Raw genomic sequence first — 116,425 nt, 5'->3', positions numbered from 1 at the left:
GAAGATGGAGAATGTAGCAACATTTAGGAGCAGTGAGGATGACGCTTAGTGCAGTCATTCCAGCTCAAGTTTAACACATTTACAGAGTAACTAAACTCCTAAGTGTGTGTAGCCATGCATCTAGGCCTGAAATTTAAAATATGCCTTGATTATGGGCAGGGTCCCTGGAGCAGTTAAGACACGCCCAGTCTGTTGTAGTGGTTTGGACGAATGAGACCAGCTTTAGGGTTGCAGGTCTGATGCAGACAGTTTTATTTGGTCAAAGGGTTGTTGGGGAACAGGCCAGTCTGGGATTCAGAGGTTAACCAGCTTTCAGTGTGTGTGTCTTAGTGAATCTGCTGCTGTTTAGTTCTCTCAGTGTCATGTATGTTGCTGATAGTGGTAGTCATAACAGAAAAGAGCCTCCTCTGGCAGAGACCTTTGTGAATGCTATCAGTGTACGATGGTATCTGGCCTGCTTAGGGCAATCTGACCAGAACTGACAGTCTATACTATAAAATCCCCAAAGAACAATCTCTGTTACGCTAACTAGCTACTGAATACTTACTATGGGTCTCTATTCACGTAAGAAGCCACCAAAACGTCACTAATAACCATTCTCAGCCAATAGCAAAATTTGATTGTATTGGACTGCTTTCAACACATAGAAGGAAGTCACTTGTAAATTTTACAACAAAATATGCCGAATTGAAATACTTTGACTAAAATGTCAGGATTTGGACTAGAATAAATCAACAATAATACTTAATACCAAATACATTTGTTTTCAGCAGAGAAAGTGGTTTTAGGGTTTAGTAAGTTTCTTTTTAACTTCTATTCAGCCGCAGGAATTTCCATCACAGCTAAAGCGTTCTCATGTTGCCTTCACACCAGACACGGTGCAAATTATTCCTGACGGGGGCATCACGTGAAAGCTTCCACAGGATCGAAAAACGTTTTCCCCATATTCACTTTATATGCTGAAGCGAATATAAAAAAGGTGCCAACCAGACTCCCTTTCTTTTCACCATCACCTATGGAGGACCCCATTAAAATCGATGCTCTTTACCTTCTGTGGAAGCTGAAGTGCTGTCAAAACGATAGATGCCGGCGTTCCGCGATTCATCAAGTTAGCCAGCAATGCATCCAACTCTGTGAGTTTCATTATTTTCTTCAGGAGCTGCTCCAAATCCTTCCTTCCTGGTCCCGGTAAAAAAAATTGGCCATGTTGTAGAGCTCCGGGTGGTCACACACTGTGCTAAAATGGTTTAAAAGACCAGCGTCCGCGTTGACGGCCTGACGTCATTGACAACAATGACTCTGATTGGCTTTCGCTCCTGTGCGTTACGTGAAACATTCGCTGGAGTTCAATATTTTCAACTCAAGCAAATGATAAATCTCAGAAAAACTGGAGCACACAATGCTCTTGCTCCGAAAATCAAACCTTACTAACCAACAGGAGAAGAATTTGATTCCTACAGAGGCTTCCATTGACTTTGTATGTAATCTGGTAGCGTATACAATTCAACATGATGTTTAGCTTTAGTTTGTTATGACTTCTAAATGCGACAAAGTCGAAGTTGCAAAAATTGGCATAAAAACAGGTTTACTGTAGTTCTCCTGCCTTTGTTTGATTTAGTTTAATTTACTAGTTAGAAACTGTACTTGAGTATTATCATTAACACCACTGATAGACTCAAACCTCTTAAACATTCTGGATGTGTTCCTTCAGGCTGCAAAAAGAGTTGCTAGGGGGTAGTGGCTGTGTGTTGTTACAAATGAGCATTAAAAAGCCCTTGTTTATCTTCCGGTCACAGAAAAATGTGTTTTATGTCTTTTAAGTATCTTAAAATGTAATTTATTTATGGATTATTACTTACCTACTGTACCAAACCATGTGTGTTTAGTTGGACACAAACATTAAAGTACGGTTTCAAAACATGCACTTTATTATTCAATATAAACATAGGAAACTCGTAAACAAAGTATAAAACAACAGTCACGCCGGGGGTGAAGAGTCACAGACCCGCCGTACAGCGGAGAGAGAGCAGTGGGCTGTGACCGTATACTTTTAGAGAACTCAAGTGCATAAAAGTTCACAACAGTCTTCAGAGAAATCTGGAGAACAAAGTTGGGCTCAGTCGCTGTAGAAAACTAGAATTGTTCTGGTTGATGTACGATGGACAACAAAGTACTTGGTGATTTGTGCCTGGTCAGATTTGGCCTTCCAGGAGTTGTTTTTTACTAACTGAAGAATCCTCCTTCACATCCTGTTTTCTTTTCAGCTCACAATCTTCTTTGCTGGCTGCTGGTTGCAGTGTGTGACTCTGAGTTCTCCTAAGCAGGACTACGACTGTCAGCAGGAAGCAGAGCAGCCCCCCACACACAAAGACCACCTGCAGACCCAGAAACCTGCAGCACACAGAGGAGGCACATGAGTATAGGCACGTTTTACAGATGGTACCAATAACTTTATTCTCAGAACTTCACCTAGAACTTCACACTGATGGAGTTAATACTTGTCTCCACAGGCTGATGTGGAGACATACAAGACCAGCGTTTAGAAATATTAGGAACAAGAGCAGATTTTGATCTTGATCACAGAACCATGATCATTCACATTTTGATGGCTTAGAAGAAACTTTTATCCCCAACAATACAGTAGGTCCAAATCTATGGACACCCCCAATCCAATCCAGATGAAATTTGGTGAGATTATTGAGGAACCAACCCGGCATAACTGAGTCACATTTCATAAAGATCAAACAATTACAAACCGGGATATTAATTTTTCAAATTTCACCAAATATTATTTGAGATCTTGGGATTTGTTCGATTTTTCAAACTGATCGATCCAGAATCAGCATTTTGATCTGCATCCCCTCAATCTTCCGTGGGTGTCAAACATATTTTAGATCAGGGCCCAAATACAGACCAGTTGGATCTCAAGTGTGTTGCAAATTTTAGGCGGGAAAACAAGCAATTTTAACATTATTCTACCTTGTAAATTCAATGTAAAGTAATGGAGGTTACAGACAATATCCAATTTCTAAATTCCCTTGAGTTTCTGATAATTTTTTATTCAGTTTGGACGTATGTATTTGTAAGGGCTGAGATATCTACAACTGAATTGCTTACGTATTTTTACACAATGATTTCGGTCTATCAACAGTTTGACATAATCTTGTTTAAAAAAAACAAACACAAGGTGAAAATGAGTTCCTTGGCGGAGGTAAAAATCAGACGGTTCAAGTGTATTATCAGCAGTTTGAGCAGAATAGTCAGGAAAAGGTTAAAAACAGAACAGAGCACAGATGTCACTGTGTAGATAAATACTACGTTAGTAAAGGTCGGAGAGGTCACCATGGAAACATGATGTCAGAACAAAGAAGGTAAGTCCCTGTGGAGTTATAAAGTGAAGCAGGCAGGAAAAGCTCCATGGAGACATGAGAGGTCACCATTAGGACACAGAGACGTAAAACAGCCTCAGCCGGGTATACTGTAGGTCTCCCAGGTCACCTCTGTCTGAAGCGGTCCAGGTTGTAGTAGAGACAGGAAGTCTGTCTGCCACATTTTTGGCCCCACAGTATGCAGGTGGAGTCAATGACGCTGCCATAAAGGACAGGACCTGGTAGGAACGCTGCAAAACATTCATTAACAGCAGGGGTTAGACACAAATACACACAATCACGCACAGTACAATGACTTAACAAGGGTGTCAAACTCATCTAAGACCAGGTCCAAATACCAACCAGTTTGATCTTAAAGCTGCAGTATTTAGAATAGTGAGACTTCCCCCTCCCTGTTTTGAAATCTATCATCCCTTACTGGTATCCTCATGAACATGCACATCTGTGGAGCTCTTAGCAACTTTTTTAGTGACAAATCTCGGTCTTCTCTTGTGTTATTGGAGACTTCTCCAGCTGGAACGTCCGCCATTAAACTTTTACTACATCATCAACTTTAGTCGGGGAACCAATAGTAATACTCTTTAAGCACTCTATTTGTAAAAAGATCTCTGATTGGCTGAAAGGTTGTGTCACACTCATTCATTTATAAACCTCATATATAGAGCCCAGAGTAGATGCAGAGGTCCCATTTCCTAACACTTTGAATTACAATTTGCTCAAAGGTGATTGTGAATTTTTGACCAAATGAAGCCAAAATCACATACATACTGCAGCTTTAAGTGGGCAGTATATAGGACGGTAAGTCACGCGAGATGTTCTGAGAGTCACGTGACAGTCTGTGAAAATTCAACATGGCGGCTCGCTGCCTTGACTAGCATACTTTGCACATATTAACACTTCTTACCGTTAAATCCACGCCACAAACGAGAGCCGACCACGCGCCCTCTCACCAGCCAGAGTGGAGGACCTCGAAGACTTCATCGACCGATATTACGCCGAGTACGTAATGGAATCCGGACCGAAAGCCGCGAGCACATCAGGTAAGTCTGCTAAACGCCGAAAAAACGAATCAAAATCAACAGACACGTCAGATCTGGAGGCAGAATCCCACACCGAGGTCCTAAAATCCATCAATAAGAGGCTGGATGTGGTCGACTTGCTGCACCAAGATTTTCAGGAAATGAAAACCAGCCTGGAATTTGCATACCAACAAATTCAGGACTTACAGAAAGTCAATCAAGACATCCATTTGGCTTTATCTGCGGTGACCACGGAGGTAAAAGAGCTGAAAAATGAAAACAAGCTTCTTAAAGAGACAGTCCTGGATATCCAATCTCGCAATATACGAGACAACGTAATATTCTCAGGTATTCCAGAAACCCCCAACGATGACCCAGAGGCTCTGCTGAAAAACTTCATGTCGTCTGCGCTTAAAATCCCAGCAGAAACCGTGAAAAACATCACCTTTCACCGAGTCCATCGTCTCGGTCCACGCAGAGGTAACCACCCACGCCCTATCATTGCCAAATTTGAACACTTTCAACAGAAAATCCAGGTTAAAAGTAAAGGTAGGGAACTTAAAGGTGCGCAATTCGGCATGAATGATCAATTCCCTCGAGAAATAAATGAACGCCGAAAAACCTTATATCCTATCTTCAAAGAAAACCGACAGAGAGGCCGTAATTCCAAACTGGTCGTAGACAAGCTTTACATTGATGGCCAACTATTTAGGGATTCTAACATCACCCCCTGGCTCTACTAAGAAAAATAAAATAAAACATATTAAAATAGCACTATTTAAAAGGTAAAATGTGTATGTGTGTGTGTGTGTGTGTGTGTATATATGTATTCTATGTGTATGTATATCTATATATGTATGTTAAAATTAAAAAAAAAAAATTAAAAATTAAATATCAACAATAATAATTAAATATGTATGTATGTGTATATATATATATATATCTAAAATAATTGAAATAATTCAAAAGATAAATAAAATAAAATCATGGATATGTGTATATATACTAAGTGTGTGTGTATGTGTGTGTGTGTGTATGCTCGCTCAGATGTTGGTAAACACGTATAGGCTCCTACAGTTTCACATGACACTCTCTACCCCCATGTCACCTCTTTCTTCTCCAACCCCTAACCTTTTTTTTTCTTTCACATCCACTCAATACCCCCCCCTTCCTACACTTTATATAATTACCCGTTGCGTGTTTTATTCTTTTGGTACTGGTGGTTGTTGTTGTATGTTTGTGCTTCTCACTAACCTTCTCAACCCAGCCCCTTACCCTGTGGTGGTATCGCATGATAAGCATTTCTTCTCTTTCTTTCTTGCATTGAAGTCTATCATGACACAGCTGTGCACAAATGCTCTCAGACTCTTGGTTTTGCTCACATTCGTAAGGACTAAACCACACTCCTTTCCATGTCTCAGTTTACAGCAACATCTTGGAATGTGCGTGGCATTCGCTCGCAGGCAAAAAAGATCAAGATATTTGATTATGTATCAAGATTAAATGCAGACATTGTTTTCTTTCAAGAAACTCACTTACTTCAATCAGAAGAAAAATCTCTGACAGACTCAAATTTTAACAAAATGACGAAAAATGTGAACATTTTTAAAATTATTTTAAGGAATTCTTTATGCGAATAATTTGGGGGAAATTGCAATTGATTTTGAAGCAAGTGAGGTTCTTTCAATAATTTGATATTTACAATGACTGCCATCATGTGATATAAGCAGGCAAAAACTGTAAGCCCTTCAAATATGGTAGAGTTCAATTTAATTTGTGTATTTGGTGTACTTGTGTATTACTTTTTCATTTGTACTTTCTCCCACTGGCCAAATTAAATGTTCTAAAGCAGCGATTCTCAACTGGTGGGTCAGGACTTGTATACTGGGTGGGTCGCGGACAGCTGGTAAACAAGTTCGGATGAACTACGGCCGGGCCCGTGGAACGTCTCCGCGCCGAATAGCACATACCACGTTTTTGAGAATTCAGGCAAATGACTCGGTTCCACCAAGTAAAATAAATTAAATTGTGTGACGTAAAATCATAATCTACGTTGAAATGCCTTTGAAAAGATACATCATACGACGTTGATGCGTACACATCCATAGATTATAGCTACCAAATTTCAGCCCAATCCGTTGACGAATAACAGAGGAGTAGTGATTTTAACTAGTGTACACAACAACAAGAAGAAGAACTAAAAAGTGAGTGGCGTTTTGTGTCCGGTAGCCCAGCCTAAAAATACATAAATACTTACTGTAATGTCTCTCCTGTTGGATTTGAAATGCATGTTGCACAGGAAAATAAATAGATTTATGTTTTAAAAAAGATTATATATGTGTGTTTTCAACAGCTATTTTTGAAAAACTAAATTTGGTTTTGTTGAATTCTTAAAAGTGGGTCGCAATTTAATGATAGTGGTAAAATGTGGGTCCCAGGGTGGGACCTGTTGAGAACCCCTGCTCTAAACTTGGTCCCTGGGCCTTGAGTTTGACACACGTGACTCAAAGAAAACCCTGAGTCCACATTCTTTTAGAGTCCTGGACTCACCGAGAACTCTGAACAGCATGTACTGAACTCCCACAGAAAAAGACTTGTCCTCTGTTGGCACCGTCCTGCATAAAAAACAAAAATGAACCAGCATCAGAACAAGTATCAGAAAGGTAAAGTCGGTAGATAGAACTTGACTAACTCTCATGAAATGCTTTCTAGATGACGTCAACGCTGTTTATTTCTGCCAGTCATATTTTTGGTACCTGAGGATCATCATGTATGAAGGCGTTTGGGAAAAGGAGGCGATGAAGCTGGTCAGACCCAACAGAACCATGAACGGGCGAAGAAGGTGAGAACATTCACTGCCGCAGGTCCCAGGAAGAGCAAACCTGAGACCACCCCCTACGCACCGACAGTCAGTGTAGTTCTGAGGAAACAGAAGAAGAAGAAGCCATCAGTCATACAGACAACAGTACAAACTCCTAAACTTTGTAAAAACAGCTCAACTTCAGATTCAAAGGAGTTCAAATGTAACATATTACAGATGCAACTATTACAGGAAACTTTATATATAAATATAAATAAACCCAGTATTTCAGACAATTAGAATATTGTGGAAAATATGGATCACAATCTAATCAGCCATATTAACTGAAAACAGCAAAGGTTTGGTAAGGTTTGGTTAAATGGTCCAATAGGCTACACTACGCAATCACAGGAAGACTGTTGAAATAACTGTTGTCCAAAGAGCACAAAACTTAATTCCAAAAGCTTTCATGAGTATATTTCTAAACCAGTAATTGTACTTGTACTAAAGTACATTTTAAAAGAAGTAAAGTAATTTGTTACATGTCTACACCCAACCTTTACCGAGAAAATGATTGTTTTTTGTTTCAAAATGATCAACGGACATTTTGAGATTACAAAAATAAAATGACCAGACAACAATCAAATGCATCACATCATAGCCGACCAATCAGATTAAACCTAATGCACCGCACCAAAACAGTATTGAATGCTGATTATTTTCTTACTGTTAGAGTTCATAAATGTAGCAAAACTTAAAGCCTGGAAATGTAATTTATTTTAAATTGAATTTGTTAGTTACAGTATTTTCTTTTTTTTTTTTTTTTAAATTGTTCATTTTGATAAATTTTATTTTATACAGATGCCTTCATGGAAAATAAATTAAGATTTTGTCTCTTCCTTTAGAGGTTTCTACATGAGATGTTTACTGTATTCAAGGGAAACGCGGCAAGATTTATTACCAAAAATAAACGTGGGGGGTTAAAGGGGGCGGGGGGATGGGGTTAAAGTAACTAGTAACTTTTACTTTGAGTACTATTTCATTGAGCTACTTTTTACTTGTACTTGTGTATTTTATGTATGACCTACTTGTACTTGTGCTTGAGTACAATTTCAATCAAGTGACAGTACTTCTACTTGGGTAGGATATATCAGTGCTCTGCAGTCTAGGATACAATTGTTTCTCAATGTTAAGTCTCATGAAGGCCAAATCAAGACTAAATCCATCTAAAAACCAAATTAAATGTACAATCTGAACCTGATTTATCATCATCTCAGGGCTGAGATAATAATATTAATGTGAAAATTCCTCACGGTTGGATTGTTCTTAGCATCAGTTTCCATGGACGAACATCCGGCGCTGCACGGTGACGTAAACTCCACGCCGTCTGCCCCGCACACAGGGTTAAATGCCTCCGACGGACAGAGACACTCAGAGCTACAGGGCGAGTCAGAGCTGGAGACAGAACAAAGGTCAGAAAAAGGTCCAATCAAAGGGAACCTCAGAGCTGAGAACCTCCTCAGGAAAACTCCCAACATTTCCATTGAGCTTCACCAGGTGAACTAGTGACCAGGTAACAGCTGGAACAAGTCCTACAGTCAGTTCCAGTATTTTCTTGATCTGAACTAAGGCTATGTTCACACTGCAAGACTTAATGCTCAAATCCAATTTTTTTGCCCCTATGCAACCTGTCTCTGATCTTTTTATGGCAGGTCGACCACCAAAATCTGATTTTTTCAAATGGATATGTAGTCTTAAATCTGATACGTATCCAATCATTTGCCATGCAACTGCTGTGTGAACGGTCAAGGTGGATTTAATTCGCATTTCACACGTAAACGTCAATTTATAGCAACACCTGTAGGAGTGATTGGTGCTCTGCAGCTGCAGGTTGTGCGCTGTCTTCTGCTCACCATGAACCAGAGAGAGCCAGGCTTTATGCATCCACTGATGAATCTATCATTGTTCTGCACAAGAACATGGATTATCCTTATATTTGATACGTGAATTTTGTAAATAGAGCCACTGTCTCATGGCGCACTGTGCACCTGTGTGTGTGATGTGCGCTGGTTTTCCCGTGCGCTGATCTCTTCTGTTGACATTAACAGTTGTCTGTTCATAAAATCAATGCTTACCACTAAAACAAGCATAAATATGTCATTTGTTTGAGGAAAAAATAAGGTTTTAACTGTCGGGTTCGGATATAAATACCTAATGTCTGTCGACCTGTTGGTTTCGGTTTTGCTCTGTCGGGTTTGGGTCAAAGCTTGAAGGTTCATTACATAAATGGTCTGTGTTTAAAAGCAAAACGGCACCACAAAAAGCCAAAAATTAAATATATTGCTCTCTTTTTCTTTCTCCTGCTCATTCATTCTCTGGCTCCACGGCACAATCACGACAATGCGGATGCGGGTCAGTTGGAAGCCGCAAACCGTTCACACTGGAGTTTGATACAGGTCACATTTTAAACGGTAATGTGAATGGACAAACAAAATCAAATCTGAGCAAAAAAATCAGAATTGAGCATTAAGGCTGAATGTAGCCTAAGAATGCCTTGTTTGGTTCACTTTAACAGCATTTAAGTTTGTTTTCTCACATAATTTGCTTTGTTTGCCCTGGAACAGTTCATACCATTTGACAAAAAATATCAAAAGGATGGAGAATGAACTTAATGTAATCTAGAGTGCAATGCATTTTAGGCCACTGACATTTTTAGACAGACTAAAGTCCTCTTCTTTATGGATTTGTATTTTTTGACTAGTTCTGAATTTAGCTTGGATCAGTGTCACTACTAGTCTGTACCTAGACCCTCCAAAGGTTTGCACAGCTAGCCCAGCCCCTCCAGATGGGGGGCATTAAATGGTACCAATCACAGAAGAGTTATGGTATACTTATGCTATGGTATACTTAAACAGTAACTAAACCCCAAAACTTCTGCTGAATACATATGTAGGTTATTTGGGTGTTTAGAATAGCGGCGTTTAAAATAACGGCAATTTTTACGCCGTTACAACGCCTTTATCGTTACTGAATGTTAAATGCGGTGCGTCACATGCATTGATTGAATAAACCGTTATCCGAAAGTATCCCCGGCTTCTTACTCAGCTCTAGTGAAGAGGTGGGTTAAAAACAAGGTGAGAGATTATGATTTGCTAAGGCGGCGTCATGTTTCATGGTAGCCAATCAGAGCCAGTGTTTTGACACGTGTGAGCACACACACACACACACACACACTGCAGATTTGATGAATCAGCAGAGATGGTGAGCGTGGAGCAGTTCGATGAAAAGTTGTCATTTTTAAGGTGGCGATACAAACACTACTTTATATTAATTATGGTCAAAGGCAAGAACGTACATGTGAAGTGTTCATTATATCCAGGAGTGAAGACTATGTCGACATCCGTTGTAAGCAACTCTAATTTAATGATGCACCTCACGACACGCATCTAAAAAATCTGAATTCTTTGACATACAGCAACTTTTTTTTTTTTTTACAGTAATGCAAATAGTTACTTTCCTTAGTAATGAGTTACTTTTATTATAGAGTAATTCAGTTACTAACTCAGTTACTTTTTGGAACAAGTCATGAGTAACTATAACTAATTACTTTTTTAAAGTAACGTTCCCATCACTGGGTATGAAGTAGTGCTGTTGATTGATACTACTACAACTCTCAACATTTTCATCAAAGTATTTAAGTAATTTGTTGTATACTGTCAGAGTGACTGCCCTGTATGGGTTGAAACCCGGCTATTACACCTGATTTTTGCTATTGACTGAGAATGATACTCTGTGACTGGTAGAGATTCTTGCTCTTTGGTTGGCCATGGGGTGGATAGAGGAGAAAAGGCTGAGTGAAACAATTCTCTACTCTGATTCAGCTGCTGCACTGCAGGCAAGAACTAAAACATTCTTAAAAGCACCCGTTCTGACCTAGTGTTAGAAGTCGTTCCCTGTCTCCATCTAGAACTAGCTGGGTTAAAAGTAAGTTTTATTTGGATCCCTGAGCACAAGTGACATCTTAGGAAACAAAATGACTGATACATTTGTTTAAGAGGCTTTCCTTTAACCTCCAATTGACACCAAGATCCCGCTAGGTAACCTAGAGTGCTTCAGCATTTTTAAAACAAAACATGGCAACGTGAATGGGAAGAGGAGACGAGAGGAAGACATTATTTTAGTAGTCAGCCCTCAATCAAGAATAATAGGCTCTGTATAGAACAAGTAACCATCATAAGACTCAGGCTGGGGCATTGTGAGCTAGCTGATTGTCTAAACGTTATTACTAAACATCCAAGTGGACTTTGTCAATGTGGACAACCAGAAACAGTAAAACATGTGCTTTTATTCTGCAAAGAGTATCCTTCAGAACGGGAGCGCATGTTAAGCAAGCTCATGGTTTTGGGGTTAGGAAAATTCTCTGTTGTGTCTATTTTTTCCAAATCTAGCAACTCGAGATCCATTGACAGAGAGCCGTAGCTAAGTTCCTACTCTCCACCGGTCTCTATTCAAGAGATTAAATGTGATAGCGAAGTAAACAACGGACTGTGGGAGGCAGCATTAAGCCTTCCTGGAGCATCGTAAAAAAAAATTAAAAAAAGAATAAGAAGAAGAGATTCTGTGACGTCCTTGAACTATTGTGTGTCACAAACAAGCACTGTTGGCTCCGCCCCTCCTATAAAGGTTGGCACCTGTAAATTCTACGAGTTGTGAATAGAGAGCTACAGTGAACATTAAGTAGCTAGTTAGCATAGCATAGATCAGTGTTTCTCAAATTTTTTTGGCTCAAGTCCCCCCTTATATAGCATAATGATGGAATGAAGAAGTGATAACACATTTTTAAGAATCTCATTTTGTAAATGTCACTGTTCAGTTCATGTTCTAATCAAGATCATTTCCATCATCATTATTATGATTATCATTTTTAGCTTGAAATAAACATTATAAAACCCCATGTTTTAATGCTTTCATTTATTAATTTTCCACAATCACTCATTTTGTTATTACTCTTTAATATATGATAATCTGACCTCCATTTACACACCCTTTAAACTCCACAGCTATAACATGCTAATGTAGTTCTTTCCTTTCACTTTTATTAATTCATGTTTACTCACTTTAATCAACTTAACCAGGTTTAGCACTGATCTCTGTGGTACACATACACTCCATAACTTAATCTATATTAGTACTGATTTTAGCATTTCCACTCAGTACAGGCCTACTGGTAAATGACTACCTTTAAAGTCATTTATTTAAATGAATATATTTCCAAATACAGTTGGAAAAAATATTCTCAAACATTGACAACATGAAACATTTAAAGTTGGATACTTTCGTGGCAAATTGTGTATTATTGATAATGTTGGTCTTTAAATAGAACTCCACACATAATGAGTAAAACTATGCGGCCTTAACTATTCTACTAGTAGTGAAATACCAGTCGTCTACAGAGCATTGTCTCAACTCATTATAGGAAAATAAATACTTTGCTTAAAGTTTTCACGTGAACATCTGAGCTCGACATACCTGTTTGGGAAAACACCGGCCACTGGTTGGGTGGAGCAGCCAATGAAAAGCAGAGGCATGGCAGAAAACATGCAGAGCAAGATGGCGCCTGTGCATAATTTACTGGCACCAAGGACCGACAGTTGGAATCGCCGCATGATAGCACCACCGAGGACGGTTCCCAAAACCGCCAACGGGATCCCAATTCCTCCTGTAGAAACAGAGCAATGATCCAGTGGTTTTCAGTCAGAATGTAACCAGGACAAACAGATTCAATTAATCACAGAAAGGTACAAGAAATATTGTTGTATCCTTGTATAACCAGGCGGTTAAAGTGTGGTAGTTTCCCACCGTCATATATTCCGTGAAAGCATCATCCCCGTCTTCCGGACGCTTTCTTAACCGCACCCTCTGATTAGCAGGATTATAAGCAGGTGTGCACGCTGTAGCGTCTGCGTGTTCGGGGCTCCTAGGCTCACTGTCAGGGGCTAAATGTGAGAACTATTCTCTTCAAACTTTCGGTATTAATGTACTCTTTAACATGTTGTTGCCCTGTCACTGGGTTAGACTATCGATGGAGTTTGCATTGAGGGGGAAATGCTGCTCTCGTGAGGCGCCCTGAGGGAACCGGGTTTCCAAGAATGGAAGGTAGCTTTTGTCTTGCTTATTCTCCATTGAGTGTAGATGTTCAGGAGGATAACTGATGTTTTTATACAGTTGGACGCTGTTGTTCAATAAGCTCTCAATCATGTTCAATAAACGTAGCACCATGCACTTTAACTGAATGAAGTGAGGTTTAGTTTATTAGTTTGGTTTGGTTGATCTTTTTCTAATGTTTGGGTTATTTTTGGTTGATTTACTAACCTTAAGTTTGTTAATATTTTCATTTCCTAAACTTGACATTGTTTGGTAAAGTGTTGTTGGTGTTGGAAGTTTATTATGTTTTTGTATGTCAAGCTTTTAAACCATATAATGAAATAAAATAAGTATTTTTATTATAGTTGTTGAAGATAAATAAAGTATCATATTTTGCTCCCACTTTAGTCTCTGTTCATATTCTTGCCAGACTAATGCAGTCATATTAAATTCACAAAAAGGGAACCCCTGCTTTCCCATTGGTTACACTAGTTTCAACTTAATAAAAACTACTTACCATAGTTTGCTACAGTATATCTGTAGCATTTTGTCTGAACAATTAAGTTATACTTTTAGGCAGGGGCTATCCGTACGGTTGCCATATCAATATACCGACATTCTATCCGTACGCAGCGCCCCTCATTGGCCAATTTAGGTCACGTGCCTAAGACTAAACCTAACCGTAAACCTAAAGTGCTACGTATGTGTACTTCAGTAAACATACCAATAGCACCGGCGGCTGTCCATAAGGCAACCGTACGAATAGACACGTTCTTTCTTTTATTATGTGTGGTGTTTGTTCCTATAGTAGCTGTTTTCATTTAGTGAGTCATTAGGTCCATAAATGTCCATAGGCTCAGAGTGAAAAGGAATATGTACGTAAACGGCAAAAATATGCATACAATTACAGATTTGATGCATAGTGGCATCAACACATGAATCATTTATCCTGAGCAGTGTTCGACTGCAGGCGAGGACGACTGATCTTGGTTAGAAATTACCGTAAGATTCTAACTTGCAAAGCCTGATGTATAATTACTCTGTTTTACCTTTAAGGTGTAAGTATTGGCTCCTTTCCTCTTAAACCAACCCTCACACCACGGATGTGGAGCTTTATTGTGCCTACACTCGTGCAGGTTCCTTCTACTCTTCTACATTCACTTTCAGATCAGAACACTTTTTCTTCACCGCTGCCACATTTCAGTTTGTGGCACTTAGCTTTCATTCATTAATGATGCTGCTGCTGAGACCACCTAATAAATACTTTAGTTTTTCTGGCCTCTCATCACTCCAAGCACCTCTACTTAGTTCTGAAATTCCTTTTTTGTATTTTTTTTGCATGATGTGTAGCGTAAAATCCCATTGGTCAGCAGGCTCATTTAGATGCAAAAAGCATTCATGAACCTTTGCATTGACCATTTATAGAATGTGGGTGCATCAAGGGTAAAATATGAAGGGAATTCACCTGTAGAACCTTTGGCGTTGATTGTGATTTATAAATGGAAATGTACGTGCAGGAGAGCTCAGCACAATTTTATGAATTAGAATATTTTACGCATAAGTATACTTATAGTATGGATCATAATGGTACCCTACACGTTTTCATCTGGTTATCATCTTAATAAATTAAGTCGTTTTTACTTAAATTGTGTCTGTTTGAGGGACAGTCCTGAAACTAGACCAGTTAAGAACCCATATAGTCTAAAGCAGGGGTTCCTAATCTTGGGGTCGTGAGACCCAGGCAGGGGGTCGCCAGATGCCTTCAAGAAGCTAAGAATATTGTCCCAAACTTGCCTCTTTTTTCTGGCCATATTTTTGCTCATTTTAATGCATTTTTGCTACATTACTCCCATTTCTGCCACTTCTTCATCAAATTTCTATGCCTTTTTTTGCACATTTTCCCCACTTTCAAGACATTTTCAGCACTTATAAACCTTTTCCACCACTTTCCCACCTAATTGCACATGTTGACCCGTCACTTTTAACCTCTTTTCACCATATTTCATTCAATTTAACCACATTCACAATTTGTCATTCACATTATTTGCCAGTTTAAACTAATCGCTCCTACTACTGGCAATTGTTCCAATATTGACACTTTTTATCTATTTATTTTTATCACTTTTTCTGTCCATTTTTAGCCACTGTAATTTGCAACTTTTAACCAATTTCTGTGGTTTCACCACCTTTTCCATCATTTTTAGTCACTTTTAACCCATTTTATTTCTGATTAAATCAATGACTTACAACTTTACTATGCCTATATACTACTAGTACTTCCTGTATAACAGTGGATATTATTCAGATGAATAAATAAATGTGGTTATCACAGATTCATAGAACAATAGACCATCATTTTGCTGACTTTATGGATGGACCCCAAAAATCTCTCCCCTTTATTCCCCCTTATAGATGGTCCTGTCTCCACATGACTGTTCTTCAATGTTCATGTCTGTGTTCAACCACCTTCAGGTATAGTGGGGGTCCCCGCTTTCTGGAACCCTTATTTTGGGGGTCCCGGGCTGAAAAGGTTGAGAACCACTGGTCTAAAGTATGTGAAAGAGAAAACTGAATATTCAATCTACTTCAGGTACAAAGTGGCGGTTCGTCCACTCACCAATCATCATGGTGGAAAGGGCCACCGTCATACTGAACTGCTTCTCGATAAACTTGGCCATGAAGGTGGCAAGGCCCGACAGGAGCGCTGCCAGGTTCACCTGGGCTAGGACCACCAGCAGGTAGACAGGGTTCTTCAGTGTCCGCAGGGCGACCCGAGGGAAGCCTGAGGCACAGAGCAGGAAGACCACAGACTGAACAGGAGCCATATCCATCAGGGCATTCAGTTTGTAATAGTTGTAATAGTTTGTCTGCTTGACCAACTATTACATCCAATTAATCAAGAAAAGTAACCATTCATAATTTGTGTTCTTTACTAAGTAAAAGAGGATACAATAATAGAAATGTTTGCAGCTGTAAAATATGTTCTAGATCTTGAAAAGTTCCATTAATCATAAAGTTAAAAACTGTTCAATAGTGGTTTTGTGCCTCTGTACCACTTTAATGTGTAGGTTATGTTGTAGTGATTAGAATGTCCGCTTCACAGCCAGAAGGTCCTGGGTTCAAGCCCTGGGGTGGACCATATAGGACGATGCTGCTTACAACTGTACAGACTGTCCACACTACCCAGGTACGTCGCAAAAAGCACAAAAAACAATCATTTAATATTTTAATAATGAAAATAACACATTTATCATAGACCTATATCTATTTCAGGAACGTAAACCCTAAACTCTAATTAAATAAAATGATGTGAAATATCTCCAAGTTGCATTATGCTGTAATTCATCAATATGTCTGTTCTCCTTTTCCACAAACCCCTCCAACATCTCACATTGTGTGTGTGGTGCATCTCCTCAGCCACACTGCATTCACTCACCAGCTTGTGAGCACAAATCTCTCACTTTAACGTTAATAGATCTATTAGCATGTGCAATAAATGTAGCGCTCGTTATTTGGGATCTTTGTAAATTGGGGCCTTAAAGTTTCCTAAAATATTCAATTAACTGAACTTCAAGTTTATTAACACAGTGAAATAATATGCTTTCACTCAAAGCTAAATTGCATCACGGGCTGAATTAAATGCTCTAATGGCCAAATTAGGAGACTTTGACCCCAGTGCAGCTTTAATGGCCTACAGTCCCCTCAACCTCAGACAGGAAGTAGATTAGGAAAGTCTCACTTTTGAGGAACTGAGGAAGGGTCAGTTCCCTGAAAGGGTCCGTCTGCTGCTGTTTACTGTCAGCATCCTGGAGGGCTCCGTCATCGACCTAAACAACCAGAGAACAACAAAACTTTTTTGTGTGGGTTGATCTAAAACCACCAATTCAAGAGAGAAGACAGGCTGCTGTCAGACAGTAATGTCACTTCCTGTCTCTGTCGTATATTTTAAAGTCCAGGACATCAACAAAAGGTTCTCCCAAACAAGATAACAATATCTATTTTAGAATTATAATGTTTTTGCATTGTTGTGTTCTGTTTAAGGGTGTAAGACAAAATTGATTCAGTTATATATCGCAATATTTCACAGTGCGATTATAGTATTGATCCAAAAAATGTCCAAATCAATAGTTTTAATAATGTTTAATGAAAAAAACAAAAAAAACAAACATTTGCGCTAATGTATGCATAGCATGTAAACTCCCGGTCACTAGGTGTCAGTGAACGCACCATTAGACCTTGTTAAACTACCTCACTTATTTTCATAAAACATACTGGGCACTTTTATAGGTGGTTACTTTTTTTTTTTTTTTTTTTTTTTTTTTATAATTTAAGAACTGAACAGAATCAGAATGTGATGTAGAAGCAAAAGTTCAACTTTTTTTGATAGATATAATTTTCACAGTTTGATAAACATCCCACTTTTTGGATATTTGTACTTGAATTACAGTCAGTTACCATTTACTTGTTCTCGCAAGTTAAAAAAAATGAAATAAATTGTATTTCATGCCATTTTTTTTTACTTATATCGCGATGTTACTCGTATTGTTCAGTATCGGTATATATTGAAACGTGACATGCAAATCGTGAACCTATCATATTGTCAAATTCATGGCAATGCACACCCAGAGTGCTGTTTATCAGCCCGGAGGCTGTGAATTGTTGAAACCTAGGACACTTGGACCCCATTGTCGTGATCGGAAGATGAACCCCCTACTTAGGCTTATGGAAACCTGACGTTGAGCTCCAACAAGTCTGTGGCTGTGTTGTAAATGTCATACCAATGTACTTCTCATACTAAGTCTGATGTCAAAATGAGTATGTAATGCATTCACATTTATAGTATGAAAAGATTGAGTATGGGATAAATACCAGGATGTATACTATACAGGGACTTTTTTTAAGTATGCATGGTGGGCACACTAGTCATACTCAACGTCCCATGATGCATTGCGAGCAGAATGTAAAATGGTCCTGGGACCGGCTTCAAGTTAAAAGTCAAACATCCCCATTTCAAAATAAAAGCATCTCTTCTTGTCTTCCATTAATTTTTTAACGCTTTTATAAATAGGGCTCTTATTTTGAAGTTAACTGGAAGTTTTGTCAGTAGCACAGTTGCGGACAATATGGAATCTCCGAAATGTGTAAATGAAATGTGTTTCCTCGAGTTTTATAGATCAAATGAGCACATGAAGAACTTTCAAAGGTGGAGAATCAACAGAGATATTTAGCCTGTGCTTCAGATTTTTGTCCTTGTAGGTTCCAAATGCATCTTGGGAAACTTGACAGTATTCTTCAGTGGGAACGCTCATCATCCTAATCATACTTATAGTATATAGTAGACAGTATATACTCATTGGGTTTGTAGTTTATGGTACCGCACATTAGTGTGATATTTTGAACACATCCTGTGAGGAAACTCCATACTATTCACACATATTTTGGTTAGCTTAGCACATAGCAACACTCCTGGAGCAGGAGTATGTATGTCACTCAGCGTTACCTCTTTGTCCATGTTCCGTGGGAAGAAGAAGTATGGCAGTGCAGTGAGGAAGAGGAGGGCAGAGGTCAAGAGGAAGCCGAGCCACCAGGCGCCGACCCAACGTAGGTCTGAGGATTCCAGCTGGATCTGGTCTGGAAACAAGATGACGGAAACATGAGCCGCATTATCCATGAATCCATCATCGGTGTTCTACCAGGGCCAAAGTATCATTCTCTAACTAAATCATAGACAACTGTTTCTCTAGGATTTCCACTGGAGTTACTGGCCATTGATCAGATCAGGTTTGAGTCTGGTTTTAAACAGATTTATAGAAAACATAGAAAAGCCTAACAAGTGACCATGCAGCTACATTCTGAGGCACAGAGAACAGTGTATATACCGGTATATATAACGGCATTTAATTTTCTTTAATCTGACAGCTAAAACAATTCACTAAAACCTTTGAATCTGATTTTTGTTTTACTCAAATTAAAATAAATCACAAACCAATTTGTTATAATAATGAAATGACGCACATCTCACTTGAACAGGCAATGTGTAAAACCAAAAACTAAATACACAACAATATCTGAGCACAAGAAAGCCGTCCTTTATTGTGCGGATCATTTTAGTGAATTAGTTGAAGCTACCAAGACAAAAAACAAAGACTGGACACACAGAATTAACTAATAATGTAATGCTTAGGGAGTATGATATAAAAACATAATTATATTCTATACTTTCATGCTTGGGTCAATAGATGTACACAATCTGTTAAAATTTAAATCAAAGAAAGGAGGTGGTGTAGGAGGTGTTCTTAGTATAAGAATGATATTAATATCTACTAAAAAATAAATAAATACATTAAAAAAAACTTACATATGAGCTTGACAATAGATTGTGATCTAAAGTACTTACCATTGTTAGTAACATTTCTTTTTGTATATTTATGTGTATACATATGTATGTTTCTTGCATGTAAACTGTTGATCTGTTATGTTAATTGTTTTGTGAAAGAAAACAACCACTGATATATGAATTATGACGATTACAGGGGTGGGAATTTATAAGTTTACTTCCTCCCACTCCTTTTCGAGTTAATGTATATATGAAAGTATGTTAGTTTGAAAAGAGTAATGTGTATATGTAATGTACAACAAACTCAGAATAATCAATCAATCAATCAAAGAAAAATAGCCTCTTGACAGTCCATGCAGCGCCTGTTTATAATTCCATCTCGATTATGTCATTTTCAGGTGTCAGGTTGGGAAACATGAAGAGGTTTCCCCTGCTCAGAAAATGCTAAGAAATAAGAATTCTGGCGTCATTAATCTTATTCTTTATTGTGAATAATTGAAGAGAGAGAATCAGGGTTGATCCAACAGGCAGCAAACTGCTTGAGCAATCACATGGGAACAAAAACGAACCCAGTGACTAAAGAGATTTATGAGTGACAGAAAAACAAATCTAAAGTCCTAACAGTCCATGGCACAATGAGTAAAGTGCAATCCTAACCAGATCTGTTCAAACACGTCTGGGCTGGGTCACACCATGCTGCGACCTGCAACTCAAGGAGTTGTTTTTGAGTTGCTGACTTGAGTGAATAGTGGCTATGTGACGCACACACACGCACACACACACACACACACACACACACACTGAATCCAGCAGTGGGCCCAAAGTGTTAATATAATAATAATACTTGGATTCATATTTAAAAGCAGCTCAAACATTTTCAATTTTTTGCAATTAATTTACAAAAAACTACTCGGATGTTGTTTGCATAAAGACAACATTTTCTTTGTTCTGCAGATAGTCTGACCATCACACTGTGGTCCTTGGTTCAAGTCCTCATCCATTCATCAGTTTTGAGGACAAACTTCTTCACCTCTCTCATGGAGCCAGAGGAGTACACCCTCTACAGACCTAAGAAACTTTTCAATGTCATCATTTAATAATTTAAGATTAATATCAGTGAACCTTTATTGGTTGAAAGGGTTACCAGACCTAATTATAATCTCTCTGTCCAGGTCCCCTTCCATCAGCGAGGTCTCCATAAATACCATTATTCAGAGACCATTCCATTGACGTTTATCCGTTTAGCCTTAATGACAGGACATTAGCCATGATGGCTTAGTTTCTTTCTACCCTTTTGAGGATGTTTTATAAGATGATGGAAGTCTCCTGTGCTCTCTCTTCTCTTCGCCAAAGAACATATACTGTATGAAATGATCTTAGATGAAAACTCTTACTGGACGTCATTGATATGTGACAAAGATGTCTCCTTTTTTGGTACTGAGATTTCTCAGTAAACAAGCATCATTTTGGTTGAAAGACAACAAAGGTGCCTGATGACATACTTGATGTTCAGAGGTGCACAGTGATTGGTCACTGAGTCGCAGGGGAGGGACAGGGGCGAGGCTAGTGGCTCTGGAGCCATAGGTTGCCAACCCCTGCCCTAGGCGCACTCAAATGTGGTAAGATTAAGAACAGGGCAGAGAGTTAGGTTCTGATTTCAGGAAGTTGGATCACACGATTTAAGAAGCCAGTGCAGATGGATTTATGGGCAAGTCGGACCAGGACTTTCATGACACTGAGAGGGGCTGGCCAGACCAACGAGGAGTTATTTTTAGGTCTTGGCTTGTACACACCGCAGACATGAGGTGTTGCTGTAGCTCACATATTCTGAAGTATGGTATGTGTGGGTCCACTCATAAGCTATTTCCCCCTGGGATTAATAAAGCAATTCTTACTTGTGGGTTAAGATCTCTGAGAACAACCCAGGGTTTCTGCTTCACCATTACCTGCCATATATCTCCCTCAACCTCCCAGAACCCCCCCCCAACACCAGATGAGGAGGCACTTCAGCATTCAGAAAGGCCAAAGAGTGCATTAATAAGTAAACGTCCATCAGCATGAGTGTCACTCACCGGCAGGCAATCTGTTGAAGTCCACGAAGTATCTCAGCACAAAGGAGGTGGTGATAAAACCGAGGGCTGGGCCAATGGAGGTCATGGCCAGGAGGATGCCTATTGGATGAGAGGAGAAACGCGTGGTTGTTTCATCATGATATCTTCATCAAGATGAAGCAGGAGGCCACATCTGAATCTATAAGTACCAACACTACATCTTAACTAGAGGAACCACGTGTTATATCTTCTAATCTCCCTGCCTAACGATCTTCTAATTTATGGTGAATTGTTGCGCTGAAAAACAATAAATATGCAACTCAACAGAATGGTCTGCATAGGGATCCAACCATGGCTTTAATGGGGAATAAGATGATTGTGAATTCACTCCTGCACCAATCTAGTAGAGACTTCTGAATTGACCTCTACATGGAAGCTCCAACACTAGACTCCGCCTCTTACCCAGGTAGAGTGGCGAGTTCTTTCTGCTGGCAAAGTCATCAATGTATGAGATGCCAAAGGGCTGGATGGGCACGGCGGCAATGCCCAGCAGCAGCTGACCCAGGACCAGCAGGGGGTAGACCATCTGATGACCAACGCTGTGCTGTTTGGTGCACGTCCGATTGGAGGACAGAGAGGCAAAGGAGCTCCCTGATTGGCAGAGGCCTGAGCTGTTATCACTGGAGAATGCTGGGAACAAGAGGCACAGGTCAAAGTTGAGGTTTAAGCTCAACAATGTCACAATATGATAGATCCAAAGTCAGATTCCACTAAATTTCAGTCATAATTTCATAATTAAAATGAATCAAGTCATTATCAGATTTAGCAAACAATGTGGTTTTGTTGATTTTTGATTTGAGTAAAAAAAAGATTCTGCTGAGAAAGAAAGGATCTTGTTGTGATTCCCTATGACATGGTTTACTAACACCACAAGCTGGTAGTCTGTTACTGGTTATTTGCAATATCACACGAGAGGTTGTGCTGTTACACTGAAATATCAGCACTCATGTGATTCGGCCGTAGATATTCAAACAAGTGCTGATATTTCACACAACACCATGACCTTGACTGTGATATTGCTTTTATATAACAGTTCTAAAGGCGTATTTTATTGGTTAACAGTAATAAGATAAGATGGTCATGATAAGATTTGGTTTTGGTTTTAGACTGGCATGAATTACAGTCTCTTATTTATATTATTGTATATTTATATTCAGTTGAGTTGAAAAGGTCATGCCAAAGTATATTTAAGTAGTCATTAGTCAAATATGTATTTATTTATTTTTATTGTGAGCCCAGTATTGTATATCATTTCGTCTCATGAACTTTGTATATTGTCCCACCCCATTGTTGAGTTCTTTAGTAAATATCTTCAGCTCAGGTCTTAACCTTCTCAGCATCCTACAGGCTGATTAAAAAGAACATTCAATACTAGAACACACATTTAATTGTGAATACTGGTGTTAAATATCAAGTTGTTGTTTAAGAATATTTTTTATGGACAAATTAATATTTAACTTTAAAGGTTACGCTAAAACTTATTGGAAAGATTAGAGAGCAGTATGTTGACCAGGATTAATGTAGAGATCACATTAGACCGAGGGTGTTATCTTACATCTGCGACCAGTGTAGTCGTACGCCTCACTGAGAAAATGTGGCGCCGCTATCATCAGCGAGGCCAGACAGGCGAGAAGAGCCCCACCCCCGATGAACCGCGGCCGATGGACGCGGCTCCCAAAGAAACTCACAAAGACGATGAGGACAGTGTTCCCCACCTGGACACATGCACGCATACACAGGGTGAATTACTGACAATGTTTTCAGTTCACAACTACTCCAATTCTGCAGCAACTTCAAAAAGAGTGAATTGTACCAACATTTCTATATTTAACCAAAAATTACTCCACAAGAAAATGGCTCAAATATATTCTTTTTCTCTAATGCTGCATATGAATTTCTGCTGGTTTTCTTTGATATACAGTAATACCTAATTTTGACAATAACATGAGTAGAATGTAGTATTGTAGCACTCCAGACCAGTCTCGACACCACATTTTTGCAATCTTGGTCGTGATCTTGTCCCAGTCTCGACTCTTAGTTTTGTCTTGGACACAGTGCATTCTTGTGTCGAGCAAGTCTTGGGTCATGTTGTAAATGTTATACTAACGTACAACTCATACTAAGTTTGATGTCAAAATGAGTATGTATTTACATAGATAGTATGAAGAGATTAAGTATGAGAAATACCCGGATATATAATATTTGGGGACATTTTTTAAGTCATACTCAATGGTCCCATGATGCATTGCGAGAGTAATGTATAATGGTCTTCAAGCTAAAAATCAAACATCCCCTTTTCAAAATAAAAGTATCTCTTAATGTCTTCCATTGTCTCTCTTGTAAATAGGGCTCTTGTTTTGAAGTTAACCGCAAGTTTTGTCAGTAGCATAATGGAGGGTCTACGAAAATCTCAGAATTATGTGAATGAAGTGTGTATGCGTGAGTTTTATGGATCAAATGAGCGCATGTTGATATTCTACTTGGTCACTTTCTCATTTCAAATGTTTTTAGAACTTTCAAAGTAAAGGTGGAGAATCAACAGATATAGTTAGCCTCAGTGTGATTCAGGTTTTTGTCCTTGTAGGTTCCAAATGCATCTTGGGAAACTTGAAAGTATACTTCAGTGGGAACGCTCATCATCATAATCATACTTATAGTATATTGTAGACAGTATATACTCATTGAGTTTCTAGTGGATAGTATAGAGGGTGACATTTACAACACAGTCTCGAGTACAACACTAGCAGAATGTTTAACAAAAGCTACAACTTCTTTGTGTTAAAAGAACAGAATGGTGTACTGTAAATTGGAGATTATGGTAATACCAAAAAGTATTCAACTGTATTGCTTTCACATAGTGTTACTCTGCACATGTACAGATAAATAAAAGAAGCATCACTCCTTATGTTATTATTAATCATCAGTTTAACATCAGAAAGTTAAACTGAAAAAAATGTTCTTTTGAAATAAATAATACCAGTTGAAACTCAATTTATTTACTATCAAAAGCACAAAGGATGCACGAAAAGCTTCACTAATGTGAATTGTAATAAAAACACAACCCAATTTAGAAATACTAATCTTCCTCAATAATCTTTGGTTACCTAGCTGATGCAGTGCTAGCTATACTTTAGGTATATTTTAACCATTTTTTTCTGGTTCAGATTTTTTTTTAGAGTGATTGTATCGAGATTGTGGAGTTAAAATAGCCACATTTATTTATTTATCTATTTATTTTACACTGTGCCAGAAGAAAGATGTGCTGATCAGACCTCATTGAAAGAGACCAGCATCCCCGACCTCTGACTGGAGAGGCCATAGCGACGTTCAATGGTAGAGATGGAGCTCTTCATGCAGCCTGACACCAGGAGCTGTGCTAGCTGCAGCAAACTGTGGCACAACACGAAAAACTGTAAAAAGAAGAAGGTAACAGGAAGTGAGGAAAGAAGAGGGAACATTTAATCCTAGAGCTGATTTCTCTTTGGCTTTTTCTCTATAGCAACTTAAACAGATGAGACTAATGTGTCCTTTGTTGAGGGCTGTGTGACCAAAGATCAGTCTGTCTCATAATGTGAAGGAGGACCCAGATACACACAGAGAGAAGGAAGGAGTAATGCTCATAAAACAATTCAATTTAATGGTTAACTCATAATTACAAAGTACAACACAAAGATTAAACAGGGAAACAACACCTCAGCACTCGAGCACATTCTGTGTTCAAACACTCAGCTAAGGAGTGAGGGAGGCTCGTCAGGAAATGAAGAACACCTGAGTGGAAACAGGAGGGAGTTTAATCACTCATAGACAAATTGACATGAGTGAGAACAGAGATCAAAACAAGATTATCAATTAACCAAAAGGTACACTACAAGTCCTCTTGCATTAAAACAAAGACACAACTGATCATTTGTTGTTTTTGTCACTATTTCATTTTATTTTATTTTCTGAGAACATTTTCACCATTAAGTTCAACTGATAACATAATCTGCCCCTTTACTCTTGGACCTGCTCAGCCAGTACTGCTATGTGCTAAGCTAATATAAATATACTGGGCTAGTTACTATAATGGAGTTCCTTTGCACCACATTACCCATCCTGGGGGTAAAAACGCATTAAAATGATAATGTTTGAAGGGAATATGAAAAAAAGGAAAACGTGGAGTGAGTGTTTTTAGTGTCAAAATAATCATTCATGGCAGCACTCATCTTCAAAGCTGCATGTCAATTATGATTCACTGACCTACTCAGGTCTACTTTTGACTTAGTATCGATTTGCTCCTCAAACAATCACTTTACATTTGGGTACGTATAACCATAACAGGGTGGTGGGTTGGTCTACATCAAGATTAGCCTGTCACGTGGTTGCCTGGCCTCTCCCTGGTCAGGAGGGTAACCATGCAGAGTTTTGGTCCATTTGGGTGATGGGCCTCTGGAGTGGTGCTGAGGGGTGTGCCTGGGGGCTTATATCTGTGCTGTACTGGTCTTGCGTTGTATGGTGAGGTTTTTCATCTTTAGGTGCTGGCCTTGTTTTCTGGTTGGCTACGGGGTGGATGCTACAGTGGGATATCTTGGGGCAGCCCGTCTTGCTGTCATGGAGGGTGGGCATTGTGGGGCAGCATTTGTGTCAACGCTGTGGCTGGTGTGAGTTTGCGTGGCCCGTGGGATGGTGCAGTTTTCAGAGGAGTTGGACTCATTGTTCTAGTGTGTGGGACCACCTGGTGGGTTATTTTGTTAACACCAGATTGATTGATGGGTATGTCCAGCACTCAGATACCTGGGGGTGGCGGATCTTGCGTATCGTTCTTTAAGTTGTTGAGCAGTAATGCGGGCTGGCGGGTGGCCTATGGATTGGCAGCTGAGGTAGGTTTTGGGGTGACTTGGCCAGGAGATCCACTGTTAGGGATTTCTGGGGGAACAGTGAGCTGGATTGGTTGACCTGGCTGGTCCAGCATGAGTTTGCTGAGTGGCCTGGTCTGTGCTCCTGTGCTCCTGTTTAATGTGGCTGTGAGGGTGGGGGGAGGGTCCCATCTTAGGCATTGTCCAGCGGCGCTGCGTCCTACAGCTTTGCTTTCTCAGTGCTGTGTGTGATACATGTCGGTGTGGTAGTGTGAACAAGACTCAGGTAGTAAAGGGGAGATGCACTGGTCTTCGGTGTGGGACGCTGTGCTACCCACACTCTGGGGCTGTGGTGGGGGATTAGGTGTATGTCTGGTTGGCCTCGGTAGGGTTGCTGTGAGCCTCCTTATCTTGTTTGTGCCGCGAATCGGCTTGGTGTGGCACTGCAGTCATTCCTCGGCTGATTGCCCCCAAGGCCTCCAATGGCCCTGGTCCCTCTAGGCCTGGGACCCAGCCTTTGCTGTTCCCAGGCCAGTCACTGGTCAGCACCCTTAGGTGGGGACCTCAGCTCCTTGTCTGGATACCCTTGGCCCTGTCCCGGTGGCAGGGGGTGTTTGATTCCATATCTTCATAGTGTCTGAGGAGGGAGATGATTTTGCCCAATAGTCTCTCTACACACGTTATTACACTGGCACAGCAGATTTCAGCAGTAGTAAAACATTTTACAAACAGTACGAACAAAACGTTTTCACTCTTGTCCTTTTTATTGTCCTCCTTAACTCCTTTTCCATTGTATTCCCCCCTCACAGACGTTTTACGCTGCCCTCCCTTTTCATATCTTTCCTCAAATAAGTCTTAACCTTCAAAGAAATAAAAGAAAAACTGAACTAGTTTCTTTCCTTTTAAAGTTTTTTTTTTTAAATGAAACCTGAGATTCACCTTGATGCTGTTAAAGAGACATCTTGGTCGGGCTGGAGAAATCGAGGAGGAGTTAATGAACTCATCTTTGGCTCCCATCTCCAGTGAGGAGGTCTTAGAATCCTGTGAGGGACAGAAAAAGCATTCCTGAAGGTGATCTATTTATGCTCAAGACATTTTTTACTTCAGAAATGAGAATTACACAGACACTGGTCTGTTGTGTGATCATGTGATTGCAGTGGTCTGCTGGTGGCGGGGGTTTGGATAAACATACACGCACATGCACACGCACACACGCACGCACGCACGCACGCACACACACACACACACACACGCACACGCACACACACACACACACAGTTGTCCTCACTCACTGTCAGTGTATATCTGAGCATTAGCAGGAGAACCAGTTACCAGCAGACCTAAGACCACACCAGATTCAACAGTGCAGGGAGAGAACAGGGTTAAACAGAGTCAGCAGGAGAACACACTGTGAGAGACACACAATAAATAATTGTAGCCTTACTGCTGAGCTCCCTTTCCTTTTCCACAAGCACGAGTTGATAGTGAACGACTGCAGCTGCTGACTTCACATGTCTGCTGAGTGGGTGTAAACACTGGGCTGTCCTTAGTTTATTGGATCAACTTCCTGTGAGTGGCTTTCACAGCTATTGTTGAAAACCTCCACCAACTTGAACATCAGTTATCATGTTTGTGAGAATCTGGACCATTAAACCAAATCTTCAACTTCAGGAACTCCAGGGATGGATACTTTCAGATGGACAGAGACAGACACACACACACACACACACACACACACACACACACACACACACACACACACACACACACACACACACACACACACACACACACACACACACACACACACACACACACACACACACGCACACACACACACACATCTAATGACTTGTGTTTGTACCAGAGCTGGTATCCAATTACAGCTCCTGTGGGAGTGGTGGTTTTACTGAACCCACATTCCTGTGTATGTATACTGGAGGACTAGAAATGCTGATCTAAGATCTGTTTTGTGTCTCTGCCTGTTTTCAGACCGCCACATAATTTGGCCTGGTTTGGAAGTCTCTGGACTTTACCTTTTCTTTAATCTTTTGAACTCAACAGTTTAAAGAGTAATTAAACACAAATCCATGTTTTTCCTGCTGAAAACAAATGTCTTTGGGTAAGAAGTAGTTCTGTTGATAGATCCTTGTCCAACTATTGACATTTCAGTCAAAGTATTTCAATTTGGCCTCTTGTAAAAATGTAAGTCGGACTGCCCTCTACAGGTTCAAACTTGGCTATTACAATCAAATTTTGCTACTTGCATTAGTCAATCTCTACGCCAAACTTCACCACCCAGCCTGAATAACTGCCACCCAAACCACAAAGAGTATCCAGAAGGGGATTCAACCTTCCCTGATAGGTTGGGCATAATGGATGACCACACGTTTCCCCCATTCATGAAAAGTTCCACCCCAAGTCCATCACCCCGAGGCTATGCACAACTACAACTTTACACATGTGACTGCTTACAAAATGTAAACTGCTGAATTATTGAAAATTTCCTTCAACTAATTAATGACAAGATGGAGGTGATTGTCTTTGGTAACAAGGAAAAGAGGACTGCTGTCAGAGAGGACCTTGAGAAGACCAAGTCCCAAACCTTGGTGTTCTGATTGACTCAGATCTGACATTCAGCATCAGATCAAATCTATCACAAAAACATCTTCTACCACCTAAAGAACATCTCCACAATGAAATGTTTAATGACTGAAAGATCAGGAGAAACTGGTCCATGCTTTTATCTCCAGCAGACTGGACTATTGTAATGGTCTTCATCAAACATCTACAGCTGGTTTAGAACAAATAGGTCAGAGGTCATTACTGCAGTTTTAAAATATTTACACTGACTCAGAATAGACTTTAAAGTTCTGCTGCTGGTGTATAAATGTTTGAATGGTTTGGTCCAGAATACATCAGTGACATGTTAGTCAGGTATGAACCCAGCAGGTCTCTCAGATCTATGGACACAGGTCAGATAGTGGAGCCCAGAGCTCACAGTAAACATGGTGATGCTGCTTTTAGTTGTTATGCTGCAAAGAAGTGGAACAAACTGCAGCAGAGCTGAAGTCAACATCACATGTGAACATTTTTAAATCAAATTTAAATGCACTCCTTACTGATGACCCTCGCTATTTAAGGTTTGCCAAAGCACTGATTGTTTGCTATAGGATTGTCTTTGTTATTTAAGTTCTCCTTATTCCTCGTGTCTGATTTCTTTGAATTTCTTCTTTTTTTTCTTGGACTTATTTTTGTACCTTATTTTAGATTTTGAGTTTCAGTAAGTTGACTTTAGGTAACACTTGCATCACTCTGCATGTGGGTCCTCTGCTTTAATGCCTCACCATTCTGATAGTTAGCTTTGATGCTTTATTCATATCTAACACAGATTTTTTTTTTTTTTTTTTTGCCATTTCTAATGATTACAGGCACAATAATCCTATATTAAACAGCCATTATTTTGTTGTAATTATTCAGTAAATTATTTTGGGTAAGAACATAAAAAACAGACAGTATGGTTAATGCCAGCATTCAACAATTTGATACTTTTGCAGCAATTCATACATTTTTATTATCAACAACATTAGTCATTGATTGGTCCATGGACCACCAAGGTGGAAATGGGGACATAGTGAAATTCCTCATCAAACATGGTAAATTAGACCTGTAGTCGGGGGTCCTGTCGAGTTTGGGCAAAGATCTTAATCTCTATGGTAAATATCAATCCCCTTTAGAGTGATTTAAATATTATTTATAAGTAAAACAAAACAATATGAGTCTACCTAGTGTGCATTTACTGTAAACGTTTCACATACAAACAAACGGCTTATGAATTAAGACATAGTAATGTGTTTATACAAGAAAGGGTTAAATCTAACGTTGGAAAATACAGAACTGTCAATAGAGCTATCAACAGCTGGAATAACCTTGATGCAGAGACAAAACAAGCAGCAAACTTGACGAGATTTTAAAAAAAAAACTTGGAACTTGTTCTTACACGAATACGAGATCAACACAGCAACGAGATGGAACTTATCAACTGGTCATTGAACGCAATCGACTCAATCTTCACAAACAGAAGATCACCACAACACGAAGCAGCGTGTCCAAAAGAGACATTCCCAAGTGGTTACGTCATGGATGGAAAGGGAAAAACCCAAATGCTGTGCCTCTCAATCCTCTCAGTGGAAGATGTGGAGGACCTCTACCTGTTAGGGGTCCTGATCATTGGCCTGCTAATGATGGGGGTATGTGCCTTTCTAATCCTTCGTATGCTAAGAAATCTTTCTGAAGATATCAAGGTACTTTGAAAGAAGATTAACTTTTCTTTTGAACTGGAGGAACGCAAACAACGTCTGGGGATGAAATCTGCAGGGAACAAGGCCGACATGAACAATGATAGAGAGGAGGAGGAATAAAAAAGACAACACTGACTACTGATGAGAATAAATCCTCCACAAAAAAGGACAAAAAGAAATGAATATGTGTTCAGAACAACCTAAGAATGTTTGACCAGAGAGACAAGCTTTGATGTAAATTTTCTGTGTTCAAAACAGGGGACAGGACTTAGATAAGCAAACTGCTTCTCTCGTCTCCTTTTTCGGCATGTACAAAAAAAAAAAGAATAAAACTTCTGTGAATGCAACCATGTCGAAAATAAACTGAATAAATACATAAATAAATTATATATATTATATACTGTATATTTGTTTGTTATGTATCAAAGTGGTATTTATTTCAAAATGTTGTTTTTATTTATTTAACTATGACTCTTTTGGGCTTCCATAGATTTATCTTTCAACATGTTAGTTCAGATATTGTTGTCATTATCAACATTCATATCAGCATTTAGAATAATGACCAATCTGAGCATTAACACAAGACACAAACAACAAAGTGTTTTTTGGAGTCATTTTGTGTGTTTTTATTGTCAATTTGTACATTTAACTCTTATTTTGTGTAGTCTTGTTGTCATTTTGATTTTTCTTTCAATTTGTATGTTTTTCATCTCCTTTTGGGCTTTTATTTATTTTTTGTTCATTTTCAGAGTAATTTTGTGTGTTTTTCTTTCATTTTGGATGTTTTTGGAGGCATTTTGTGTGTGTTTCAAGTCAATTTGTGCATTTACCTTGGAGGCCACACACAATTAGACAGAGGGCCACCTGTGGCCCCTGGGCCACCTGTTGCCCATGTCTGTCATCAAATGCAATGACCTGTTGTGTCACCAGGTGTCGATGTTCGTCCTTTAAACACCCTTTCATTTGCTTTGAACACAACCAGGACACCGTTACACTTTCAAACTTTGCCCAAACATGCTCTGAGCTCGGGGGAGGCCCAGTTTCATCGTGGTTACCATGGCAACCAGCAACAAGCAAGAAGGAAACAAAATGTCTTGTTTGGGAGATCCACTGATGATGATTAGCTCCTGTTAACAGTTTCTGATGCTAATTAGTCCAGAGGGAGGTGAGGACACACACACACACACACACACACACACACACCCTCAGGCTAAGTTTGACTCTTCTGCTTGTGTTGGTCTAAGGCCATATTTCCTGCTTTTATAACAATAATAATAATAATAATAATAATAATAATAATAATAATAATAATAATAATAATTCAACTTTATTTGTATAGTGCAATTTAGAACAAAGTCATCTCAAAGCACTTATTAAAATATAAAATTCATAATAAGAAAGAAAAAAACCCAACAATGATGATAATGAAATAATCCTCCATTCTGGGACTCATCAGTGGGTCAGAAAAAGACAGAACGTCGTCTAAAAGACTCCAACATGTGACTCCGACCCTTCAAAGGGACTGCATAGACCTGAGGGACTGGTCTGGAGAGAGAGGCCTCATGTCCCACAGTCCCTAAACACCTCTCCTCTAATTCAATGAACCTGTGGGTCAGCGCTTGCACCATCACTACTACACACAGCTACTACACAAAACTCTTACACAAGCCCAATGGCACAAAACTACAACGCAGCATGGCTAATTAATGAGCCTGTGGGTCAGCAAAGGCACAACTTTGGTTGAGATCAGTTGCGTCACTAGGCTGAATATTATTTAATTAGCCTCGAATATATTTTTTTGAAAAAAAAAACTTTCCAACGGTCCTTGAATGCCTCTTGTGCGACAAAATCTCCTATTCTCGCCCATGATGTCAACAACATTAGGGTGACCATATGTCTGGTGTCACAGTCAGAGTTTAACCCTAACATAATCCAATAAAGAAATAAAACACGTTTGTTCATTTTGAAAAGAAAAAAAAAAAAAAAAAATGTTTTCCGGTATATGCGCATGTGCGCGCATATACTGTACCAGGGGTCTGCAACCTGTGGCTCTGGAGCCTCAAGTGGCTCTTTGACTCTTTTGCAATGGCTCCCTATAGCTTTAAAAATAAACTATTGAAATAAATATTTTTTTTTTTTTACAGAAGCTATTAATAATTAATGATAAAAAACATCAAGATATAACAATTAACCTAAAAATTAACCACGTTGTGCAATGACTCAGCACATTCCTACTTCACCTTCTGCAACATCTACAGATCATCAACTTTCGTGCCCCTGTGACGAACCTTTAGTTTTAAATCCCTGGTAAAATAACTAAACCAACAAAAACACTATTCTGGAAGAAAATAGAAATTATCATTGTGTGGGAACAGATTTATTTAACCACCAATGTACAGGTTAAATATGCATGTTTTATGTGTCGCAAGAAATGAGTAATTAACATGTGTTGATCACATGATCATGTGTTATCAAATTCAAGTTACTTTTTGTAGACTTTCAAATACATTAAAAAAAAAAACTTCTTTATATAACATTGTGTTCATGTAAACTGAGATCTGTAATGCTGCGTTCACACTGGATATGTCACAAAATGTCCGTACGTCCAGATTACATACAGTACAATCCCAGATGCAAAATCTTTCCTGTGCGGCGGTGCGGTCTGATCCGCACGTTAAGTGCGTTGACCGTGTGAGCGCGCTCCTGATTTTACGCAAATTCACACATCCGCAAAAGTTGAAAATATTGAACTCGGTTGTTTCGCATGACGAAAGCCAATCAGAGTCTTTGTTGACGATGACGTCAGGCCGTCAACATGGTCACTGGTCTGTTCACCCATTCAACCATGGAGTAGAAGCTGTGTGTGACCACCTGGAGCTGTATGACCTTTATAACCAGGACCGTACTAGGAAGGATTTGGCGTGGAGGAGAATCAGTGAGGAGGTGGTAGTAGCACGTAAAAGTTCTCTCTGTAGTTTTCATTTCTGAAAGTGGGCACTGAGCTAGGATAGCATTAGCCGCTAATCACACCGGCTTTTTTCACTGGTGCAGTGGCTGCTGGCCTATAGAGGGCGCTTGGGCGCCGCCCCACCACTTACCATGTTTATTTGAGTGAGACATAAAAATAATAAAAACTAATAATGAATTAAAAATACAACGAAACAAATGTATATATGTATTTAGATAATCAGAATAAATATGATTTAGATAACAATAATGATGTGTGAAGTTGTGTCATTCATCTGTGTCTGATTGGTGATGACGTGTTTCCTGTTTAGGGTGCAAAAATCTTTACCGTTAACTCTCGTTTAAAGTTATGCATTCACAGCAACGCCTCTTCAATACGAGTGAATGGAGTGTCTCTGGGCGCAGTTTACCTGCGTCCAGATACTTTCTGCGGCTGTGCAGCGTTGAATGCAACCGGAACATTTACACAACACCTCCTCCCGCCATGAGAAGGGCTGACGTCACAGTGGTCCGTCATAAAGTGACTTTGACAGGTGAAGCCGTGGAACGTTGAGGAGAAGCAAAATGAAGAAAGAGAAATTAAATAATTCTGCTTTTCCTGCCTACCTGCTGACTCAGCATGGATAAAGACAGGTAGAACCCATTTAAAGCACTTTTCAGGGAAGGCAAAGAAACATGAACAAACTACATTTGGTGATTTCAAATCTTGAATATGTTCATATTTTGTAAACTAGGTGTTAAATTAGATTTTTTCACGTCTTAAATACGTTAAATTATGTATATTCATTTACCACTTCATTTTTCACCCCCGTTTTTATTTAATTACTTGTTAAACTAAAACTGGAAAAAAAGGTAAAATCTGAAAAAATATCAGTATATGACACCAGATTTAACCAGGATATTTTATAAATTAATTAAATTGTCCGGGTTTCCCAGTGACCCTGAATGCATCTCGGTGTTTAAAACACCGTAACTCCGCTAATATTTGCTTTATCTGAGAATTTTCACCAGTTTCTGAAAGCTAATGAGTTGTTCTTTACAGGCAGTATCATTTCATTTTTAAGGGCAATAACAACTTATTTATCTGTCTTAATGTATTTTGCCATTACAAGGTCAATTCAAGAAAACGTACTTTTTGAGTATACCAAGGTCGGCCAAAGTGTTTTCTCTTTTTTGGAAATCAAACTATGGTCATCATAAACAACATACTCTATGACAGGAGTGTCAAACTCATTTTAGTTCAGGGGCCAAATACGGACCAGTTTGACCTTAAATGGGCCACAGATTTTTTGTGGGAAAAAGAGCAAATTCAACATTAATGACAACTAAATGAGTTTATTATGTACAAAATGTTTAATGTTTTTTCTATCATTTTTACTTTCGAGTGGGCCAAAGTTGATGCTCTAAAGGGTATCCGGGCCTTGAGTTTGACACTTGTCTCTCCACGACAAATGAACAATAAAAAACACTCACTTGTCCGACTTTATTATGAAATAACTTGAATGGAACTTTAGATGTCTGGGGATAAACCATAAAGCAGTAAGGTAGTTATTTTAAGCTATAATAAACTATTTAGTTTATTTGGGTAAAGCATTTTTAAAATGTTTGCATGCTCAATAAAGCATACAAAAATATAAAAAGTGGTATGTATGTTGCTGATAGCGGTAGTCATAACATAGCAGAACCTCCTCAGTCAGACCTTTGTGAATGCTATCAGCACATGCAGAGTTGGAGATTGTTTTGAGAATGTGTGTAACATCTACAATGACATGAACCAGGAGTGGTGTCCTAGTGGTTAAGGATGCTGGGCTTGTAATCGGAGGGCTGCCGGTTCAAATCTCGTCCAGTTGAGCAAGTCCTCCAGCTGTTCCACAGGCACTGCAATATGGCTGCCCACTGCTCCTCAGGGATAGGTTAAATGCAGAAGACAACTTTCATATATGTAATAACATTCATGACTGATAAAGGCAAAAGCCCTGATTTAAAGAACCGCTGGGTGCAGTGTTGCTTCACTATTTACGTTGTGAAGAAACATTGTGCAACAGAAGAAGAACCAACCTAAAGACTCAAAACTTTGGGACAATTTCACTGAAAACCTAAACTACACACCTGAGGTAGAACTAACATCTGTGACCAGAAAATAATAATAATTTAGAATATGAAATTATATATATATATATATTAATACAGACTCTGCATAGGGCTATCAGTGTACAATGGTTTCTGGCCTGCTTAGTGCAGTCTGACCAGAACATTCAACATGAGTGCACATTTTCACTTTTAGTCTTTAAAACACATTCTTTACAACAAAAGAATGTGTTAAAAATGAGCCTCAGGATGGAGCTAATAGGTACGAGGAGAAGAGGAACACCAGTGATGGATGCAGTAGTAAAGGAGGGGAGTGAAGAAGAAGATCTGCTTTGGAGAAACAAGTGAAAGTAGAGGAATAAAAATAAGTTGTGTTTGTATCATAGATCATTGTTGTGTTTTTCCATTACTGATGTAAAGCTGCACTTTGGTTTCATCACTGATGTTGTTTTGCTACTTCATGTTCCCACTCTGACTTGTTGATGTCAGTGAAGGATCTCAGCAGAGCAGCAGTTATTCCCTCAGGCCACTGGCTGCTCTAATTAACGAATCCGCTAATGAACTAATGACAGAAAAAACAAACATGCAGTGATCATGAGGGTGCTTCCTACCCTGAGGGCTTACACAGCAGCGTTCTGCTATTCCAAATAAAGTTTTTCCCCAACAACAGCATCAGCCAGGACAAAGAGAAACTACTTCATTGTTCTTAAGTACACAACAATCCTGGTTTCTTCTAAACACCTTTAGAAATGTTCAGAATGTGAAAGACAAACAGTGGTGTTTATCTCAAAGCCCAGGGTATATGTGTAAACTTTGACAGAGTTAAGGAAACTGGCCTGACCAACATCATCAGATTTCACTGCTTGTGGAATTATTGATCATATAGTTGTAAGGACTTTGTTTAGAGATAATGAGGAACAATAACTTTTAAACTCTATATTTTTTCACACATTTCTCTGTTTCAAAAGAACAATATGAATTACGATAGAAAATCACACTTTTCTGTCAATATCTGTGTCAAAAATTACGCCTGCAGCGTACGATGGCTATGGCGAACGTCATCCTCTAAACCAGAGCTTCTCAAACTGGGAATATTCTTTGAGCACATTTATGCTTTTTTCCCCCTTTTTCTGCAATTACACCAAACTTGCCATATTTTAACCTATTTTCAACACTTTTTCTTGTCATATTTTTGCTACATTACTCTGATTTTTGACAGTTCTCCATCAAAATATAAAGCTATTCTTGCACATTATTCCACTTTCAAGACATTTTCATAAACCCTTTCCAGCACTTTTCCACCTAATGTCACACACATTGTCACTTTTAACCTCTTCACTATATTTCATGCTTATTTTTGCCAGTTTAACCATATTCACGGTTTGTCATGCCCATTATTTGCCAGTTTAAACTACAGGTAATTGTTCCTACATTTTAAAATACATTACCACATTAACCCTCCCCCAATTTCTGCCACTTTTAAACCAATATTGACACTTTGAACCCTTTTTTACCACTTTTTCTGTCCGTGTTTGCCTACTCTAATTTGCAACTTTTAATCAATTTCTGTGGTTTTTAAAATCAGATTTCACCACCTTTTCATTTTTGGTCACTTTTTTAACAAGGATTTCCATCTTTAAGATGACTATAATAATAATAAACTTCCTGGATAACAGTGAATATTATTCAGATGAATAAATAAATGTGGTTATCACAGATTCATAGAACAATAGACCATTATTTTACTGACTTTATGGATGGACCCCAAAAATCTCTCCTTTATTCCCCCTTATAGATGGTCCTGTCTCCACATGACTGTTCTTCAATGTTCATGTCTGTGTTCAACCACCTTCAGGTACAGTGGGGGTCTCCACTCTCTGGGACCTTTATTTTGGTGGTCGTGGGATGAAAAGGTGGAGAACCACTGTTCTAAACCTCTGTCTCTACAGCAAAGAGGGGTAACCTTTATCACAGCGGGGGCCACATAATGTGACCAATCTGCGCATTAATACAGGAAAGAACAAGGGGGTTCTGTTTGTGTTTCTAGAGTTATTTTGTATGTTTTTGTGATTTTTTTAATGTATTTCTTTATTTTTGGTAGTTTTTGGCTGCGTTTACATGGGAGCTTTAATTCCTCTTTAAAGCAGAATACAAGTTAATTCCTGACCTTGTAAACACTTAATTCCTAATGCTAATTTAATTCCGAATTAAACTTAATTCTGAATTAGGTAGCTGGTTATTACGTTTTTAATTCCAAATTAAATAATTCCTCTTTCTTGTAAACAGTTATTAACACTTAACGCCGCTTTAAGTTAATTTCAGTCTTTTTGCGCATGTGTGACTTGCGGCGACGATGCGCCTCATTATCCAACATGGTGGACCGGACGAGAGCTGACACTATTTAAATAGAGCCTTAAAAGACATGAATATATTGAAGGCATAAACACGCAGACATTAACACGGACACATGGACTTACCACACATGGAGATCAGCAAACGGAACAGGCTTCATTGGCCGGATGATACTAAAACCCGGAGACGGAGTAAATGCATCCCCGTACTGCTGCACAGGCTGTAATATCATCAAGTTTATCATTGTAACGATTGTTAGAGCTACTATCTTTACCAGGGAGCAAATATTTCTTCCTGATATTGTTTTACTGGGATTTATTTACCGGTGATTAGTTAATATCTCTCTTCCGCTCCGTGGTTCAAACTGTGTTATTGTCGAGCTGTTGCTTCAGAACTACAATAAAAAAAAGGTGAAAACAGTTCTCATGTGGTTTTCTGTGTTACAGCTGACAATAAAAGTTTTGTTGTGCTTTTCCCGATAGACGTGATACGTCATGTTCTAGCGCTGTCCAATCAGAAACTTCCCAACCCCCAGACCAAAAGCGGAATTACCTAAAGCCGAATAAATCGGTTTTCCAAGTAAATCTCAGTTCGGGAATTACTATTTTCATGTAAACACGAAGCAGAACACTTTCAGAATAACTAATTCTGAATGAAAAAACATCATGTAACCGTGTCCATTGTGTATTTTTTGGCGTTGTCGTTCTTGTGCATTTTTGTTATTGTCTTTAGTTTTTTACTGAAATCATTTTAGGAAAAACAAGATTTACATATGATAGAGTGATAAAATAAAAACAGTCAGATGATAACGCCTGCGTAAATCGGGCACTTTCACACCAATAAATTAATTAATTCATTAATGTCATCTGAGGTAATTCTAAGAGCCTCAGTCATGTAAATAAGATAAAATATAAATATATTCCACCTTATGATGTAGGCTGATCAGTATGAACACAGGATCAGAGACACAGACAAGTTAAAAAGAGAAGAGAAAGTGAAACTGATCAAAGTGTCTGTTTTTCTCCATTTATAATCTCACTATTTTAATCATTAACGCTCATCATTCCTGCATTTATCACTTTCTGCTTTTATTGCAGCACCAGTAATTTTTTTGGTCTGAATAATGGATTTTAATTCTTCATATTTTTAAATCTAAGGACCAGATAATGAAGTGGATCAGATGTGAGCGGGTATAAAAGCTCCTCCTGTTGCGTAACACTACTGTTGCTCTTCATTGTCATCATGGATTTATATTTACTATATTCAAGATCATAAACTGTTCCCCCTGTAAAGACGCTCACTCTGCCAGTTTTCTCCATTGATTGTTCAGACGCTGCAATTTCCACCCCTTTTATGGGAGCGCACACGTACTGAGGGTGAAAACACTTGGCTTGAATTAATGAGTTGTGATCAACTTTCGTAGAACAGCTCCTCTCTGACAGGGAGCTTGAATCTAGATTAGTAGTAGGGATGGAACGGTTCACTCAACTCCCGATAGGATTCGATTCACGATACTGGGTTCACGATACGATTCTCTCACGATTTATTTTACAAAATGGGACTGTACATAAATGACTGAAAAATATTCCTTTTTTTGGGAAAATACTATACTATTTTTCATCGTCAAAAGAATCCCTTGATAAACTATTTAAAACAATGCAATTTAATTAAAAATAAATCTTGAATGAAATAAATAAAGGAATAATACAAATGAAGAAGCTTATTATTTAAATTCTGGTTCTACAGTAAACAATACAAAACTGCATAATAGTTATTTTTAAAAGTGCAACTGAAAATGTATTTTGTGCCTTAACAATTGGACTTGTTATTTTACTGTATTTACATCAGATATTTGTTTGGACCAGCAGAGGGCGCTGGTAACCCAGTGGTCGGTTGGCATGCAGATATTCTGTGCAGTTTAGAAGAGATGCTATGCTAGCAGACAGAGCTAATAGAAAAACGTGACTTTTACAGATATTCATGTAATATTACAGATATTCTTTCGGTGCTAAAGGGGTAAGGAATCATTTATGAATATGTTTAAGAGTAGAAGGCAGCCAGAAAGAAAGTTTAGCAGATTTCGCTCGCCGCCAACATTTCTGGATAGCGCCCTCTGCTGGTTAAAAAAAAGTACTGCGATTCAATTTTCACATCATCAATGTGAACCTTGATACCTATGAATCGATTTTTAACTGCCTTACAATTAATCGTTACATCCCTAATTAGTAGTATAGGCCGAGGTGTCCAAACACCTCGGCCTGATTGAGCGACGCCTGATTGAGAACGGGCCACACCTGGTTGGAAACATGAGGGAGCTAATCAATCACAACACAAACACACTGATATTACTGGGGGGGAGAAGATTGGAGTGGGAAGACCTGGAAACACAAAGACAAGAGTTAACACATTTAAACTAGACTTAAATACAGAATTAAAAGAGACTCAGAAAAACAAAAAAAGGACCACAAGCTCAAAACTTCATCAAGCACCAAATCTCCTCTTTTCCACATATTGCCAGTTATCTGGATCAATGATCCTGATCATGGAACCATCATCATTCACACTATAAAGGCTTGGAAAACATTTATATTCCTTTAATAACGATAGAGTAGTTTGAAATGTATGGACACCCCCATTTCATCAAAATGTTGATGAAACCATGTTGCATCTGGTGGTGTGGATGGTGATGACAAAAAAGGTGGTGTAAAAGAAATCTTCAGGACAACTGAATTGCAAATATTATGACATTTATTGTACACTCAGAGTCCAAAAACAGGGTGTCAAAACCTGCTGAGAGCTGCTGGCCTGATCATTACAAACTCCGCAAACTGCAAACTCTGAACATTCCCCCGCAAGCTAGTGTCTCTAAAGACATTGTGAGGTCATACAACAGGGTCATATCTCTAACCTTAGCTCATCACCGTATATGGAATTACCTTGTTCTAGAAATAGTTGGAGAAAAAGACAACTTATAAATCAGTGAAACAGGGAGCTTCTTGTTTGACCCCCAAGTTTAAATATATTTTAATGGTACACTGACTCAAAAATGAAGGCCTCTAAGCTCTTTGCTATGATGTATTGAAAACAGTTAACCTTAGCTGAAAAAAATATAAACCTTATAATATTGAGACGTTGAATACTTTGATACACTTCACCCACAATCCAGATCCAATCTCAATATACCGCTGTGAGATAAATGAGGAATTAACCCAACATAACTGAGTCAAATTTCATACATTTTGGCCAATTTCAAACCTAGATATGAATTTTAAAAATTTCAGTAAGGATTTTTTCAATTTTTGCAACAGATCCAGAGTCAATATATTGATCCATGTTCCCATCCAAAAATTAATGGAATCTATGGCATAAGGTCTATCTGTGGTTAATTTTTTTTCTAAATTTGTGAAGCACTTTTGACATAATACTTAAATAAAATAAAGTAAATTATTATAATCTCAGCATATTTTTTTAATAATTTCAGGAGTAGTCCAACAGAGGCAGGATGGGGGCTTCCTTTCTTTATATTAAATGAAGCATGAATTAAGTGTATACAATTTTTACATCGAGTTTTCATCCATCATGATGGCCACATTTTGTAACAAAGTGAAAGTTTCAGTGTCTGGAGGAATGTTGAGCAGTGATAGTTGGATGAGCTAAGAAAGGACCAGGCAGATAGTAGGGGTGTAACGGTACACTTTTTAATGAAAAATAGACGTATAAACTCTGCCTTTAAACAATTTTTACTCAAATAAAATAAAATGAAGTGCAGTAAACAAAACGTGCTTCCTCATCGAAAAGGAGACAATATGAGTCTTGAGTAGCATTTTTCACAATGTATCATGGGACGGTTGAGTTGAGTATGACTAGTGTTTCCACCATGCACACTTACTAACTTACCTACTAACACACTTACTAACACTTGTTAGTATAACATTTACAACACAACCATGGGCTGATATTCACTGAACTGAAGCACAAAGGACATGTCATTTCCCTATGGATTGTTGTAGAGCAGGGGTGCCCAATCCTGGTCTTCAAGGGCCACTATCCCGCATGTTTTAGATGTTTCCATCTTCCAACACACCTGATTCAAAAGATTAACTCATCATCAAGCTCTGCAGAAGCCTGTTAACGATCCTGGTAATTTCAATCAGGTGTGTTGGAAGAGGGAAACATTTAAAACATGCTGGATTGGGGCTCTTGAGGACCAGGATTTGGCACCCCTGTTGTAGAGCTTCAACAATGGCTGCTGTCCAGTATTTCAGGGATGACACAGAACCATATAGTTGTACTTTGAACTTCTCTGGCCTTTCTAACAACTAGTACAGTGCCCGTCAGAAGTATGTATTCAAAGAGGTGTACATACTCAGGTGCAAAGTAAAACAGCGTGTGCGACTTCCCTGGTTTAATCCTATGGGACATGCACATGATAAATGTGTTTGTTGTTTTTACTCATTTATTTATTTAGTTTTTTTGGTGTATTTCTTTTGTAATGTATGTTTTTTGGAGTCATTATGTGTATTTTTGTATCTTTCTGTTGTGTTTTTGTGCATTTTTTGTATAATTATTGTTTTTTGTTGCTATTAAGTGTGATTCTGGAGTCATTTTGTGTATTTTTTGTATAAATATTTAGTTTTGTGTATTTTGAGTCATTTTCATATTTTTGTTGTTTGGTGTATAAATAAACTTCAATACATCCAGAACTCCGCTGCTCGCCTCCTCACACACACTTGTTCACATGAACACATCACCCCTGTTCTTCAAAATCTACACTGGCTTCCAATCCCTCAGCGCATACAATTCAAGTTCCTGCTCATTACTTTCAAAGCCCTCCATAACCTGGGCCCCTCCTACCTCACTGACCTGCTTCATCGGGGCTTAAGTAGAGTTGTCAATTATGGTCATATGAGTGTGTTTGAAGGTTGGATCTACAAAGAGGTGTACATACTCTGTACTCTGTAGTGTTATAAAGGGGTAAATTTGCGGGTGCGAAATAAAAAAGCGTGTGCAATTTCCCCTTATATTTTATTTTGTTTGGGGTATTTTTCTGTAATGTATGTTTTTGGAGTCATTTGTGTTTTTGTGCATTTTTTGTATAATTATTGTTTTTTTGCGTTATTTTGTGTATTTCTGTATCTTTTTTGGTGTAGTTTTTGTATGAATGTTTAGTTTTCTGTATTTAGAGTCGATTTCATATTTTTGTTGTTTGGTGTATTTTTCTGTAATGTATTATGGAGTCATTGTGTATTTTGTTTTGATCTTTCAGTTGTCTTTTTGTGCATTATTTGTATAATTGTTGTTTGTTGCCATTGTAGTGTGATTCTGGAGCCAAATTGTGTACTTTTTGTATAAATATTGTTTAGTTTTTTGTTTTATTTTACTCATTTTACTCAGTATATTTTTATTATAAATAAATACCGTGTGTGAAAAAGACAACTGAAAGAAAAAAAATACACATAATGATGACTCCAAAAAACATACATTACAGAAAAACACAACAAAAATATAAAAATGGCTCAAAATACACAAAACTAAATATTTACACAACAAATACACAAAATGACTCAAAACAATAATTATACAAAAAATGCCCAAAAACACAACAGAAAGATACAAAAAATGGACATGACTCCAAAAAACATTCATTACAAAATTTTTTTAAATGAGTAAAAAAACAACAACAAACACATTTACACAAAAAAATGCACAAAAACACAACAGAAAGATACACAAATACACATAATGACTCCAAATAACATACATTACAGAAAAATACACCAAACGAAAAAATATAATAGTGAGTAAAAAAAACAAAAAACACATTCATCATGCACATGTCCCATAGAATTAAACCAGGGAAATCGCACCTACATTTTGCACCCGCAAATTTACCCCTTTATAAAACGACATGTATGTACACCTAGTGAGCAATTACACGGACAGTTACAGTATATGGTTTAAACAATGCAGACGGTTTCAAATGACCTATTGAAAGAGCTCCTGTGTTGGAGACACGACGACAGCATCGCACAGAGATAGAGATGGAAGAGGAAGTGGACTCCGTGATCCGCGACTTGAAGGAAGTTTGGATCACTGGGATAATTTTAAATAATAACCATGAAATATTAACTTAACTTTTAGCACTACAAAAACGTTTTTAATATTGACCTTTTTTAAACCCAAACAAACTGCGACACAGTGAAGTAGCGCGCTCAATACCACGCTCACTACCGAGAGGGAGCTGTAATCTTAAAATTAAAATGAACATTTTGCAACACCAATATACTCCAAAAAAACAGATGCACACACTTGGGGTATTTGGAAGCCGTTGACTAAGTTTTAGGTCGAACTCTAACCGTGTCAGGGAAATATTTGCTCCACGCGCACACACACACAGACCTTTTTTGCTTTTATAGATAGATAGGTAGATAGATAGATAGGTAGATAGATAGATAGGTAGATAGATAGATAGATAGATAGGTAGATAGATAGATAGGTAGATAGATAGATAGATAGATAGATAGATAAATAGATAGATAGATAGATAGATAGATAGATAGATAGATAGATAGATAGATAGATAGATAGATGCTTTCACAGACAAAAAGGGAATTAAATGATAATTCACTTTGAATTCATGTATGGGGACGAAAATTTTCATTAGGGGCACAATTAGGAAAAAATATGTCCAGGCCCAAGACTTTTTAACATATTGTTTTTAGGAATTTTTTTACCCACTGAAATATCAAGTGTGTATTGCTTCATAAAGCAGAAAAACCCTAACTTTTTAAATCTGCTAATTTTTATGTAATGTACATTCAATTGATTTTCCTTTCCACTCCGTTAACGTCAACCGTATGCATGGACACCTCAGAACAACTTTTTGATATACATTTTTATAAAGCCAATAAAGGACATTGGGTATCAGAACAGGAACCATTGAGTTGTAGCTCATTGTGTGATGGTTTTGACCAACTTTTCTGTTGCCAAATCCACTCAGTTACCACAAAAACGTTCATCATCATCCTAAAACATCCTCAATTATCAACATATGATTTTGTCACAAGTTCTATGGAGTAAAGGCTTAGTGTGATGGTCTGAAGTAGTAGAGACGCCTCCATCATGTCAGATAAGTGACGCTGTGTGAAGACGACCTCCTCTGTGACGTAAAGAAGCATTTTTTTCGCTGACTGTGATACGATGGAGGGACCTGACGAGAGCAGCGGAAGTGTTAAAAATGAGAGCAGAGCCTCCTCCTGGTCTCAGAGCAGCCTCCATGCTCTGATCACTCACAGTCTGCTGTTCTCACACTTTTCTCTCCTTCATTTCACACCTTCTTCTTCTTCATTATTAAAGGTGCTGCTGTTCTCCTACAGGAACACATAGAGCTTCTCTGAGGTGGGTTGGCTTTCACTGGTGGAAATATGGAGAATGAAATAACAGATAAAAGTTTTGTTGTAATTCCAGAAACACTTCAGAGCAGGGGTCACCAACACAAGGCCGGGGGCACCGAGTAGCCCGCATGGACCATGTGACGTGCCCTCAGGAGCTCTAGTCTACTATAATCTGTTTGACTTTCTAGGATTTAAACTCACAAATATAAATACTGCTTATAAAGTTTATTTTAATGTTTATTTTCACTGTAACATTGTGACAAATGTTTTTAAGTGTTGCACATCTGGTGTATGGTCATTGGTATGCTATATATAATATAATATATAAGACATATTTATATATTTTTTCCATAAAATGTAATTGAAATGAAACAACTGCATAAATTCGAAGAAAAAAAGTGTTGCATGTACTTGAAACCTCAACATTTCTGACCAGAGTCAGTAAAGGTTACGTCACTGTTGTTAATCTTTTTTAACACATAGTGTAGGGGTCACCAACTTTTCTGAAACTGTAGCTACTTCATAGGTACTAAACAGTCTGAACGGCTAACTGAAAAACACTTCTTAAATATTAAATGTTCACAGCTTCACTTTAATTAGAGGGTAAGAAAATAAGAAAGGCTAGCAGTGACTTAAAAAGGTAGGAAATGTTTACGTTTCAACATAAAACACTTGATTTCCCTATTTGTGGAAAATCCATCTTGCGTTTTTATTAATATATCTTATATATCTATAATTACAGATAACATACCACAGACCATACACCTGATCTGCCACACTAAATGCATTTGTCTCAATGTTTCATTGAAAATAAATATTTAAAGATGGTTAATGTAATACTAAAACTTTATCAGCAGTATATAATAACTAATAAGTAACTACATCTCTTATATGTATTTATATCTGTGAGTTTGGAACTTGGAAAGTAAATCAGAGTTTAAATGGAACTCATTGGTGACTAGAGCTGCTGATGACCCCTCACATGGTCCATGCAGGCTACCTGGTGGCCACGGGCACCGTGTTGGTGACCCCTGACCAATAGTGTTAAAATAGAATCATTTAATTGACACTAAGAAAAGTTAATGTTCACACACTCACATTTAAACAACACTGGTATTTTCTCTGTGTGTCTGAGGTGCTGTGAACATATTCACGTGTTTGTCGTGCACAGACCAGCTTTGGATGGAAAACCTAACGTTGGTACAGCCTCTCAAACAGCCAATCATCTTAGAGCTGGAAGGCTTTGACGTTCCCGCAGGCCTCGGCCCTCTGCTCTTCTTCCTGACCCTCCTCACCTACCTGGTGGTGCTGCTGGGGAACGGTGTGGTGATGTGGGTCATCGTCATGGACCAGAGTCTGCACAGACCCATGTATGTAATGGTTTGTCACCTGACCGTGTGCGACCTGATAGGCGGCACGGCGTTGCTGCCTCGGATCATGTTGCACCTGCTGACTGGAGAGAGGAGGATCTCCTACGGGGCGGCCATCACTCAGGCTGTGTTTGTGCACACGTACGCAGCCGCCTTTCAAACTATCCTGGCTTTGATGGCCTACGACAGGTAAAGAATGGTTATTGAAGGTCTGAGCAGGGCTTTTTTATTAATATGTAAAAGTTTTTATTTAATCAAATAACTTTTTTAAAGAAGTTTACTTTGATCTCCTCACATTTTTTCAACTGTCAACTCCCAGTCTTCCTTAAAGGCGTCTGCTGATTGCTTTTATGTGTCCTTAGTTTTTTTCTGGTTCTTTCCTTGTGACGTTACACCAGGGGTGTAAATGTATACCAGCTTGATCTCAAGAGGGCCACAGATTTTATACGGAAAACTAGTAATTTAATCATTATTGTTCCCTAGTTTGTACTTCTACGTATACATAAAATACTAAATATGTAAGAAACTGACAACATCCAAGCAATAAGTGACAAATCCTCAGTCCCAACAGGATATTTACTTTAAATTTCCTAGATTTTGTGACCAATTTATGTTTAAGTAATGGAAATATTATGTAATATGTTGAAGAAAATGTAAGGATTTTGTAAAAATGTAGTGTTTTTTCAACTGTTTACTTGAGTTACACATACACAATGATTCATGTTTTCTCCTGGTCTCTGTCCAGAGGTTTGACAGGAGCAGTTGAGCGTGTGTTTGCTCTCCCTGTGCAGGTACATTGCAGTATGTAAACCTCTCAGGTATCACTCCATCATGACTTCTGCTCGGCTGCACCTCTCCTGCGCTTTGGCTTGGTTCATCGCCATCCTGGCTATCTTCATCCTCTTCATGCTGCACTTAAACGAGCCGCTGTGTGGTCGAACCGTGCAGCACATCTACTGCAGCAACCGAACCATTCTGGCACTGGCATGTGGTCCAACTCCAGTCAATAACCTCTACGGTCAGTGCACTTCTCCACACACACTCATCAAATCCTCCATGTTTAGTTTATTTGAGCAATTTACATTCATATTTTTAACAATATAACATCACACAGTATTATCACAATGTACACACATTTATACATACATGGCAGTGGCTATTTGTACAGTTGTCGTATCAATATATCGACATTCTATCCATATGCAGCGCCCCTATTTGGCCAGTTTAGGTCACGTGATAGGTCAGTCATTGGCCAGTTTAAGTTGCGTGACTAAGACTAAACCTTACCCTAAACCTAACCCTAAAAATTGCTGTGATATTGGGTCATAACCTAACACTAACTTAAACCCTAAGACACTACGTACTTGTCGTCCATACTGCAACTGTTCAAATAAACACTTTCTACATACAGTACATTATATTGGTGTTAATGATATAGCATTTATATTTATTCCTTTCTGACAATTACTAATACCCATCAGCAGGGGTGGACTGGCCCTCTGGCATACCGAGCAAGTGTTTTTTTTTTTTTTATTTTGGTTTTTTTTTTTTTACTAGCAAGTGGAGGCAGACAATAGGTAACAGGTGACCAACAATGGTCTAAAGTGGCAAGAAAAGAGTGAAAAATGTCTAAAATGGGCCAAAAGCAGTCAAGATTGGACAAAAATTGACAAACTAAGACAAATCAGGTGGAATGTAAAGGCAAAGGGTAGCTTAAATAGGTGTAATGTGGCAAACAATAGTGAAAAAGGGCAAACGTGGAAGAAAAAGAAGTGAAATGTAGGGAAAACAGGTAACAAGTGCTATCTATTGGGCAAAACGTAGCATATTGGGATGAAAAGTTGCTAAAAAAATTCAAAAAAAAGTCAACAATTGGACAAAAATGTGTCAAAAAGAAGGGCCAAAATGGCCAAAAAATTCTGAAATGGAACAAAGGAAGTTGCAAAATGGCCAAAGGAAATAGGTGTTTAAGTTTTTCCCTTTTATGGTTTTTAATAATGAATTAAAATTAGGACATAAAGAGCCACATGTTAAAAATCACTGACTTATTAACAGCTTCTACACGGTGTCACTGATATTGTAGTGGACTGGTCTGGACAGAAAATGCCAGGGCTGAGTTTTGGTTCCAGTCGACCCCTGATCCCATCTTCACTGATAATCACCAAGTACTCAATCCTTTCACATTAGTGACCCCTTAGTAACCCTCTCCAAACATTAGTTGACGCTGCGTTTTTTTTCTCTCTCTGATTTTCAGGTTTATCCATGACCTGGTGTTTGAGTACAGGAGTTTTCCTCATCGTTTTCTTTTCTTACGCCAAAATTCTGAGTGTTACCACTAAGCAGAGTCGTTCAGAGAGCAGCAATCGCAGTAAGGCCGTCCAGACGTGCGCCTCCCACCTCGTGGTTTATCTCGTTTTTGAGATAGCAACGTTGATTTTGATCACGCTTAATAGATTTCCATCAGTTTCTAAAAACATAAAGAAACTTTTAGGTATCCTATATATCCTCGCTCCCACTACCATCAACCCACTGGTCTATGGACTGGTCAGTAAGGACCTGAGAGCAAGCATCATCAAACTTCTCAGCAAGAAGAACCATCACAGGAACTGACGCAGAGATCTGACTCTTAACTTAATGATTTTATGTTATTAATGTTCAACATCATATTTTAACTGAGTGTATATGTGTTACTGAATGAAGTTGCTTTAAGATGAAATATTATAAATATTTTTTTTCAGGTTTCAAACTAGAAACCCTTTATTATTCTTCCAACAGTAACAGGAAGTTACCAGTAAAGACAATAAAAGTCAATGAAAACTATTCAATTTAATTCCATTTTTAAAAAAGATTAGATTAACACACTTCAGAGAAGAAATGGTTGTCCATCCTGTGTCAGAGATTTGCAGGTTCTCACACCAGCAGAGGTTCAGAGCTGAGTTTTCCCACAGTCTGACGTCTGTAAAGGTGTAGAGTAGGAACTCCACTGACGTCCACGAGCAGAAGCAGAGGAAGATCAACCATGAAGCACTGAAGCACGTAGCAGTTTACAGACTGGAAATCATGATTTCAGGAGAGAAAGCAGAGTGTTGGTGTCACACCGTTGTTTTTATTTAGCTGTGACACTAAACAATCCTTCTTTTTCCTTTGAGCCCCTCTGCAAACATGACCTGCTCCTCTCACACTTCTCCTGCTCTTAGAAGATGATTTCATACACATGAAGAAGACGTTTAGCCTGGAAACACATGAAGTCTTTAGATTGAGAGTAAATAAACGTGTTTAAAACATGCTTGACTTTTTGTGTCTGTGATATTATTTGATGTACAGTAAATGGGGAATTTATGTTGGTTTGCATTTTCATGAAAGGAACAAATAAATTAAAATAAAATTAATCAATCAATTATTCATTATTGATTTCAAAACCAATCTATAAGTGACTCTGAGTTAAGACGACCTCCTCTGTGACGTAAAGAAGCATTTTTTTCGCTGAGTGTGGTTTCTGGGCTCTGTCCCACAGGGCCGGATGCATCCATCGTTACAACCACACGGCTGCGGACCAGAAACAGAAGTAAGTACCATTTAAAACCACCAGCATTAGTTTTAGGATATGATCACGTGTTAGATTTATGGATGAAAAGATTCACTGCTTGTGGTCGAATCAGATCGTAATCGCTCCTGAGGAGATTGTAATTCTTAGATCATTGGTTGGTTGGCCATCTGTGATACGATGGAGGGACCTGACGAGAGCAGCGGAAGTGTTAAAAATGAGAGCAGAGCCTCCTCCTGGTCTCAGAGCAGCCTCCATGCTCTGATCACTCACAGTCTGCTGTTCTCACACTTTTCTCTCCTTCATTTCACACCTTCTTCTCCTTCATTATTAAAGGTGCTGCTGTTCTCCTACAGGAACACATAGAGCTTCTCTGAGGTGGGTTGGCTTTCACTGGTGGAAATATGGAGAATGAAATAACAGATAAAAGTTTTGTTGTAATTCCAGAAACACTTCAGAGCAGGGGTCACCAACACGGGGCCGGGGGCACCGAGTAGCCCGCATGGACCATGTGACGTGCCCTCAGGAGCTCTAGTCTACTATAATCTGTTTGACTTTCTAGGATTTAAACTCACAAATATAAATACTGCTTATAAAGTTTATTTTAATGTTTATTTTCACTGTAACATTGTGACAAATGTTTTTAAGTGTTGCACATCTGGTGTATGGTCATTGGTATGCTATATATAATATAATATATAAGACATATTTATATATTTTTTCCATAAAATGTAATTGAAATGAAACAACTGCATAAATTCGAAGAAAAAAAGTGTTGCATGTACTTGAAACCTCAACATTTCTGACCAGAGTCAGTAAAGGTTACGTCACTGTTGTTAATCTTTTTTAACACATAGTGTAGGGGTCACCAACTTTTCTGAAACTGTAGCTACTTCATAGGTACTAAACAGTCTGAACGGCTAACAGAAAAACACTTCTTAAATATTAAATGTTCACAGTTTCACTTTAATTAGAGGGTAAGAAAATAATGAAGGCTAGCAGTGACTTAAAAAGGTAGGAAATGTTTACGTTTCAACATAAAACACTTGATTTCCCTATTTGTGGAAAATCCATCTTGCGTTTTATTAATATATCTTATATATCTATAATTACAGATAACATACCACAGACCATACACCTAAATGCATTTGTCTCAATGTTTCATTGAAAATAAATATTTAAAGATGGTTAATGTAATACTAAAACTTTATCAGCAGTATATAATAACTAATAAGTAACTACATCTCTTATATGTATTTATATCTGTGAGTTTGGAACTTGGAAAGTAAATCAGAGTTTAAATGGAGCTCATTGGTGACTAGAGCTGCTGAGGACCCCTCACATGGTCCATGCAGGCTACCTGGTGGCCACGGGCACCGTGTTGGTGACCCCTGACCAATAGTGTTAAAATAGAATCATTTATTTATTTATTTATTTATTCAGTTCATTTCAGACATGGTTGCATTCACAGAAATTCATTTGACATTCAGAGCAAAATCACATCATTGTTTTTTTTTTTTTTCTTTTTTTTTTGTCCTTTTTCATGCCGGAAAGGGCGACGGAAAAAAGCATTATGCTTATCCAGATCCGTCCCCTGATTTGAACACAGATAATTTTACATCCAACCTCGTTTCTTCCCTTTTTTTTTTTTTTTTGTCCTTTTTATGTGATGTGTTCTCTCCTGCAGTCATTGTTCCTGTTGTTACTCCTCTTCACTGTCCTTTTTCTCCGTATCTCCTCGGGCCAGTTAATGAGTTCCATGTCGTCGCTGTAGAGTTCAATGAAGAGTTGACTTGAGATCTGTATGCGTGTAGAAATGTGCTCCTCGTTTTCTCCTTAAATCGTTTCAGATTTACGGATTGTTGTGTCTCTGCATCAAGGCTGTTCCAGAGGTTCATGGCTCTATACACAGTACTATGTTTGCCAACGTTCGATTTGACCCTGTTTGGTCTAAACACATTATTATGTCTGAATTCATAGGAATTTTGATTGTATGTGAAACGTTTTTGTATTCGTTGTGGTAATTTTTTTGATGAAGCCCTAAATGCGTGTATTTGTGTGTTGTAGTGTATCATTTCTTGCAGTTTTAGGTATTTTGACTTCTCAAATAATTCGTTTGTGTGTGCGTTGTGTGGTACTTTATGTAAAATTCTTATAGCTTTTTTTGTAGTTTAAATAGTGGTTCAAGATACGTTTTGTAGTTATTACCCCATATTTCGGAGCCGTAATTTAAGTGCGATGCTATGAGTGAAGAATAGATTGTTTTAATTGATTTGGTATGTAGGATTTGTTAAAGCTTCCATAGGATGTAACTGCTTTTGGCAACTTTGTTTTTAACTATTTGTATATGTTTTTTCCAGGTCAGCTTGTCGTCCATCCACACTCCTAGTACCCTATATTCTTTTACTTCTTCTATTAATTGACACTGAGAAAAGTTATTGTTCACACACTCACATTTAAACAACACTGGTATTTTCTCTGTGTGTCTGAGGTGCTGTGAACATATCCACGTGTTTGTCGTGCACAGACCAGCTTTGGATGGAAAACCTAACGTTGGTGCAGCCTCTCAAACAGCCAATCATCTTAGAGCTGGAAGGCTTTGACGTTCCCGCAGGCCTCGGCCCTCTGCTCTTCTTCCTGACCCTCCTCACCTACCTGGTGGTGCTGCTGGGGAACGGTGTGGTGATGTGGGTCATCGTCATGGACCAGAGTCTGCACAGACCCATGTATGTAATGGTTTGTCACCTGACCGTGTGCGACCTGATAGGCGGCACGGCGTTGCTGCCTCGGATCATGTTGCACCTGCTGACTGGAGAGAGGAGGATCTCCTACGGGGCGGCCATCACTCAGGCTGTGTTTGTGCACACGTACGCAGCCGCCTTTCAAACTATCCTGGCTTTGATGGCCTACGACAGGTAAAGAAGGGTTATTGAAGGTCTGAGCAGGGCTTTTTTATTAATATGTAAAAGTTTTTATTTAATCAAATAACTTTTTTTAAGAAGTTTACTTTGATCTCCTCACATTTTTTCAACTGTCAACTCCCAGTCTTCCTTAAAGGCGTCTGCTGATTGCTTTTATGTGTCCTTATTAGTTTTTTCTGGTTCTTTCCTTGTGACGTTACACCAGGGGTGTAAATGTATACCAGCTTGATCTCAAGAGGGCCACAGATTTTAATACGGAAAACTAGTAATTTAATCATTATTGTTCCCTAGTTTGTACTTCTACGTATACATAAAATACTAAATATGTAAGAAACTGACAACATCCAAGCAATAAGTGACAAATCCTCAGTCCCAACAGGATATTTACTTTAAATTTCCTAGATTTTGTGACCAATTTCTGTTTAAGTAATGGAAATATTATGTAATATGTTGAAGAAAATGTAAGGATTTTGTAAAAATGTAGTGTTTTTTCAACTGTTTACTTGAGTTACACATACACAATGATTCATGTTTTCTCCTGGTCTCTGTCCAGAGGTTTGACAGGAGCAGTTGAGCGTGTGTTTGCTCTCCCTGTGCAGGTACATTGCAGTATGTAAACCTCTCAGGTATCACTCCATCATGACTTCTGCTCGGCTGCACCTCTCCTGCGCTTTGGCTTGGTTCATCGCCATCCTGGCTATCTTCATCCTCTTCATGCTGCACTTAAACGAGCCGCTGTGTGGTCGAACCGTGCAGCACATCTACTGCAGCAACCGAACCATTCTGGCTCTGGCATGTGGTCCAACTCCAGTCAATAACCTCTACGGTCAGTGCACTTCTCCACACACGCTCATCAAATCCTCCATGTTTAGTTTATTTGAGCAATTTACATTCATATTTTTAACAATATAACATCACACAGTATTATCACAATGTACACACATTTATACATACATGGCAGTGGCTATTTGTACGGTTGTCGTATCAATATATCGACATTCTATCCGTATGCAGCGCCCCTATTTGGCCAGTTTAGGTCACATGATAGGTCAGTCATTGGCCAGTTTAAGTTGCGTGACTAAGACTAAACCTTACCCTAAACCTAACCCTAAAAATTGCTGTGATATTGGGTCATAACCTAACACTAACTTAAACCCTAAAACACTACGTACTTGTCGTCCATACTGCAACTGTTCAAATAAACACTTTCTACATACAGTACATTATATTGGTGTTAATGATATAGCATTTATATTTATTCCTTTCTGACAATTACTAATACCCATCAGCAGGGGTGGACTGGCCCTCTGGCATACCGAGCAAGTGTTTTTTTTTTTTTTATTTTGTTTTTTTTTTTTTTTACTAGCAAGTGGAGGCAGACATGGTAACAGGTGACCAACAATGGTCTAAAGTGGCAAGAAAAGAGTGAAAAATGTCTAAAATGGGCCAAAAGCAGTCAAGATTGGACAAAAATTGACAAACTAAGACAAATCAGGTGGAATGTAAAGGCAAAGGGTAGCTTAAATAGGTGTAATGTGGCAAACAATAGTGAAAAAGGGCAAACGTGGAAGAAAAAGAAGCGAAATGTAGGGAAAAAAGAAAACAAGTGCTATCTATTGGGCAAAACGTAGCATATTGGGACGAAAAATTACTAAAACAACAATTGGATAAAAGTGTCAAAAAGAAGTGGCAGAAATGACCAAGAAAATAAGAAAAAAGAGATATTTATAGGCAAAAGGTAAATATCCATCCATCCATCCATCTTCTTCCGCTTTTATCCGGGGCCGGGTCACGGAGGCAGCAGTCTCAACAAAAATGCCCAGACCTCCCGATCCACGCACACCTTCTCCAGCCGTTCTGGGGGGACCCCGAGGCGACACCAGGCCAGCTCAGAGACATAGTCCCTCCAGCGTGTCCTGGGCCTTCCACGAGGCCTCTTCCCAATAGGACATGCCTGAAACACCTCCCGAGGGAGGCGACCAGGAGGCATCCGAAACAGATGCCCGAGCCACCTCAGCTGGCTCCTTTCGACGTGAAGGAGCAGCGACTCTACTCCAAGCTCCTCCCGAGTGACTGAGCTTCTCACCCTATCTCGAAGGGTGCGCCCAACCACCCTGCGAAGGAAACTCATTTCGGTCGCCTGCATCCGCGATCTTGTCCTTTCGGTCATTACCCAAATCTCATGACCATAGGTGAGGGTAGGAACGTAGATCGATCGGTAAATTGAGAGCTTTGCCCCCCGGCTCAGCTCCCTCTTCACCACAACAGTCCGATACAGAGACCGCATCACTGCTAACGCCGCACCGATCCGTCTATCAATCTCACGCTCCATCTTACCCTCTCTCGTGAACAAGACCCCAAATACTTAAACTCCTCCACTTGAAGTAAGGACTCTCCACCAACCCAGAGAGGGAAAGCCACCTTTTTCCGGTGGAGAACCATGGCCTCAGATTTGGAGGCGCTGATCCTCATCCCGGCCGCTTCACACTCGGCTGCAAACCGCCCCAGTGCACGCTGAAGGTCCTAATTTGAGGAAGCCAACAGAACAACATCATCTGCAAACAGCAAAGATGAAATCCGGAGGTTCCCAAATTGGACCTCCTTCGATCCTTGGCTGCACCTTAAAATTCTGTTCATAAAAGTAATGAACAGAACCGGTGACAAAGGGCAGCCCTGGAGGAGACCAACATGCACTGGGAACAGGTCTGACTTTCTGCCGGCAATGCGAACCAGGCTCCTGCTGCGGTCATACAGGGAACAGACAGCCCTTAGCAAAGGGCCCCGGACCCCATACTCCCGCAGCACCCCCCACAGGGCACCACGAGGGACACGGTCGAACGCCTTCTCCAGATCCACAAAGCACATGTGGACTAGTTGGGCAAACTCCCACGAACCCTCGAGCACCCGATGAAGGGTATAGAGCTGGTCCAGTGTGCCGCGACCGGGGCGAAAACCGCATTGTTCCTCCTGAATCCGAGGTTCGACTATCAGCCGGATCCTCCTCTCCAGCACCCTGGAGTAGAGCTTGCCGGGGAGGCTGAGGAGTGTGATCCCTCTGTAGTTGGAGCACACCCTCCAATCCCCCTTCTTAAAGAGAGGGACCACCACCCCGGTCTGCCAATCCAGAGGCACTGTCCCCAACTGCCACGTGATGTTGCAGAGACGTGTCAACTAAGACAGTCCTTCAACATCCAGAGACTTAAGGTACTCAGGACGAATCTCATCCACCCCCGGAGCCCTGCCCCCGAGGAGCTTTTCAACCACCTCGGTGACTTCAGCCTGGGTGATGGGCAAGTCCGCCCCTGAGTCCCCAGCCTCTGCTTCCTCATCGGAAAAGGTGGCAGTGGGATTGAGGAGACCCTCAAAGTACTCCTTCCACCGCTCGACAACATCCCCAGTTGAGGTCAGCAGCTCTCCCCCTGCACTGTAAACAGTGTTGGTGAAGCACTGCTTCCCTATCCTGAGGCGCCGAACGGTTTGCCAGAATCTCTTCGAGGCCGACCGATAGTCCTCCTTCATGGCTTCTCCGAACTCCTCCCAGACCCGAGTTTTTGCCTCTGCAACACGCTTGGCCTGCCGGTACCTCTCGGCTGCCTCCGGAGTCCTACCAGCCAAAAAGGCCAGGTAGGTCTCCGTCTTCAGCTTGACGGCATTCCTTACTTCCGGGCGCCGGTTCGGGGATTGCCGCCACGACAGGCACCAGAAACTTTACGGCCACAGCTGCGAACGGCCGCATCGACAATGAAGGAGGAGAACATGGTCCACTCTGACTCCATGTCTCCTACCTCCCTCGGGATCTGGGTGATGCTCATCCGGAGGGGGGAGTTGGAGACCCCACTGACAAAGGGATCCACCAGACGTTCCCAACAGACCCTCACCACACGTTTGGGCCTGCCAGGTCTGATCAGTTTCCTCCCCTGCCAGCGGATCCAACTCACCACCAGGTGGTGATCAGTTGACAGCTCAGCCCCTCTCTTCACCCGAGTGTCCTAGACACGCGGCCGGAGATCAGGTGATACAACTACAAAGTCAATCATCGACCTCCGGCATAGAGTGTCCTGGTGCCACGTGCACTTATGGACACCCTTGTGCTCGAACATGGTATTCGTTATTGACAAACTGTAACTAGCACAGAAGTCCAATAACAAAACACCTCTCAGGTTCAGATCGAGGAGGCCGTTCTTCCCAATCACCCCTGTCCAAGTCTCACTGTCGTGGCACTGTCGTTGAAGTCCCCCAGTAGAAAAATGGAGTCCTCAGTTGGGACACCGTCTCGTACCCTTCCCAGGGACTCCAAGAAGACCGGGTACTCTGCGCCAATGTCGGGCCCGTAGGCCGAAACAACGGTGAGAGACCTGTCCCCAACCCAAAGGCGTAGGGACGCTACCCTCTCGTTCACTGGGGTAAACTCCAACACGTGGCGGCTGAGCTGGGGGGCAATAAGCAAGCCCACCCCGGCCCGCCGCCTCTTCCCGCGGGCAACGCCAGAGAAGTGGAGCGTCCAGCCTCTCTCCAGGAGTTGGGATCCAGGGTCCAAAGGAGGGCGGGCCCACGTCGTCCTTTCGGGCTATGCCCGGCCGGGCCCCATGGGCAAAGGCCAGACCATCAGGCGCTCGCATTTGAGCCCCAGCCCCAGGCCTGGCTCCAGGGTGGGGCCCCGGCTGCACCATACCGGGGGACGTCAAAGTCCTTGCTTTTATAATGTCCATAGAGGGTCTTCTGAACTGCCCTTAGTCTGACCCGTCACCAAGGACCTGTTTGACATGGGAGACCCTTACCAGGAGGATAATGCCCCAGACAACATAGCTCCTTGGATCTGTCGGGCACTCAAACAACCCCACCACGTTAAGGTGGCAGTTCACGGGGTTGAAAAAAGTAGCTAAAATAAATTGTGAAATGGAACAAAGGAAATAGGGGTTTAAGTTTCCCCCTTTTATGGTTTTTAATAATGAATTAAAATTAGGACATAAAGAGCCACATGTTGAGAATCACTGACTTATTAACAGCTTCTACACGGTGTCACTGATATTGTAGTGGACTGGTCTGGACAGAAAATGCCAGGGCTGAGTTTTGGTTCCAGTCGACCCCTGATCCCATCTTCACTGATAATCACCAAGCACTCCTTTCACATTAGTGACCCCTTAGTAACCCTCTCCAAACATTAGTTGACGCTGCGTTTTTCTCTCTCTAATTTTCAGGTTTATCCATGACCTGGTGTTTGAGTACAGGAGTTTTCCTCATCGTTTTCTTTTCTTACGCCAAAATTCTGAGTGTTACCACTAAGCAGAGTCGTTCAGAGAGCAGCATTCGCAGTAAGGCCGTCCAGACGTGCGCCTCCCACCTCGTGGTTTATCTCGTTTTTGAGATTGCAACGTTGATTTTAATCACGCTTTACAGATTTCCATCAGTTTCTACAAACATAAAGAAACTTTTAGGTATCCTATATATCCTCGCTCCCACAACCATCAACCCACTGGTCTATGGACTGGTCAGTAAGGACCTGAGAGCAAGCATCATCAAACTTCTCAGCAAGAAGAACCATCACAGGAACTGACGCAGAGATCTGACTCTTAACTTAATGATTTTGTGTTATTAATGTTCAACATCATATTTTAACTGAGTGTATATGTGTTACTGAATGAAGTTGCTTTAAGATGAAATATTATAAATATTTTTTTTCAGGTTTCAAACTAGAAACCCTTTATTATTCTTCCAACAGTAACAGGAAGTTACCAGTAAAGACAATAAAAGTCAATGAAAACTATTCAATTTAATTCCATTTTTAAAAAGATTAGATTAACACACTTCAGAGAAGAAATGGTTGTCCATCCTGTGTCAGAGATTTGCAGGTTCTCACACCAGCAGAGGTTCAGAGCTGAGTTTTCCCACAGTCTGACGTCTGTAAAGGTGTAGAGTAGGAACTCCACTGACGTCCACGAGCAGAAGCAGAGGAAGATCAACCATGAAGCACTGAAGCACGTAGCAGTTTACAGACTGGAAATCATGATTTCAGGAGAGAAAGCAGAGTGTTGGTGTCACATCGTTGTTTTTATTCAGCTGTGACACTAAACAATCCTTCTTTTTCCTTTGAGCCCCTCTGCAAACATGACCTGCTCCTCTCACACTTCTCCTGCTCTTAGAAGATGATTTCATACACATGAAGAAGACGTTTAGCCTGGAAACACATGAAGTCTTTGGATTGAGAGTAAATAAACGTGTTTAAAACATGCTTGACTTTTTGTGTTTGTGATATTATTTGATGTACAGTAAATGGGGAATTTATGTTGGTTTGCATTTTCATGAAAGGAATAAATAAATAAATGAAATTAAAATTAATCAATCAATCAATTAATCATTATTGATTTCAAAACCAGTCTAAATCTAATTTAACTAACCATAAGCTTCACCGGTCAAGGGGACATTAAAGGTATTGTGGACGATGTTTAAAAAAGAAACGCCCTCTCCACATTTTGAAAAAAAATGCGCATGCGCAACACGCCTACGTGTGCGGGAGAGCGTGCACGAGCCCCGTTTTCCTCGTGTACAGCTCTGTTTACAAGTTGAAGTCGGCATCGGTCATACAAGCTTACCTACCAAAAGAAGATTTGCACTTTTCCCACTACGTCAGACTCGCCACCGGTAAGTGAAAATCCATTTTCAAAGGATCCGGTGCGCACCGGGCACGAGCACAAGAACGTACGACGGCCTTTCGTAAACATGATTGACATTTAGGAGGAGTCTTGATGATCCACCCGGAAGCTAAACATCGTCCACAATACCTTTAAGGTGGATTGGATTGTGAACATTTATACTGTATGTGCAACAAAAAAGATTTTTTTTGACTTTGTTTTTGAAAAATATTTTATTGAGTTCCACCTTATCACACTTGTGATAGCAAGTGGTCATAACCTGGTGCTGAAAGGTCAAATATTTTGCAGTAATCAATTATTTATGATCAGAAGGCAATTCAATTTGTGTATGTTTACCTGTTTTAAGTTTCAAATGATTTATTTCAGTTAGTTGCTTTAACAGCTGCTAAAATGCTTTTACTTTTACTTTTTTTTCACTCAACACATTTGAAAGTTAGAACATTTTCCTGGAGTTGGTTTCTGGCTTGTTTTTAATGAGTGCTGAGTCTCTTACTCTGACCAGTTGGGAATCCCAGGCCGGAACTGTAATGGAAACACAGCTACTGATGAAAATAATACCTCACTGGTGAAGGGAATGAAACATATCACAGCAAAAAGTGTTGACAGTGCTCAAAAACCTCAATACAATATAAGTCCTACATTAGTGAGAATAGGAACAAAAGAAATACTAAAATAGAATGAAATAAATTTTAAATGTTGGTTTAAACTGCTGTTGGATTCTATTGGATGAGAACATGCTCCAATTGAAACTAAGAGAAAACCAAAAACACAAAAAACACCTTGCAGGAAGACTGAGATAATGCAGAATTTGAAATCTAATTGTAGAAAAGCTGAGCGTAAATGGAGAACAACAAAACTCCAAATTAATCTAGAGGGAGGCAGCAATACTTTTCTGAAATGAATGCTAAAAACATAAACAGGTCTCATACATTATTTTTTTTGTAATTGAAAAGCTCTCAACTCCCTCAGATCAGACAGCACTAAGGTCAAACATCAGCACAATTAGCAAAATACAAAAAAATAGCTTAAACTGCTTCAACCACTGAGGGATCAACCCAAAAACAATAGAGGAAACTGTTCAGCAGCTAAATCCATCAAAATGTTGCCTTGACACAATACCTTCAAACTTCTTTAAAACTATTGTAAAGCCAATTGTGACTAATTTGTCTCAAACAATGAACTGGTCATTCTACTCAGACACCATACCGAAAGTTTTTTGTAAGCATTGGAGCATTGTAAGCATTTTTTTTCTTTTTGTCTGCACATGCTGTCAAAGGTCAACACCACAGGAAGTGCAATCATTATGAGACAGCAATGCATATTTTGTTATTGCAATAAAATACATTGATTTATTTTATTGCTTAATTGTGACCATCACCAGCCCTCCCTAAGGAAGGGTAAGAAATCTTTTATTATAGGGAGGATATAAAAAGGGAGAGCAGTGTTACACCTAAGTGGAGGGGGAGGGGGAAGGGGAGGGGAAAGGGAGCAGGGAGAAGAGACTCAAGGCAGGAAATAGAAAAGGTGGGGAAGAATAGACTGTTTTGCAGTGAGGGTGAGATGTGAGGTTGTAGAATATATTGTGCTTATTATGTTGTGTAATCCAGCCAGGTGACAAGTGTGAAGCTTAGCTATAATGGTGGTGGCTGTGAACAGGGGGAATGAGTGAATGGTAGTATCTAAAGCAGGTATTTGGGATTAACGTGTCTAAGGTTAAGCCCAGTATGAGTTTTATCCCACATCCTAAGGCGTGCCAGTGCATCGTATACCAGTATATGTGCAAAAAAAAAAAAAAAAAAAAAAAAAAAAAAAACGCTACTGCAAGCCCAGGAACTGCCCTGGGCCCGCGGATGCAGCCAGGCCAGCAGAAAGAGCGGAGGCCAGGGAGCCCCAGGCAACCCCCCAGATGCCACCAAGATCCCAGACCGAGAGGCCGCGCAGGAGAGAGGCCAGCTCCCACACCAGGGCCAGCCCCCAGCCAGGCACGGCAACCCCACATCAATGTTGCCAGCAGAGCCCCCCCCACCCACGGAGACCACCCCCAATCACCCCCGCGCCGACTTGAGACACCCCCGATGCCAGCACAGCCCGGAGGACAGCAGGCCCCAGCCAACAGCCCCACCCCGCCCAAGGCAGCGCGGCACCTCGCTGAACCGCAGCCCGTCCCCGGGCAGATAGTGGGAGGGCGCACCACGAGACGCCAAACCCAGAGACCCACCCCAGGGGCACCCCCGCCCAGACACGGCACCCACGGGGCCCGGCGCCTCCAGCCAGCAGACCAACCACCCCGATGCGGATCCGCCAGGACCGTCCTGCGGTGGCTCCTGCGGTCCCCCAAGTGGGGGACCGCAGTATGCTGTTTTGTCCACTACTAGTGCCACACAAAGTATTCCACTAGTTTACTACTGAGGTCAAAAACACGTACTCCTGCTAGTTTAACTAGTTGACATTGAGGCACTACGAGTTTACTTGTAAACAATACGGAGCGTTACTAGTAAACTAGTACAGTAAAAACTGTTCTCACTAGTGTGACTAGTTAACATTTTAGCATTTACTAGTTAAGTGGTAAACACTTCTGAGCTTCACTAAATAACAAGTAGTGTTTGAAATACTCCAACTACTGTGACTGGATGACAGTTTATCTTACTAGTTACCTAGATCACTAAAATAATTATTCACTAGTATAACTAGTTGGCATTATGAGTTTAACTAGTGAACTAGTAATCATTTATTTTTGTTTTTTTATTTTTTTTATTTTGAGAACCGATTTGAAGCCTCAATATTCACTTATTCCCCACCTCCTCATTATCATTGTGTGCAACATGTGTTACTAGTGACATTTTAGATCTAACTAATCTACTAGTAAAACATGTAAGTCTCACTAGTTAACTAGTATGACTCATGAAGCCATCACTAGTATAACTAGTGAACATTTTTGCTTTTACTAGTTAACTTGCAGAAACTGTGTATCCTAACTAGTAAGGTTGAAAATAGTTTAAGTTGTGGACTTATTGGCTCTAATTAGGCAAGGCAAGGCAAATTTATTTTTATAGCGCATTTCATACTCAAGGCAACTCAATGTGCTTTACATGATAAAACATTCAATTGTTTAAAATCAATAAGAACATTTAAAATCATCAGTAAAATAAATTAAAATCATCAGTAAAATCAATTAAAATCATCAGTAAAATCAATTAAAATCATCAGTAAAATCAATTAAAATCATCAGTAAAATCATCATTACATCAACAACATGACAAAAAATCTCTCTCTCAATCATATGCAGTAGAGAAAAAAAGTGCCTTTAACTTTGATTTAAAAATGTTCACATTGGATGCTGACTTCAGCTCTGCTGGCAGTTTGTTCCACTTCTTTGCAGCATAACAACTAAAAGCAGCATCACCATGTTTACTGTGAGCTCTGGGCTCCACTATCTGACCTGTGTCCATAGATCTGAGAGACCTGCTGGGTTCATACCTGACTAACATGTCACTGATGTATTCTGGACCAAACCCATTCACAGATTTATACACCAGCAGCAGAACTTTAAAGTCTATTCTGAGGCTGACTGGGAGCCAGTGTAAAGACTTTAAAACTGGAGTAATGTGCTCTGACCTCTTTGTTCTGGTTCAGACCCGAGCTGCAGCGTTCTGAACCAGCTGTAGATGTTTGATGCTCTTTTGGGGGATTCCTGTCAGAAGACCATTACAATAGTCCAGTCTGCTGGAGATAAAAGCATGGACCAGTTTCTCCTGATCTTTCTGAGCCATTAAACCTTTCACTCTGGAGATGTTCTTTAGGTGGTAGAAGGCTGTTTTTGTGATAGATTTGATCTGACTGCTGAATGTAAAATCTGAGTCAATCAGAACACCAAGGTTTTTGACTTGGTCTTTAGCTTTTAAAGATCGAGACTCAAGATAATTGCTGACAGCAGTCCTCTTTTCCTTGTTACCAAAGACAATCACCTCCGTCTTGTCATGGTTTAGTTGAAGGAAGTTTTCACTCATCCAGCAGTTTACTTTTTCTAAACAGTCACACAACACCTCAATGGAACCATAGTCATCTGGGTTCAGTGATAGATATAGTTGTGTGTCATCTGCGTAGCTCTGATAATCAACCTTACAGTTCTGTAAAATTTGTGAAAGTGGTGACATCCTCCCCGGCCAATCCGGGCTGCCCACCACTCCTCCTGCTGGCAGCCAATCCTGGGAAGCATCATCAAGCTGTTCCATTTGGGAAGACATCTCACTCTGTCACAGAACACACCTTAGGCAGCAACAAACAACAAGAGCATAAACTAAATACTAAATAATACGGCGAGGGCCGTAACAGTGCGTCACGAAGGATGACGGACTTGTGGCGAGCTGTGAACATGTGGATATGAAGTTTTGGAAGATGTGATTTAAACTGTGAAAGTTACAGGCCAAAATGTGTTTGCACCCATTATAGCGCCAAATAGTGGTGCACTTTTTGGTATGGGTGATCTGTGTGCTCTTCTATAGTTACCCTGTAAATTTCACAGCCCTCAACATATTACTTCAGCTGAAATAAATATTTGTTTTTTTATGTTATGTAGTAATAAGCCATGCCCACTTTTACCAATTGCGATTCACTTCGAGATACGTTCCCAGGAGCGACCCAAGGTCATACCCACCAAATTTGGTAAAAATCGGTCTTGCCATTTATGAGATATACATTTCCCATATTTGCAGTGCCCCCTAGTGGCGTAACTTTTTGCTTACACCCTTACAGTCACATGCCAACCAAGGATCTCAGATTTGGTGTTGTTAGCATTTATTTTGACCGAGATTTGCAACAGTTTTGCATTTTTATAGCAAGCTAGAAAAAGTAATTATTTGCGCATATTTTTAGCCAACAAAATTATTTTATCAACTTTAGATCAAGTCCAACTGAAGACTCTATGTGCCAAGTTTCATGCCGATTTGACAAAACCCCAAGGAGTAATTTTAAAAAGTACGTTTTTGATATGTCGTGACTTACAAAGAGCAATGTGCTGTGGGAGTGGGTGTGGCCTATGTCAGAAGATGTGACTTTATGTAGGGAACATGTGGATATGAAGTTTTTAAAGATGTTATTTAAATTGTGAAAGTTAAAGGCCAAAATGTTTTTGCAATTATAGGGCCACCTAGTGGCGCAATTTTTGGTATGGGTGGTCTGTGTGTTCTTCTATGTCTACCCTGTAAATTTCACTGCCCTCAACATAATAATTCAGCAGAAATAAATGTTTGTTTATTTATGTGTTATGATGTAATAAGCCACGCCCACTTTGACCAATCGCAAATAACTTTGAGATATCGCCTCAGGAGGGACCCAAGATCATACCCTTTAAATTTGGTAAAAATTGGTCCTGCCATTTAAGAGATATAAATATTCGTTATTTGTAGCGCCCCCTAGCGGCCTACATCATTCAAATTTGGCGCATTTCCTCACAGTCACATGCCAACTAAGGATGTCAGATTTGCTAGCCAGAAAACTTTGCTCATTAATAATTTGCGCATAATTTACCCGAACAAACTCATTTTGATAACTGTATATCACGTCCAACTGAAGACTCTACGTGCCAATTTTCACGCTGATTGGACAAAACCTCCAAAGTGAAGTTTGAAAAAGTGATTTTGCTCCGAGAAAAGTTTAGGTGGAAATGGGCGTGGCCTAGCCCAGGTGATTCAGTGCTATTCAAGGAATCTGGGGATATGAAGGTTTTAAATATGCAACAAACGGTGTGGGAGTTATTGGCCAAAACGCATTGACCTTTGTTATAGCGCCACATGCTGGCGGACATATGTGAATTTTTGCGTCCAAGGTACACGGGGTGGTCTGGACCCACCCCCCAAAGGGCATCGCCCTACCTTGCATGGTTTAGCCTGCAGCACCACTTTTACCAGGGGAACATAATAATATATATAATAAAAATCCTTTCGATTACAATAGGGTTCCTAGCACCGCTGGTCTGCTTACATACGCGGTTCCCTGGCCCCGCGGGCTTGGCCCCCTAATTATAATAATAATAATAATAATAATAATAATAATAATAATGCTGGTGACCTAGAAAACACAAACTCATTATGTGTCACACTTGGAACATAAAGATGGACTCGAGCAGGACCCTAGAAGCTGGTAGAGAGTTTGTAAAGTTGATTCCAAACAGAGTTCTGTACACAAAGTTGGCGATCCACACAGACAGAGAAAGAAGAGGAGCAGAGTCAAAAAACACACCAAAGGCAGAGAAAAAACACCAGGGAAACGCTGTAAAACTGGTCTCGAGAACACAAATAATCTGGCACCAGAGTAGTGAGATGGCTGAAACTATTTAGAAAGAATGATGAGAAACTCAGACGTTCAACACTGGTTGTAGACAAACTCTACATAGATGGCCACCTGACTCGAGGTGATAGCCTGACATCAGGCTGAGAATGGCCCCCAACAATGAGCTGATCTCTTTCCAAAACTGAGAAGTGAACTGGGGGCCACAGTCAAAGACAATGTAAAGGTGAAAACCATGAATTTTGACAATGTTATTTAGCAGAGCCTCCGCTCTCTCCTTGGCGAAGGGAAGCGTCAGCAGAGGAATAAAATGAACCATCTTGGAGAACAGATCGACAACAGTAAGTTCTGTGGTGTTACCTTCAGAGGAGAGTAACCCAGTCACGAAGTTCAAAGAGATAGCTGCCCACAGGTGATGAAACATGGAGAGTGGGTGCAGGAGACCAGCAGAGGGCTGGAGACAGTCCTTCTGGACAGGCAGCAACATATTCCCCCACCTCTCTCTCCATATTGTGCCAACAGAAACTCTGACGGATGATGGCCATGGTTCTCCAGATCCCAGGGTGGCAGGCACATTTGCTTGACATCCGGCTAGAGGTGGGAACGTAGAGCTGATTGCAGGGTCTTCCGGCAGGCTCTGGTTCCGTGCCAGTGGCCTTTGGCCTTGATTGGCTGCTACATAGCACCAACCAAAACAGAGGAAGGGAGAATGTTAGAGGGTTCACGACTCACGATGGTACTCAATAGAGACTCCTATCCAAGAAAGAGCATCAGGTTTGGTATTTTTATGTCTACGACACTAGGACAGATTAAAGTGAAACCGAGAAAAAAAACAGTGCCCACCTGGCTTTTTAGGGGTCGAGTCTATTGGCGGTGCGGAGGTATTCAAGGTTCCTGTGGTCTGTTCGTACTACTAAAGGGTGTTCAGTACCCTCCACTGAATGAAACGACTCCTTGCCCAGAACTCCTGATTGCCCATGTCATAGGAGAGTTTGCAAGACAGGAAAGAGCAGGGATGGAACTTGTGGTCTGTGGGCGAGTACTGAGAAAAGAAAACCCCTAGCCCAGTAACTGGCGCGTTTCTACCTCAGCCATGAATATCCTGTTTCTGGATCCATTTTAAAACATCGAAAAATCCCTATCTCTCATTAGTGGCAAAATTTCGAGTTTCATCTGGATCAGGTAAGGATTGCGCATTTCATTGCAATTTTTCAAAATAAATGGGGGTTCCCTGCCCATACATTTGGACCTACTCTATGGTTATTAATGGAAATACTGTGGCAGCCATGGAGGGGAAGCCATCTGCAAAGGATTGTGGGAGTGCACAGTGGTGTTCTGTTTAGCACTTTAGAGTGGAATTGTGCACTTTGTTTAGCTATGTTCTGAAGTGGCTGTTAAATATAAGTTGTGTCTTCATGTTATATAATGAAGAAGGTGCGTTGTGTTTGCACCGTGTGTCAGGTCTGTGTGCGCAGCAGTGACTCTGCGCACTGTGCATGTGTAGAAGTTTGATTAAAAATAGCACTACCTGCAGTTTTTGGTGTGTGTGAAAGTGACCAGTCGTCAGTGTCTCGTGCCTCCGCATCGATCGCCACATTGGTGTCAGAAGTGGGATTTCATCGCCACAAGAGAGGTACAATGGAGAAGGAGATTGCAGCCATGGAGAAAGCTTTCCAGCAGACCTGTCAAGAGTTGGATAAACTAGAAATTGAGTTTATCAGGGATGGTCGTGGATCTGCTCTCCCAGATGGCGCCAGCACGGCGCGGCGCCACCGCTCCCTGGTGGTCGGCGGGGGAACTACAGCAGGGGAACAGAGGCTTGGAGCAAGGCCGCGGCTCTACCGCTCCCTGGTGGTCGATGGCGGAACTACAGCAGATGACCAGAGGCTTGCTGGAGCTACCCCAAACCTGACCCCCAGCTTGATGCGGCCTCATCGCCCCCTGGTGGCCGGCAGGGGCACAACTTCAGATGAACAGAGACTAAATGAAACTGATCTTGGCCATGTCTTCAGCAGAGATGAGATTGAGGAGCCACCACTGCTAGGTGCAACTTCTTCAGACATTTACCCAATTATGAGGGACTTCTCACCATTAATGCCACCTACTGCTGCCCCTAAGACCCCAGCTAAGCTGCCGAAATACAACGGGCTGACACCGCTGGAGCCGTACCTTCTCCAGGTCCAATTAGCTGCGAGATACAGTGGGTGGAGAGATGAAGAGACTGCTGTTCACTTGGCTCTGGCCCTGGAGGGGGCTGCTCTACAGGTGCTCCTCGACCTAGCACCGTCAGAACAACAGGATTACAGCAACCTAACCACTGCCCTAGAAAGGCGTTTTGGACAACGCCTCTTCACACAGCAGAGCAGAGAAAGCTTGGCCAGCCGTTACCGCAAAGGAGGGGAGAGTTTGGGAACCTTTGCTGCTGATGTGAAGCTCCATGCCCAGTATGGCTACCCAACATTTGACGCCAGGGCTCGGGAAGAGCTGGCGCTCTACGCCTTCCTGCAAGGACTTTCACCAGAACCGCTACGTCAACATGTCCGTCTTGCCATGCCGCAGACACTCCGTGCAGCCCTGGTGGAAGCTGAAAGGGCAGAGGTGGTGCTGTCAACCCGGCCAACTCCACCGAAAGCCCCAACTTCACGGCCACCTATCCGGCAGGCGAATTATGACCCTGATGATGAGGGAGAGGAGGTTTACCAACTACGGCCAGCACAATTCAAGCGACGACCAGCACAGCGAAGCGGCCGCTGCTACCGATGTGATGAGCCAGGGCACATTGCTCGAGACTGTCCTGCACCGACGCCAAAGGCCAGGACCCCACAACCGACGGGAAACGGCAACGGGGTGGTGTAGCAGGGGGTCCGCCACTCCAGTCCCCACTACCCCCCAATGATGAGCGCCATAAAGTAGGACGTGTGGGCCGAGCTACGGGACTGTACCTGATCTGCCGCATTGACAATCAGCTCTGCCAAGCTTTGATAGACTCTGGTTCCACAATTTCGTTGGTGCGCCCTGGTGTCCTCCCTGGCACGACCGGTCCCTTTCCCGGGGCCTGGGTCCCCACGTGCACTCAGATGACCACGGTGACGGGACAACGAGCTGCCATGAAGGGTAAGAGAACGCTGTCTGTGTGTGCTGGAGATCAGGAGAGGCTACAGGAGTTCTGGCTTGCTGATATCCAGGACCCCTGTATCATTTGCCTGGATCTGCTGACCAATTGGGGGGCTGTAGTTGATGTGCCAAACCAAACCATCATGATTGGTGGGCAGACTCTGCCATTGGAGACCAACAGGTGCGCCAGTCGCAGACCCAAAGATCAGCCCACCAGTTGTCAGGCCACCCCTGTTTCATCGGTTTCCGAGTCCAGTGTCATCACGCCCCCACAACACCAGCCAGGTTGTCAGCTCGAACCAAATCCTACATCCAAAGAGACAACAGAGGCTTTGGCCGAGTTATGGCGTCGCAGTAGTAACGGCTTGGAACCCAACCAACAGCAGCAGCTCAAAGAAATCCTCAACAACTTTGCTGACATCTTTGCTGCCAAGGATGAGGACTGCACCCAGACTGGGCTGGTACAGCATTCCATTGACACTGGCTCAGCTCAACCCATTCGGCTACGGCCCCATCGGCTGGCGCTCTCAAAGCGACAAGCTGCGCGTGAACTCATCCGTGAGATGCTTGCTGCTGGGGTCATTGAGCCCTCCAGTAGCCCGTGGGCAGCACCGGTGGTCCTAGTAAAGAGAAAGGATGGTCGCTGGTGTTTCTGTGCAGACTTTCGCCGCCTCAATGCTGTAACCAAGAAGGACTCTTACCCATTACCTCGCATTGATGATGCACTGGACTACATTGCTGGATCCTCCTGGTTCAGCTCCCTTGACCTGCGCAGCGGCTACTGGCAAGTGGAATCAGCCCCCCAGGCAAAACCAAAAACTGCCTTCACGATCGGAGAGGGGCTGTGGCAGTTCCGTGTCATGCCCTTCGGACTATGCAATGCACCAGCCACCTTCGAGCGTTTGATGGAGAGGGTGTTGGCAGATGTTCCCCGTAGTCGCTGTGTGGTGTATCTCGACGACCTCCTGGTGCACGCTAATGATTTCAGCGGAGCTCTGGCTAACCTGATAGAGGTTTTCACTGCTATACGTCGAGCCAGGTTGAGGCTGAACCCTGCCAAATGCCACCTACTGTCCAGAGAGACCATGTTCCTGGGCCATGTCTTCAGCGCGAAAGGCGTAGCAACTGATCCGGGGAAGGTGGAGACTGTTCGGGATTGGCCAACCCCGACGAATGTCAGCGAGCTGCGTAGTTTCCTCGGTCTGGCCTCCTATTACCGCCGTTTTGTCCGTAACTTTGCCACCATCGCCAGCCCTCTGCACCGTCTGACCGACAAGGACCAACCCTTCGACTGGAACGAAACCTGTGCAGCGGCATTCTCAGAGTTGAAGGCAACCCTTACCAAAGCTCCTGTACTAGCCTATCCAGACCATCAGCAACCCTTCATAGTGGATACTGATGCAAGCAATGTGGGAATCGGGGCTGTCCTCTCACAAAAGGAAGGAGAGGGTGAGCGTGCAGTGGCCTACTTTAGCCGAGCCCTAAGCCGAGCAGAGAGAAACTACTGTGTCACTAGGCGAGAACTGCTGGCTGTGGTCCTGGCCCTGCGACATTTTCGGCCATATCTGCATGGTATTCACTTCCTGATGCGCACCGACCATGCTTCTCTCGCCTGGCTCTTGAACTTCAAGAACCCTGAAGGGCAAGTTGCTCGGTGGCTGGAGGCCCTTCAGGAATACGACTTCGTCATTGAGCATCGGGCCGGGCGACACCATGGTAATGCTGATGCACTCTCCCGGCGCCCCTGTGCCTCAATAGAATGCCGTTACTGCCGTCGACAGGAGGAACGAGACCAGGGAGCACCGATGGTTGCAGCTATCCAACCGAGTCAACATGGTGAGCTGTTGTCATTGTCCAACGAACAACTCCAGCAGCAGCAGTAGAGGGACACTGCAATCGCCCTGGTGAGGAGTTGGATGGACGTGGGTCAGCGACCCGATTGGTCGGGTGTGTCATCGCTGGACTCGGAGGTAAAGGCTTACCATTCCCAGTGGGGTAACTTTGAGTTGAGAGACGGACTGGTGTATCGGCGTTGGCAGGCTCCCATGCGGGGACAGCAAACTCTGCAACTCCTGGTACCCAAAGAGCTCCGTTCCCAGGTCCTGAGGATTGTCCATGGTTCAGTGGGGGCCGGACACTACGGGAATGCTAAGACGCTCCACCGGCTCAGGAGTCGGTTCTATTGGCCTGGCTGTCGCCAAGATGTGGAGTTACATGTACATTGCTGCGACACCTGCACTGCACAGAAAGGACCGCCTCAGCGATCACGAGCCCCATTGCAGCAATATCTGGTGGGGGCCCCAATGGAGCGGGTGGGGGTTGACATCTTGGGTCCTTTCCCTCTCACTGACACTGGTAACCGCTACGTCCTGGTGCCGATGGATTATTTTACAAAGTGGCCTGAGGCATATGCGGTGCCAGACCAAACCGCCACTACGACTGCAGAGAGGTTGGTGGAGGAAATGTTCACGCGTTTTGGTCACCAATGTGGCAGGATGAAGGAACGACTCAGGTGGAGGTTAGAACAGCTTTTATCAGTTAAGCAGCATCACACAAAAAACCACACCTCATACACATCAACCCCTTGGGTGAGAGAACAGTCCCTAAGTGCTCACCACAATATTTTGATTAGACCATACAATATTGAAGGGGCAGTGAGGTCAAATAATCAGCAATAATTGAAAATTGAATCGAAAATCGTTAAAAGTAAAAAAATGTGGTTCACATATTTGGGCCTCTCCGGTGGGGGCCTGACCCCTCTGTTGGTGGCTGGGCCACTGCATAGAGTAAAAATACATCAGGATGGTGCGGTCGGGCGTGGCGGTGGGTCTCGGGGGGGCTTTGCTGGGGTCTCTCCTTGCGGGGTCTTTCCGGGCGGTGTCGGCCTGGTGGGGCGCGGAGGCGCTTCCTCCCCTTGGGTGTGGCTTGGTGCTTGTTTCGTCTCCTGGTGGCCTTGGGGGCGGGCCCCGCGGTGTGCGGACCCGGGGCGGCCTGCCTCGCCGGTTTGGGGGGTGGGTGTGCTGGAGGTGTGCTGGTGTCCTCGCCGGGGTTGGGGCGGGGTTGTTCGGCGCCTCGGAGCGATGCTGTTTACTGGGGGGCGGCGCTAGCTGTTCCGGTGGTGGAGGTTGCTGTCGGCCGCCTGGTGGGTTGGGGGTTGGATCGGTGGCGTGGTGCGCTGGGTCCTTGGCTCCTTGGGGCTTTCTCGGGTGTGTATGGGGGGGCGATGGTTGCCTCCCGGCTTGGGATCTTGGGGGCGTTCGGGGGGCTGCTTGGCCGTGGGGTGGTCACCGGGGGCCCCTAGATTGCCCGCTCTTGCTGCTGGCCTGACTGCTTCTTCGGGCCCGGGGGCGGCTCGTGGGTTTTGCAGTGGCGGTTCTTGGAAATACATTTGTCATGGATGCACTGGCCTTGGGCTGTGGGATAACAGTCATACTGGGCTCAACCATAGACACGTTGTTCCCAAATACCTGTTTTATGGAATTTCCACTCACTTCTTCCTGATGTTCACAGCCACCACCATTATTCCTAAGCCGCACACTGGTCACCAAACTGGCTTGATAAGACAACAATAAGCACAATATACATGTAACATTTATGTCATAATATGGGGTGTGATTTTAATTACCAATAGTAATTTTATTTTAGACATTTAGTAGTATCGGACTAGACTTCAGAAGATAAGTTCAACTCAAGGAGGGAATGGACAATAAATAAGGCAATATTACACAGTGGTTTAGTTCATAATATATATATATATTGACAATATTTACAGACCCAACAAAAAACAACATTTACACACAATATTTACAGCTGCAGTATTTAAGTGCACTCAGGCTTGAGTTTTTTTTTTCCTATGAGTATAGTGCCAATGTGGTTCCACATCCAATGTTTGGAACCTTCCACGAGTTCATCCAAGTAGCCAGTGGTATCTCACCACTAGATAGTTTCTACCGTCTCAAAATAGTCCATAAAAGCCAACAGCTTTTAGTTCGCTCCTAATACGCTTCCACATGTCCGAAAGCAGTGTGAATGAGGGGGGAAGAACAAGGCTGCAACAACCTCCTACCAGATCACTTGAGTTGTGGACTGGATCCTTCAGTTCTGGGCAGTAATCTGTCAAGCTCACCATCAGTTGGTACCCATACCAGGGAAACCTGGCCTGTATAATTAAATAAGACCACATAAATAATATATTCACTAATTAGTTAATTCTTCTGTGCGCACAATAATCAATAAATATGAATTAATTCCTTTATCATGAATTAATCATTAAATTTCATTTCTCAGTTGAGCCATGATACAATGATTGAATATATCAGAGAAAACATTTTCACAATAATAAATAATCACTCACTTAACCAACACAATTCAATAGTTAAACAGTGTTAACAGTTATACTGAGGTATCACAGCACTCAACATAATGGTACCTAATACAACATTAGCCACCCAACCTAGTTGAATGGCATTACGTTAGCATTCAGTTTAGCATAGCATGCTACATTCAAACAAACATTCAAACTCACCAATTCCTTTTCAAACCTCAAGCGCAGCAGGATTACATGGTTCTTATCCCTGAGGTGCGTGAAGGCTGAAGGTGTACAAAGGTTGTTGTGAGTACTAGAGTTGTTAAGAAACCCGAAAATAAAAGTGAAAGGACCAACCTGTTGCAGCAGCTTCGTGTGTGTGTCCCTCACTCTCTGACAGGGAACAAACACAGCTGCTTGCAAATAGGTGACCGAGCTACGTGATTGGCTAAACGTAATCTCGTGAGAGTAGAGTGGAGGAAGGGACGTCACACGCTTAAAAAAAATGAGTTTTTAGCAACGGAGAATCCTCGTCCAAACCACCCAACTGAACTTAGAACTTACATACTTTACACAACTTGTTTACTATTATATTTAATAAATATAATTCTGTATAAGTATAAATAATACTGTCAATCCTATATAAATATGATCATCAATATATAATAATATTTTAGATATTATTCACATATATACATATTTATTTATCAGGGCTACATACACAACCACAATTTCACATCGCATCACTTGAAACCTTTCGACTGCTCCCCACCCATTCCATTTCCTATCTTGTATCCCTCTTCCCTGTTAACTTCCCCACCCCCCTCCACCCCCTCACCTTGGTGTAACACTGCCCTCTCTTTTTTACATCCTCCCTTTAATAAAGTATTTCTTACCCTTCCCTAGGGAGGGCTGGTGATGGTCACAATTATGCAATGAAATAAATAAATTTATTTAATTGCAATAACAAAATATGCATTGCTGTTAAAATATTTCACTTCTTGTAGTGTTAACCTTCAACAGCATGTGCAGACAAAGGAAAAAAAAAAAAAAAAGTAAAAAAAAAAAAATGCAAATGTTTTGTAATCAATAATTATTTGTCAGTAATTGCAACCGAATTGAGTTGACAGTTAAACAAAAATTAAAAGATGCTCTTGTATTGAAAGGTTTAGAAGTGGAAGCACTTTTTTTTTTCTTATCATTCATTATTGTAAGTAAGTAAGTAATTTATTTATAAAGTGCTTTTTGCAGATAAAATAAAAGTGCTGTACAGAGTTGTGGTAAAAATAAAGTGCAACATCATAATAGAATAATAAAACATGGGTGCATAAACATCTTAAGAGCAGCAACATTAAAGGATAATAGAAATTTAAATACCAGTTAACTAAAAGCTTCTGTCTTCAACAGTTTTTTAAAAGTGTTGAGCTCCCGGAGAGACTGGTGCAGGTTATTCCAGAGTCTGGGAGCTACAGCCTGGAACGCCAGGTCTCCTCGGGTTTTAAATTTTGTTTTTGGGGTCTTTAGGAGACCCTGACCTGAAGACTGAAGGTTTTGCCCTGATCTGTAGGGGCACAACAAGTCCGTGATATATGTAGGAGCCTGACCATGTAACGCTCGGAACGTAAGAACTAATATTTTGTACTGTATTCGAAACTTAACTGGAAGCCAGTGCAGAGTAGCAAGAATGGAGGTTATGTGGGATGTTGTGGGAGCACCAGTTAAAAGTCTGACAGCAGCGTTCTGAGTCGACAAGTAAAAACAGAATTACAATAGTCAATGTGTGATGATTTAAATGCGTGTATGACCAGTTCCTGATCTGATTTTGATAATAGATGCCTCACTTTAGAAATATTTCTCAATGTGGTAAAAACAGTTTTTAGTCAGTAGACGACAGTGACCCTCCAGAGACCTTGACTGATCAAAAACAACCCCAAGGTTTCTGAGGCTGGTTTTAACAGATGAGCCCAGATCACAAAGAAAGTTTTTAATCAGAGCGATCTTTTTATCAGGAGAGATGATCAGAGTTTCTGTTTTATTAAAATTTATCTCAAGATAATTTGATGATAACCAGATACGGGATATACAATCTAAGAACTCAGATAAAAAAGTGAAACTCTGAGTCATTAAAGGAGCAGTACAACTGGATATCATCAGCATAAAAATGATAAGACACATTGTTAAAAGCATGGATCAACCGACCAAGAGGCATCAGATACAGTAAAAAATAAAACAGGCCCCAGAACAGAGCCCTGGGCTACTTCACATGACAGGTTGGACATATTGGACATAACATCGTTAATAGCAACATTAAAGTTCTTCCATTAATGTAAGAGGTAAACCACTGGAGAACAGTACCAGAAAACCCCATCTCAGATTTGAGTCGATCAACCAGTATACTGTGATCTACTGTATCAAAGGCAACTGTCAGATCGAGTAAAACCAAAACTGTGTAACGACCAGAGTCAGCGGCCATCATCACGTCACTGGAAACTTTCAGAAGAGCAGTTTCAGGGGAGTGGATTGATCTAAAACCAGATTGATATTTATCATAAAAATCATGCTGTTCCATGTATGAGGTTAGCTGTTAGCAACCGTTATCTCCATGATTTCAGACATGAAGGGAAGCTTAGATATGGGCCGGTAGTTTTAAGGCTCCCCCGGATCAAGATTGGGTTTTTTTATAAATAGGGTTTACTATCGCATGTTTAAAGAACCTGCGGTCCGAGCCAGATAAAAGTGAGCGGTTTATCAATTTTACCACCCAAGGCCCGACAACATCAAAAACATTTAAAAGCAGAGAAGTAGAAACAATGTCTACAGTGCTCAATGAGGGTTTCATCTTTCCTACTAAAACCTGAACATCCTCAAGGCTGACAGGAGTGAAGGAGGCCCATTAGCTCACAGGGGCTGATGCAGTGCACAAGCTAACCAAGGGAGGAGTGATGCTAGCCCTGATTTCTTGTACTTTGTTTACAAAAAAGTAAAAAAAAAAATGTTACAGTCCTCCTGTGTGTGTACAGGCACATGGGACGGTGAGGGTGCAATAAGATTTTCAATAGTATTGAACAAAACCTTGGGGTTTCTCTTATTTTGCAAAACAAGATTAGTGAAATAAGCAGAGGGGGCGTGTTTTAATATTTCATTTAGCTCCATTATCTTTTCTTTTAAATGGAGTCTATGCACCTCTAATTTAGTTGTTTTCCACAACCGTGCCACTTTCCGGCAGCTTCTCATAAAGCTAAAAATAGTTTCATTCATCCACGGACAAGGTTTCTTATTAGAGCCTGGAGTTTTTTTAGCTGGTGCTACTGTGTCCAAAACAGTCAAACAGTGGCTATTAAAGTTTGTCAAAAAAGTGTCAACATCATCACAACTAGCAAATGTAGTTGGGTCAAAAGAGGCAGAAAACACACTAATTGCTGCTTCATTAAGAATGCGTCTCCACTTTTTCACATTGGTTGTAGTCCGTACCAGTGAGAATGACAGATTAAATACGATACAGCAATGGTTGCTTATTTGTAAGTCTTCAATACCTAGATGGTCAATTTTTGAACCAAAAGAAAAGACCAAATCTAAAGTATGACCTTTATAGTGTGTTGGACCCGACATGTGAAATGAGTCCATAAGAGACATCAGCTCAGCTGCCATAAGACAAGAAGAGTTATCAACATGCAGATTAAAATCACCAAGAATTAATACACTCTCCAGCTTAACAATAGATGACATAAACTCAGAGAATTCATCTAGAAATAAACGAGCAGGACCAGGAGGTCGATAGATAAAAACACAGTAAAAAGAGTGTTCATTTAAGAAGTTGAATTTGTTCATGTCCAACAGTCTGCAGCTAAAAGCGTCCCGGTATTGGAGCGCTAATCCTCCTCCACATCGCGTGAGCTGTGGAGTTCCAAACACAGAGCAATCTGGAGGGCACAACTCATTGAGATGAACGTACTCATCCTCTCGTTGCCATGTTTCTGTAAGGTACATCAGATCCAACCCGAGGGACATAAAAAGGTCCTTCAGGAGGTGAGATTTGTTGGCTAGCTATCTAGCATTCTGCAAGCCAAGGCGTAGAGTCATTTCCTTGTCGGCCAGTGGAGAGCTGCGGCGCAGCGGACGAAGCCACCCGTGATGCACACCATGATGCCGGGGTCGGCGTCTGCGGAGCAGCGCTTCGAGCGGTAGGTGACGCAAGTCGGCGACCAGACACACTCCTTTTCTAATTGCATTAAATCATGTTCTTTCAATTTTAGCCTGATGATCTAGGCTGCAAGCGACTGCCAGCACCACTCTTAACTAACACACTGATCTAATTGTAGACCTGCACCTCCATGGGCTTGTGGGGTGGCCTTGACCTGGGTGTTTTGGGTGCCTCTGCGCGGGCGTGCGTCTCTTTCGAGTGTTGTCGTGGTCTCTGGGCTGTTTGATGTTGCTCTCCTGCCCCATCCATGCGCATCTGGGGGGCCTTTGGGGCTGGGGGCCGGCACGTTTCTCTGCCACTCTTTCCTCTTGCTCTCTGTACCCCCCTCCTCCGCCTTCACTTGCTCTCCCGTTGTGTTGGGCATTGGGGGGCCCAGGATGCTGGTGGGGGGACTGTGGCCTTCGCTTCGGGGCAGGTGTTGCTGCGGCGGGAGGGGTGGCTTGGGGGTGGGCCCGTCGGCAGGCCTGGGGTGGTGGGGTTCATGGCTCCGAGACGGGGGGGGGCTGGGTGGGGTTGGCGACTGCTCAGGGGCGGCGCTTGCGTCTAGGGTTGTTGGGTGGCACTTTGGCTTGGTTCCCTGCGGCGCGCCTTCGCTGAAGATGCCGCTGGCGTGGTGGGCCGGGTCGCCCCCCGGGGCTCAATTGGGAGACCGCATGGGCCGGCGTGTGTGGCGTCGGGGGGAGGGAAGGGTGAGCTATGGATTCACCCCCATGCTGGGGCCTCCCCTGGGGTCGTGCTGGGTGGGTGTATGTGGGGGTGCGGCCTGTGGCTCCTGGCCTGGCGGATCCACGTCAGGGGTGGTTGGTCTACTGGCTGGGGCACCGGGGGTGGGTCTCAGGTTTGGGCATCTTGGGGCATGCTCCACCACCATCTGCCCGGAGACTGGCCGCAGTTCGGTGTGGCGCCGCACTGCCTTGGGCAGGGTGGGGCTGGTGGCTTGGGACCCGCTGTCCTCTGGGCTGTGCTGGCGTTGGGGGGTGTCTCGTGTCGGTGCGTGGGTGATCGGGGGTGGCCTTTGGGGGGGGCTCTGCTGGCGGCATTGGTGTGGGGTGGCGGTGCCTGGCTGGGAGTGCTTAGGTTCGCCTGCCTATCGGTCCGTGGCTGGCAGGGTGGTACTGCTTGGGCAGTTGGTGACACCCTCTCTCGTCGGGACGGCTGGGTCTCCCTGTGGAGGGTGTTGTATCGTGGTGCCGTGCGGGACCTGATGCGAGCATTGGCCGCTCGGCCGCCCCCTGCTTTGGCGGGGCGGGCCTCTCTGGGCAGGTGGGTGGCGGGGGTCACCCCCTGGAACACTGGGGGATGTGGCTGGTGCCTGGCTGTGCCTGGGGGGTGGGGGTCCCACCGTGCTCCATTTGGCAGGCACCGCGAGGTGGGTCTCCGGCGGTGCTGCTAGGCGCATCCCTGGGGCCCGCGGTGCCATTTACCCTCTCTGGTGGCCCGCCATGTGGACGGGTCGGGCTCATACCAGACAGGCCTCCATCATGGACACTTTAATTCACTCACTCCCAGCTGGTCTGGCTCACCCACTTGGTGCACCACACACATACACCCAACCCTTGGGGGGCTGGGTGGTAGGGATAGGGGTGGAGGGGGCCACCACTTGTGCTACTAAGTAGTGGCGCGGGGGTGGCACTCCCACCTCAGGTTGCCCTACTATTCCCTCCAATTTTAATTACACCTCAACACACCACCCTCCGGAAGGAGGGACCACCTCTTCCACCCTCCAGAGCTATTGCACCACATGGACGGGAGGGGAGCAATGCTCACCATTTTTAATAGCACTTCATACACTCACTAAACACACACATTCACTCACACACACAGGGGATAGGGAAGTGCCTCTCTTTGGGGGAATGGAGAGGCACCATAACAGGGTAGTTTCACACATTTGGGCCTGTCGGATGGGGGCCCGGCCCTTCTGTTGATGGCTGGGCCGCCGTGTAGAGTACAAATACATCAGGATGGTGCGGTCGGGCGGTGGGTTTCTGGGGAGCGTGGGGGGTGTTGCTGGGGGCTCTTTTTGCAGGGTCTCTCCGGGCGGTACCGCTGCTTGTAGTTGTTAGGCTGCAAAGAAGTGGAACAAACTGCCAGCAGAACTGAAGTCAGCATCACATAAAGTTAAAGGCTTTTCTTCTTTATCTACTGCGTATGACTGAGAGGGAGATTTTTAATAATTAATTTAATGTTTTTTCTGCTGATTTGAATGTTTTTTTTTTTAATTGTTAAACTATTTAATGTTTTCTGTTGCACTAATATATGAGGTAATTTATTATAAACAAGCTGCTGAACTTTAGTAGCTTTGGTGTTGTTGATGTTGAGATTTTAGCTCTGGACTGCGTTTGCATGGAGTTGAGGATGTGTGTGTGTGTGTGTGTGGGTGGATGTGTGTGTGTGTGTGTAGTGGATGCAGTGATTCTCTCAGGATGAAGGAGCATCAGTATAAAGCTGCAGAGAAGACGGAAGTCCAGAGTCAGACGTGTTAGACACGTTCGACAATGAATAAATAATAATAAATAATAAAGGCAGGTTTCCTCTGTCCTCATTGTGAAGGCCTTCTCTTTGTCTTGTGTGTTTGTGTTTGTGTTGTATTTACAGGTTGATGGAGAACTACACCTACAACAGCTTCACTCTTCAGTTGGAGGGCTTAAATGTCCACAAAGACTATGTGTACCTTGTCTTTATCTCCCTTTTGCTTGCGTACATCTTCATTATAGTTTTAAATGTGGGCATTGCTGCTCTGATTTTATTTAACACCAACCTCCATCAGCCCATGTATCTGCTTTTCTGTAACCTGCCCATCAATGACATCTTAGGGAACTCCATTTTGCTTCCTCGCCTGCTGATGGACATCCTGCTGCCACCCTCCGAGCGCCGCATCACTTACTACGAGTGTGTGGTTCAGGCTTTCACTACACACATGTTTGGTACCACCACACACACGGTACTCATCATCATGGCCTTTTACCGCTACGTGGCCATCTGTAACCCTCTGCGATATTCCACCATCATGACCAAGAGGATGGTGGTGAAGCTGACGGCGTCGGCTTGGGGTGTGGCTTTCTTTCTGGTAGCGATCTTACTGGGCCTCACCATCCGGCTCAACAGATGCAGAGCTATGATCATGAACCTGTTCTGTGACAACGCCTCTCTCTTCAAGCTCTCCTGTGAGAGCATGTTAATTAACAACATCTATGGCCTCACCTTCACCGTGCTCCTGTTCAGCTCTTCCATCGGCTCCATTGTGGTTACCTACTCTAAGATCACCATTGTCTGTCTGACCAGCAACAACAAGTCTCTGAACAGCAAAGCCCTGAAGACCTGCAGCACCCACCTGGTTGTGTATCTGATCATGATATTCTGTGGTTTCACCTTCATTCTAATGCATCGCTTCCCACAATACTCAGACTATAGAAAACTGACAGCCATCCTGTTCCACGTGGTCCCCGGCAGCCTGAACCCCATCATTTATGGCGTGCAGTCGGCAGAGATCAGTAAGTCTCTGTCAAAGGTGTTCTGTCGCCGCTCTGAGCAGAGAAAGGTGGTGAACAGCAGTTAGGTTTCCTCTGCTTCTTTACCTGTGGGTCAGTTAGAGCAGAGATAGGTCCACAAATATGAGATTGTCTGATTTTATCAACATTCAAGTCAACATTTTATTGTGGAAGCATTCCCTCCTCATCTGATCAAACTTTCCTTGTGGTCATTTAAAATTATATAAAGAATCTACTGCTTGAAGAATAACCAAACTATTGTTGCTTTCTTTTTAGTTTTTTTTCATTCTTTTGCTTGTTTTTTTATTTTAAAGGTTTTTTCCTGTTCCTCTTTTCTGCTTCGTTCCACATTTTTGCTGTCTTGATGTTCCTTTATTTTGTCTTGTTTTTTGGTTTGTTTTGGTTTTTTTTTTCTTTCGGTAAAGTTTAATTGTTATCTCGGGAGCCCTCTTCTTCAAGCCCTTTGAGGCTTTTTTGGGTTTTTATTAATGTTAATGTCTGTCTATTGTTGTTACTGTTGTTGGATTTAAACTGGGCCAAATAAAAAAGACCCAGAAATGTTTCAGTATGGATGAGAGGAGTTAAACACTTAATAGACAAATAACTGGAACAAGCAGGAGTGTGTCAGAGTTCAGTCGGTGGGGTGAGACACTTCCAAATGTGCTACAAAGACATTTTATCAGAGACAGAGATGAGGGAGGTATGGTCGTGTGTAAATACTGTACATATAATGCTAGAGTTATTTGGCTTTTTTATTCGTGACATCTGCCAAGGAGGGAATGTATTTCCTGGCATTTATTTATTTGTTTGTTACAAGATTAGAATTTCGTTTATCAGACGCTTTTAACCAAAGCGACGTACAACATGAGCAGTAAGAGTTGACAGATTTGCTCAACATCCCACGGCAATGACCCAGGTTTGATAAGAACCAATGACCCTCTCATTACACCAACACCTTCTTTGGTTTGTTTGTTAGCAGGATTATGTCAAATGACCTAACATTATTTGGACAGAATTTGAACCAAATATAGACTAAACTAGAAGTAGGAAGAACTTCCTTTTTTGTGTATGTGTATGTACTTTTTCATGTCAAATGTGTTGTGTTTTTCTATTTAACCCTGTTTTATCTCATGTATTTGGAATGAACATTTTGGGAAATAAAATACACTTGTTACAGTTTGTATATAACAGAGTTGAACTTTAGTAGCTTTGGTGTAAAATGGAAATGTTAGTGTTTGTTCTAATGCTTTGTTTATGCATTTAGGAATAAATAAAATTATGAATCTGGGATCTGGATGAATATTTATAGAAATGTTTATAACCCACTCCTTTTTCATAATGTAAATTCTATGTGACTGATTTGTGTCATTTCAGTCAGACCGTACCAATCACCTAAAAGTAGCTGCTCTGTTAAAAAGAGAACACTAGATGTATCTATACTGGATAAATATAGACTAATCAGCAACCTTCTTTTCATGGCCAAGATCATTGAGAAGGTGGTCTTCAACCAACTGAGTGAATTCTTAACATTCAACAAAACATTTGATAATTTTCAGTCACAGTACAGAAACAGCTCTTTTTTTTAATATATTTTAGGAACTACATCACATAGGAAACTGAAACTTGGTATTATAGTACAGCTCCACCTACTCTCTCAGAATATACAAAAAGATCTACTATACATCATATCTGGTGGACATGCCAGCTCCTCAAAATTGGGAAAAGTTATTTGGGGATTAGGTCTGGAACATGTTTGAGCCTTCAACTTAGCATATGCTTCAGCTCACTGTAATTTGATCAGCTTTGAGCTATGAACATAGACTGTTCACATCACTAATGATTAGTCACATACTGTATATGCATTGGTTCCTGGGTGACACAGTCTTGAAGTTCGAAAACATATGTATTCTACTAATTTCATTGGCCCATAACTGCATGTGGGAATGCAATCTGATCTATATTTTAAGTCATAGGATAAAGATTACTCTTTCTTGGGATATGAAACAATTTTTCTTGATGCAACTTCATCATTTTCATTTTGGACCCCAACTTTGGGTTATTTCACCACTCACAAGTATTGAAAACTTTGCATAAGGCCAGTGAAGCTTGGATCTGTGTCGTATAATCATTTATTGTTTTTCAGTTTTTCACAGTTTTTTTTTTTTTTTTTTTTGAGTGAAGTGCTTTGGATGTCCTGAAAATTTGTGACATGGAATGACCAAGGAGGAACGTTTTTTTGTAAGCATTGGAAACTTTGAATCTAACAGATTACCAAATGTCCTGTGGGGTTCCTCAGGGCTCTGTTCTTAGCTTTTATATGCATCCTTTAGGACAAATTCTACAGAACTGTAAAGTTGATTATCAGAGCTAAGTAGACGACACAGAACTATATCTATCACTGAACCCAAATGACTATGGTTCCATTGAGGCCTTGTGTGGCTGCTTAGAAAAAGTAAACTGCTGGATGAGTGAAAACTTCCTTTAATTAAATCATGACAAGATGGAGGTGATTGTCTTTGGTAACAAGGAAAAGAGGACTGCTGTCACCAAGTATCGTCAGTCTCCATCTTCAGAAGCTAAAGAACAAGTCCCAAACCTTGGTGTTCTGATTGAGTCAGATCTGACATTCAGATCAAATCTGACACAAAAACAGCTTCTACCACCTAAAGAACATCTCCAGGGTGAAAGGTTTAATGACTCAGACAGTCTCACACTGTCTCCCAGTCAGCCTCAGAATAAACTTTAAAGTTCTGCTGCTGGTGTATAAATCTGTGAAAGTTTTTGGTGCAGAATTCATCAGTGAGGTGTTAGTCAGGTATGAACTAGTTTTGGTCCAATGTCCTTTTTTTTTGTCCAGATGCCGATACCAATACCCAGTTGCATCAGCCTATACCGTAGCGTTTTAAAAAAACTTGACCTGTTTTGCTTCCAATTCTTAAGAGCTGGATACTCTCTTGGATGTAAAAATTATTGCTATCATTGCTAGGTCTGGCACTGATTAATCCTTTGGGAAACAGAGAAAAACACCAACACAGAGTAAATGCAGGAGAACATTTTTAACACCTACCTTGTATAAGTGACAAATGAATTAACTTATTTTCTAAAACCTGAGATTTGGCTCTCAAATGCCAACATGTCACCATAAGTTTTTGGTGATCAGGAGTCAGGGCAGTAGTGAGAGTCAGAGTAGGGTTAGGCATCGTCTGCTGGGTACTCACGTGGCCCAAACTGGGGGACAGCCAGGGCAAGACCACCACGTCCGCCGGCGCAGAGTGGGGTTTTGATTCCGAGTGACGGACGGCAAAATGGGGCCGGAGCCTAGCATGGGGCTGTGCTTGTGGATGTCAGCGCATCCCTACGAGCACGCCCATGCGAGTCCGTCATTGTCCTCGGAGCAGGCCACAAGACACGTGTTATGGCAATTATTATATTCATCATCATATCGTCAAATGTGTGTTCATGTGTACAATTTGTCATGTTTTAATACATGATGACTCCATTACTCTTTGCACTTTTGAACAGCTGAGTCATGTTAGATTAAACAGTACAGATCGTATTGTACTCAGTGCAACACAGAGTCTCTGCTGAAGGCCAAACTCAAACTCACATGCAGATATACACGAACGCACACACTATCAAGGATAAATAAGAGTGGCGCTCAATCTTCCTCATAATATACACGTCTTCATCATCCTCAAACGTTTCCACTGTTGGGCATCTGACTCCCTCCTCCTCACCTCAGGGTGGAACTTTTTCTGTTATCTGTATAAAAGCTTAAGCTGTGAAACTGTTAGAGTGGGTCTTGCCTTTTTGCTCTGCCACGAGCCTTTTGCCTTTCATTCTTTCAGGATGGAAACTTCTTTTTTACTCCTTTTTATTTTATTTTATAATAAATGTTTTTTATAAAATCATCAATGCTTCGACTGGACTCCATCATTCAACCAAAGCATAAATCATGTCTCCAAATGAGGTCAACCGCAAATTTGCCGTGACACACGTCACTTGGCGAGGAAGGCAAACTGCTCGAGGGGCGCAGCAGGGGCCTGTAACGATGAGGTGGCGTTACATTTATGGACTGTTACATTTTTGGACTTTTATAATTACAAAAAGGTAAATTGTAATACTGTAACAAACTGCAGTGCTTAATCATATTAAGAAAACACATTTTGTTGTATTGGTTTAATGAATTTATTTGTCATTTAATCAGGAAAACAGGTAGTGAAGCACATGGTTCAGGCCACAGGATTTCAGGATTCATCTAGTGATAAACACAGAAAATACATTTCAGTTTAATTGATTAATAACTTAACAGTGACATGAAAGATAAAACAATTAAATATGTTCTGGTATTCTGAGTGTGATTGAGATGTGATCTCCAACAAAGCTTACCCGTGCATGCTCTCTTCCTCTTTCCTGAGGTGTTCGGGAAAAAGAATTCCCCGGGGGCTTTGGACACCTTTTTATAGTTCCAGGTGGGAGAGACCAAGTAGAGACTAGGAACAGGGGAGCTTGATGTTTGTAACTCAATGTAAATATGTAGTTTAATAATTTAGAGGATGTAAATAAGATTAATGATATTAATACAGGGTTATTGTTTGCGATGATGTCTGTGAAGAATTTTTTGTGTAAATATTTATGTTGTACTTTTAATATGGAAATTAAATGTCCCCCCATGCTTGGTTCAGGCTAATTAGTGGTCCACCTGTATAAGGACCTTCATTCTGTTCAGTAGAGAGTGGAGTGGAGATTGAAGTGCAATGTGCTTGTGGTGCAAATTAAAAATAAAAAGATAAAACTGATGCATCAAAACCTGGAGCCTGGTTTACTCATTGAGTGCCTGCACTGCTACGGTTGCTCTTTGACAAGTGGTGTCAGAAGTGGGATCTGACTGCACTGGACAGGATGTGGCCAGAGGAAAGAAAAGGGAGCTGATGGTGGAGCCAGATGATGGTGAACCAGCTACCTCAGCAGAGGTGCATCAGCAGCTAGCAGCCCGGACAGGTTGGAGGAGTTGACAAACCTGGTAAAATCTCTGGTCCACTCTCAGGCATCAAGGGACCAGCAGATGGAAAAGGAGTCTGGACACCAAGACCAGAGATGGAAAAGTATGCAACACCAATTTACTCTGATTCAAGCACAGATGAGAGAGTTAAAAGAGGACTTTGAGAACAGAGTTCTTGGTCCAGATGAGCACAATGACGACATTGATTATCATAGTGGGGCTCCAAGCCAACTCCAGCAGCAGGAGGAGCTACAGCAACCTACACCAGTGAGGACAACTCGTATCCAGTGTGAGCCAAAGCTGTTACCTTTCTCTCCTAGTGAGGATATTGAACATTACTTGACAACGTTTGAAAGAATTGCTACTGTCTGCCGTTTACAAAAAGAAGAGTGGGCTATTCAGCTGATCCCTCTACTCACTGGTAAGATACGGAGTGCTTATGTTCACATGGATATTGCTGATACGGAGGACTATGCTAAACTCAAAGATGTCATTTTGGCTAAAGATGAGATTACGGCTGACACCTATAGGTGAAGATTTCGTTCCCTGGACATCAACCAAGGTGAATCACACCGTGAACTTTATGTGCGGCTGAAGGAATTGTTCAAATAAATGGACAAGGCCAGAGACTTCCACAGTTAAATACATATCAGAGATGTTAATACTGGAGGAGTTTCTGAGAATGGTGGGACCTGAGCTTGAAGTCTGAATTCAAGAACGGGACCCAAGGTCAGCAGAGGAGGCTACCCGTCTTGCAGAGGTTTTCCTGTCAGCCAGAACGGGATCAAGACGAACCACTTTGGGCCGAGACAACAGCTTCGCCAGATGTAGGTCCAATGGGGTGAGAGGAGTGGTCATTCACAGGTCAGACATCAGTCTCGCTCGAGACAAACTTCCCCTAGTAGACTACATATTAATAAGAAATATTTTTCTGCATCCAGGCAAGATGTGCGTTGTTATCAGTGTAATGAGATTGGTCACACCCAATACACATGCCCTGCCACCAGACAAAGTAAGCCCTCTCTTCTATGTTCCTTTCCCACACCCACCCACCCACCCAGCACATTCTCAAGTTCAGGGTGAAGCATGTCATGGAAATTATTATATTCATCATCATATCGTCAAATGTGTGTTCATGTGTACAATTTGTCATGTTTTAATACACAATGACTGCATTACTCTTTGAACAGCTGAGTCATATTAGATTAAGAGTACAGACAGTCTCTGCTGAAGCCTCACACAAAAACTCACATTCTTTCACATGCAGATATACACGCACACACACTATCAAGGACAGATATCAGTGGCGCTAACCTTCCTCATAACATACCATCTTCATCATCCTCCAACGTCTCCACTGTTGGGAGCATCTGACTCCCTCCTTTTCTTTATTTCAGGGTTGGGACTTTTTCTCATATCGGTATAAAGCTTAAGCTGTGAAACTGTTAGGCAGTCCTGCATATCCTGAGCCAGGGAAGAACCTTTCTGGACCATCCTGTACTCTTTTTCATTTAGCCTTTCCAATATAGAGGATGGGACACTCTCCTTTTTTTGTACTCCTTTTCATTTAGTTTTATAATAAATCTTTTTTTATAAAATCATCATCCTCTGACTGGACTCCATCATTCAACACAGGGCATAATTCAAGTCACCAAATAGGTCAACTGCAAATTTGCCGTGACAAGCACTTACTACCCCTGCACTAGTAAATGGTCAGCAAAAGGAGGCCCTTCTTGACTCGGGTTGTTTTCAGTCTGCTGTTCTGCCTAGTTTATTGCCAAAGGAAATGTGGAGTGAGATGACTTCCAACATTAGTTGTGTACATGGGGATAAGAAGTTGTATCCCACAGCTGAGATTTATCTTACAGTAGGGAGTCAGACTTCTCTTCACACTGTAGCATTAGTGTCCACACTTCCATATCCAGTTGTTCTTGGTCATGATGTTCCAAATCTGCTTGACTTAATAGAGCAGGAGAGACAATTTAAACACCACAAACGTCCTGTTAATAAACCAGTTCAAAGTGCCCAACCAGCTGTATGCAATAGTGTAATGACTTGGGCTCAGAAAGAAAGAAATACCCTGGAAGAATTACCTTTTTTCATTCTGACCTAGGGTCAGAACCAGTGAAGCGATGTAAGTCAAAGGCCCAGAAAAAGAGGGAAAAGTTGTGGAGTAAAGCCAGAATTAAGGGTGATGAAGCATTCCCCTGAACAGGTTGTTTAATGATCTTGTCCTTTCTGATATTGCTAAACTGCAGCAAGCTGATCACACACTAAAACCATGGTTTGAAATGGTCTCAGAGGTTGAAGGGGTGAGTAATGGCAAAGAAAATCGTGTCTCTGACATAAACTATATCAAAAATGGCATACTTTACCAAGGACAAGGTGAGGTTGAGACTTTAGCTTTACCACAGATCCTTACATATAAAGTAATGGAGCTGGGTCACTCAATCCCATGGGCAGGTCACCTGATATTCTAAAAAACACTCTGCAGGGTAGGCAGTAAGTTTACCAACATTAAAAACTTTTGTGCATCCTATGAGACATGTCAGTTAACATCCCCTAGAACTGTAGCCCATGCTCAGCTACAGCCGCTGCCAATCATAGATACGCCATTTGAAAGATTAGGAATGGATGTAGTGGGTCCCCTTGAGGGGACAAGCTCAGGGAATCGGTACATTTTAGTAATACTGTATGTGACTATGCCACTCGTTACCCCGAAGCCTTTCCTCTTAAAGCTCTGAAAACTAAGCATGTTGCTAACTGTCTTCTACAACTCTATTGAAGGGTAGGCATCCCAAAGGAGGTTCTCACTAACTGTGGCACAAAGTTTCTTTTTAAGCTGTTAAAGCAGGTGTATCAGTTGTTGGGGATAAAGTGCATTAAGACCACTCCCTACCACCCCAGACGGACGGTTTGGTTGACCCAGTTTGTATCCCAAACTGGGTCAGACTGGGACCAGTGGCTTCCCTACCTACTGTTCGCCTACAGAGAGGTGCCACAAGTGTTGACAGGGTTTTGCCCCTTTGAACTGTTGTACGGTCGGCAGGTGAGGGGCCCACTTGACCTTCTGTAAGAGCATTGGGAGAATCCAAAGGCTGAGCATGAAAATGTGGTGGCCTATGTCCTGAAGATTAGGGACAGATTCGAGCAGATGACGGCACTGGCACATGAACACATGAGATTGGCAAAAGAGAGTCAGAAGACCTGGTATGACAAGAGAGCCAGAGATAGAACTTTCCATTCGGGGCAAAGGGTGTTGCTGCTGCTTCCATCCAATGACAGTAAGCTGCTGGAGAGATGGCAGGGACCTTATGAGATTACAAAATATCTTTGTAAGGTCACCTATGAACTGTATATGCATGATAAACAAAAAAAAAAAAAAAAAAATCTGGTATTTCATGTTAACCTGTTGAAAGCATTTAAGGAGCCTTCATTTGTGCAGTCCATCCAGAACCTTCTAATCTGTCCTGCAACGGAAGAGGATGAAAAGGAGCCTTTACTTCGTCCCGACATCGCTGAGAATGCTGCGGTGGATGTGTTGCATCTGACCCTGGTCCAGCAAAAGGAGGTGAGAGTACTTTTGGATCTGGAGCTCTTCCAACAAAAGCCGGGTTTTACAAACCTGGTCCAGCACAAAGTCCACCTTAAGCAGGATGCTCTTCTCAAGCGCAGGAGCTACAGGATTCCAGAAAAGTTGGTGCCACAGCTTAAGAAGGAGATCGACTCTATGTTGCAGATGAACATCATTGAGTCTTCAACCAGCAAATGGTGCAGCCCGGTGGAATTGGTCCCGAAAAAGAATATTTCATGAAGGTTCTGCATTGACTTCAGTTACCTGAATTCTGTATCAAAGCTTGAATCCTACCCAATGCCCTGTATTGATGAACTGCTGGAAAGAGTGGGAAGGTAGAGTTCATTGCAACCCTTGACCTAAGTAAAGGTTATTGGCAGCTGGCCCTTGCACCAGAGTCTAAAGAGCTCACAGATTTTATGACACCCTATGGCAAATTCCAGTTTCAGGTGATGCCATTTGGTCTCCAGGGGGCGCTGTCAACTTTTCAGCAACTGATGGACCAAGTGCTGAAAGATGTCCCACATTTTGCAGCAGCTTACTTGGATGATGTGATTATCTTCAGTCACTCCTGGATGGACCATGTTGCTTACCTTTGTCAGGTGCAACACCGGATTAAGGATGCTGGGCTGACCATTAAGCCAGGCAAGTGTTCAATTGCATGCCACCAGGTAGAATACCTAGGCCATGTTGTTTGACAGGGGGTTGTCAAGCCTTGGGTGGGGAATGTGGATGCCATCCATTCTTATCCTGTGCCAACCACAAACAATTGGTATATTAAATTTGTTCCTCATTTTGCTTCTCAAGCAGCCGTATTGACTGAACTCACCAAAGACTCAGCCCCAAACAAAGTATAGTGGACTGACAAAAGTGACAGAGCATTCAGCAACCTCAATGCAGCAATCACAAGTGAGTCTGTTCTTTACAGTCCAGATTTTTCTCGCCCGTTTACACTACAGACAGATGCTTCTGGTGTTGGCCTGGGCACTGTGCTTCTGCAGGACATTGAGGAGGAGCGGCGCCCTTCTTTTTCTGAGTCGTAAACTACAGGACAGTGAGACAAGGTACTCAACAGTGGAGAAGGAGTGTCTAGCAATGAAGTGGGCAACCAGTGCTCTACGTTATTTTCTGCTGGGACGTCACTTCCTTCTGGAGACGGATCATCGATCACTACAATGGCTAAACAGGATGAAGGACTCCAATATGCGTCTTACTGGTTGGAATATCTCCCTGCAGCCTTACAATTTTACAGTACAGTACATTGCTGGAAAAGACAACCTGGTGGCAGACTGTCTTATTTATTATTTATTTATTTATTTATTCAGTTCATTTCCGACATGGTTGCATTCACAGAAATTCATTTGACATTCAGAGCAAAATCACATCATTGTTTTTTTTTTTTTTGTCCTTTTTCATGCCGGAAAGGGCGACGGAAAAAAGCATTATGCTTATCTAGATCCGTCCCCTAATTTGAACACAGATAATTTTACATCCAACCTCGTTTCTTCCCCCTTTTTTTTTTTTTTTTTTTTTTTGTGATGTGTTCTCGTCTGCAGTCATTGTTCCTGCTGTTACTCCTCATCACAGTCTTTTTCCCCCGTATTTCCACGAGCTTTCTTTTCCAGTCGTTGTTTACGTTCCTCCAACTGTAGAGTTCAATGGAGAGTTGACTTGAGATCTGTATGTGTGTAAAAATGTCCTCCTCGTTTTGTCCTTAAATTGCTTCAGATTATCTGACTGTTGTGTCTCTTTGTCAAGGCTGTTCCAGAGGTTCATGGCTCTATACACAGTACTATGTTTGCCAACGTTTGATATGATCCTGTTAGGTCTAAACTCATTATTATGTCTGAATTCGTAGGGATTTTGATTGTAAGTGAAACGTTTTTGGATTTGATGTGGTAATTTTTTTGATGAAGCCCTAAATGCGTGTATTTGTGTGTTGTAGTGTATTATTTCTTGCAGTTTTAGGTATTTTGACTTCTCAAATAAATCGTTTGTGTGTGTGTTGTGTGGTACTTTATGTAAAATTCTTATAGCTTTTTTTTGTTGTTTAAATAGTGGTTCAAGATACGTTTTGTAGTTATTACCCCATATTTCGGAGCAGTAATTTAAGTGCGATGCTATGAGTGAAGAATAGATTGTTTTAAGTGATTTGGTATGTAGGATTTGTTGAAGTTTCCATAGGATGTAACTGCTTTTGGCCACTTTGTTTTTAACTATTTGTATATGTTTTTTCCAGGTCAGCTTGTCGTCCATCCACACTCCAAGTACCCTATATTCTTTTACTTGTTCTATTATTTCCTTGTTTAGTTTCAGTCTTATATCTCCTGTTTTTTTTCTCTTTCCAAAGTTAATGAATTTTGTTTTACTGACGTTTAGGGATAGTTTATTTACATCTAACCATGTTTGAATTTTTAATAGTTCTTCATTTGTTGACTCTATTAAAGTGTTAATGTCTTTGCCTGAGCATAGAATGGTTGTGTCATCTGCAAACAACGTTAGTTTGAGGCAATTTGAGACTTTGAAAATGTTGTTTATGTATAAAATGAACAGTTTTGGCCCCAAAATTGAACCCTGTGGCACACCACATTGTATGGTTTGGCATTTTGATGTATGTTCTTCAAAGTCAACATATTGTCTTCTATTTGTCATATAGCTTTTAATCCATTTTAAGGCGTTACGCTTTATTCCGTAATTTTGAAGTTTTTCTTCTAGAATATCATGATTAATTGTGTCAAAGGCTTTTTTTAGGTCCAGAAAAATTCCAAATACAAATAGTTTTTTTTCTAATGCTTCTCTTATATTCTCCGTGATGTCAATTATAGCCATTGCTGTTGAACGTCCTTTTCTAAATCCATATTGTCCTTCATGTAGTATATTATTGTCTTCTATAAATTTGTCGAGTCTGTTCATGAACAGTTTTTCCAGAATTTTTGACAGTTGTGGTAATATTGATATAGGTCGATAATTAGTGAAATTACATTTTTCTCCACCCTTGTAAATCGGTCTGATTTTTGCAATTTTCATTTTTTCTGGGAATACCCCATTCTTGAATGATAGATTACTTATATATGTTAGTGGCGGGGTTATTTCAGCTGTTATGGTTTTTATTAGACTCATAGTTAGATTATTAACGTCTCTGGATTTTTTTGAGGTACTGGTAGTGATTATTCTGTCCACCTCTGCTTCTGTTACTTCTTCGAGTACAAGATACTTATCAATGTCTTTCTTCTCATTGTCAAAATGGTTCCATTTAAGTGTTGGGTGTTTATTTATCTCTTTCTCTATGTCTTTTCCAGTATTTATGAAAAAACTGTTGAGTTCTTGTGCTATTATGTTTTTATTGTGTTCTTTTACATTGTTTATTATAAAGTGGTCTGCATTTTTTTCTTTGCATTTACGCATGGTTATGTTATTTATTATTTCCCACAATTTTTTGTTTTTGTTTTTATTCTCTTTTAATTGTTTTTCATAATATTCCCTTTTTTTTTCTCTAAGTAAATTATTAACTTTGTTTCTGTATTTTTTATAACGTATTTCTGCTTTTAATGTTTTTTCTGTTATATATTTTTTATATAGTATGTTTTTCTTTTTGCATACGTTGGCTATTTTCTTATTAATCCATGGTACATTGTTTATTTTACTTTTGGTTGTTATTTGTTTCAAAGGGCAGCATTTATCGTATATTGTCGTTATTGTGTCTGTAAATGTGTCATATGCTACGTTCACGTCTTCTTCCTTGAAGACACTTTCCCACGTCTGTCTTTTTATCTGTTGTTTAAAGTTTTGTAATTGTTTTTCTCCTTCCAGTCTCCTGTATGTCTGTGTGTTATGATTTTCACGGTTCTTCTTCTCTTTTGCGTTTAGTATCATAAATATTGGTAAATGATCAGAGATGTCATTTATTAATATACCACTCTTTACATCTGTGTTTTGTATGTTTGTGAAGATGTTATCTATCAGTGTTGAGCTGTGTTTATTAATTCTGGTTGGTTGCGTTATGAGAGGTTTTAATCCATTTGTGTACATGCAATTGGCAAAGTCTTCAATGTGTGTATTTTTTAAAGGATTTAAAATGTTTATATTGAAGTCTCCACATATCAGTAATCTCTTATTTTTAATTTCTTCTATCATTTTGGTTAGTTTCTCATTAAATATGTCTATTTTACAGTCAGGTGCACGATACAAACAGCAGATTATTATCTTACGTCCCTCTGGACTTGTAATTTTCACTGTTATACATTCCATTACTTCTTCCACAGTTAAACTCAAAGACTCTATTATCTCCATATCTATATTTTCTTTTATGAATAGTGCTACCCCTCCTCCTGGCTTATGTAATCTGTTCTTATAGACAAATTTATATCCTTTTATCATAAAATCCATGCCTTTTTTTTCATTCATCCAAGTTTCTGATAGTGCTATTATGTCAAATCTATACAATGTAGAGATGTAATCCTTAATGTCTTCAAAATTTGCATACATACTGCGACAATTACAGTGAACAAGTGACAGACCTTTTTCGTTCTTATTTTCCACTTTGAAGTCATTCTCTGTGTAGTAATGGCTGTTCGTGTATTGTTTCCAATGTGAAAAGTTGTTTGGGTCCACTTCGTCTACTTGATTAATCTCCCGTTGTTGATGTTGATGATGTTGCGGATGATTTTTAGTGATTCTGTCCATATCCATGACCTTTATCAGTGTTCTTGACTTTTAGGCACCTCATTTGTATTTTTCCAGGTCTTCCATCCTTTGGATTAGAACGGGTTTTCCATTTTCTCCTCCTGGAGGTGTGATGTAAATCCTGCAGCCTCTGGTCCAGTTTTTCACAATTTTTCCTCCTTTCTTCAGTTGGCGTGCTTTCCATGCGATACTTGCATTCTGCTTCGTCAGGTTCTCGTTCATAAACACCATCGTTCCGGCCAGTTTTCTTCCTTGTTTCATTATTTCAGCTTTATATTTCACGTTGGTGAATGTAATTTTCACATCTCTGGTGTCTTTGCGTTTTGGCAGCAGCTGGCAGTAGTTGATGTTGTCTGGGTTCACTTCAATGCCTTTCGAGTCCAGGTAATCAATCACCTGTTCTTCAATCGATTTTTCGTCTTCGCTGGTCTGATCCTCAGTTTGTCTTGTTGCACTGGCGTAGCTCCTTGGCCTTATCTTTAGGCCCGTGATGATGACATCCTTTTCTCTTTCTTTTCTTTCCAGTTCTTCAACCCTCGCATCCAATGTTTTTATCTTTTCTGCATTCTTTACATTTTCTTCTTTCAGTACCTTGACATCATTCTCCAGTATTTTCAATGATTTCTCCAAGGCATTCGTCATGTTCTCCATCTTCGTAGATAGTTCTTGTCTTAGGGACATGAGATCCTGTCTCATCTCCTGTTTCATCTCCTTAATCATTTCTTTAAGCTCTTCTTTGAATAGCTTAAAGTTCTCTTCCATTTTTGGTGGCATGTCTGGGCCCAGTTTTCTCTCTTCAGATGCAGCTGGTCGCTGCTCGCTGATAGTCAAGGTCGCGTTATCAGACGGGAGTATAGCTTTCCCGGAGAGAGCTCTGAAAACACGTCTTTCTCCCTTCCTTGGCTCAGGACTCTTTCCAGAGTACATGAGAATTGAGAAACTGTACTGTTGGGAGGGGGGGGGGGGGGGGGGGGGGTGTAACGAGGTGACGTTACATTTATGGAATGTTACACTTATGGACTAATTTAAAAAAGGTATATTGTAATACTGTAAAAAAACTGCAGTGCTTATTTAAATCAAGAAAACACATTTTGTATAATTGGTTTAATGAATGTATTTGTCATAAACACAGAAAATAAATTTCAGTTTAATTGATAAATAACTTAGTAGTGACATGAAAGACAAAACAATTAAATATGTTCTGGTATTCTGAGTGTGATTGAGATGTGATCTTCAACAAAGCTTATCTGTGCATGCTCTCTTCCTCTTTCCTGAGGTGTTCGGGTAAAAGAATTCCCCGGGGGCTTTGGACACCTTTTTATAGTTCCAGGTGGGAGAGACCAAGCAGAGACTAGGAACAGGGGAGCTTTATGTTTGAAACTCATAATTTAGGGGATGTAAACAATATTGATATTAATACAAGGTTATTGTTTGTCATGGTGTCTGTTAAAATTGTTTGTGTAAATATTTATGTTGCACTTTTAATCTGGAAATTAAATGTCCCTCGATGCTTGGTACAGGCTAATTAGTGGTGCATCTGTATATAAAGACCTTCATTCTGTTCAGTAGAGAGTGCAGTGGAGATTGAAGTGCACTGTGCTTGTGGTGCAAATTAAAAATAAAAAGATAAAACTGATGCATCAAAACCTGGAGCCTAGTTTCCTCATTGAGTGCCTCCACTGCTACGGTTGCTCTATGACAGGGCCAAATCTTCCGTTTGGCGGACTGGGTATTTATTGAAAGTAGTTTGAATAAGAAGTTGATGCTCTATATGGCAGCAGTGTGTTAATAGTTAGTACTTGCCAATACCAATCCAGCCTTTTGGTGCCGTATTTATTTTATTTATTCGTTTATTTGATATGGACATAACAACTGCATTGGACAAACCAGATACATCGTTTTCAGTGATATAGCAAAACTGCTCATTTGCAACACCTGTCCATAGGAGGCAACACATTTCACAATACACAATACAAATTACACTATTTAAAAGGTAAACAAATTTGAACCCCTTCCGAAACTAGTGTCGGTATCGGCACAGCATTGGTATGAACAAAGCAGGTCTCTCAGCTCTATGGACACAAGTCAGATAGTGGAGCCCAGAGTTCCCAGCAAACATGGTGACGTTGCTTTTAGTTGTTATGCTGCAAAGAAGTGAACAAACTTCCTGCAGTGCTGAAGTCAACATCAAGTCAAAGTTAAAGGCTTTTCTTTTTTCTCTACGGCGTATGACTGAGAGGGAAATTTTTAATTATATTGTTGTTGATTTATTGTTTTTACTGCTGATTTCAATGTTCTTATTTGTTTTTAAACTATTTCATGTTTTCTGTTGTACTTTATCATGTAAAGCACATTGAATTGCCTTGTGTATGAAATGCGCTTTACAAAAAAAACAATTGCCTTGCCTTTGTTGTATTTAAATACACTTAATATGTGTAATTTATGAGGGAATTTTAATATAAACAAGCTGCTGAACTTTAGTAGCTTAGGTGTAAAATTGAGATGTTGGCATTGAACCAGAGAAGTACTAAAAAATCCTGAAAGTAACCACAGCTTCTAACATTGAGATTTTAGCTCTAGAGAGTGTTTGCATGAGGTTGAGGTTGTGTGTGTGTGTGTGTTGTTTAGTGGATGCAGTGATTCCCTCAGGATGAAGGAGCATCAGTATAAAGCTGCAGAGAAGACGGAAGTCCAGAGTCAGACGTGTTGGACACGTCTGACAATGAGCGACCGTGTGAGCTTAAAGAGGAAGTTTTTCTATAAAAGCAGGTTTCCTCTGTCCTCATTGTGAAGGCCTTCTCTTTGTCTTGTGTGTTTGTGTTGTATTTACAGGTTGATGGAGAACTACACCTACAACAGCTTCACTCTTCAGTTGGAGGGCTTAAATGTCCACAAAGACTATGTGTACCTTGTCTTTATCTCCCTTTTGCTTGCGTACATCTTCATTATAGTTTTAAATGTGGGCATTGCTGCTCTGATTTTAATTGACACCAACCTCCATCAGCCCATGTATCTGCTTTTCTGTAACCTGCCCATCAATGACATCTTGGGGAACTCTATTATGCTTCCTCGCCTGCTGATGGACATCCTGCTGCCGCCCTCCGAGCGCCGCATTACCTACTACGAGTGTGTGGTTCAGGCTTTCACTTCACACATGTTTGGTACCACCTCACACACAGTGCTCATCATCATGGCCTTTGACCGTTATGTGGCCATCTGCAACCCTCTGCGATATTCCACCATCATGACCAACAGGATGGTGGTGAAGCTGACGGCGTCGGCCTGGGGTGTGGCTTTCTTTCTGGTAGCGATCTTACTGGGCCTCACCATCCGGCTCAACAGATGCAGAGCTATGATCATGAATCCGTACTGTGACAACGCCTCTCTCTTCAAGCTCTCCTGTGAGAGCGTGTTAATTAACAACATCTATGGCCTCACCTTCACCGTGCTCCTGTTCAGCTCCTCCATTGGCTCCATGGTGCTCACCTACTCTAAGATCATCATCGTCTGTCTGACCAGCAACAACAAGTCTCTGAACAGCAAAGCCCTGAAGACCTGCAGCACCCACCTGGTTGTGTTTCTGATCATGTTATTCAGTGGTTTCATTGTCATCTTAATGCATCGCTTCCCACAATACTCAGACTATAGAAAACTGACAGCCATCCTGTTCCATGTGGTCCCCTGCAGCCTGAACCCCATCATTTATGGCTTGCAGTCGGCAGAGATCAGCAGGTCTCTGTTAAAGGTGTTCTGTCGCCGCTCTGAGCAGAGAAAGGTGGTGAACAGCAGTTAGGTTTCCTCTGCTTCTTTACCTGTGGGTCAGTTAGAGCAGAGATAGGTCCACAAATATGAGATTGTCTGATTTTTATCAACATTCAAGTCAACATTTTATTGTGGAATCATTCCCTCCGCATCTGATCAAACTTCCATGTGGTCATTTAAAAATTATATCAAAAATCTACTGCTTAAAGAATAACCAAACTATTGTTTCTTTTTTGTTTTTTTCAGTTTTTTGTTTCTCTTTTAATGTTAATGTTGTTTTTTTTCTTCCTCTTTTCTGCTTCATTTCAAATTTTTGCTGTCCCGATGTTCCTTTATTTTGTCTTGTTTGTTTTGGTTTTTTTTTTCTCTTTAGTTAAAGTTTAATTGTTATATATCGGGAGCCCTCTTCTTCAAGCCCTATGAGGCTTTTTTAGGTTTTCCCTGGCATGCCTCTAAAGTGTATTTATTTCTGTTAATGTCTGTCTATTGTTGTTACTATTGTTGTTTTTAAACTGGGCCAGATGTGTGTGTTTTTTCTTTTTTTATATATATTTTTACGTTATTTTTATTATTTTTCAAAGCTAAAAAGAAGTTTTTGGGAGTAAACACCCAGAAATGATTCAGTATTGATGAGAGAAGTTAAACACTTAATAGACAAATAACTGGAACAAGCAGGAGTGTGTCAGAGTTCAGTCGGTGGGGTGAGACACTTCCAAATGTGCTACAAAGACATTTTATCAGAGACATGGATGAGGGAGCTATGGTCGTGTGTAAATACTGTATATATAAACATAATATGTTAGAATTATTTGGCTTTTTAATTTATGACCTCTGCCAAGGAGGTATTTTTCCTTCCTTGGCAGAAGTCATGAATTTCATTTATCAAACGCTTTTAACCAAAGCGACGTACAACATGAGCAGTAAGAGTTGACAGACTTGCTCAACATCTCACAGCAATGACCCAGGTTTGATTAGAACCAATGACCCTCTCATTACACCAACACCTCCTTTGGTTTGTTTGTTAGCAGGATTATGTCAAATGACGTCAAATTATTTAGACAGAATTCGAACCAAATAATATATTCCAAGCCTTTAAAGTGTAAATGCTCATGGTACCATGATCAGAATCATTGATCCAGATAACTGTCATATCTGACAAAAAGGAGATTTGGAGCTAAGTGGATGTTTGCGCTCTCTGATTGCTTTTGTTCATTGATTATATTTAAGTAATTATAGTTACATTTTATGTACGTATTTTTTTTATATCACATGTACATGTATATATGTGTGTGTATGTAACACTTTACAAGGTAGTGAAAAATGTTGATATTCAATTATCAAGATTTTATCATTGACAATTATGAATCGATTCTTAAATTTCCAAAAATCAGTTATTTGTATTTTTCAATTTATCATACAAACCATGCGGGTCATCCTAATTTGGATATTTTGATTAGACTATGCAATATTGAAGGGGCTGTGAGGTCAAATATTCAGCAATAATTGAAAATTTAATCAAAAATGTAAAAAAAAAATAGAAAAATGGTTTGTAATCAATAATTGGATATCAGTAATAGCAACCGAATCGAATTCTAAGAAAAAATTATATTAGATTTAAAAGTTAAACAAAAACTAACAGTTTTTACAAGAGGAAGAACTTCCTTTTCTTCTTATTTTATTAATGAAGAGTATGTGTTATGCTTCTTCCCACTATTTTTTCAATATGTTAAATGTGTTGTGTTTTTCTTTTCTTTTTAACCCTGTTTTATCTCATGTATTTGGAATGAACATTTTGGGAAATAAAATACACTTGTTACAGTTTGTATATAACAGAGTTGAACTTTAGTAGCTTTGGTGTAAAATGGAAATGTTGGTGTTTGTTCTAATGCTTTGTTTATGCATTTAGGAATAAATAAAATTATGATTCTGGGATCTGGATGAATATTTATATAAAGGTTTATATCTCACTCCTTTTTCATAATGTAAATTCTGTGACTGATTTGTGTTATTTCAGTCAGGCACCGTACCAAAATCCCTAAAAGTAGCTGCTGTGAAACCTCTGTTAAAAAGAGGACACTAGATGCATCTATACTGGATAACTAGAGACCAATCAGCAACCTTCTTTTCATGGCCAAGATCATTGAGAAGGTGGTCTTCAACCAACTGAGTCAATTCTTAACATTCAACAAAATATGAAATGATAAATTTCAGTCAGGCTTTGGTTCTCACAGCACAGTGTAACATGTATGCTATCTTACATTTAGGTACAAGGTTTGTACAAACAGATAGCGATGCAATTATTATTATTATTTGGGCTAGAGTCAGAAGCCTAGATTTAACTCAAATAGCGGAGAGTAAATACACTGAACACAGTTCTGATTTTTGGTGATGCCTTATATTGTGATACTTAAATTGAATAAACCAACATTAAGACTTTTACAACACTTGACACAATACACATGGCCATACATAGAAAAATACGATAAATACAGTTTCTTGGTGTCAGTGGACATTCAATAATTGTGTCGTACACATAGTCCATCAAGGCCCAACCAGAGTTCCAAGTCCATAGAAGGATAAAGTCCAAGTATCGGAGGGGAATGTATGAGGTTTGTGGGCCCTTTAGTGGGTTGCGAAGGGGGAAAAAACGAGAAAAAGAGCGGCTGCACAAAGGAGCCTCCTACCAGCCCGACCAGAGCAGTGGAGAGTCAGTTTGTTCGGTCCAGGCAGAATCTTCAGCTTAGTGCCCAGACTAGGCTCTAGCTCACCATCAACTGACCTTTATGACACACAGGTCCAATTAAATATCCAGTGTGCTACACACATTAAGAAACATTCAAAAATACTGGTGCTCCATAACACAAGCTGCATTATATTTACTAGTATTTCATGAATCAAATAGTGTACAATATAATTAGTTCTTGGTATATAAATATGATTCAAGTAATTATAATATTTGTTATATTAATCAATTCATTACAGTACTTATGAATCAAAAACCCAGCATCCACAAATAAAGTGCATAGCAGCCCAGTGATTGACTGGACTGCATTAAAGTGCATAGATAACAACAAGGAAACTGGTTTAAAGTGCTTAAAGTGCATTCATTCTCATCAACACAGCCATGAGAATAAACTATAAATCCAACATTTCAGTCAACAGATCATAATTAGAGAAAGAAAGCATACAAGATGTTATTAAATGTGCCAACCAAAGAGCAGCGGTTGCAGCTAAGCTAAGCTTACCAATTCTGTGGTTCAGTCCGTAAATGGCTCCGTTTCGGACAATCAATGGCTCCGGTATTCGGCTCCTATAGTTGGACATTTACTGCTTTTAGTTTCAAGATGTTCACTAAATAAACAACACCACAACGTACCTGCAGCAAACATCGTCACGTGACCCTCTCACTCCTACAGGCATTCAGCCACAGCTGTGTTTAAACAGTGAGTTGGACGCGCTCTCCTGTGATGGTGCGACGCAAAGGCGTGACGTAATGACGTAATACGTAAATATGTAGTATTTTATATAAAGGAAAGAAAATTAATAAATTAATTAATATTAAAGGGTTTTCCACCCAGGTTACAACAGAAACAGCTCTGATCAATGTAATCAATGATATAAGGTTTAACACTGATTCAGAAATATTTTTTGTTCTCATTCTTTTGGATCTAAATGCTGCATATGAACACTGTGGACCATAAAAGTTTGGTGTACAGATTGCAAACATGGGTTGGACCAAATGGAAAAATACTGCAATGGTTTAAGTCATGTCAATTCAGCAAATGGCCCACCCACTTTTTTTTTTTTTTTTACCAATTGTTTTTTTGATTATTAATAATAATAAAGACATTACATTTTTAGTTTGATCGGATTAATACTTTTTGAGATATGGCCAATTTAGTGAGGGAGGTATGTCGAGTTTTGTGTCATTTTTTTTTTTCCAGTTTCACCATCCAATATCTCAGGAACTAAATTGCATGGGAAACTGAAATTTGGTATACAAAGACAGCTCCACCTACTCTCACAATATACTAAAATATCTGCAATACACCTTATCTGGTGGACATGCCAGTCCCTCAAAATTGGAAAAAAGTTATTGTAAGTTTGAGTCTGGAACATGTTTGGGCCTTCAGTAAACAACTTACATCAGCTTTGAGCTATATACATAGACTGGTCACATTACTAATGATTAGTCACATATATGCATTGGTTATTAGATGACCTGCTCTTGAAATCCAAAAAAAAAAAAAAATAGTTTTTTACCATTTTCATTGGCCCATAACGGCATGTGGAATGTAAGAAAAAAATGTGATCCCCGTTGTTCTGGCTCCTTATGAGCCATTAAGAGTTTATTTTATGCTGTGAATGTATTTATATGGTTTCCTACATTATTTTGAAGAGTTTATTTACACTTACGTTTTATTTTGGTAAAACCGGAAGTGGCTGCCATACTACTTCCTGTTTGCCGAAAAGTCCGGAGAAATATTGTTCAGACTGCTGCACTGTGTCCTAAGTCATCACAGCCTGTAAGTTGATTAGAATAATTTATTTAACATGTCTACACTTGTCTGTGCCCTTGCATGTTATTGTATTTTAAGATTTTATCTAACTTTAGATCCTACAACTCGCTCACTAAAGCAGCAGTGGAAGCACGTGCTGAAGCTGAAGCTGCTCGCGCCAGAGCAGAGTTTGCACGTAAAGAAATTGGGATTAAAATTAAACAAGCAGAGTTAAGTGCCACATTAGATGCCCTTAAAGAAGAAAAGGAAGCAGAGGCTGCAATCTCTGAAGCCTGTGTGTTTGAAGCGGGTGTGGCTGAAGAAGCCATAAATCTTGAAACACAGTCAGCACACTCATCAGGAAAACAAGATGAGGACTCAAAACTAACTCAAGTCCACACTCAAGCTAAAGTGACCACTCAAATGCTTAACCAACCACAATACATTCAGACAACTACAGGCTACAAGCTGTCTTCAAATACTTATCAGATCATCGTGGTGACCAGACACTAAAAGTTTTACACCAGTTCAGAGATGCATCTTAAGCCCAGTCCCAGATCTAGCTTCCTCATTCGAATATGGCCCAAAAACAAATAAACAGGATATTAAAAATTAGTTTGATAATCTTCTGCCACCAGAATCCCCTCTCCCACAGTACAGGCATCCGAGAATTACACCTCAACCTATATGCTCCTTTTCCCCTTACAGTCCGTCTTTCCAGCCAAATCATCATAACACTGGGGACAATGACTTTATTAATCTTGCTAAATTTCTTGCTAAAAGAGCTTTAGTCACAGACGGTCTAACAAAGTTCACAGACAGGGCTGAAGACTACTGGGCATGGAGGGCTTCCTTTTATAACACTAGAGAGGGTCTAAGCTTAAAGCTTAGTGAAGAGTTAGATTTACTCTCCCGGTGGCTCGGAGAAGAGTCTTCCAAGCATGCCAAACGCATACGTTCTGTCCATCTCAATAATCCAGCAGAGGGCCTTCGTCAAGTCTGGTTACGACTACAAGACTGTTATGGGACACCAGAGGCAATAGAAAAGTCTCTTCTAGACCTATTGGAGAATTTTCCCAGAGTCAATAATAAAGACCCACAAAAACACAGAGAACTTGGGGACCTACTATCTGAGGTAGACGCAGCAAAATCTGATGGCTCTTTACCTGGCTTAGTGTATTTAGACACTTCACGCGGCATCGCTCAGTTGTTGAAAAGTTACCACTCAATCTCCAAGTCAAGTGGATGTCAGAAGGGACAAGATACAAGCAAAAGCTTCCCTCCTTTTTCATTCTTCTGTCGTTTCTTACAAGGTGAAGGAAGAATGAGAAACGACCCAAGTTTTAAGTCAACCACACCAGCTCCCACGTCCACTTCAGCGACACATGGCAACCACTACGCAAGAGCTGTTAAGTTCAGAGCTCCTGTCACAGTTCACAAAACAGAGGTAAAGAAATTCAACAAAACCAGCTTAGTCCAAGAATTCACAACAAACCAGTGTCCCATCCATCAGAAGCCACACTCACTCAAGAAGTGTAGGGGCTTTAGAGAAAAGACACTAGATGAGCACAAGGCATATCTCAGGGAACACAAAATTAGCTTTTGCTGCTGACTCCTCTACTCACCAAGCTAAAGATTGTAAAGTTGAAATCACATGCTCTGAGTGTAACAGCAACAAACACCTTTCAGCACTGCATGGAGGTCCAGCACCTTGGATTGCACCACATAGCCAATCTCAAAATGCCACTCCAGACCACGGCGGGGAGCAAAGGGAGGAACATGGTGTGAGGAGTAGTTAAGGCAGTTTAGAAACTACCTCAGCATGCACTCGAATATGTGGGAGCTTAAGCAGGGGCAGCTCCTGCTCAAAAATATGTCAGGTCTATGTCTACCCAGAGAGGCATTCAGAAAAGAAAGTCAAAGTTTACGCTATCATAGATGAACAGAGCAAAAGGTCATTAGCCAAGTCAGCACTTTTTGACACCTGTGGCATTTCTATGGGCAACATAGCACCATACACACTTAAGACATGTACTGGGGTTTCCATGACAAATGGCCGCATAGCTCATCATTCAGTCTGTCGATGGTCAGTTCTCCACTCCTCTGCCTTCCCTGCTTGAGTGCGACTTTCTACCAGATAACAAGTCAGAAATCCCAACACCAGAGGCTGCGATGGCTCATCCTCGCCTAAAACACCTGCCAGGTAAAATCCAACCCCTTGACCACAAAGCCCAAATAATGCTGCTGTTAGGCCGAGATATAATACAAGTACACAAAGTGTATGAATGTGTTAATGGCCCAATCAACGCTCCATTTGCCCAGAGGCTTGCTCTTGGGTAGGTTATTGTCGGGGATGTATGTTTAGGGGGAGCTCATAAGCCAACTGTTGTGGGCTCATTCAATACTAGCGTCCTTGAAAACGAGTGTCCAAGTTTTATGCCACCCTGCCAGAACATGTTTCATGTTAAAGAGCAACTTCAGTCACTCACTGAGCCCTGGGACACTCGAAGCTCATGCCAAATTGGGGATCAAATATTTGAACAAAGTGAGAAAGATGAAAAGCTAGCACCTTCTCTTGAGGACCAAGCTGGGTGGCACCAATGCCCTTTCGCACACCGAGGCCCTACCTCCCGAACAACAGAACTCTGGCTCTCAGTTGCTTCGAGTCACTTTGCCGCACATTAAAGAAGCGTCCTGAAATGCAGAAACACTTCATGGACTTTATGCAGGGGTTGTTCGACAAAGATCATGCAGAACCAGCTCCAGGGGAAGAAGAAGAATGCTGGTATCTGCCTTCTTTGGTGTCTATCACCCACACAAACCTGGCAATATCAGGGTCGTGTTTGACTCCAGTGCTAAATTTCATGGGGTCTCTTTAAATGAAGCACTGCTCACGGGGCCAAACATGAATAACAGCCTTGTCGGGGTGCTTGTCTGCTTCAGAGAAGAAGCAGTAGCTGTGACTGCGGACATACAACAAATGTTTCACTGTTTTTACGTGGAAGAAAACCACAGAAGGTTCCTCTGGTATCGCAACAACAATCCAACCGAGCCCATCATTGAGTACAGGATGAAGGTGCACGTGTTCGGTAATGGCCCATCGCCAGCAGTGGCAATATTTGGTCTGAGAAATGCAGCACAACAGCCAGACACAGAGTACCCCCCAGAGGCCAAAGACATTTCTATGTTGATGATGGATTAAAATCACTTCCCACTAAGTCCGAAGCACTCAAGCTTCTCAAAGACACTCAGGGACTGCTTGCTGTTTCCAACTTGAGGTTCCACAAAATAGCCTCAAACAGCCCAAATGTCATGAAAGCATTTCTCAGTGAAGATTTAGCAAGCGAGTTAAAGACATAGACTTCAATACAGAGTTCCCGCCAATGCAGAGAAGTTTAGGAATATCTTGGGACATTGACAAAGACACTTTCACATTTAAGGTCTCTCAACCTGAAAAGCCCTACATAAAAAGAGGGGTTCTGTCCACAATCAACAGTCTTTTTGAACCACTGGGGTTTGCAGTGCCAGTGAGCATCCAGGGGAGGGCACTGTTATGGGAACTGACCAAAAATATTTCTGGGTGGGACGAGACTCTTCCAGAGGCCATGTTCAAAGAGTGGCTAGAGTGGAAAAATGCCCTCAATCAGCTTGCGCAAACTCACATCACAAGACCATACAGCTCCTTTTCTTTTGCAAATAGAGAATACAAGGAAGTCTGCATCTTCTGTGACGCATCAACCAAGGCAATCAAAGCAGTGGCTTACTTGAGGGCGATAAACAAAGATGGTAAAACAGAGCTGCATTCGTATTCGGAAAAGCCAAACATGCTCCCAAACCGGAACTTACCCTCCCCAGACTTGAGTTATGTGCCGCAGTGTTGGCTGTAGAAGTGGCTGAGCTAATCAGAGATGAAATGGACATTCGGGTTACTGCAATGCGTTTCTTGTTGTTTGTTGTTCTTGGCTATATTTACAATGAGTCAAGGAGATTTCATGTCTTTGTAAACAATCGTGTGCAACGCATCCGACGAGTGACAAGTCTGTTTCAGTGGAGCTACGCCCCATCGGAGCACAATCCGGCTGACCACGGGTCCAGATCTCTACCAGCTGAAAAACTGCCATCCAGCACATGGCTGACAGGACCAGAGTTCCTCTTAAAAAAAGAGGACTGCTGTCAGTGAGTATCTTGAGCCTCCATTCTTAAAAGCTAAAGACCAAGTCAAAAACATTGGTGTTCAGATCTGGCATTCAGCAGTCAGATCAAATCTATCACATAAACAGCCTTCAACCACCTAAAGAACATCTCTAGAGTCAAAGGTTCAATGATTCAGATTTCTGGCAAAACAGAAGGGAAATATAGTGGATCGCATGTAGTCTACGTACATAGTGGAAGAAGTATCATCCCGTAAGGTTGCAAGTTTCTTAACTGATTGTTTAGAACAACGTTTGGGGTCCCCCATACCGAAATTAGAATAGGACAAATAACAAAATGAGTCAGACGTATCCATTGGTATGGCGGTGAGACGGGGGTGTGTTGATGACACAGGCATGTAAGAGCAAACATAGCAGTTAGATAGGCCCCTACTTTTAGCTTGGTAGTGCGCGTACCTATACCAGGTATTCGTGAAGAACGGGTGAGTGACATTGGTTGCGGATAGAGTGTTGTGTAGGGCGACGTCATTTATCAAAGACTTATTTCTGCTAGCATTAGAGGCCCTGTCAAATAAAACATTCTCATCAGGAACAACACTTGTATTCATCGACTTAAGTCCAGTGTTTTCGTTGGCATCTTTGGATGCCAGCAGCCAGAAGAATACTGGAATAATGGAGAGTACCACTGTACTAATTGGTGGCAGTACAAAGAGCATGAACATCAGCTTTTGTGAAGTCCCGAGGTCTTTCCCTTTTGCTTTTTGTTTTGCTACTTTCAAGGCATACAAAAGCTCATCAAAACACTGCTCCCGATTCGGAGAAAAGGAAATGCTCCCTGGCACTGCTCCCGAAAAGAAGAAACAGCTCCAGAAGGCGCACCTCCTTACTGCGGTTCCTCGATCAGCAGTGGTGTCGGCTCTCCCTCTGTTGGACCAGTCGCCTCTGGATCAGGGTCGGCAAGTGTTGGCACCTTCCTGCAGTGTGATGCGTGAATCCATGTGGCTCGCTCCGCGACCTTCACAGCCGTGTGGGTCATCAGTTGAATCTGGAAAGGGCCGATCCACCCCCGGTCGGTCCACCTTTTCCGTCTTGCGTTGTGCACGATCACAAAGTCACCTGGAAAGATATTGTGAAGGTTCTCGGTGGTAGTCAGAGGGAGAGCAGTGCGTACTCTGGACCTGTTGAGTGAAAGAATCGTGGAGAGTTGTGCACAGTACTTAATCAAACTGTCGTCCTGGAGAGCTGTCTCATCCCAGGACGAAACAGAGGGGGAGAGACCCACATTGGGTGGCCGCCCAAAAAGAATTTCATAGGGTGAAAGTTTAGATTTCGAATCGACCTGTTGTCTCATCTGAAGAAGGGACAAGCGGTAAGGCTTTGATCCAATTCAGCCCTGTCTGATCCATACACTTGTTCAACCTGTTTTTCAGAGTACCGTTAGCTCTTTCTACGGCCCCAGCGGACTCAGGGTGATAGCTGCAGTGCTTTCTAAAATCCATGTCTAATCTTAGTCCCAACTCTGTTATCACCTGGCTGACAAAATGTGTCCCATTGTCTGAAGAGATCTTGTATAGGATGCCCCACCTAGGAATGATGTCTGTTAACAGTGCTTTGGCTACTGTTGTGGCTTTCTGGTGTTTGGTTGGAAAGGCCTCAATCCATTTGGAGAACATGTCTATGATAACCAAACAGTGTTTCTTTCCCTCACATGGTGTTAGCTCAACAAAATCCATCTGTAGGTGTTGAAAAGGCATAGATGGCTGAGGCTTAGCTGTCTGGCTATTCAACGGTTTCTTTCTGCCTGGGTTGTTTTTAGCACAGATCATACATCTTTGACAAAACTCGGCTGCAGAGGAAGAAAATCCCTTAGTGTACCACACTGTCTGAACTGAGGACACAATCCCACCCTTTGACACATGGGCCTTACCGTGTGTCAACTTAGCATAAACAGGAAAAAGAGCAGCCGGCAAACCCCACTCACTTGGTGACAGTCTGAGGCCTCCCATTTGGGGCGATCGCCGGGAGTGACAAAGGCAGAGAGTTCGGACAGAGAGGCAACAGGTTGGGGGGTAGAGAGGAAAGAGGAAGAGGGAGGGACGCATGTGCAGGCTGCAGATTTGGCAGCCGCATCAGCACGTGCATTACCATGAGAGACCTCATCAGCAGCAGAGGAGTGAGCTGCGCATTTACAAACAGCAACAGAGGAAGGTAGCTGAATAGCATCGAGAAGAGCAGACACAAGGGTGAAGTTCAGAATTGGAGAGCCATCAGATTTGAGAAAACCACGCTGTTTCCAGAGCGCCCCAAAATCATGCACAACCCCAAAGGCGTAGCGAGAGTCAGTGAAGATCGTAGCAGACCTACCTGAGGCCAGGCGGCACGCCTCGGTAAGGGCGCAGAGTTTGGCGGCCTGGGCGGAGTAGTGAGAGGGAAGCGAGGATGAGGAAACAGTGGATGAGTCGGAAACAACAGCAAAGCCCACCTGGTTAGCCCCAGTGTTGGGGTCACGGGATGCAGAGCCATCCACGTAGAAAATGTAGTTAGGGTCAGTGAGAGGGACAGAGGAGAGATCAGGATGAGGAACCAGAGCCTGAGAGAGAACAGCAATGCAAGAGTGAGGCTCTCCATCCTCGGGGAGAGGTAGGAGAGTAGCAGGATTCAGAGTGGAACACCGGCGGACATGCACATCAGGAAGACCCAAGAGTTTGATGTTGTACTTGAGCCAGCGGGCCGCTGAGACATGTGAGGTCTGCATATCCCTGAAAATGGACGTGACACAGTGGGGCACATGGAGATGAAGGGGAGCATAACCAGTGATTTCACGAACTAAGGAGACAGCAGCCTCACAATCCGCGACGGAGCGCAGACAAGGCGGAAAGGCTCTGGCCACTGGGTCAAGTTTCTTTGAGAAGTAGCCACAAGGTTTCAGTTTGCCCCTGTGCAGCTGGCACAGGACGGAGGTCATGCAATCCCCTTTTTCATCCAACAACAGGGTGAAAGGGCGCTGGGGATCAGGGATGCCCAGGGTGGGGGCTGTTTGGAGGACCGCTTTTAAGTTCTCAAAGGCGCGTAGGGCTTCAGAGGTCCAGACCAGGGCCTTAGAAGGTGAGTTTTTCACCACTGCCCTCAAATTGCATTCATAGCCAGAAAAATCAGGGATAAAATTTCAGCAGAAAGAGCACATGCCCAAAAAGGACAACATTTGCTTTTTAGTCAAAGGTTTGGGAAGAGCGACAATGGAAGCAACTCGTTTTCTGGACAGAGTTTTTCCCTCACAGGAAATGGTATGACCAATGAATTGGACGATTTCCTGGACAAACTGAAGGTTGTAAAGCGAAGCCTTGTGGCCCTGCTAATGGAGGTGGTGCAGCAGAGATAAGGTGTCTCGCTCACATTGATCTTTGGAAGGAGCTGCAAGGAGTATGTCATCGACAGTGGAGGAGGGAGGAGCCCTGTGAGAGGGCAAGGGAACAGAGGCTCTGCTCAAGGGCAGAACAGTAAATGTGGGGGCTACACGTGAGGCCCTGCGGCTACCTGGTCCACGTGTATTGCTGTCCCTTAAACATGAACGCAAACCAGAACTGTGAGTCCGGGTGGACTGGGATACTCTCAAGTTTGTATGTGTTTGTAATACCACTGCCCAACTTGAAGGGCCAGAGAAGAAGACAGAGGACGCTGAGAACAGCTCTGTGCTTGGTTGACAGTTTATCCACAGTCATTGGGGGAACTTTGACCCGATAGGCATTCACTGCAGGTGAAAACCACGTTAAAGGGGTTGGAGTTGGCTGCCAGTTGTCGGCTAAATGACAGCGCAGGACAAAGGGTCCCAAATCCTTCCACTGAAGTTCGGGAGCTTTCGCAACTGAAATGTGAGGGAAGGAGTCGGGAACGTCAAACAGAGGTAGCTGGTGTGCTGTGAGCTACACAGCAACTGCAGCGTGGTGTTGGTCAAAGTATAGGTTAAAGGTCGTGAGATCTCAATGCCAGCGTCAGTACAAGTGAGAACTGCTTTGAGTTTAAGAAGCAGGTCTTTGCCCAGTAGGTTCACAGGACAGTTGTTTGAAACCACGAATTGGTGAAAAAAATATGTTTCCTGCTGGCCAAATACATTAAGCAGGTCTGGCTACTGGTTTGCGAGAAGTAGCACCGTTAGCGCAAATCGAATAAACAAAAGACGGAATGAGCTGTAGACGGCAGCGTTCGGAAAATGTAATCACTGAATATGTTGCGCCAGTGTCAACCAAAAATTTGAGCGGAGTACCGTTAACAATGATTGTGGTTACCGGTAACATTCGGTAGGCGTCGGCCTTCAAGCTTTTCACAACATTCATCACCATAGTTTCTCTTCATCTGATTTATGAGAGGTGCTCTCCAATCCACTTCCTCTTTGGAGGATGGTATGCTTTGATTATTGCCCATAATTTCCTGACAGTCCGTTCAACACTGATCAGGCGCATTACACAAAAATACACATAATGATGACTTCAAAAAACATACATTACAGAAAAATACAACAAAATATGAAAATGGCTCAAAATACACAAAACTAAATATTTATACTAAAAATACATAAAACTAAATGTTTACACAAAATGACTCCAGAATCACACTACAATGGCAACAAAACAATAACTATACAAAAAATGCACAAAAACACAACAGAAAGATACACAAATACACATGACTCCAAAAACCATATGTTACAGAAAAATACACCAAACAAAAAAATATAAAAGTATTGATGAAGTCATGCACATGTCCCATAAAATTAAACCAGGAAAATTACACCCGCAAATATACCCCTTATGCTCCCACATGAATGCATACTTCCGACGGGCACTGTACGAGTATCTATCTAAAAAGCACGGAACGTCTGTATGCGTGTGTGTCTGTAGCATTTATCTCCCAGACGCGGTGCGAGTTCAACCTGAAACTTGGTCAACAGGTTCAAAATACCCCGAGGGTGTGTATATGTTATTTTGGAGCAATTTGGTCATTTCAAAATGTTTATTTTAATTTTATTTCACTTCTGGACGGCCCCGAAATGACACCTATTCAGCTTTTGACCTCAGGGTGTGAGGGGGCGCTAGCGCACCATCTATATCTATTTCACTGCACAGCTCCTCACCCAAGCAAGAGTCACGTGTGCGGCCAAAGCCAATCGCTGCGCACACAGCCAAGCAGACACGGACTGTAAACACATGAGCGATAGAGAAGAAGATAATTTAGACCGAGACACGGGAGCTCTCTGAATAGATCATTTGAAACCGTCAGCCACTGGTGAGTCTTTTGCAGACAACTATCCCAGTCCGTTCAATACTCCATCTGGAAATCTGCGGATTCTCTGTGGTGCCGTGCATGGAAGCTAAGCTCTGACCACTTGGTTAAAAGGTAAAAAAAATATTTTTGTTTTTTAAAAAAAGACAGCCGAATTGTACATATACTTTAATTTACTAACTCACTCATATAGTTTGGAGCTTTACGTTTTGTTTTGCACAGTTTTGTTACTTTTCTGATTGGCGCTACAATGTCTATGGAGTTTGGTTATCAGCGTCTCAAACATTTCACGGGAACACACGCACAAGGTATTTATTTATTTATAATAAAAATAAAAATATACTAAATGAGTAAAAAAAAAAAACGCAAAAAATGCACAAAAAGACAACTGAAAGATAAAAAAAAATACACATGACTCCAAAAAAATATACATTACTATGAGTAAAATAAAACACAAAAAATGCACAAAAAGACAAATGAAAGATAAAAAAAACACACATAATGACTCCAAAAAATATAAAAATGAGTTAAAAATTAAAAAAAATACATTTACATTTTTACAAAAAATGCTCAAAAACACAACAGAGATACACAAATAAACATAATGACTCCAAAGAACAGACAAGTGTGAAGTTTAACTATAATGGTGGTGGCTGTGGACAGGAGGAATGAGTGAGTGGTAGTACCTAAAGCAGGTATTTGAGATTAACGTGTCTAAAGTTAAGCCCAGTATGAGTTTTATCCCACATTCCTAGGCGTGCCACTGCATCGCAGACCAGTATATGTGCAAAAACTGCTACCACAAACCCAGAAACTTCCCTGGGCCGGCAGATGCAGGGGCCAACAGAAAGAGCAGGGCCCAAGGAGCCCCAGGCCACCCCCCTATGGCCGAGCAGCCCCCCAGACGCCCCCGACATCCCAGGCCGAGAGGCAGCCACCGCCCCCCACACATACATCCGAGGAAGCCTCAAGCAGCCGAGCACCCAGCGCATCCCGCCAAACCCCAAGGCCCCCGCCATTCCCCAATGGATAGGCACTTCTCTATCTCCTGAGTGAATGTGTGTATTTAGTGAATGTATGAAGTGCTATTAAAAAAGGTGGATGGAGGGGAGCGGTGCTCCTCATCCAACCTATGTGTATACATACAGTATGTGTATGTGGTGCAATAGCTCCGGAGGGTGGAAGTGGTGGTCCCACGCTCCGGGGGGTGGTGTGTTGAGGTGTAATTAAAACTGGAGGGATTAGTAGGGCAGCCAGAGGTGGGAGTGCCGCCCCTGCGCCACTAGTCCGGGCAGACAGCTGGGGAGCGCACCCCGAGACGCCAAACCCAAAGACCCATCCCCGAGACACCCCCGCCCAGACACGGCACCCATGGGGCCCGGCGCCCCCAGCCAGCAGACCAACAACCCTCGACGCGGATCCGCCAGGACAGGAGCCACCAGCCGCGCCCCCACACACACCCACCCAGCAAGGCCCCATAATTCTCCCTTCCCTCCCCCCCAAAGCTACACATGACCCGGCTGACCACGCCAGCGGCACCCTCAGCAAAGGCGCGCCAGAGGGCACCAGGCCAAGGCGCCCAGACCGGCGGAGCAACCCACCTCAACACCTCGCCACCCAACAACCCAGGACGCAAGCGCCGCCCCCAGGAGTAGCCACCCCGTCCCAAAGCCATGAACCCCACCACCCCAGGCCCCCAGACGAGCTAAACCCCAAGCCACCCACCTGGCGCAGCAATACCCGCCCCCCAAGCGAAGGCCCCAGCCCCCCCACCAGCATCCCGGGGCTGACAAGAGCCCCCCACGCCAAACCCAACGGGAAAGCAGGCGCAGAGCGAAGGCGGAGGATGGGGGGAGGACGAGACAGGGGGACAGAGAGCAAGAGGAAAGAGTGACAGAGAAACACGCAGCCCCCCTGGCCCAAGGGCCACCCAGACGTGCACGGAGGGGGCAGGAGAGCAACACCAAAACGCCCAGGGACCACGAGAGCACCCGAAAGGGACAGACGCCCGCGCAGAGGCACCCAAAACACCCCAGCAACCCACTTAAACCACCCAGGTCAAGGCCATCAGTGTGATCAGTGTCTTAGTAAAGAGTGGTGCTGGCAGTCGCTTGCAGGCGAGATCATCAGGCTAAAAACGAAAAATCAAGATTCAATGCAATTAGAAAAGGAGTCCAACGCTCCTCAAAGCAGGTTATTTTCCGTGGAAATCAATTCTATGAGGAGATTTCACCATTGGTTTATGCTTAACGATTTTTTATCTTTCCAATTCACTAATATTGATTTTTTTGCTATGGCGAGTGCCGCAAGGATGGATTACGATTAGTTTGCTGGAGGATCAAGCATAGTCAGGTCTCCTAACAGACATAGATTTGGAGATAGAGGAACCCTGCAGTCCAAAATGGAGGACAGTTTTTCAGTGATTAGAAACCAAAACTGTTGAACTGGCGAACAAAGCCATACGGCATGTAAATGTGAATCAGCTGTTCCCTGGGTGCACTGAGAGCAGATTGCGGAGAAGCCCATTTTATACATTTCCTGTTGGGTAATGTGGGATCTGTGGAGGACCTTTTATTGAATTAGCTGAAGATTTGTGTTTTTAGTCATCCTAAAAGTATTACGACAAATTTCTGTCCAGAAATCGGTGTTCGTGGTGATTGAGAGTTCAGCTTCACATTTAGCGATTGGTAAGTGATTAGAGTTAGTGTTTAAGAGTGCTCTGTATATTTTTGAGAGTTTTTTTGTTTTTGTTGAGATTTTTTTCATATATATGGCCAGCTCTGGAGGTTGCAAGGTGATTAAATCTATTGCTGTATTTTTTTAATTGTCTCTGTTACTTGTAAGTACTGAAAAAAATTACTTTTATTTATATTGAATGTTAGATTGGGTTAGATTGTTATATGTCCTGAGCTTATCATTTTCGAAGAGGTCTTGGAGATTAATAATTCCACTCTCTTCCCATGTTTTTAGATAGAGCGGTGTTTTTCTGTTTCTAAAGTCGGGGTTGTGCCAGATTGGAGACAGCATGCTCGTTTTTAATTGAACATTTGTAATGTCCAGGGCTTTCCACCACGCGGTTAGGGTGGAGGCAATCAGTGGGTTTTTAAAGCAGTTATGACTTTTGAGGGTCGCAGTGATAAAAGGGAGATTAGAGAATTTAATATGTTTGCAGTCTAGCTGATCTATTTCTAGCCAGGTGTTGTGGTATTCTTTTGGTTTTAGCCATTCTGTTAAATATAAAATTGGGTTTGCTAAGTAATAATGCGTGAAATTAGGGGCTTCCAACCCACTCTCGCTTTTATTTTTTTGAAGGGTTGAAAGGCTTATTTTGGGTTTTTTTATTCCTAGCATAGAATTTTGTAATTGCAGAATCTAATCTTTTGAACCATTGCGTTGGTGGTTTCAGTGGGATCATAAAGAACAGACAGTTTATTTTAGGCAAGATTTTCATTTTAACTGAGGCTATTCTGCCAAGGAGTGAGATGGGGAGATTGTTCCATCTCCGCAAATCATCTGTGACTTTATCCAACAGCGGATCTAGGTTCAGTTTAATTCATTCATTTAGGTTTGATGATATATTTAAGCCAAGATATTTAATTGTATTTGTGGGGGGGGCATTGTGGGTTTGGGCTTGACGGGTCCCATTAATTTTTTGTTAATGGAAGGATTGATGATTTTGATCAGTTAATGGAATAGTCTGATAATTTAGAGAAGCTGTTTATTAGTTTAAATACTTGTTCTAATGAGGATTGGGGTTCTTCCACATAGAGTAAAATATCATCCGCATAAAGATTAATTTTGTGTTCTGAAATGGATGAGTGGATTCCTTTAATAACAGTATTCTGACGAACAGCTGCTGCA

The 116,425-nt window shown here is 41.5% G+C and overlaps 5 protein-coding genes and 1 long non-coding RNA gene across 8 annotated transcripts; 3 read left to right on the top strand and 3 right to left on the bottom strand.

Moving 5' to 3' along the window:
* Positions 1-1,905: 1,905 nt before the first annotated feature.
* On the bottom strand, positions 1,906-28,330 carry slco2b1 (solute carrier organic anion transporter family, member 2B1). 2 transcript variants are annotated; one of them, XM_028467038.1, is made up of 16 exons: positions 28,080-28,330; positions 27,928-27,975; positions 27,575-27,676; positions 25,073-25,210; positions 23,356-23,515; positions 22,203-22,430; positions 21,762-21,860; positions 18,853-18,983; positions 17,092-17,179; positions 15,970-16,134; positions 12,738-12,927; positions 8,522-8,663; positions 7,165-7,328; positions 6,959-7,023; positions 3,499-3,619; positions 1,906-2,391 (listed from the first exon to the last, which is right to left on the bottom strand). In XM_028467038.1, exons 2-16 carry the CDS (start codon positions 27,946-27,948, stop codon positions 2,193-2,195), a joined length of 2,013 nt encoding a protein of 670 aa, XP_028322839.1. In that variant the 5' UTR covers positions 27,949-27,975; positions 28,080-28,330; the 3' UTR covers positions 1,906-2,192. The 2 variants fall into 2 exon arrangements, with proteins under 2 accessions (XP_028322839.1, XP_028322840.1); XM_028467039.1 differs by lacking the exon at positions 27,928-27,975 and having other exon boundaries at positions 28,080-28,329.
* An 18,589-nt stretch (positions 28,331-46,919) lies between these two features.
* Positions 46,920-59,126, top strand: LOC114475296 (uncharacterized). Its single transcript, XM_028465987.1, has 7 exons — positions 46,920-47,296; positions 47,899-48,125; positions 49,362-49,691; positions 50,622-50,672; positions 53,179-53,566; positions 54,172-54,398; positions 58,771-59,126. The coding sequence occupies exons 1-7, from the start codon at positions 46,920-46,922 to the stop codon at positions 59,124-59,126; spliced, it is 1,956 nt and encodes a 651-aa protein (XP_028321788.1).
* Positions 59,127-73,234: 14,108 nt separating this feature from the next.
* LOC114476197 (uncharacterized) lies at positions 73,235-74,323 on the bottom strand. The gene is made up of 3 exons (XR_003675543.1): positions 74,285-74,323; positions 74,147-74,211; positions 73,235-73,780 (listed from the first exon to the last, which is right to left on the bottom strand). It is a non-coding gene; the product is annotated as an uncharacterized LOC114476197 (long non-coding RNA).
* A 6,404-nt stretch (positions 74,324-80,727) lies between these two features.
* LOC114475295 (olfactory receptor 8U1-like) lies at positions 80,728-81,684 on the top strand. The gene has a single exon (XM_028465986.1). The coding sequence runs from the start codon at positions 80,728-80,730 to the stop codon at positions 81,682-81,684; it is 957 nt and encodes a 318-aa protein (XP_028321787.1).
* A 16,027-nt stretch (positions 81,685-97,711) lies between these two features.
* Positions 97,712-98,668, top strand: LOC114475294 (olfactory receptor 52N5-like). Its single transcript, XM_028465985.1, has one exon. The coding sequence runs from the start codon at positions 97,712-97,714 to the stop codon at positions 98,666-98,668; it is 957 nt and encodes a 318-aa protein (XP_028321786.1).
* A 5-nt stretch (positions 98,669-98,673) lies between these two features.
* LOC114476196 (uncharacterized) lies at positions 98,674-111,800 on the bottom strand. Of its 2 annotated transcripts, XM_028467544.1 has the most exons (3): positions 108,167-111,800; positions 101,883-101,947; positions 98,674-98,687 (listed from the first exon to the last, which is right to left on the bottom strand). In XM_028467544.1, the coding sequence occupies exon 1, from the start codon at positions 110,250-110,252 to the stop codon at positions 109,221-109,223; it is 1,032 nt and encodes a 343-aa protein (XP_028323345.1). In that variant the 5' UTR covers positions 110,253-111,800; the 3' UTR covers positions 98,674-98,687; positions 101,883-101,947; positions 108,167-109,220. The 2 variants fall into 2 exon arrangements, with proteins under 2 accessions (XP_028323345.1, XP_028323344.1); XM_028467543.1 differs by lacking the exon at positions 98,674-98,687 and having other exon boundaries at positions 101,241-101,947.
* Between the last annotated feature and the right edge of the window lie 4,625 nt (positions 111,801-116,425).

Source organism: Gouania willdenowi, chromosome 14 (assembly GCF_900634775.1).
Source record: "Gouania willdenowi chromosome 14, fGouWil2.1, whole genome shotgun sequence".
NCBI classification, from domain to species: Eukaryota; Metazoa; Chordata; class Actinopteri; order Blenniiformes; family Gobiesocidae; genus Gouania; species Gouania willdenowi.
The sequence above is the reverse complement of the archived record's forward strand: the minus strand, read 5'-3'. Positions and strand labels throughout refer to the sequence as shown.

What these genes read in the sequence shown, in the direction of transcription:
- LOC114476196 (XM_028467544.1), bottom strand. Translation starts at nt 110,252, where the DNA reads ATGACCTCCGTCCTGTGCCAGCTGCACAGGGGCAAACTGAAACCTTGT.
- slco2b1 (XM_028467038.1), bottom strand. Translation starts at nt 27,948, where the DNA reads ATGCTCAGATATACACTGACA. An exon ending in CGACTACACTGGTCGCAGAT is followed by an intron (nt 22,431 to 23,355) that starts GTAAGATAACAC and finishes TCTTGTTCCCAG; the next exon opens with CATTCTCCAGTGATAACAGC. An exon ending in CTTCAACAGATTGCCTGCCG is followed by an intron (nt 18,984 to 21,761) that starts GTGAGTGACACT and finishes TCTTGTTTCCAG; the next exon opens with ACCAGATCCAGCTGGAATCC.
- LOC114475294 (XM_028465985.1), top strand. Translation starts at nt 97,712, where the DNA reads ATGGAGAACTACACCTACAACAGCTTCACTCTTCAGTTGGAGGGCTTA.
- LOC114475296 (XM_028465987.1), top strand. Translation starts at nt 46,920, where the DNA reads ATGGAAAACCTAACGTTGGTACAGCCTCTCAAACAGCCAATCATCTTA. An exon ending in TCCAGTCAATAACCTCTACG is followed by an intron (nt 48,126 to 49,361) that starts GTCAGTGCACTT and finishes TCTGATTTTCAG; the next exon opens with GTTTATCCATGACCTGGTGT. An exon ending in TCCAGTCAATAACCTCTACG is followed by an intron (nt 54,399 to 58,770) that starts GTCAGTGCACTT and finishes TCTAATTTTCAG; the next exon opens with GTTTATCCATGACCTGGTGT.
- LOC114475295 (XM_028465986.1), top strand. Translation starts at nt 80,728, where the DNA reads ATGGAGAACTACACCTACAACAGCTTCACTCTTCAGTTGGAGGGCTTA.